The following is a 144179-nucleotide window of genomic DNA, read 5'->3' as shown; positions in this document are numbered from 1 at the left end:
GATAAACAAGTAGGATGATATGGATCGAGGACACTTCTGCCCTCCCCAAACGTACTTTACAGTAATGGCAGAGTAGTTTTAATGGATCTTGCAACTATCTGATTCACTAAACCTGAAGTTTGTACCTTCACATCATCGACTGTTGAACTTGAATGTGGAAGGCAGCTGCTGTATCCTGTGACAGGGGGGTCAATATGTCAATCATCTTTCTCTCTAACAGCCAGGTACTCTGGATCAGGCTCTGGAGGACATCAAGGCCCTGGTGAATCCAGAAGATGACGGCAGTGTCCACAGTATCTGGCTGATGGCAGAGTGAGTCTAACAGGCTCTTCCACCTGTAATTCACTGTTCTGATTACTACTCACGTCGTCTTTACAGAATCGAAATAGCGATCGGCAATTAAATGTGCAGTGGAAGTAACGGTGTTGTCACTGTGCCTGTGTTTGCTGCCTGGTAGGGTTGGTCATGTTCCCAAGGGAAGAATGTCATTGTTAAGTTCCTCTAGACAGCTCCTCCCTGTGCAATTGCATTCCCTGCTGGCAATTGTGTTGTATGGGCCTACTGTGCAGTACATTAAAAGCAGGTTCAGAGCTTGATTTAGAATTCCATTCTCCCATACAGGCCCACTCAATATATACAGTACAATGTATAGTTGTTGTTGTTGTTCTCGTCATTGTTGTTGTTGTTTTTCCAATAGCCATGTAATTCCTGCATATTCACAGCGCAGTATCATTGACACATCACAAAGCTTTAAAACAGTTTCTGTCTTACAGTAGATTCTCTCGCTGACTAAGAGAGCTCATCGCGCAGCTCCATTCTATAAATAAATAAAAGCACAGGAAATGATTTAATTGAAATGAACACAGAAGAAAATGAAGTGGCTGGAGGTCATTTACCAAGTGTGCTTGCAGCTGCCAGGCCCTATCAGTCTGCCCGGGCTTTCAGGAAACATTTAAAAAGCCTGGCCATGTGAGGATAAATAATGCATCCTACAGTGTTTCTTCAATGAAGTGTGTCCTGCCTCTGCTACGACTCTGCAGCTTTGCATTGGGCTCTGGCCTCCTGAGTTATGCTAGCAGAAGACAGCTTTAATTAGATAACTCACTAATAATGATTCTCCCATAGAATGAGCTGGAGGAAATGTAATATAAGGAAACCACTATTCAATCACTTAGACAAAGCTGCCATTGTCTTTGTGGTGAGGTGATTAAAAGGTGCTAGATGCTGGAGCGATTAGAGTGGTCCACCAGACAACTCCAATCATTTAACCCACATAAACATCTGTCTTTTATGCTTTTAAACCCTACTTCTATGTACAGTAATTACAAATACTCACTAACAGTCATTATTTAAAAAACAACAACAACATGGTGATATACAATGTTGTCACTACAGTAATTTATACCTTCACTATGCATTAAAACTCAGACTCAGAATAAGACTCAGACCCCCTCCCTTAACATGTTTATACTTTACATTGAATTATTTGCAGTACAGTATTTGTTCTTTACATGTTAATACTATTATGATTTATTATTATGATTATTATTAGGATTATATGCATGTACTGTATACTATGTATACTATTTCTGCTTCTTCTGTTTTCAATACTTTTCTATTGCTCTCTTCTGCTGTAACACCCGAATCCCCCTGGGGATTATTAAAGTGTTATTTTAAAAACGTCAGGTGAAAGTGGGATGGGTGGGCTGGAGAGGGGGAGTGTTTCTGTGAGGCCTGTTCTGTTGTGGGGCAGGTGCAGCAGCAGAGGGACGGCCTGCGGCCACGCCCGCCTTGCAGCACACAGTTACTGTGTTTTTGCATATCATGCTCCAGCCCCAGTGGCCTCTCCAACTACCCCCGGGGTCTGAACCCAGAACCACGTGACACCGCCACCATTCCTGCCCCCCCCGTCCAGTCAAGGTTAACTCATCCTATTAGCCCGGTCGAAGGTAGTTCAGCTTTTCATCCACAGCCTTCCTCTGTGGCCTTGGCTGCTCACTGAACTATCCGCTTGGCCCTTGAGGGCCTGGAGCAGAGCAGCGGTCCCAGCCCTGTGAATCTATGCTGGTCACGTGCTCACCGGCTCACCATCCCATGAGACTGAGAGGAGCTTGGAAAGAGTCGCGTGCCGCCATGGATTAGTTGTGTTCAGAGGGGGGGGCGAATGACGGAGGGGCAAATGGCGCTTGTCCGACATATAGGGCCGATCCCGGCAGAGGAGCTTGAGGAAGGGAAGCGCAGGAGAAATGTGAGGCAGCTTCAGCCTCTGCTCTTAAAAGGGCTCCTCTTGTGTCATATTATTTACTTGTATTTAGACAGGGTGTGTTTGTCCTGGAGCTGTCCTTAATGCATGTGCATCTATAGTACAATAGAGCCCTCATGGCCACTTGCATTGTACAGTACATGCACCAGATAATTAGGTTAAATACAAGCTACCATATTATTTTGTTTTACACTCACTAAAACTCTGCCCAGGGAATTTGTTTGTATTCTGCCCCCCCCCCCCCCCACACACACACACACACACACACACACGTAACCCAGAGATGCCTGAATGCATATTGTATGAATTTTGCCATGGGCCTCTCTTTTATTTTTATATTTTTTAAAGCTTTTACAATATGTGCATAATTGAGTACCTGGGCTATACATGCTTTTTGTCTTAACTCAAAATAACCTCTCACAGAATTCACTCGGGCTCTGTCAAAATATACCAACCGATGACAAATGTCTGGTGTCCCCTCAGCTGCTGGACAGTGTCGAGCAGAGGTATAAGACTGCTACCGGTTCAATATTTTATATTGAAGAAGATTGGAATGGAATGGATACTCATGGCCAAGAACAAATATTGAAAGATATTTTGATTCGTATGTTTCTCAATCACATGTACATTGCATTTGTTTTTGACGTACAGTATGTGGATTATTCACTGGATTTATTAATTCACTGCAGCATCCCTATGAATCTGCCAAAGCAGGAGCTCATTGAATCAAAGCAGAATTTCAACAGACAAGTTCTATTTGTTTTGGATGCTTGCTGTAACATTATATGACATGGGGCATTAAGTTTAAGGGCTGCAGAGAGGAAAGTTTTGTTTTTTAGAGGTGAGGCTGTGAAACTGCCAGTGCTCTCATCCTCTCTGTGTGTGTGTGTGTGTGTGTGTGTGTGTGTGTGTGTGTGTGTGTGTGTGTGTGTGTGTGTGTGTGTGTGTGTGTGTGTGTGTGTGTGTGTGTGTCCTTGTCAGGGTGGACCACTGGAACAACGAGAAGGAGCGTGTGGTGCTCATCACGGACAACTCTCTGCTCATCTGCAAGTACGACTTCGTCATGCTGAACTGTGAGACCATGCAGAGGATCCCGCTCAACTTTGTGGACCGCATCTCCCATGGCACCTTCAGCTTCCCACAGGGCTCTGTCCTCTCGTGAGTCCCATATACAATGAGAGTGTACCCCCCCTACTGGTCTGTCCACCAGTACCAGTACCCCCCCTACTGGTCTGTCCACCAGTACCAGTACCCTTCCTACTGGTCTGTCCACCAGTACCAATACCCTCCCTACTATCTATCAGTACCAGTACCCTCCCTACTGGTCTGTCCACCAGTACCAGTACCCTTCCTACTGGTCTGTCCACCAGTACCAGTACCCTTCCTACTGGTCTGTCCACCAGTACCAGTACCCTCCCTACTGGTCTGTCCACCAGTACCAGTACCCCCCCTACTGGTCTGTCCACCAGTACCAGTACCCTTCCTACTGGTCTGTCCACCAGTACCAGTACCCTCCCTTCTGTCCACCAGTACCAGTACCCTCCCTACTGTCCACCTAGATAGATACTCCATCTCCATCTGCATTTGCATGTAGAACAGAATGTAGTTCATACTTTCTCTTCAGTAAAAGTCATGAAACCCTTAGCACTGCATTTTATCATGGAGTGCCTGTCGACACTGTAGTGATGGTGTTGTCCTGGAAGGCCTAATCACACCTGTACCAACCTTACGTAAGCGCCTGCTGATAGCACTCTCCGCTTATATCTCTGTCTAGCATCCTATCATGTCGTCTCTTGTTTCACATCTACTTCAAAAGCCGTCAAGTTTAATGTGTTCTTAAGAATTCTATGAATCATTTAGCTTGGATTTTAGCAGTGGTCTGAGGTGTAAGTTCTCCCAATGAAATGAAAAGTTAGTTGATGGCAGGCTGGGAGACATTAGCTGGGGCTAAAGTGACGCTGGGCTGGGCTGGGTAGAGAGAGGGATGTGTGGAAAGCTTTTATGAGGCAGGGAGGAGAGTTGTTACAGTCACTTGAAGAGAGGTTTTGGAGCGGTGCTCTTGTATTAACTGATAAGTAACAGAAGTTAATGGAGTTCTTTCATCTGCGTGTATAAAGCTATAAAGCTGGTTCAGGGCACACCAAACGAAGTAGAACTAATTTGATGAATAAAATGTCATGCACATTCGAAGCGCTCAGGAAGGGTGGCCTGTAGTGGAGACTTTATCTACAGTATTACATTCAATTATAAATAAAACACCTGTGAAAACCACCCTGGCGTACCACAATAAACAACGAACTACCCAAAAGAAAGACCTCATCCTAACCCTCTCAGCTCTCTCTCTCTCTCTCTCTCTCTCTCTCTCTCTCTCTCTCTCTCTCTCAATTACTCTCAGTATCTTACTCTCTCTTTATCTTTGGTTAAATCTAAATGAAAGACTATTGAGTATAACTTTATTGAAATACTTGCTGCAGTTCAGGGAAAATCTGACCTGTTGTTAATTGATCCGTTTTGTTTGTCCACCTGGTGTCAGCGTCCTCCCTTGGTGAAGAGCTCTCCACATCAGGCAGACAGAAACAGAAGCATACAGGACTGACACCCCTGTTGTCTTATCATTTAACTGGTGGCTGATTTTTATTTTAGCTCCAGAAATAAACCGTTTAGATCATTCATAGAGTGTGAATTAATTAGACTATATCATTTTTTAATTTTAGTTACACAATCAAACAGACAGGATTGTCATCTCCATGAAGCCCCTGGTTTGGGTGGTAGTTCTAGGCTGCAGAAGGACCGCTGGCTCCCCTCAGTGTCAAACCAGCACACTCACATCCACCATCAGATACTTACGGGATGAATACAGAATATACAGTTAGAACTGACTAAATAAACCACTGTACATGCGTTGCATTTATGGGAAGCAACATCATGTGGTGTATATATTTTAACTTTCAGATAAATCCAATCCAATCCTAGAAATGTAGGTTACTGTATAGAGGAGGTTACACCAACATGCGGGATGGGGAGGGGGGGGGGGTTAAACCTATTGCCGTAGTTACTAGGAAGGAAATACAGCGCAAGTAACTCAAGGCACTGGAAGTAAACGCTCTGTCACAATGATTGCACTTTCTATTTCAGTGATTGCCTTCATCCCATGTTTTTTACTGCCATATCTGTGAAGCGCTGTCTGCTGTGTATTTCTGGAGCTGGGAAGAGAGACATAGGGAGAGAAAGAGAGAGAGAGAGAGAGAGAGAGAGAGAGAGATGTGTTTTGGAGAAGCACCTTCTTTCCAAACTGTCTAGACAAGGTAATTACTGCACTACCCCTGCGCATCATTCAAATGTCTTTCTTTATTTCTGTCTGTGAGAGCCTGTTGTAACGATTCACAGAAGCCCTACTACAAGTGAAAAAAGATGTTTGTGAAGTTAGGAAACAGTCGTCCTCCTGCTTTGCCTCTCATTAATCTATCCATAGGGGGGAGGAAGAGGAGGCGGGGAGGCTAGGGTATAGGAGGAGGAGGAGGTAGTTGAGGTGGCGGAGTGGGGAGGAAGGACTTCGGGTAGTGGTGGAGTAGAGGAGGAGGCGGAGGAGGAAGGAAGACGGGGGTAGTGGAGGAGGAGAAGGAGGAGGAGGAGGGAGGACAGGGGTAGTGGAGGAGGAGGAGGAGGAGGGAGGACAGGGGTAGTGGAGGAGGAGGAGGAGGGAGGACAGGGGTAGTGGAGGAAGAGGAGGAGGAGGAGGAGGGAGGAGTATGGAGGACAGAGGTAGTGGAGGAGGAGGAGGAGGAGGAGGGAGGACAGGGGTAGTGGAGGAAGAGGAGGAGGAGGAGAAGGAGGGAGGACAGAGGTAGTGGAGGAGGAGGAGGAGGAGGAGGAGGAGGAGGGAGGACAGGGGTAGTGGAGGAAGAGGAGGAGGAGGAGAAGGAGGGAGGACAGAGGTAGTGGAGGAGGAGGAGGGAGGAGGAGGGAGGACAGAGGACTCCCCTAGGAGGAGGGGAGGGTGTATGAGGACAGTGGGGAGTGGGAGATTTATTTATTGCATCAATCATTCAATTACACTACATCAATTATACAGTGTATTGAAAACTTTAAATTTAAACCACAGCTTCTCTAAATCAGTCAGTCTGTCAGTAAACAAATCTAATGAAGATTTAAAGGTTCTACCGCATAAGTAGTCTCGCAATGCCAGACCTTTGAGATCTCTGCCTCCCGCCAGCTAGTAGAGTGCAGCATTTAGAGACTGACTCGTGAGTCTACTGCATAAGCAACCGAACCTTCAAGAATCAGATGCAGTTAACACTCATGAACAGCAGAGGGCGCTCCATGACATGCTTGCCCCGTGTAACGTCATCAACCCTAGATATTAGGGTTTGTTTGTTCAGCACCTGGGCTGGAGGCTGGTAGAAGTCTAATGAAGAGCCTCTGAAACAGAAATCCTATGTTCTGGTATTCAACAATAGCCTCTCCCCAGCTCTGGTTGCATTGAATGTTGTGTTAAAGGAGGTGCTCACTCAGCAGGGAGACTGATGGTGCCAAGGAGCAGGGGGTGGGGGTTGGAGGTTGAAGGGGGGTCACAGAGAGCAGAGGTGCACACCTGCATTTCTGGTTAAGTGGCCCCAGGAGACCTCGGGCCACAGTCCAACCTAGAACCTTTTTTTTTCTCTCTCTCTCTCTCAACCCACCCAAAATACATGTCTTGAAGATCATTAGAGGAGCAGGTTGAACTGTTTAGAATCTGTATCTGTAACTATGTTCCACTCTAGGGTCATTCTGGGTGTGACGTTCAAAGTTCTACACACCTCTCTCTTGGCTGTCTCCTCAATTTCTCTCTCTCTCTCTCTCTCTCTCTCTCTCTCTCTCTCCCTCCCTCCTTTCCCCTACACTGTTTTTTGTCACTCTTTCATCCATATCCTGCTGGGATGACTGAGTGGAGACTGGAAGGTTCTTTTGGCTGACACATGGATGGGTGGCTGAGAGGCTCACAGGCTCTATTGAGCAATCACGGGATTTGTCTGTTGGCTCGGAGACAATGTGGGACACTTGCCATGACAGCTGAAGCTGGCCCTGATATTTATCTAGTGTGTTGACTTACGAGCCCCAAGCCCCTGAGAGTGCAGAGAAGGAATTTTTAGTCGCTCAACCTAAAGCTTAACTAAGAATACAGTGCGCGCGCGTCGTTGTGTTAAGCGTGTGCTGTGTGCGCGTCTCGTCTCAGGCGTTAGGGGAGCTTCCTTGGGGAAGGTCAGCAGGGGCTTGTGCACGTACTAATTTCTGCTCGGTCGTAGTAGGTGCGGGCTGCAGGGGACCCACTTGGGGTCGTTTCTGTGAACACGTGAATGACTGAGTTCAGGTACAGCTTTCTCCCCTTGCTCTCAGTGCACCTGAAATGGCTGCGTTAAGGCCTACGGCTCTTGGGGCCGTCAGTGAAAGTCCAATCCCTAACCCGGCGCTGATGTATAAACAGCAGGAGGACTTCCAAGGCCTCTGGCTGGAAAGCCCATCCCTGCTGTGCCTGTCTGGGCTGGTCCTCTCCCCAGTGATAGCTTACCTGTGGAATTTTTTCGGAGCTTTTTTATATCCCCCATTTATACCAGGGACACAGCTCTGTGCTCTTACAAAGGGAAGTGTATGCTAACCTTATCCTTATCCCCCCAACCCCCCCCACCCCACCTCCCCATTCTAACGCCTCCGTTTGGTGAAATATAATAGTCTTTTGGCCCAGGCTATGCTTTTGTACCCTCCTGAAGTCGTCCTCTCCTCCTCTTCTCTCCTCACACGGCAGTTGCTTTGGAGGTGGCAGCGGCGCGCAGGGTTTTAGGGGGCCATTGTGGTGTTGAAAGTGCCTGTGTAAACGGGGGCTGGGGGTGATTGTGTTGGAGGTGAGGGCGCGCCGCCCTGCCCCGGTTCTGGGACCTATGGACGAACCATGGAGAGACAGCCCCTATTCTCTAGCCTCGGGAGGCTCTTTCTGCTCGGCGGAGAATGCTCTTGCTCAATGTGTACCTCCACCAGTTATGTTGCACCAGCCTAGCAGAACATCTATTGTGAAAACAAAACCCCCCACCCCACCCCACACACACACATTCTGTCATCCTGCCCTGACAGCTGTTTGATTTTAAATTGAAGACAACTAGAGTGATGACAACATAGCCGAATAGACAATGTTTGCTTTTTACATTGTTGAAGAGGCGGCACATCAAGTTACCAGGGATATTTATTGATGACTCAAATGCGTGCAAGACTTTTGCTGGACCTGCTAGAAAGTTAAAGCCTCAAAGTCCTTGTTAATCCTAAGTCTTGCATTTGTCCTCATACAGTGTTACGTCCAGAGGAGAGTTTGTAAGAACTAAGATCAATTTGAATATTGGATTGCTTCACTGAAAACAAGCTTAACATGAACCAAATGATCATTTAAGGAAAATGTGATACTCACAATTAACGCTGGCATCATCGGAATGAGCATTAGAAGTGAATTGAATACATCTTCTGTTTATTGTTGAAGGCCATGAATTTAGACTTGATCAATGCACAGTACAGTAGTAGGCTACGATAAACAGGACGAAGGAACAAAAGGTCATTTTGGGGGGCATTAAACTAGAGGAACAGTCAGTTACCTTTCCAGTGGGATCAAAAGTTACCATAGTTATAGCAGATATTATATCCTTGATGAGCTTTCAAATCTGTGAGCCCTACAGTAAACAGTGATTTACGGACAAACAGTAAATAGTGTATTGTGTAAGATCTTCTCAGAATAGAAGCCAACGCCAACATCGTTTCAAAGAATGAATGTGCAGGGTTTAAGAGCTCTGCTCTCGCTGCCAGCCAAGTGGGAGCCTTCTGAGGTTTCATCAGCCTGGAAAAAAAGACATGCCCCGGGGCTTTTTTCATTAAAACCTATTTACTTTGAAATGGCAAAAGAAAGAACGGGTGAAGAAAGAAAATACGAGGAACACACTGTAGATGGCCTCTAAATCCTAGTCAACATGAGATTGTCTTCACATAAAGTATGAGCCCTGGAGATTAGTGACATTCTGTCAGAACGCTAGCATGGCTGCCGTGGTGACGCATGTATCTCCAGGTCACGTGGAGATATTTGCAAATAAGGCTTCATGTGAATCAGTGATCAGGAAAAGCTGTTTAATTTCAACTAATGTGTACAGTAGACCAACGGGCCTCGTTGTTACACGCAAGGAGCCCACTGTGGATTTATATATAAACACACAGATCGCATGTCTGTGTGGATGCCAACAGCCAGTATATTTAATCATCATTTAACCCCCCGCGCAATGGATATTCTACTGTATGTGTCCACAGATTGTGGATTGTGTTGAATAAGAGGAATGATATGACAATCTGACCTCTTTGACTTTTCTGAGCTGCATGCAGTTAGACTTTGACCCTTCAGATATTTGTAGTAGAGCGTGCCCAGAGGCAGCGAGAGCAACCTCCATCTCTCTCTGCTTCCACCACACTGATGATTATCTATATAACCATAATATAAGAACAGAGCTACTTCCTGTGTTGTCCCGACTCCAGAGCTAAGTTGTCCTGTATTTAGAATGCACCACTTACAGTAATTGCCCCAAAGAAAAAGTAAACCTCTTGTAAAACAAGTACACCATTTTCCTGTCACCTGCTCTGTATCCGGCGGTGAGAGGCGAGTTGACGGCGTGTGTTGCCGTGTGTCATCCTGGCAGGCGGGACGGCGAGGGAGTGCGTGTGTTCTGGGACCGACTGAGAGAGCCGTCCTTCAGCTCGCGCTGGAACCCCTTCTCCACCGACTACCCCTTCACCACCTTCACCTACCACCCTGTGAGCGACGTCAACCACAGGTTCTCTGCTCTCTGTGAGGTACGTGGCACCGCCGTTGTTGAGTCACTCTAACGGCCATGGCTGCCTTTGACCCAGGCACACTGGGCCAGCGTATCAGGCCCAGAACTTTACTGGGAGGCTCACCTCCTCTACAATACAGATAACATCTTGAGGTTATTGATCATATTTACAGTATGCATAAAGTAGGCTAGCCTTCACCACACCTTTCCGATTAAACCATGATAAGTTACAAATTCCATTGAAATGATCTTTTTATGCCGGTAGATTTCAAAACCAAAACATTGACTAATGTCAGAGGATAATTTCTCATCATCTCTTATCTACACTACGTCTTTATCACACTGCTTCCATGGAATCAGAGTGAGTGAGTCTTTTTCTGGGTAAGTCTTGAGGGAAAACCACCATCATTCTTGCTGTGTCAACACCAGCATGTGAACATTCTCCCTATTTTCACCCGTGGTCAACAGCTTTCTTACAGATGTGTTTCCTGTTACCAAGTCATCATTAGGGGCAACAGTGAACTTTTTTCGGGCAACAGTGAGAGCACAACACTGTAAATGAGAACTTGAGCTGTGTTTCACCTGTTTGTCATACAAAAAACAACCGACAAACGTTTCTTGCTGTGTCACCACCAGCATGTGAACATACTGCTAGCTTTTTTACAGATGTGCTTCCTGCTTTTCTGGAACAGTGTAACACTTATATCTACAGTTATAACACTGTAAATGAGTGTAAAAGATGACTGATACTAGGCCAACACACCTTCATACTGTACATTCAAAAACATTATTTTGTGATTGTGTTGCGGTTTTATTTTCTTTAGTAATTTTTTTGAAAAGCCTAGGCCTAGCCTAAGCCTAGGAAAACTAGGGACTGGGGTTGCAAATTAGCCAATTGGCTAGAAACCTTTCATGCAACACATTTATGTGACAACATGTATGTAACAATGTGCACTGCATTGTCCCTAACAAATAAACCAATACATAAAAATAAATAAAAAATTTAATGCATAAAAAACAGCTACAGTATGTCCTCTGTTTTGGTCACATACAGTAACTTGTCAGGGAGCATCCCACTCCGTACAGTGCTATGCTATGGCTGTGGTCTGAGACAGAGAGACAGAGAGAGAGAGAGAGAGAGAGAGAGAGAGAGAGGTGTTGCTGTGCTATGCTGTTGTGGTCTGACACAGAGAGAGAGAAGTGTTGCTCGAGGGCCAACTGAAGAACAACTAGGGTGCAGACAGCTTAGGCGTCACAACAGTTGGGTGATTTGACAGAGGCTTTGACTCCTGACCCCTTGCCTCCTGCTCCTCCCCTCTCTCCCTAGCCCCTCTTCCTCTCCTCCTCCTCCTCGTCTGCTCCCTCTTTCCCCTCCCTCCCTCCCTCCCTCCCTCCCTCCCTCCCTCCCTCCTCGTTAAACAGTTGAACCTGGCCCACAGTGCAGGAGAGGGATCTTATTCAGGCGACCTCCCAGATCATATAACCGGTCATTAGAAGCACAGGGTGTCTAATCCCACAGGGTCCAGTCCATTCCACACATTCCACACCTCTACCAGAGGCCAGGACACATTCCTCGGGAATCCAAAGCAAAGGGAGGCACAAATCAGGCATGTGATGGTTCACAGTGTGCAGCAGTGCTTCACCTGCTCTCCCGTCCACAGATCCAGAGTTTCCGCGAGCAGCTCACCGAGGCGGCTCAGAAGGCCCATGTGAGGAAGCCGGTCCCTGGGAGGGCCAACGGGGTCCTGGTGCTGAACCAGCCACTCCTCATCGACACCTATGTGGGCGTCATGTCCTTCATCGGGAACCAGAACAAGCTGGGGTACTGCGTGGCTAGAGGCAGCATCGGGTTCTAAACACAAGACTCCGTGGGAGTTTTAGTCGTTGTCATTTTTAGGTAAATCCCAGCCTCAGGTCAGTTTAGGCACTGTAAGAACAAGTGCTCAGGGTTTATCTGAATACTTTTTTTTAACGAAGGAAATAAAGATTTATTTGTTTTAGTTAAAAAAAAAAAATGTTTAGCTTAGCATTGCTTAGCCTCTTTTGTTGTTTCATAATCCTAGAAGGGTAAATACTGCACTCCTCTCTTATTCAAGTCTGCTGGGATTCCATATAACAGTAATGGGGTTCATTATTCCTGTCCTTACACAGTTAGCAAACATTTGTCTCATACTGCTAAAGTAATGTACATTTTCCTGGTTTAATGACTTCTGAATATGAATAGTCATATGCATCCACATGTCACCACATCTCTACACTAGATGATTCATCACCTGCTTGGGGCTTTGCGTTTTGCCTCCGTACTGATATAATACTTCACCTCTTTCACAATAGGAGGCTCTTCTCCTCTCTGTGTATCTCGATCCTCTCTCTCTACGCTGAGAGCTCACTGTGCTACTTAGAGGCTCAGCAGAGCATGGGGCCACATTTGTCAGTTTGGTTTTAGCGTTCGTAGTGTGTTATTACAGTATGCAAGGCTCTGGAGTTTCCCCTGATTTGTAAGTGCTATGGATCTAGCTGTGCTGTTAGTATCTATTCCACAGCTCTGTGCCACAGTCAAAAAAAACGCAAGACTACTTTTGTACACTTGTTCTTTTGGTGATGGTGTTATGCACTTTTTTGTGTTGATATTTATTTGCTTTTAGTAATGCACCCGTCAAATACGGAGTTGGGCACTGATATCCCTTGTAGCATCATTTCTGACTAGCAGGTGCAGTATAAATGGATGTCCAACAAGGGAAATATTTCCCAGCAAAATCCAAGACATTCATTCCAGAAAGCAAGTTAAATAGGCTTTAGTTTAAGAGGATTTGCATCATTGGTGAAAGTAGCCAATAATGTCCCAGAAGCAATGACATGAGGGCAGGTGTTATTTTAAATGGTAAAGTATGTTTTAGCTGCGAACCACTGGGATCATGTTTCATAACCGCAGGGCCCTATGGGGTTAACATGCTTCCTCCCAGAATGAGGACGTGCCTCTAATCCTGGATCAAGCACCAGAGTGCCCCGGAGCCAGGCTCCCCATCCATATTTCTGCTCTTTAACTTGTAAAAGAGCTACAAAGAAAACTGAGATCATCTGCCAAATAAACCAGCTCACATAAAGTCATGTAGTTAGCTAGAGCCCTCAAGAGCTTTTCAGTAGGCTTGCACAACCACGCTGCTTGGGTTGGTGTTTGGCAAAGGGGCACATTGAAAACACTTAATCCAGATGGCAGCTATACACTGGAGATATAGGCTACTATTTTTCTACCATTTTTCTACTATACTATAGTTTGATGTAACTAAAGCTGTAATGCCTCTAGGGTCCCTGATGTTTGCATTGTTGTGTCTATTCCGTTGCCGTGGAAGTCATAATTGCCTGTTATACTCATCATGTGAAGCTGTGGTTTTATCGTCCTAAATTACCTTACCCTGAGGCATGTGAGTTGATGACAACTAGGACTGCAGCACACAATCAAGAAAACAAATGCTGTTTGTTTAGAATGGATCAAGTTGGCCAGAGGTTAAGTTCTATAATCCATACTATTAAAGTACATTTTAATACTGCTGTTGAAATTGTTTATCCCCTGTTGCAATTTGAACCAAAGGTCATGCTTGAATGGCAAATTTAATATAATTAGTTTAAACCACATCTTCCACCCACTTTAATTTTTTTATAACAGACAGTTTAAGTGCTTTTATAAACCTGTTTTGTTTAACTGCTTCAAATGCTATCTCATTTGCCCCAAGCCAAGATATAAATTCTATTGAAAAGGTGCACTTTGAACTGGAGGAAAAAAGTGTCCTTAGATGTTCCGTTACGGTTATGTCAAATATTAAAAGCACTACTGTATTTGCTCACTGCATTCTCAAGGGACAAACATGGTAACATCTGAAAATAATAGTTTGTATTGTTTGTGTTCCCACAATACATGTGATTTATGAATGTTTCAGAATTAGTTTTGAAAAGGTCATCATGAAAAAATACTACATTGATTTGCAAAGTCAAGTGATGAGTGCTTGGTGTGATTTATAAACTCCTTGAATAATTCCACTGGTCTTTTGTCAGTGTGCGTGTGTGTTCAGGTGTGTATCATTGCATGGGTGAACTGCACTGCATTGGCTCACAAGAGTAATCACCTGCACGGCCTTCTAATGAGCATTCCATTCAGGGAAGGTAAGCTGCTGCCCGGGGCTAGAGAATATGGGCTCTGCTTCAGTCCAATTATTTTCACTAGAACAACATTTAACTGATCAACTGGCAGGTTGTCTCTGCTCTCCTGACAATTGTCAAAGACTGACATTAGCTGCTCCCAGCAGACACAGGAGAAGAGTATGTGCTCCAAGCCATAGGGAGTTGAGGAACAAAACCCCATTCAAGGGAGTGCCCTGACATATTTGAATCTATGATTTTTTAAGGACCCTTAGATAGAATCTCTCCCTGTCCCTGGTGCCTAGTTTGCCCTCAACATGTTTGGCAGACACTTGGCACTGCTGCGTACGGGATGAGAGAACTTGTGACTGGACATTTTTTTGTTTTAGTTTACATACATCCGAGGAGAGAAGCAGATGAACCCTCAACGGAAGGGCAAAGTTGACATATCCTGTCCAAGAGCCCCAAGTAAGTAGGCCTTTTGCTGGGCTGTGATCTTGAAACGAGATTCCCGTTGCCCTGAAGTGGAATTTGATTGGCAAAGTGATGGGGGCTTAAAAAAACCTCTAAAACACCCATGACCTTGGATGACCCCAGCTAACACTCTGGCTGCCTGGGATGCCAGGGGCGAGTAACATTAGATAGATTCTGTGAGACACCCGGCATCTTGGTGTGGCATGCAGCCTGTTCATCTCCCAGGAACATCTCGCAGATACAGATATGCCGACTTGGAGACTGAGCTACTTTTCACGGGTCATGCAACCTCCAGCCACCATTTTCATTTTTCTGACGTCCGTGTTGTTTGTTTGTTCGGTAAACATGTTGCACCTGTCATTGGAACGCTGGTTGCCAACAAGACTTGTCCAGAAACATTTATTATCCTCTATGACACTCTCTGTCTCTCCTCACCTCTTTTTCCATCTGTTGCCTGTACTGTACAGCTGTGTGTTAGTTTGAGTGTACGTGTGTGTGTGTGTGTGTGTGTGTGTGTGTGTGTGTGTGTGTGTGAGAGAGAGAGAGAGAGAGAGAGAGTGTGTATGTGTGTGTGTGTGCGAGAGAGAGAGAGAGAGAGATAGTGTACAGGTATGTGTGTGTAAGTTTGTGTGTGTGTGTGAGAGAGAGAGATAGTGTGTGTGTGTGTGTGTGTGTGTCTGTGTGTGTGTGTGTGTGTGTGTGTGTGTGTGTGTGTGTGTGTGTGTGAGAGAGAGAGAGTGAGAGAGAGTGAGAGAGAGTGAGAGAGAGAGCAAGTCTTTGAGCTAGAGTACTGTATATCCTCCATGCTGGCTCGTAGGCGATGGTAATGGAGATGCTGTTTTTATTTACCCCCCCCCCCCTCGTCTGTTCCTCTCCCAGCTGTCAGTGTTGTGTCTGGAGCAGCACGGTGAACTCGGTGGGGAATGGGACACTTGGAAAACCGTCAACATCGCCAGTCCTTCCAGCAATGCAGAATGCAGGAGAGCAGAACACACCCTAGCATTTTGCCATGTAAAACAATGAGGAATATGCGAGACATGCCGGGCTTGTTTATACAGTTTGGTACTTGTTAGTTTACTACAAATACAAAGTGTACACACACCTACTGTAACTCTGGATAGGATATGTGATAACAGATAATGGTGGATAGATGCAAACAGTTACATTAGAGGGGTGAAGCTCCTCATGAAGGTTTTTAGATTGTTTGCCAGTGTCCAGAAGGTTGAGCTTGTAAAACTAGCCAAGAAAGGTGGTGTTTTTGGTCTCTTCAAGGTTGTTTCAATCTCGGAGGACTCTGTTGACAGTGACCATGCCCATAAAAACACCATTAGTGTAGCACCTCTAATAGAACGCAGGCAGATGCTGGGGGCGAAATCTGAATAAACTAGCCCCCTCCAGACACACACACCTGCATGCACACACACACACACACACACACACACACACACACTTCCCTGTACTGGGGCGAAGATGTTGTCAATTTGGCACTATTACAATCCTCTCATTTTTTTCTTGCTGTTTCTTACAGCCAACCCTTTGTGCTGAGTACAGTAGATGTGCTGGTATGATAGTGTCATTAACTATGCGATATTCATTTGACTCTCTTCATTGTGTATACTCTGTGGTCTTAGTAGGGCCTGTGGCAATGAAAATCATGATTTAAAGTCTTGATTATCAATTTTGTTTACTGCACTGTTTTTTGTGGTGCCCTTAAGATGATCTCAGCCATATTTCTGTGAAGAGTAGGCCCTGCTCCGAGAATGTTTATTTTAAGCAATGAGGATAGTTACAAAGACAAGTAGAAGAAAATACTGATCACTCTAATTGCATGTTGTGCAACTGATGACTGGGTTAAACCTGCCAGCAAGATACTGATCTTTTCCACGGAATATGAATGTCACTCAGTTGGTTAATGGGGAGTGTACTTTTTGGAAGAAATCACAGTCATCAAAAAGACAAACTGTCATCAGACGTTGTGTTGTGCTCTTTTCGGTCACTCCAGCCCGGCTTAGAATCTATGACATGTACTGTAGCTACAGCTGAACATCTACTCAGTCAGTGCATCTCAGATAAAAAAGAACTATGGATCTGTGTTGCTCTATCAATCATCCCGCCCCGCTTTGGAGGCTGCCTGGGTGGAGGCCTGGCCGGCTGCAGGGTTAAGCACTGTTGACAGGCTTCTGGAGAGACTGGGGGGGGGGGGGGGGGGAGAGAATGAGCAGAGCCAGCAACCAGGACCCACCCTGAAGACCTGAGGTGTGTTAATACTCTACCCCCTCCCCCGCCCCCTTCACACACATACGCACACACACGCACTCACACATACATAGTACACACACACACGCCCCATAACTCCCCATAATCTCACACCCATAATCAAAGCTAAGAAAAGGCTACTGCTAAAACACCTCACATGTTTGGCAGGACTGAGAGTTTGAGATTCCATGCTCAACGAGGGAATTGCTGTCCATATGCATTCCATGATGAGACTCACATTTTGCAGATGTACAGTGTGATAATCTTAGCGCATATCACGAATAATGGTTTGTCTTGATTTATTTTTTTCTGTGGCTTCAACACCTAACTCCCGCTGTGCCTTTTATTGTATTTTTATTTTTAAATATCAAGACAATTATTATTCAACTGTTTGCCATTAGGGGGCAGTACCTACTGCACCTTCATCCACATGAAGTCAGCCAGGGCTACAGTGTACTGAGGCCAACAAGCCTCTAAATACAACTATTATAACTAACAATATGTCATTTAAATGTATTCTCAGTAAATATAGTTTATTTAGCTCAATGATCAGATTTTTTTTTCTTTTTAGGGTGGACTAACTGAACTTAAGTACCAACAGTTGGTACATTTTTTTTCTCAGCCATGAACTTTTTTTTTCTCTGGCATCAAAGCACGCCGCTTACACTTGAGTAATAATCGGTATCATCTCACCATGAATGTATCCATTAAACCCAGCCCAGGCCCAACCTCTGAAGAGCTGTAATGTTGCTGTTCTGAGCAGTGGGCTGGTGGCCTTGTCCGCCTAGAGGGCTTACTCCCCCTGACAAGAGGAGCGGTTTATGAGCAAGGTTAAGATGTCAGACTGAGCTGGGCCAGGGGTTGAAGGAACGCCACCCCTGAGAGGAGGAGGACCAGCCCTCCCTTCCACTGTCCCCCAGCCTGACCTCCAGGAGAGGGCCAGGAATGTGATGGCTTGACGCTAAATGAAGGCCCTGACTCTCCCACCTCCCCCTCGTCATGACACCCTTCCTCCTTCCTTACCTACCACCCCCCTCCCTCTCCCTCACCTCCCAACCCCCTGACCTCCGTCCACCCAACACCCCCAGGGCCTCTGTGTCCGCCACTGTGTCCCCGGCAACCCCCTTGCAAGTCGCAAATATGTCCTTGATATGGCTGGCATGCGACAAGCAGATGTCCCTCTGGCGGGAGATAAATTTGAAAGCAAGGAGATGTCAGGCCGGCGACAGCTGGTGGCTACGGTTTCACCAGATGTCCAGCGTCGCTAACCTTCGCTGGACGTGAGCTGGCCCACCGCCCCTGGACGTACTTTAGATGCACTGTAAATATTTTCTCAGCACAAAGCTCGTATGAGGCGCAAACTAGAATCTGGCCGCCAGGCACTCTTATGACTGGAGCATTCTGGAGGTTGATTTACTGGCTCTCCTAACCTACATGGTTGAACTGGGTGATTCATTGGTTACACGGAGCCACGGCTAGGCTTCTACGTCCGAGGAGAATTACAGCTGGACCCGCCCGATTGGGAACAGTGTGAGAAATCATTTCAGACCTATCTGGGCTTGATTGATATTGTCTGGCACAACCAAGTGGATGTTATGTGTCGAGACCAAGGACCACAATGGAAATAAGTCTTTCACTTTTTTGTGCCATTTTTATGATGCCTGACTTGCTCTATCGTGTATTTTAACTACTGTATAATAAAGTAAACTAAACCCCAAAATGAGGGAAAAAAACACCCACCTCACACTCACCCAAGTAAACGCCTAAATAATTGAAAGTATTTCAAATGGTATTTTGACCCAGGCCTGCTCTGGAGCCTGAGGAGGGACCACGCCCCCTGGTGGCCCTGGAGGCAACAGAAGGGAGGGCAGAGAGCCGGCCAGGGGGCGGCTGACAGATTGGCTGTTTGGGCACAGAGTGTACATTCCTACACACTGTGTGTGTGTGTGTGTGTGTGTGTGTGTGTGTGTGTGTGTGTGTGTGTGTGTGTGTGTGTGTGTGTGTGTGTGCTGGCACAGACCGAGCGCGTGGTGTTTTCTGGGCTGTGCCATTCACCATGCTGAGTGAGTGGTGAGAGATCAACACCACATCGGCCACAGTTGGCCCCCAGTGATAGCCAGCCTTCTAACTCCTGTGAAATCCAGCTTACAGTTCACCTCCTTCAGCATCTCTGAAATCAAGATAGATAGATAGATAGATAGATAGATAGATAGATAGATAGATAAGTAACAGTTAACTAATGTCTCTATTAACCATTTACTAATGTTATTTATGTTAACTAAGGTTAACTCACCTAACCCTAACCCTAACCTTAACTAAGGTATTAATTAACATTAGTAACCTAACCTAACCCTAAATAAGCATTAGTTAACAGTTAACTAATGTTTTTCGTGACCCTTATTGTAAAGTGTGACCAATATAACTATCCAAGTATATACGTCTAGTCGAGTATACATACATACATACATACAAACATACGCTCAGGCACTATTATAATAGTCTGATGGCTGCTGGCACAAAGGAACGTCTGAACTGCTCCGTATTGCACCTGGGTGGGATGAGCCTGTGGCTGAGAGTGCTCCCCATCTCTCGTCATGGAGGGGATAGGAGGGGTTGTCTAGGATAGACTTCAGTTCATCCCTCATCCTCCTCTCCACCACAGACTCCAGGCTGTCCAGCCCCACAACAGAGCTGGCCCTTGTTCAGCTTGTGTGCTGACTACAACAGACTGGTAGAACATCCTCAGTAGCCTGCTACACACATCGAAGGACCTGAGCCTCCTGAGGAAGAACAGTCTGCTCTGTCCTTTCCTGTAGAGGGCCTCAGTGTTGTCAGTCAAGTCCAGTTTGTTGTTCAGGTGCACTCCCAGGAACTTGTATGAGTCCACCATCTCTACTTCCTCCCCCTAGATGGTGATGGGTGTTGGGGGCCTCCTGTTCCTTCTGAAGTCCACCACCAGTTATTTGGTTAAGCTGATGTTGAGCTGGTTCTCCTCAGACCTCAGATCTCCTGATCATGTCCCTGTACTCCTCAACAGAGAGGTCATCTGAGAACCCTACCTGGTTTAAGACAGACCTGTATAATAATATTGTTTTGAGAGGCCTGGCTTGGAGATGAGTTATTGGACATTGCCCAACTCCCTGTGACTCACAGTGGCATTGAGGAGTGTGATGATGCGGGTGTGTGTGTGTGGGGGGGGGGGGTTATGCCCACCAAAACAACATTAGCTACATTATTAAACACATTAGTGTGTGTATGTGTGTGTGCGTGTGTGTGTTTGTTCTTGTGTGAGTGTGTGTGAAGATACAGTCCCGTGTTTATTTGCCTGTTTAGCCCTGCAGATATCTCCTTCATTCTCAGCTTTCATTGCTGCCCACCTGAGGGTGCTGGAGCAGCTTGGTGAGCTGCCATGGTGTGTGTGGTGTGTGTGTGTGTGTGTGTGTGTGTGTGTGTGTGTGTGTGTGTGTGTGTGTGTGTGTGTGTGTGTGTGTGTGTGTGTGTGGAGGAGAAAAGAGAAAATACGAAGAGTTCATTTGCAAAAACGTGTTTTGATAAATGTTGATAAATCATTTCTTCAATAAATTATTAATATCAATCAGATTGCAGTTAATTGCAGCTGGGTTGTTTTGATTACTTAATCAAAACAACCCAACTTCTATTTGATTGATATTTGATATTTGATATTTGATATTGTCTCTGTTCCAATTAGACTGTGTCTCTGTTCCAAGGAGATGGGATCTGGAAGTGAATGATGGGCGGGGCTGAGAAGGAGCGATTGTTGTACAAAAAATTCCAATCCTTGCTGTAGATTGTTGACGTACACAATCGTTAACATGGATTTTTCTACCTTGTCAGCACACGGATGGTTGTGATGCTAATATCTGTTTTATGATCCCGATATAGGCTACAGTACAATCTCACACCCGGCTGAGGTTTTGGATTTTGTCATCAATTGTTCTTCTCAAATTCCCATCTGTCCTAACCTTCTTTCTGAGTGGCGTGTCCGTGTGAGATCCCCAGGGATCACTTACACCCTAGCTGTCCGTGAGTGTCTGTCAGGTTTGTAAATGGTTGGAATGGTTTCCACTTTCCACTCCCCTCAAGAGCGGCCCTGAGAGCCAGAGCCAGAGTCAGCGGGCTTCCCAGGTGAGGGAGCAAGCGGGGCCGGGTCGGACCCTGTCAGCCCAAGGGGACAGCCAGGGCATGGGGGGGGGGGGGGACAGTAAGCAGGAGCCTCTTGCTGTTCCTGCTGCTGCTGCTGCTGCCTGGGAGGATCCATGGCCCCTCAGGGCTCAACAAACCTGTCCTGCAACTACCTTGCTCACAGACACCACTTTGTGCCAGGAACACATTTTGTTTTTCTCACTTGTGGTATTTTTCTGCTTGTTCACCGTTGTGATTCCTGCTCCGAGTTGCAAAACAAGGTGAACAGTCACTGTATATAGTATGTGAAAGGTCAGAATCAAAATTGGCGGAGACCGTGGTGATCTGATGAACAATTGCTAAATTGATTGATGGTCTATTTTGTTAAAGTTAGTTGGTCTGCTATTTTGCCCTTTTCACTGTAACATACCTTACTTTGCTGTAATAAGTGTGTGTGTGTATGGGGGGGTGGGGGTACTTTTCCATTACAGCTGCTTGCTTGGCCTCCTATAGATTATTCAAAAGCTGAATTTCTAAAAGTGAAGGGGGTCTTTGTGCTGGAGGAGAGCCGGGTACTTTTGTAGAATTTGTGAGGGACTTCCTGAAAATATGAAATACACATATGTTGGACTTTCCCTATTTATCTTCATACAAATAACTGGATGCATTGGACTGTTTCCTAGCTTTCTTCCTACATGAGATGCCACACATCGTAGGCGATGGATTATTTGTGATGAATTTCATTTAAACTATTAAATCAGTTACTTTGAAATTATTTTTTAAATTTGAAAGTAATTGAGGTGCATTTGAAGTGCCTCAACGTCGTCACTTATGTGGGACTGATCCATGGGTTTCATTGCACTAGGTAAGACAAATCAACACATGAATTACAATTATTTGAGAGTATTTGCAAAAAGTAATTGACCCAGCTCCAGTGGTCAATCTGAGATATGAAAATGCAACTCCTACAGTACATCTCTGTGTCGCTAAAAAGAAACAGGCTCAGTGGCTCAGTGGTAGAGTGGATCGTCCAATGATCATAGGGTTCGAATCCCGCTTCCTCCTGTCCATATGTTGAAGTGTCCTTGGGCAAGACACTGAACCCCAAATTTCTCCCAATGAGCAGGCTAGCACCTTGCATGGCAGCTGCTGCCATTGGTGTGTGAATGTGTGTGTGTGAATGGGTGAATGAGATTTGTAAAGAGATTTGGGTAAAATCACCATTGTAAAGTCCTTTGGATAAAAGCGGTATATAAGTGCAGTCTGTCTACCATTTACCATTTACCAAAAAGGAAATTTCAAAACATGTCAATCAGAGTGGAGCCGTCTGGAACACTGGAAATCTATTGTTTGTGGTTTCTATAACTGCTCCAGAACAACACAGGGTTAATGAATCTCTAAAGCTAGCAGAACATTGTGTCAGTCAGAGGCAGGCTGCCAGGTGAGTCAGACTCCGTTATTGAGATGTGATGATCAGCCTCCTGAATCGATAAACTCCACTTAAGGAGATCCTTCACAAGGATCATTTGTTCCGCCTCGTCTCCTCACACAAACACAAATCGTTCTGCCTATGTTGTTTAAAATGCTGTATCAGCATACTGGGTATTATAGATAGATACTGTAGGTACTTTATTAGGCACTACATCACCCAGTCTGACATGAAACACTGAAAGAACAGAAGACATATTGAAATGATTCACATACAGTAGTGGTGTATCGCTCTCATGTTACCTTGAGTTTGATGTTCTGGACTGGAAACCAGCCAGAGAGCCACTCTTAAACCCTCGTATACTGTATGTGCAAAACCCCAGCCCCTCGTCACCAGCAGCTGGCCTGACTGATTGACAGGTGACGTTATCATCCTGGAACCTGGTCTACCTAACACCCCTCCACCCCCCAGCTCACCACCCGCCTCCCTCTCTCCTGGATCAACTTTCATTTACAGCCATAGTAATGTCAATACCTTAAGCCAAGCTAATTAGAAAAACAGATTACGTGACCCTTGCTTTAAATGAGCAGCACCCCCCCCCCCCCCCCCTTGCCTCTTCTACACGTGAAAACAGGTCAGAAGAACGATCTGGACTTCATGGGAAACCAGTGGAATCAAGGTCATTGTTCAACATCAAGCATCATTTCTCTCCTTTGACTGTGACTCATAGTAGGAATTTAACAAAGTGAAATGAGCACCATCAGAGGCAAGCCTCTGCAGTCCTCTAAGCCCACTCTCCTGAGCAGGCCAGTTAGCAGGTGGGGAACATAATATGAGGCTAATGTGAACACAATGAGATTTGCGTTATATTTGGGTGGTCACTATAGCAACAAGGTGTTTACTAGTTTCTCTTTATTTACATGTACTGTAGGCTACAGTATAAGGCTAGAATCTATACTGTCGGGTATGTACTGCAAATTAACCTAGCAATTCTTCTCACATTTTTGTACAGAGGTCGCAGGAGGCTCTAGCTGATCGTCTTGTGTAGTAATGTCTTTATTTACTGTTATTATGTATTGTGCTCTGACATGCAGGTCCATCCATCCATTCATCAGTGACCCTCAGAGAGGCCTCTGAAATATCTGCTAGCATTCAAACATCCCACCATATCAACAGCATGTTTTATTTTTAAAGCATATCCAGTGACAAAGGACACTTCAATCCCTCTCTTAGATTACATGGGGACGGGTGTTAGCTCATGGATGGAGGATACTGTGTCTTTGGGCTGCCTCTGGACATCATTATATGCTACACCCACACACACTTTAATAGGTTGAGGGGCAGACCAATCACACTTGTCACTCTGTTGCCTGGATACCCTCACCGTGGTTGCTAAACACCAGTCCACAACTTTTACATCATGGACTATATTTCTGAAAGTTCGAATATGAAAGATACTATTACCTCAGAGAAGTGCTGAAGCAGGTCCCCTGCAGCACCTGCTCCAACAGTGTGCAACATCAACACCATTTACACTCACACACAATCTCAGGAGAATGTCCCCTCCATGGTGGGTTCGTTTGTTGAGTGAGGATAGTTAGAGCCTCACTGGAATCATGATGAAGACTTTATTTTGTCAACAAATGATCAGACTCAGACTTGATTGGAGAGGATATCATTTAATTAAGACCTGGTACATCTTAACCAGCCATAATTTGATAACGAATGGGTGATTGATTGATTAATTGTTTGTAATACACTACATACTACATTTACTACAGCTCTAACTACCAGAACTACAGTAACTAGTGAACTAACTAGTGTACTATTAGATTCTCATGAATCTTCTCTCCTCACATAAATTACTCTTAGTGGACGTATCAGTCATATTAGGGCAATGTTGTTAGGTCCCAAATCCATCATATTATTTTAACAGTGTTTGCATTGAGGGTTGTTCACTTACATCAAAATACAAGCAAAGAAAGCAGCGACAGGTTTAAATCTGGATTAGTTGTGATTGATGGTTTCATTGTGGTTGATTGCTCTGTTGCTCAGATCTGGGGCATAGAACTGGCTGGCTGCTGAGAAGCTTTGATAATGTTTACTAAAAAGTTCTCATCTCTAATCTATGCTGGGATTGTGAATCGGCAGCCTGGAGAGGAGAATCATCCTGAGGAACCTGTTTGAACCAGGACCAGAACAGGGCTTTAATCCTTAGTTTGTGTGTGTTTGTGTGATTCTTTAATCCCTCATGCCATGCTGGAAAATCTGTATACACAAAGCTGTAGTACAGAAAACCCACCAAATCAGTACGACCCACCTAATGTTCTAATGTTAGAAATGATGTTTACCTTTTTTCCGTATCAAATATGTCTTAATTGTCATATTTGGATTTATTTATATTGCAAATGGTGCCAATAAGACAACCACGAGAAGATGTTTCTGTAGTTGATTTGTTAGTTTGAATAATTTTATGTCTGTCAACAGTCATCTGTGAAATTTGATCTAGCCTATATTTAGCACTAAAAAGGCCCAAAGAACAAATCTAGTTACCATTAAAAGTGGTCATACTGGATGGTTTATATTCATTTTGGCCTGTTGCCTTTTTTTGGTTGCTGCAGGCAGTATGAATTTTCCCATGAATAGTGTCACAACTGGGCTCAGGTGTAAAAAAAAAATTCACTGTGACAAAAGGCAAGAGAAAGTTGAATCACAGCTTGGGAAAGCACCCACACTGGTCTAAGACTGATTATCCCAGAAATGATCAAACCTTTCAGAGAAATAGTGGACTGGTTACTTTGTCATGTAGGGAGTGGTTCAACAACAGTCACCTCTTACTGTACACCGTGTAATTAAATGCATGACTGATTTAATGATCTGATTTCATGGAAAAATGGAATATACAGTAATTGTGAAGTGTGTAGAACAGAATAGGGTGTCATTTTATAATATCCTATTCTGTTCTACACACTACACATTTAATGTATATTCCCTTTTTGAATGAAATCATGGCCACACCGTGAAGGATTCAAAAACATCACAGAGGGCATACAATGGATACAGTAATCAGGATCACCATCATGCATCACTGCAGTCAGGAGTGCACATAAACACCAGACACAAATAATGTAAACAGTCACAAACAGATCAACCACAATATTTGTGGATTCTATGCTCTCTCTCAAGGGCCAAAATAAAATGTTATTTTGTTTGTCTAATCTAACATTTATCTGTCTGTCTATCTGCTGTCTGTTCACATTTTCCTCGGACACCATCGGCCTGACAGCATTCATATTTGGCACGGGTACCAACAGGGGTCCCTGGCAGATAATACATTTATATATTAATACATTTATATATTATTTATTTATGTATTTATTTATGTATTTATTTATTTATGTATTTATTTATTTAAGTTTGGGCTAATTTGAACATAAAATACTGCTCTGGAGCCACCAATATAAATACTGCTCCGAGTAGAACTGCACCCTTATACTGTACTTACACTGCTTTCAGAACGTTCAATCCAATGCATTTACTATTACCTCGCGCCAGCGTTCCAGCTAGAATTATTTTGCCGTTGGTCAGCATATAATGGGCTAAATGGCCAATTACTGATTGTGTGCTCCTATGGGTATCAGAACTAGTACAGTTGAATATGGTGTCATTAAACATGAACCAACCAGTAATTTTATATTTTATATTTTATTTTACATACTCTGAACATTCTATCTTAACCTGCAAGTGTTTTATGGTAGGGGTGCTGTTATAAACAATGGCATGTTGCTGGGCAGTTTAGTGCATTCTCAGTGCCACCCTGGGCCATGAATTATCACCTTTCAGACACTGCACCGGACACTGGGGATTTTGACTCATCTGGATTTCCCCGACATTAGTCACCGACTGGAATACAACACGCGCGCACACACACACACACACACACACACAAACACACACACACACACGTGGCCACATGACCTGGGGCCAGGCCTGAGCGAGGCTGGCTGGCTGGGGTAGGGTGGGGTGTGTGTGACACTGTTTAATACGTCTTTCCATCGCCTTGCCAACGTCCGGCCGCCCTCATCTCAGCTGCCCGCCAACTGTTCGATGTCGTCCGATAAGTAAACGCTGAATGTTGATAGGCTGTGCCAAAGCGCCACCATAATGCATTCAGGAAGACTAATGCATACAGATTAATTAAGGGGGAAGGTTAAGTTACACAGGCTGTAGTCACAGTCCCTTTCTGCCATGTAGTTTGACCGCTGGATACACTCACAGATTAGGACAGGCTTAGCACTGTGGCAGACTGACTGTGTTCTCTGTGGTAGGGGCCTTCTGAGGATAATAAGCACATTAGAGATACGTGCATGCCTGTTGATCGGGGGGAACAGAGATGTGACTGACGTAACTGCCAAAGCGTGAACACACGCACACAGGCATACATGTCGTGTGAAGTAATGGGCATTTGGTGACTGGCTTCCGATGCCCCGGTGTTAGAGCAATCAATGACACTAGGGTCTCATGTGTCGCTGTAAACATCATATCTAATCACAGCTAGAGGTCAACTGGGCGAATGGAGTTTGTCCTTGCTGAGGGGAGATGAGTGGAGCTCACGGTCACAGCTGAATGTACAGTGCTGTAGAGGTTTTGTGAAGAGGAACTAATGATGTTAATGATATCACCAAAGCAGTCGTTGTGTAGAATGAGTGCTCTTGATTACTGTACATGCATTTTTGGAAGGGGGGGGGTCAAAATATTCTTATGCTGCACTCTGCACTGGAATGCAGGGGAGAGAGAAGAGGCTGTTCTGGTGTGCGTGCGTGTGTGAGTGCATGTGGGGAGGGCAGAGAGGGGGCGTTGGGAGGGGGGGGGGTGGTCTTGGAGGGGATTTTTTCCCACATGTTATTTTCAATCACCATAGGCTGTGAAGGAGAGATGGGGAGTAAAAGTGGACTGGCTACAGTCTTAGCTCACCAGGCTGGCATACGCTACTGACATCATCACCCTCATCGTCTCTCCTCCCAAGTGCATTGTGGGTAGTTGAGAGGGAGAGAGCGAGACTCTCTTTATTAGTGGTACAAGAGTCCAGCTTGCAGTCTTGTGTTCCCTGGATACACTGCATCTATTTATTACTCTTCCCCCCTTAGTGACCCTGACTTTTATTTTGGCCTGCTGATTCATCTCTCATTCATCTAGCAAAACCGCAGAACACCTCTTAGTTTACAGTGTTGTACTATCTGGGCGAGAGTAGCAGGCTGTTAGTGAGAGGAAGTGGTTGGGCTTTGGTGATTGCAAAACGAGACCTGTTAATTGAGACTTCTGTAAAAGTTGTTTGTTCCTGTCAACTTCTGTCTGTCTTCAATGTCTCTATGTTCTCCCCAGGTTCCCTAGACTAAGCTGAAGATGCCCAGCAGACAACAAGAGCAGATGCCTCGATTCCAGAGGAACAGGGAGACAGAATGTCTCCTGCCATCTGGCCTCATGTCTGACTAGCAGCAGACGAAGCTCTCTGCTCTTCTCAAGGCTGGCGTGAATCACAGGGAGGATGCTGTAGATATGAACCTCGTGTTTCACTTCCTCCCATCGATTCAGGTGCCAGGTTTTGGTCTGGGTTGTGTGGACCAGGCCAGGCTGGGTGCCAGGCTCTGCCTGGTTTGACCGAGTAATCGCCGGGCTTTTGCTGAATCAACAGGGGAGACAGGGTTGACCGTCGCGGGCATATGTGTGGCAATGTGGTCCCCGCCGGGCCGATGCCAGTGGAGCTGGAGTAGACGGTGTGATGCAACAGACATGCCATCTTAACCTCCGGGGAATCTGGGTGGACATATCGGAGGAAGGCGCGGGAACAAATGGCGCAGGGATGAGCTTTTCAGGACGGTGGGGAGACAGACTTCTAAGGGAGCTGGTTGGGGGGGGCTGGCTGGGTTGAAGGGGTAAAGAGTGTTGCTTGATATCTATATCCTAGCAACTCAGGGAGAGTGATACCCTGGCCAGCTGCTGTTGGGGATTGGTCAGAGTGGTGGGCATAAGCCCCGCCTCTTCGCTGGGTAGCCCAGGAAAAAATACCTATAATCTAAACATCCTTCAAACTTTCTCCACTCCTGTGCACTTGACCCTCCAGCACTTTAATCAGATTCTGTGTTTGTGTTTGTAATATTTATTTACATTTACGCCTATATAAGTGTTTATTCATCTAATGCATGTGAACGCATCGATACATGTGCTTATGTGACCTACTGATAGGCTTGAAGAGTTCAACGAAGAGAACCTCAGCTTTACAGCATGAATTCTCCTTACACAGCTGTGCAGTGTTGCCCAGAACTTCCCTTTCATCGGTGAGTACAGGCTGTGAAGGCTCGTGTGTGAGTGTGTCTTAACAGCGTTCTGCCCTTTTACTATTAGTAACTGCATGGCGCCAGTTGAACTTTGTACATTGGACATGCATATTCTCCAAGGTTCTCGGATCACCAAGTATCTCTATTCATGAACATAATGAAATAGATAATGAAAGCATAAGACATGGATATTTTATGTGAGAGTCATTTGGCAGCTGTGTGTCTCCTCAAGATCCCTTCAGCCTTATTCACTGTGCGGTCTTCCATGTATAAATGGAGATCTAGACGGGAGGGGGGCAGTCAGCCGGCCAGTGGCAGTAGCGATGTTGGCCCAGGCCCACAGGGTTACAGCCAGGGTGTTTGGAGGTGCAAGCAGACCTGAGAACAGTTGTGTCTGGAGCTTCAGCTGCTAGCCTGGCCTGATATTTATAGGTGTGGCGTCCTTATGGCAACAATGCATGTGTAAAGGGTCTAGAGTGACAGATGGACACATGAAACCTTCTCCCCCTGAACTACTGCTTTTCCCTACTGTACTATAAAGTCTCTAGATAGGTCTGTATTAATAGTGTGGTGTGCCTGTCCATAGTGGGGCATTGTATCTACCTAACCTCTCTATTCTATATTTTTGATTTAGTGATAGACTATTCTGTATTTTGGATTTAGTGATAGACTATTCAAAGGGATTCAAATAAGGCATTCTTTATGATGATAGCTTAGCTTGCTGGCAGGTTGATCCAAAAATGTACTGTGACTTCTGTTGTATAATATCTAAAACCTCACTGTTTAACCATTGGAAAAACAGCCACTGCATAAAATCTTTAATTATAATTTCATAGTTTTGCATTTTTTCTGTGTAGAGGACGATATAACTTTTTATTCGCTTCAGTCTTTTTTTAATTACTTTTTGGAGCCAGGACTTGATAAGCTTGTGTTATTCTTCTCTATAGCCTGGCATGTTATTTTATGTGGCGAGCCGCACAAAGAATATATAGAGTAAGAAATCTACTGACCAAGTGTGGTCTTTTCACAGGGGAACACCGTTTTCAGATTTGATGTTTTGATCATGGAATGTACCAGACCGACAGACAGACAGACCGACAGACAGACAGACAGACAGACAGACAGACAGACAGACAGACAGACAGACAGACAGACAGACAGACAGACAGACAGACAGACAGATAGATAGATAGATAGATAGATAGATAGATAGATAGATAGATAGATAGATAGATAGATAGATAGATAGATAGATAGATAGATAGATAGAACTTGAATGATGCCCAGAAGGGGGGACATTTGGGCATACTATAGGTTCTAAATAAAGAAACAGAATAAACTTGACTACGGTGAAGATTTTGCCCTTGTTTTCTGTGCACACTGTGAAAATGAGCTCTAGTGGGGAGAAGCCAGGAGAGCAATAACGGTAAGCAGAGGGTCATAATTGACAAGTGAACAAAGGAGATTGTGACCTTTGCCCTATGTCTTTGACATGGTTAGCAAACACAGACTCTGTCTGGGGTGTGTTAAGAATCACTAGTGAAGGTTATAGAAAGGGCTTTGGCTGTAGAAAATGGTTTGAAAGGTGTACTCATTGAACTTAAATACAACAGTAATCTGATATGCAAACAATACTTTGAGCAGAGATAGGTTGAAGTGACGTAAACGCTTTGTCAAAAATCATATGTTTGTCTTTCAATTGGTCAACATGATTTATATCTCATTTATGAGCTGGTAAAAATCACTCAATTAGTTCTGAAAATTATTTTGACGTAAGAAAATTATTCTTTATCAAAATAAAAGAAACAGGGGAAAAAAAACTGCTATGCAGCATCAATGAGTATGCCATTCTTTATATCTGGCTGGTTGAACAGTTGACTAATTTTGTTAGGGTGTCATATTCATGAATTCAAATATTCAAATATTATTTCATAACGCACGGACCATGGATACATGTAGATATATTGATTAGATAGATAGATAGATAGATAGATAGATAGATAGATAGATAGATAGATAGATAGATAGATAGATAGATAGATAGATAGATAGATAGATAGATAGATAGATAGATAGATAAATGTTGACCATCTAATAATGTCCACAGAGACACACATGGTAACTTTCACACCCAGGTAACATTGAGTAGTCATTGAGTCAACCCCTAAAGGACTTCTTTTTTTTTTTTTTTTTTACAGCACTGCCACTTGATTTCAGACCCTTTCCCCACAATAATGGGTCTAAAGGGAGGAGAAACCTTGGGGTCTCTCTTTTGTGGAGCAGTCATGTCCCCCTTCCAGCCAGGGTTGACAGATGAGAGGGAAAAGGGCTTAGGTCTTTGAACAGGTGATTAATGAAGACACTGGAGAAGTGGAGAAGGCCCCCGATCGGCTGGGCTGTTTGTTTTGATTGCATTTTCATCGGTCGGTGTGTCCAACCTGGCAGGGGACAATGGCCGCCCCTGTTTAGAGCTGACCTCTGGCCCGGCCCCGTCTGCAGAGGCCGTCTCTGTCTTTAGGTGGATGCTGAACAGCCTTCCCCTCAGGCTAACTAAATAACTCTGGAGGTAACCAGACACCCTACAACAAGCTAACAACAGACCTGGGATCAACTACCCTGGTCCTGACTGCTGGCTTACTGTCTGTTAAAAACAGAAATGTCTGGATCCTTCCAAGGGAGGTAACCAAAATGTTTTACCTTTTATTTTATTTTAAAAAAAGAAAAAAAAAGAAAGAAGTGTATTTGCTTCAGAAAGAGGATAATCTAGTGTGAAGTGAATTTAAATTGAGATACGACAACATTATTGCCTGTGCCTTGCCCCATAAACAAAGCTGTAGCATATGAAGTACCCCTACCCCCATGGATCTCACACCTTTATTTCAACTATCATCCCAGCAGTCCATCTCTGCCTTCTGGTAGATTTTATACCTAGAATCTCAGTGTGCCTGTGTGTCATATTCATTATAATAAGTCAACTGCTATTTTATCTCCTGCCACACCACCACAATCAAAAATCATAAAGCTGCAGTCATTTCTCCCGTTGTAAATGCTTACTGGCACACATAAACCTTGGATGCCTAACAGTGTGATTGCTGAACCTTTTGTGGGATCATGATATTGCTCCTAGCTGATGGGTTGAGTTTCTGGCAGATTTGTTGGGTTAAATTATTCACTACGCCCACCTTTCCCCTGTTCAGTCCTAACATCCCTCCCTAGGCTATCAGATCTATGCCCCCCATCCCAGGCTTATGATGTCATTATACCAGGCTGTCAGCCTCTGGCCTGGTAGTACATACACAACATGTCCACAATCTGTGACCTAAGAGGCCACAGCACCTGCCAAGGCTCGAGATTACACTCATGTTCTCATTGGGTGGAAATGTAAAGTGCAGCAATAGCATAGGCTACATTTACAACTAGTTACGGTATAACCACGAGTAGTGGGGATTCTGCAGCATCCAAATATGTATTTACCCCCAAATAATTAAATGAAATTAATAAAAATGCATTAGCCTACGTTTAATTGGAAATACTAGCCTATTGACCAAAAGTAATTGATTTAACTAGCTGCCCACCTGTCGAAATGGGCAAAAACATGTTTTTATTTTTTTTGAGGGGGAAGCCTCAAAAAAATAAAAAATAAAAATAAAAAACATTCAGCGAGTTGGCGGAGGTAGCAGACCATACATCCCTGAGGCAGACTCGTAGCCCAACCGAGCTTCTCGTCCGATCTCGCGAGCTCACAAACATCTGGCGTCAGGCTAGAAAGGACCGCGCACGCTGCACGCACCGTGCTCAAAATGTGATGATCGGGATTGAGCCTCCCCTCCTCTTTCACGAGACTTTGGCCCATGGATATATCGCTTTGGCCTCAAATAGCTAACGTTAGCGACGTAATTGTAGAGGTAGGCAATTGCAACTTTCATTATGGTCTAATTGGTTACCATGCTATGACGGGTAGTAGTAATAGCTAATTAGCTGTTAACCAGAGCCCATGGTGCAGCCAATAAATGTTAGCTAACATTGGCCTTTTCCACCGTCTAACGTCATGCACAAGGCTTCAAATGTCCTTCATCCATGTGCTATACAGTGTTTATCCCCCGGGTTTATTTATATTTGTATTTATAGGCTACATAATCCACCAATGCTGGTACCTTTACTTGTATAGCTTTGTGTAATTTGAATTATGTAATTTGTAAAATATTTATTTGAAAATATTTGAAATCTTTAAAGCACATCATGGAATGGCAGCAACATTTCACTGTACATTGTACACTACAATTACCATTTACATCTGAATCTGAATCTGAACTAGGCTACTAGCTGGCTAGATAACCATAGGTAGTAGTGATGCCTTGGATACAGGCCTAGAGTGCCGCTAGCAATGAGGTTTAAGTCTTTAACTACAGGACAGTCCTGCTATTTATTTAGGACTAGAGTTACTGTTATAGTCTATAGCTAATTCTGTAGGCTAGCTGGTTCTTAGGCTTGTGTGGTTCCCTTGACCCTGAATCCTGAGGTCTATCCCAGGTCCTGTAATAAAGTGTAAAGCAGCTGTAACCCTTTAGTTCAACATGGTAGGCTATAACACACTTTGTTAGCCAGCCATTTACCCATTTAATCTGTAACACTAAATGCTCTCCTGCGTCATGCGTGTTCTGTGAAATACAACAGGATTTAGATGTCTTGTGTAGCCTACACAAAAGTAAGTGGAAATATTGGGGGATTGTATATAGTAGATGGTGAGTGATAATCTGACCTGCCGGGGTTTGGCATCTACACATCTCACTCTGTGGTTAATCACAACATTTTTTGGAGCTTAAAGTACATGTAGGGTTGAAAGACGCTCTATGACGGGCTTGGCAGTGCAGTGTTTTCCTAGTAATGCAACTCGAGCGTTCGCCCTGTGCTGCACCACACCTCTGTCTTGCTGAGAGAGGATTGGCCAATACCTGCTTCTTCTGAGAACTCATCTTGATTACCTGTGAACACAGCAAACCATGACTGGAATATGTTCATGGAAGTAGGCTGAGCCTATTATAGGAAAAGAGAATGAGCCAGACATCTCTAGCATGCCATAATAACAGGCTTCTAGGAAGGTGCTTACTCCAAATTGTCGAGAGTAGAATGTCAAAAGCTGTGAGCAAAGATGGACCTTTATAATGCTACGTTAGGCCTATAGCAAGCTTGTTGTAACCTGCCAATCAGTCAAAAGACAGTATATAAGTACGTAACCAATGTACACTTGCTGAAATCAAGAACACTTTTTTATGTTCAGCAATTAATCAGGCATGTAGGCACCCCTGTGGATTCTCTTCCATCTGGGGTTGAGTTTCCTTACCGCACACCTGGCACACAGTGGGACCAGGTCCTGCTCATGATAGCCCTTCTCAAATTATTTGCTTCATTAGAAATGCCTGTGTTAGAAAGTCAGGTATTAATATCATAACCCATACAGAGTGTAGGGGAATTCCAAAGCCTTAAATAGTGCCAGCTTCAGATTATGCCCCCCGAGTCCCCCCCAGTCCCGCCCCCCCCCCCCCCCCCCCCACACACACACACACACACCACCCTTACCCCCTCTTGCAGCCCGCCCCCCATCAAGCCCCCGTCCAGCTGTACACATACCAGGAGTAGCGAATCACAGCAGTGCTATCGTATAGACGGGGGGGGAATTCCAGTGCTGTCGGCTCAGACGACAGCGTGCGCCACTTCAGCAGGAACAATAGGACGCCCGGCGCTGGGCTGGTGTTGTGTTTCAAAGGAGCAGGTCACAGGGGCCTCTGTCTGAATGGCATATAATCACTGTTATGTTGAATAGTTACAAAATACTGCCTGATGTGGCTTTGCTTCATAACAATGGAACTGTTTTACAATTTGTTTCCTGAAAGTGGAATCTCCTCCCTCCTTTTCTTTTTACATGAATAGCTCTCAAAATCCACCATTTAGACATTTACACCTCCTTTCAGTGTAGACTACGTACTAATTGACCCAGTAATGATAATTGACAGTGGAGTTCATAAGTGTTGCCACTCTCTCTCTCTCTCATTCTGCAGACTCAGGGACCCTTCTTCCCGTCTGTCCTGGACCGAGAGCTCATTCCTCGCATCTATGTCTCAGAACCAGTCGGCGCAGACCACAGACATCCTCAGCCAAGATGTGTTCAACCAGCTGCTTGAGATGCTGGACCAGTGAGTGTGAATTCCAGCGCACACAGTCAAGAGACACGAACAGTATCCCTTATTAATTTAATTTCACTCGCCTTGATCCGTGACGAGTAACGTCGCTGTCAAAACTGCCGGCTACTAGCTTGAAAAATATCCAAGCTTGTTTTGGTCCGTTGTTAGAAAGTGTTCTGCCGATACAGGTCTCGCCTAGCTCAAACTGTCCGAGATCCTATCCAGGCCTTCGCTGATGTGAGATCTATTGCGGGTGCAGGCTAATACAATTTGTATAATGTACTCTAATTATCCACCGCTGGGTTTCAGGTCTCCTTTTCACTCGGTCCAGCCCATCGAGCTCAACTTCTCCAACAGCCCAGTGGAGGGGCCTGCAGCCAACACCATCCAGATCAGCATGGACTGCTTCACCATGCATGGGCCCGAGGAACCTCCCACTGTGAGTACTGACAACAGTTCACGGTGTCGGGCTTGGGAGGCATCGTTAGCGACCCTCAACGGCCACTCTGGCAGGACATGACAACGGCACCACTGTGCTCTGAAACCCATTATTTCCAACGGCTTGTGCTGCTCTAAGTTCAACTAGGAGTGCAGCTCACATCGCATCCTGTCTGGATGGCCCTTTACTACGCATCTGCTGTGAGACTCTTCTGGCCTCTTATATCACGCTAAAATAGCAGTGATCAGCCTATTATTGCAGTGCGTGTGTGTATGTTAGCGAAATCTAACGCCAGTTGGTCAAAGCTGGTAGCCCTGGGGTTGTGGCCTTTGAAGACCCACTAGGTGTCACTTAAGCCACTAAAACTGGGCTGTACTGACTGGCACATATGTGGCTTACAACTGTTGAATTGCTATTTTCACAAGATTACTCTGGAGATTTGGCTAGTGGGGGCTTTCACTGGGGAGTCCCATTAGATGTGGCGCAGTAGACTATGTCGAAGCATCTGGAGGTGCGATATCAGCAACGGGGTTCCCCCCCTAAAAAAAAACCCTCCCCAATTTTGACTGAGGTAGACTAACATCATTCTAATCTAGCAATTAGCACTCGGCTACACTATATGTCTAGTCTAGTTGTGGCTTGTGCCTTACTGATATTTGGCTATTTAAGCCCTGCACTGTCTCCCTGTGACATTAACATGTCTGAAGATGGAAACAGAATGAGTCACAATATTCAAGATGTCCGCCCAGTTCATGTAAGTGCACTGACACATTTGATCTGCTCTCCTTTGATGCTTTTTGCTTAAGATGATATTTAGTCTTAGTACCAGGTAATGACAAGATTGCCTTTGACACACCCTATTTTGAAGGTGTAGAGCAATTAGCAAACTCCTTAAAACCCAGTAATAACTTTGAATAGAGGTGCTGGCAGCAGGCACCGAAAAAAAAGTCTTGATTTCCATAAATTTAATGTAATGTACTGCTTTATAAATGTTCTTAGCCGGTAGACAAACATACTCCTGGAGCTTGCTCGATCGCCTTGTTGAGAGGGGTCAGGGAAGAATTTTTACAGCTCACTAATCTGGCCCCCGGGTGATTACTGTTTTTTTTCTTCCCTCTGGAATATGTAGAGAGTGGGTCGTATGCCCACCTCCCTTGTTCTCTGTAAAGCGCATTGTGTTGCCTCTGGGTATGAAATGCGCTATACAAATAAAGCTTTGATTGATTGATTGATTGATGATAAAGAGGAGATTAATCCGTTTATGTAAACAATGCAAAAATATGAAGCAAGAATTGCTATCACTGATCATTTTTGAGTTCCTTTCCTATCTATCCTAGCCTAGGTATTCCATGTTTTGTTTTATTTTAACTTTTTCTGCGTTTGCTCATTGCTCTGCAACAACTCAGGCCCTTTGTGTCTGACAGTGACCTGTAGGTGAAGAAACATCCCAGTCAGCGCCGACGCCTCTGAAAAATGAGGTGGGCGCTCCCCTCCCTACGGAGGAATGCTGCTGTCCAGAAGCAGTATGGAAGCGCTTGGGTTGGAGGCACTGAGTAACTCTGGCCCAGGGGGACCTGTGCTCTCCTGATGTGGTGATTAATGTCCCCCGCGCCACCCACCTTCCTCCCCTCTGTACCAGAGAGGGGCGGGAAGCGCAGCACAGCACGCCAGCCGTTCAGGCTCCAGTCAGCGCCAGGGCCAAGACCTGGCAGCCGTGGCAGCCGGCCAATCACCATGCTCCGGTCGTTTTTTCCACATTCAAACTGTGATTTTGATGAAAGGCCACGGTGGGAAAGATCTCCCTCCCTTTAGACACCCCCTCCCTCCCCCCAGCAGAGGTGCGCCTCCCCCATGAGTCATTAGGGCACAGCTCGCTGTTTAGTGCCCTGAGGAACTTATTTGTATTGTGTGGCTTTATGTTTAATCTGAAATTCCTTTTTCCTTCAGATTTTTTTTTCTATTGCTGCAGGGCAGCAATTTAGTTCAGCACCTGCCTCCCTAGCTGAGGTCCCTGCCCCCTTGCGTCTATCAGTGCACTATTCAACATGGGGGGGAGGGGGGAGGGAGGAGGAGAAGGAGGAGAGGTGTGCAGAGGGTAGAATAACATGAAGGAATGTGGCAGAAACAGTGGCAGGAGAAACGTTATATCCTACCCCAAACAGCTGATTTTACACCTAGATAAAGCTGTGATCAGCTGAGCGTGGCGGACACAGTGATGAGTGGGGGGAGAGAGGGGCGAGAGATGGAGATGGATGGAGGTCCTCTTTAGAGATGGGCTAGGGTTTGTAGCCAGAGTAGAGTAGAAGTCGACAGGGGAGTGGCTCTCTAATTGCATGTTTGTGTTTAGAATCTTTCTTTTTCCACCACACCTCTTATGAGTTACAGTGCAGAGAGCCTGTTTATTTGAAAACCTGAACTGGAAACCTATATTTTTGGAAAAATGAGTTCATCAGAAAAAGGGACTAAAGTGCTTCTAGCTGTTGTTTAATGATTATTTCTGGAGAAAGAAATTGCTCTCTGTATTGCAATGATTATCTCTTCAGTCGTGAAGTCACCATGAAATGCTTTGTCCCATCCAGCCAGTAGTATTTCCAGAGAAAAGCTGATGACATTTTTGAAGTTGAAAATGGTACTCATTTGGCTCACTCCAGAGGTGTTTTTTTCTGAAAGGGTGAGGCTATTGTAAGGATGTACTCCACCATGCATCTCAATTAGTTTCCCTCCAATTCCTTTTACTACTCAGGCATTTCAGTTTATGTTGTGCCTTTGCAGCCCTTTCAGAATGACGTCCATCTTTTTGAGCGGTGCAGCCGCTTCTATATGTGATGTGTGTCCATCAGTCCGTATGTGTGTGTCCATTCGTAGCATTTAAACCAATCATGAGTAACCAATACTGTTGCACACCAGCAGAGGGCAGTAGAGATTGCTCATAAACCTGCACTGCTTACTGCACCGCCTGGGTGTGATTTTCTCAAAGCTTTCTGTCTGCCTGGATGGTACTCATTTACCTTACTGCACAGAGAAATGCAATCACTGCATCAGATTAGGCTTGTTGCCATATTCCTTATTTTTAGTAAAGGAATCACCTCTAAATTCTACCAATATTTTGGCTGACAGGTTCATTGAATTCACATTCTTTTCTCTGGCCAGTTCCACCAGTGGTCCTCCAGTAAATGCAATCAGCCTTGTGGAGGTGCAGTCCCACAGAAAAAAAATACTGTGAGATTTACCATGGTCCAGTTGAATAGCTGTTAGGCTAGGCTAAATCTATGGAGCTAAGTTAAGAGATCCCCCCCCCCCCTGTGTGTAAAAGACTAATCTGGAGAATTGGAGGATTAGCCAGAAAGGGGACTCTAGAGGGAAAGCCCCTATTGCCCCTATTTCAGACCCACTGCTTTTTGAAGCTCTACTCACAGTATTAGGCCCAGATCCACCCCACTGCTCTTGGCTGGCACACCTGGTTCAGTTGAAATACCTCGGCAAGTGGGCTGGGCACACCCCTTAGAAGGAACTGGGGACACTGTCTCACTGAGTTTTGGTAGAAATAGGACCGCATGTTTAGAGGACCAGGGTGACCAGGGTGACCTGAGCCTGAATACTAGAGGAGAGCAGACCAAAACAGGATGTAGAAATCTCAACCTCAATTATGTTGTAAAAGACTACCTCATCATGTTCACTAGTGGCAGGTGTTGACTTTTTAGTGCTAACATTGGTTTGGGGAATCCACACTCTCTAAGACCATTTCAACAGAGAGTGCAGTACGTATGCACACTGCTAGAACGGAAGACGACACCAATGTTGTGTTGTTGACAGAGCGTGACAGTCCACCTCAACAGCACCTTGTCAGTATTTGGTAGCAGGCGACTGTGCTGAGGCGCTGGGGAAGTGTCACTCCAGGATGTGTCAGATGTGGCCTTTCTCCGTAGCGCGGCTAGCGTCGGCCAGCGCCGACAGAAGCTCTCAGTGTTCAGGGCAGGTGTCTCTCGTGCACCCGCAGTCTGACACACGATACCCAGGACTAATCCCAACAGACTTAAGGAAGAGGCTCTCAAAGGGACAAACGGAGCAAAGCCTCTTTTGTCTGGAGCCCCCCAGGACCCCCAGAGTTTGACCCACATCCTGACAGCACTAGACCTCTCTTCCTCTCTGGTCCGGGCCCACCTCTGGAGCTCAGCACTCTTTTACCTTCAGACCTGGCATAAATCATACTCCCCCCCCCCCCCCCACCCCCACAAAGGTGAAATATGTGCAATCATTCACATTTGTACATGCCCAGATCACAGATCGGGCTCCTCACACCGGGCACCGTACGTATCAGGTTTGATGCAGTCAGTCAGGGAGAGACAGGATCAGATGTTCGGGGGTGGTGTTGCCGTGCCTACTGAGAGTGTTTCACAAGGCGCGGATGATGAATTGGGTGCGTGCAACTCAGGGGGCATTTCAACATTAGACATTCCCACAGCAAAGCCATATCTGGTGTTGGACTGAATAGTTTATCAGCCAGTAGTATCCCAAACTGTGATTCACAGCTCTAAGCTAACTCCACTGCCCGTCAGCTGACTTTTCCGATGCAATCAAGAATGTGTTTGGTTTGCGGTTACGTGCCTACCACGTTTGATGCAACTTGAGCCTCAATCACTGGCCTTAGCCTTTTGCCAAATAGCCAAATGGGACATTTAATTATGTAGTATTTAATTGAATTTATAGTCTTTGTTTCACACCAATAACATATTTTGTTTCACGGATAATAGTGTATTATAGACAGAAGCACCCTGAGGCCGGGCTCAGTGAAGGGATTTCACCCCCCTGTCACCACAGCCTATGCTGGGATTTGAGATTATTGGGTGGGTCAGGTTTTGTGCTTCAGTACTTTGGTGTCACCCATGGCACCTGAGCGAGTAAACTTTAATGAGCCCCTGTTCTTTATTGACCGAAATGTCAACTGTAAATACTTTGACCTATGACTAGTGCTGATGCTTATGACTGATTACATAGATTATGTGGATGTAGTAGTCTAGTTGTCAGACTTATTTTCTACTCATATAGCATGTGGTTTCCACAAATGACTGGAATCTAGGATTGTACCAGGATTATGGAATATGTCACCAGCAAATTAAGTTTGCTTTTGAACCTCAGGTTGCTCCCTGACTTGGAATGACTATGGTATGCATTTTTTGTCAGCTTTAAAAAAAAAAAAAAAAAAGATCTTTGAGTTTCAATCATTGAAATTTGTGCTTAGATTTGAACAGAATGTTTCTGCGAATACAGGTGTATTCCTACAGCCGTCTGCTTGTCCCCATGCCCGCTGGTCTGTTTTAAAAGCTCTTCCCTGTGGGGACTCACCATAACAATGAGCGCCCTAACCTCTTTTCAGCGCTGCTTCCGATGTTGTTTTAACATAATTAGAAGTTTGTTTAGCTAAGCTAATTATCGCCTTCAAAAGAGGTGAGACCTCGAATGAAGCCACCGTTCTGCTGGCGCCCCTCAGAAGGGCTCTTTCTTTTTAAGTGTTTCATTTGCAGCCTGGCTGACCTGTAAGCTTGGTGCCCCTGGGCCTGGGCCAGGGTGTGGCCGCTGATTGGAGTCGTGACTCCAGGTCACAGAGTTGTTCTGAGTTTAGTGACAGCTTTCAAAGCATGCTGGCCAGGGGGCCAGAGTTTCCCCTCTAGCCCTGGGGGCAGTCATACCGTTTTACACCCACCCTGTTGGCCTGCCTGCCCCCTCGCCACCAACCACTCCTCATCTACGTAGCGTTGACTCTAATGTTTGCCTCTGCAGCCTCGTCTGCTCTGCAGGAAGGTGGGTATATTTTTGTAACTGTTATCCAGGCTTCAGAGTTTCATGAAAAAAACTGTGCTATGGAAATTTTTATCTGATTTTCATCTGTTTGTCAGAGCTAATCCTAACACCTAGGTCATACTGAAAATGAAAATGTAAATTAGAGACAGTTTCAAGACTACTACAGTGGATCAAAGCGAAGAGTCTGACATGACTGTCTGTCTGAAAATACATAGTAGTTTAATTGCTCTCCCCTTTGTGGCAGCTCTCACATTTCATGCATTTTTCCATGCTTTATCAGACCCAATTCATCTTCATATTACCCAAGTCTTGATTCATTTACCTTCATACCCAAGCCTTGATTCAGTTCTCAGGCTCAGGGGATGGTTCTCATTCAGGAGCAGACACAGCCTCCGTGCTGTCTGACTGACTTTTCCCTTCAAGTCTCACAGGCAGCTCTGGGGAAGCTAATGAGAGCGTTACCTCTGTCTAAACAACATGCATGCTTTCACAACAGATCTACACCATCATCTCTGATAGATACAAGCTATCTACAGGAGTCGTATTGTGCTGCTGGGGGCCTCTGTAGTGGGACTTGTGTTGGGGGTGCGAAGAGCTTAATTCATATGCTAACTACCAAAGTAGATGACGTTTTCCCAGACCTACCAAAGAAACCAGACTCCTTACCTTGGGGATGGCCGGACCAGATTAGCTGTAGTCATCACCTCTTTAATCCTTTCGTCCTTAATTGTCAGTGGGACTTAAACGTCTTTAATTTTAAGCTTTTATATTTCGCAAATCGTTTGTTATTTACTGTAATTGGCCTGCCTTGGAGATTCAGTGTTTTGTTTCTTGATATCCTTTAGGATATACGAACTTCTCTACCTAGAACCTCTCTGATAAGATAAAAGTCATTTGTTACAAGTAGATCTCTCCAGGGTGCACATGAAACAAGATAGGAATGTCTTAATCACACAAATACTCATGGCTGCACGATAATGTTCCTTTGCAACTTCTCAGACTGTTGCGAATTAAACATGTGCTTCTTGGGTACATCTCAGATTTAGGCGAAAAGCATATCCCAGTTGAATATGTGTGTCAGTCTGTAAGGCTTTAACGCATCGGAGATCTCTGCAGAGGCAGGGAGGACGAGGACGAGCAGACTGTGCTTCTTCAGGAGATGGGTGTGGACTCAGGTAGGCCAGGTAGCACTGTAGACCCCTCCCCTCTCTCCCTCGGTATATAGGCCATTCCCTTAGAATCCTATAGAGACTTCTGCTTGTCCCGTTTGCATCTCTATTCCACGACACTCTTTTAGAGTTAACTGGGGAAAAAGAGGTGTAGAATCCTGGAGCCAGTGGAGCAAACAGCGGCAGCACTGCTCAACCTCAGCGCCAACATGTTGTACCTGGAGACGGGGACGCCAGCGTCCTACAGTGAGGTAAGCTGGGCCCGGGAGGAGCTCCCTCCTCGGGGTGTCCAGGTAACGGACCCGGTCACCTCGGCTGGTTCCTAAGAGCTCCATGGGTCAGATGGGAGGACAACATTAAGGGAGAATCAAGCACTAACGGGCCTCCAACGTAGGCTCATTTTAAAGTGTCTCTTTATTTTAAAGTGCTGTTTTATTTTCTCGTTTCAGTCTGACATTCATTTGGTCTGTGTTTATAGGCTCCTGACCTAAATAGTGAGTGGTAAAAGGACGCAAGCCCCTGAATACGCTTTCTTAGCTAGCCTAAATAAAAAGGACTTTTTGTAGATCAGTGTGCGTCTCTCTCTCGTCAGATTTGAACAAGCAACTCAGACAACGGTGAATAACGGTCATGTTTTGGCGCTAGATTTCTCTTTATTTGTGTTTCGATTCAGTGACATTGTGTGTGTTTGTGTGTGGGACGGTCTGGTTGTGTGTGTGGGGGGGGAATGTAAACACCTGGTCTGTTTTCTCGAATGGGACAGCGTTATGAAATGGCCGCTGTCTATCCTGGCGTTAGGCCATGAGTCGCTGTGGCTGCTGTGATTTAACTTGACTCGGTTTTCGCACGCTTACAGTAAAACTGTAAAGTGGTATTATTGTTAGGAACTGACCATGTTTAGGCCATCGTGTGTCGTAGTGTAGAAACAGTGTGTGTTTCCCAAGTTTCTCCAGTGTACACGCTGGGGATTGACTGCAGTTTTATTTGCATGAACGAGAGGTTTTGATTTGAAAAAAGTGCACTGAAGACGAAATGGCACACAATCCTGCTCTCGGCCTACCTGCTACTACAGGTTTACATGACATGGGTTTTTGTTCATGGCTTCTTGCATTGCTTTATTTCTTCCTGTGTGAATTTGATAACTTCAACATTTTTTGAATGTGCTCATCATATAGGCCCAGACCTGCTTTGTCATTTTGAACTGTCTGGCCATATCACTGAACAGAGCAAGATTACTTAAGATTACTGTAAAATTAATTTGTTTATTCTCTTAAGACAATCCAATGTCGGCCCCTACATTTTGAATGCTTCCCGTTTCCTTCTTAGATAGATGCTTAGTGTAGAAGCAGACAGATTTGTCTGTTTGTTGTCCAGAGCTCCACCATTCAGCTGTCAGCTGGTGGTGAGTCTTGGTTCTTCCCTGCCTTGCTGGCCTGGGACAGGGCTGCTGTCAACACACTCCTCAGTCCCTGAGCTGAGGGCAACCAAGTGTTTCCCCTGAGCCCCCTTCCCTAAGCGATCAGAACCGGGGGGGTCAGATATCCGCTGGTGTTCAGCTTTGTTTTTACACACTCAGCTTTGACTCTGAAATGTTCGGCTGTTAAAAGAGGCGTTATTGTAGACCGTGTCCATTTTCTTTTGAAGTGGAGGTATTCCACCTTCCACCACAGAATCACAGAAAAAAGGTGAAAAGTTAAAGATTTTCTATCTTGTCATCAAACATGCCATTCTGTCCAAAGAACTGTGATGGTCTCTCAGATTGCAGGTTGCAGATTGGCCAGGCTGATAGCAGGTGTGTCAGGTCACTGTCTTTAAGCTCCTGAGCATGGGGGTCCCTGAGTGGTGTCCACCTGACCCCCCCCCCCCCCCCTGAGCGAGAGGTATCAGGTAACCCCTCCGCCCACTCCAGTCTCTCTGGGGAGCCATCAGAATGCAGCCGGCCAGGCGCTGTTGTTTATTGAAGGGGTCGTAATTGCTTTAATGATGTGTTGATGTAGATGCAATCACCTGCTCTGCCCACCCCAGCAGGTATGAGGTGCAGATAGCCCCCCACCCTCACCCCCCCCCCCACCCCCCCCGCTCCACCGACACCCCTCCCCCAGCGGTGATGTTAATGGAGCTCCCTCCCCTGTGGTCACTCGTCACCCCGCCCCACCCCAGCCCCAGATGCTGTTTCAGGCCGGCCCAGGGTACACAGACCAGGTCACCGGAGACAGAGGAATGGGAGCTATTCCTCCCTCAGGCCAGATCTGCTCTGGTTCCTGCCATTTATTGGCAGTTCAAAGACCCGGCTTGATCAATTATCCCCACACGCCCCTTTGGTGACGCCACCCAGAGGAGGAGGAGGGAGATGGCATGTTCTGTAGATTTATCAATCGACCAGGCATCACCGTTCTCACGCCGCCGACCGTCCCCACAGTTACGCACGCCAGTCCCCAAACCTCATCTGTGAACTGGCAGCAAATGGAATTCAGACAATTCAAAGTATGTGATATGTTCATATGATAATATGCCAAACCAAACGATACCAAACACTCAATTTAGATTCCAGCATCGATAATGACCTTTGGGTGATGGGCTGCCATTTGTATTCCAGACCTCCCAGACATGCACTTGGCATAATCGAGATTCCTCCAACGGAATCAACAGGCTATCGCTCTGAAGGTCAACCTTCTCTTTTTCCCATGGGGCCTGTTCTGCTTACCCCAGCGTCTGCCGTAGACAAAGCAATGCTGGGAGGCTTGGGAACACACACAACCTCTCACCGGCTTTATGGCTGGCGTGGATGTCAGGCCTAGTTGATTTACCGTGTTACTCTGCTTAGCATCCTGACATCCCATAGGGCCTGCGCCCTGAGCTGGCTATTAAAGAGAGGTATTTTTAAGAGCAGCTAAAGTGGCTATTAAACGGCTGCTGTATTACAGTGGAATAAGATCTGATAAAGACGAAGAGCTTCAGAACCCCCCCCCTCCCCCCCTCCTCCTCATCCGGGCAGCTTCCACTCAATTAAACACTCAAGACTGGTGAGTTGGGCTGAACGTTTCGCCGTTGTGGAATTCCCTCCTCCCCCCCCTTGATCTGTGCCTCGCTCTGCGTCCTTGATCTCTAAATTCACCCCGCGTGATAAGAGGAGGGAGCAGACCGCTGAAGGACTTAACATCCCACGCGCGCTCGGCGTCTCACGGCTGGCTTTGAAGTACGGTCTGTGGTCGCTGGCCGGCGGCAGCCTCTCCAGTAGAGTCCAACATTCGACCACAATAACGAGAGCCTGTCACGTCCACGTCAGCAGACACCAGCATCAGACAGGAGGAGGAGGAGGAGGAGGCAGTGTGTGATTGACTGAGAGAGCGCCAGTACAGCTGTGTTGGAGAGGGAGGCGTTTATTACACAACAGCCCTACAGACCCCTGGTTAAGTGATAGCACAGGCTCTGACTCATCGCGCGCGGGAAGTGACTGTCTAAACAGGAAGTGCTGCGTCACAGCAGTGCGTTACCTGTACGGTTTCCTGTTATTGAAGACTTTCTGTGCTGTATGGTTATTGCGTAAGTCTTGGGGGGAGAGCTCTGACGTTGTTTGGTTTTACTGCCTCTTTGAGGGTATTTGTCACGTCTGGGTAGATTCTTCTCAGTTGAACCAAGCTTCTTAAACCTCATCTTCCACGCACCTCCGTGTCTACGCCTCAAATTAAAACAGAGGAATAACAAGCTTGAGTGGTTCGCATTGGAGGCCAATCAGGCGCAGCCAGGCCGGGGAAGCCCCCCGCCCCCTCCAGTGTCTCCTGTCAGAGATCAGACACGGCGGCCAGCTCTACGGCCCTCCCAGTCTGAAGGGCTCCATAATGCTCTAATCACTCCATTGTGAGGGAGCGTGTGTCTGACAGAGCCCCTCCCCTCGTAGAGGCTGCAGGGATATGCACCCGTGTGGAGTTATCTTTCCTGTGTGTGTGTGTGTGTGTGTGTGTGTGTGTGTGTGTGTGTGTGTGTGTGTGTGTGAGTTCCATTCACAATACACTCATCTTCCCACACCTGCCTGCCTGGCGCATTGTTCCCCCAGACAGGTCCTTAAAAGCCCCAGTGTCATTGTTTCCGGGGGGGTGAGTAGACTCGTGGCACACACAAACGCTGACCCTTATCCAAAAGCAACACAAAGCAGAGTACCCTGTGGCGCTTTCTGCGGAGGTATGCTGAGGTCGGCCACAGTTGACCTCTCTCAGGTGCTGTGTGTGTGTGTGTGTGTGTGTGTGTGTGTGTGTGTGTGTGTGTGTGTGTGTGTGTGTGTGTGTGTGTGTGCGTGCGTGCGTGTGTGTGTGTGTGTGTATGTGTGTGTGTTTTTGTGTGTGTGCGTATAGCTCTGTAGATGTGCTAAATGATTCACCGTGAGTTGTCATACGTGTCTTGAGATGAGAAGGAATATGTAGTGTGTAGTGTGTAGTGTAGTAATGTAGTGTCACCTGGCACTCAGAGGAGCACCTGGCGATGGGCGTGAGCTGGACAGCTGTGGCTGACCGTGCCTGAAATAAACAAGGGGCCTCCGAAACAGATTAATGGCCACACAGCCATGGCACCTAGTCCAGGAATGTGCCGTTTATAAATGGAACGGAATGGAGCGAAGGGCCCACCGACCGGGGCAGGAAGGGGCTGGCTAAGGTCCAGGCGCATTCTCCCTCCTCTCCAGAGGCGGACATTTTAAACTCCTCTCTTCCTGTCTGGACGGCAGGGAAGACAGTGGGTTTGGCTCTGACACCAAGGACCCTAACTGTGACTCACCTAACTTTGAAAGAAAAGCCGGTTTTCGCCAAGCGCTGTGCTCTGCTCGTTAAATCACCCGGAGTCATCAAAATCAGGAGGCATGGCGTGTCTGGTGTCGTTTTCAGGAATGGAAGTAGACCGTGAAGATAAGAGGAGGGGTTTCTGATACTTTCTGTTTGCTGGAAATGTTCATGGCTGTGAGAGGGACTCTCATGTTTTCAACTAGACTTTGATCTAATTCACAGGAACGGGTAGAGCATTTCTGACAACTGAATGTGAAATGCTGAATGTGAAAACTGAACATACTGAATGCAAGTCTCATAGCATTGAGTTCAGTAATCGCTTGAATAAATCATTCTTAAAATGTAAGTGGATGTTTGCTGATATGTTGTAAGTTTGCTAATAATCTCATGCAGTAGATGATCACACACAGCCCAGCCCTCCATATTGATACAGTATACTGACCTCAGTGACCTTTCACTCAGTTGAGGACCTGACCCCTCTCACCTTACCTTATTCAAATACAAGAGTTTGTCAAGCATTAGCTCTTGTAAGACAACACAAGCTACTAGAAAAGTAGAAATAAAGTAGTGCTGTCTGCCTGAAGGCCGGCCTCTCAGTCATACTGACACTTTGATCGACCTCTCTCTTATCCAGTCAACAGTCACGTTAGATTAATGTCCTCAAACATTCCTCAGTATGTGACACAAAGAGGTCTGTGTCCCCAGAATGCTTTAGACTAATAAATTTATCACCCTAATCTTCCACCTTGAATTATGCGTGTATATCTATGCTTCCAGACTGAAACACTGTATCATTCTCCTGTTATGAGTCATTGGTAGACGAGACATTCTTTTGTTGATGTTTTCCCTCATCTTTCCCGTCTCTCTCTCTCCCTCTCTCTCTCTCTCTCTCTCTCTCTCTCTCTCTCTCTCTCTCTCTCTCTCCCTCCCCAGTCACAGTACACAAACCTGGGGCTCCTGAACAGCATGGATCAGAACATCCAAAATGGCGGCTCCACCTCCACCAGCCCCTACAACAACGACCATGCGCAGAACAGCGTGACGGCCCCCTCCCCCTACGCCCAGCCCAGCTCCACCTTCGACGCCCTGTCTCCCTCCCCGGCCATCCCCTCCAACACAGACTACGCCGGACCACACACCTTCGACGTGTCCTTCCAGCAGTCCAGCACGGCCAAGTCCGCCACCTGGACGGTAGGACAGCCGCATTCGGTCACACGTCATGTTTTAAGCCTCTCAACAGGGTTTCACATTTTCGATTAAACACTGGATGAGCATTATGCGAACAGAGCTTGGTAGGGAATTGTAAAACCCTAATGGCTTGGGCTTGGTAGGGAATCGTAAAGCCCTCATGACATAGCCTGAGTCTAACATACAGGTCTATGTGCCTGAGGACAAACTGTGAGTTTATGAGCTCGATAAGCAGATGTTGAGTCATAGATTTATGGGCCAGCTGGATCACCTACAGTACTGGGGGGTCATCATACAATATCATGGCATTTTCCTGGGGTTCAGGTTTAGGAGATGTGTCCCTACGATAACATCGAGACGATCTGTCCCTCAGGCCGTTTAGTGATGTACACACACTGTCTAAAATGTCCGCTGTTACACAATTACACCTGGTGGGGAAAAAAAAAATCCCTTAGTAGCACATAGTGAACCTCAGGCCTTTTCCCTCAGACTCTCACCTTTACAGCTCAGTCTCTGTAGGGAGAGACACTTTGAAACCAGCAGGGTGTTAGGCTACATACTCTTACCACATACTGTAAGCGTCAACTACATAGTCAGCATGTTGCACAATGCCTATTGTTCTCTCACACTTTATTTACACAATCATATCTTTGTAAACGCAGTCTTTGCATCCATATTTACAGCTCTATTATATGTCTGTAAGCACAGTCTTTGCATCCATTTAGAAGCGTTGTATCTTCCAGCGGGCAAAGAGGATTCATTCAAAAACATCAAAACGTGTTCTCCCCCCATCCGCCTGACTACCCGCTAGTCTCCACCTCATACACACCTCAGGTCATCATCAACTGAACTTCAGTATGTTGTTGCTCATAGAAGAAAACAGGTCTAACGAAGCAGTCTAGATCTGTGTGTGTGTGCGTGTGTGTGTGTGTGTGCGCGTGTGTGCATGCTATATGCAACTGTGTTATGGCTCAGTAAGCCGACACAACCAGCTCTGCTTGCTGTGTCATTATAGGTGACGGGGCTAAAGGACAGCTGTTGCATCAGAGCCTCACCTGTCCTCTGTGTTTACTGATCTCCTGCGCAGCGCAGGCGCCGGCCTCCGCAGCCTGCGACACGCAGCGCCGTCGCAAATAATCCAATCAAAGTGCCCGCCTGCCGGTCGGCGCTGCTAAACGTCGGTGCGCGTGCCACCGGCAGAGGGAGTTGTCGGCCAGGCCCGGTGTGCGTGGCGTTGGTGTTTTTCATGGGGGGGGGGGGTTCATACTCATGTCGATTGTTTCGGTTTGTGTAGGCCGGCTTCAACGGCTCCTCTCTGTTGGGAGACCTTGATTTCCAGTCAGAGCTATGTAGACAGATCTGTCATGTGCCAAGTCGTTCTGGTGCACGTATAGATGTTTTGCCATTATACTCAGCAAGCCATCAGTTCCAGACTTGGCAGAGGAGTCTGGAAAAACCTGTGGGGCTCATTCCATCAAATTCCACTGTAACGCAGTCAGGGTGAACAGGCGGGACGACAGGGCGTATTTAGGGCGATCTCACCGTGCTCATTGGCTCACCCAGAGTGTGGGATAGTGACATTTACCCAATTCCCACAACGCCTCGCTCATCCCTCTCATTTGCGCAGTCCAAAAAACAAAAGTGTCTGTCAAGATGTGCAATTGTGTGCAAAGAAGGACTGGCCACGCCCCTGAGCTTGGACTGGTTCAGGACTCGCCAGCAGCCGTAAACACACCACACCAGGAGAAGGACAGGGTGTTTACACTCTCCTATGCCCTGATGCAAGATGGGTTTGCTAGTTGGGTTAGTTTGACTTCAATTTGGGGGATTAAGGGGAATGACTCTGGTGTTTGGGCTTATTAACCCAACGATAGGCCTCATGTAGGTGTAGGTGATCAAGTCTGAATTATCGTGCAACTTGCATTCAGCCGTGCCATGCACACAGCAAAGGTTTATACACTTTGCAGTTATTGTTAGCCATGATGACACAGATTTTCTCTCATTCATAACTTACAATTGGGTTAATGGTAGGTGGCGAGACATCCCATAATACCTCAGCGAGAGAACGGCGGTAACACAGGCACCCTAATCAGACAGAGAGAGTTGTGACGGCGGTGTGGGTGTGGCCTCAGTCTGACTCAGGCCCCTCCATCTGATCGGAGAGCAGAGGATCTGGCCCCTAAGCCGTCCTAATCCAGGCGGAATGGCCCCGTCGCTGGGCTGATGGGCCCTTGGCGGGCAGCCAGCGCAGACGTCACCACAGCGGCTTTAACCCTGCCCATGCATCTGATCTGTTAATGCCCGTCTTTTTTGAAGGCCTGTGGGATTCTCCGCAGGGGGGAATTAGTGCAGTGTGTACCTGTGCTTTTTGATGACTGTTCTTATGGAGACACGCCTAATCCCCGAACCCCACACCTTAACCTCTTCCTGTCTGCGAGGAGGGACGCCCGTGACACACGCACGCACATAAGAGCTGCACGTCAACATTTCCCAGCACTGACCGCCCCCCCCCCCCCCCACCCCCCCGCCCCCCCCTGGGTCTCTTATCTGAAAACGTCTGCGATGATGAACTTCTTCTTCATCTTGTGGTGAAAGAAATGCCTGTGAGTGTGTGTATAGAGCTAGCTATCCAGCTCTGTTCCTCCCCCCCCCCGCCCTCTGCTATACTAATGGAGTGTCACCAATAAGGCAGTCATTGTGACCTACTGGGGGCCTCATTGTAAGGTTGGACAGCGGTAGAGTTTGTCTGGTGTATTGCCTGCCACCAGGCCGTGTTCAGAGAGGAGGAGTGTCATGGTTTTAGAGCATGGCGGGGAGGGGATTACTGTAATGGATTGAGGGCCTGTAGATAATACTTGTGTAAATACCGTGTGCCTCTCCGCTGAACCCCGTGCTCTCTGGGGCTGAGCTCTGTCTTTTGGAGGGAGTTAAGCTCGACGACACAAGACGACGACAAAAGGCAGCAGAGACTCGCATTGCGCCGCGGGAGGAGGAGGTCCCTCGAACGCTCAAAGAGAAGAGTGTTCCAACGAAAGGAGGCAAGACGCAGCTTGCCCCTGGAACATCTGCGGGCTCGTCCCACGCCTCCCGAGATGGGGCCGAGACTTGTTTGTGTCAAGGAGCCTGTCAGGACTCGCCCGTCACAGAGACGCCAGCCCTGGAACCTACAGCTGGGGAAAATATAGCAGGGATAGACGCAGGGAAAAAAAGAAGAAGAAGAAAAAGCCAGAGCTGAAAAGATTTTGCGATAGGGAAATGATTACTCAATGAGGGGACTTAAAGAAGGCCAAATTTAAAACCGGTTTATTATGTGCTTTGTGTTTTTATTCCTTAGAACAGTAGAAGATTACCTGTGCCACGTAACAGTTATAGCACAGTTATAGAGAGAAAAGAGAGAGAGAGAGAAGAAAGAGGTGGATTGGATGTGATTCAAAGGCGCCTCATTAGTCTGTCACCATAGGGAGATCAGCATAAACTGGCGAAGACCTCACACATAAAGTCATTGTGATTGAAGGTTGAACATCCAATAATACCAATAATACCGTCAACATTACCCCCCTCCGGCTCTCAGAGCCCTTTGTTTGAACCGCTCCTCGCGCTCACAGCCAGCCTTTGTGCGACACGTGAAAACAGCAGACGTGTTAAAAGCGTGGAAGGGAAACGCTTTGGCAGTGCTCAGGGCGTCTGTGGAAGGCGCAGGGGAAAACCAGTGTAATTACGCAAAAGCCTGTCACCTTTCTTCTCAGCCGGGGATCTCATCTTCAAACCGTGTAATTTAATCCCACAGAGCAGGAAAAATAAAACACCAACTTTTTTTTAATCTGAGGAAACCGTAGGCCTAATCCTGAAATTGTGATATCACCGAAGGAGGGTCGACTCCATGGAAACTGGAGTCGTCTCGACATAACATAACATTCTCCGTTGTAATAGTAGGCCTAAAGTACATTCTTTCCAAGGTAGCTGACAGAGTGGCAACCAGCGAGGGGATTGGGATGGTGTAGCCAGGTGAAGATGAGGCTAATCCCTGGAGTGACAGATGCTTATCTCAGGTCACCTTAACAGGGCCTGCTATATAAACATGGAGTCACTTGAGTACACCTCCGTCCCCCGCCATCTCTCGCCAGGTGTCGGCCGAACGCCTGGTCTGTGCCACCATCGCAGAAAGACAGGAAATGCCAACATCCCATCCAGAGAGAGGGATTGGGAAACGCGATGAAAGACGGCAGGAGACTGTGAGGGGAGGTTTTGAGAGGATTGTGATTTTAGACTGGAGAGATTTCTCCCTCCTCAATTCTTCTCTATCATTTCGCCTCCCGGAGAAGCAGGTGTTTATCCTCCCATGGAGAGGAAGGAGAGAACGAAACGAGGAAAAAAAAGTATTTTGCATTTTTTCCCCTGGAATCGGACAGGTTTGGGAGAAGCTCAGGGCATGATTCTACATGTCAGGTATGAAGAGGACAAGACCAGAGGCGCCAAACAGCGCTTGTTCAGACCCAGGGTCTGTCAGGACATGACTGCTGCCTGCGCCCGCAGCGCCTGTCACCGTGAAAGGAACGTTACAGCTGTGGGCCTGTCGAGACCCGCGTTGCTGTGGAAGTGTGTGTGTGTGTGTGTGCGTGCGTGCGTGTGTGTGTTTTGTGCGTCGAAGCGCCTCATCTGGAAGAGAGTGAGAGCAGAGCACATGCATGTTCACCTTCAAATGTGAACGCAAACAACCACGGCTTCTCTGTGTAACATGGCGTCGGACTCTGGAGCCCCTTGAGATACCGCAGGGTGTCGGCTGAGATACTCTGGCTCTTTTGAGCAGCAGCAGATGGAAGCAGACGGTAACGTCGTGTGCTGGACAGGCGGGGTGTACTGACGTTGTTAGGTGTGGTGGGGACCTTGGGAGCTTTTCAGATATAAGAATCAGAATCAGAAGACATGAATCATAGATGCTTTCCGTTTCCACTTTTCATTTGATGGCTGGTAATGGAAAAATAAAAACTTATCCACACACACACACACAGAATCTCTTTGTATTCAGTACTGTCCTGTTGTCCTGTCCTGTGACTTCTTGTCAAGCCAGCATATCTGAGCTAACTACTGTAGAGAGTATTGTATATGGATATAGTATTGTATATTCTATATACTGTAGAGGGTCCGGCCTCCTCCACCGGCGGAGAACAACGCGTCACGCTACCCTGGTCCTCCCCAAACCGTTAACAGTGTGCTTTCAAATTAAGGTGATTAAGCAGCATTGTGTGCGCTTGCGTGTTCCTCTGGCTGTGTAATTCACATTGTGACCAGTGAATGGCTCATAATTACATGTTAACACCTGTGGACCTCGCCCTGTGTGAGACGCCTGAATCCCATCAGTCACCTGGCTGGCCTCCTCCGCCCAGCCTGCTGTGAGCCAATCACTGCTCCCGTTCTGCTCCCGTTCCTCAGCGCTCGGCAAACACGGCCCCCGACCTGCTCAAAAGTTTGTGGCTCGAGGGCTGGGATGGTTCTCTGGCTGGCACCAGAAGTGTGTGTGTGTGTGTGTGTGTGTGTGTGTGTGTGTGTGTGTGTGCGTGCGTGCGTGCGTGCGTGCGTGCGTGCGTGTGTGTGTGTGCCTGCGTGTGTGTGTGCGTGCCGGTTTTTTGTTGATCTATAGAGTGTGAAACTATAGGATGCATTGTCAGCAGTCTGAAAGCACCTTCTGTTCTGTGTGGATCCTGGCTGGCCCTCCGGAGCTGGCACTGAGGATCCTCTACTTTGATTTGTTTTGGCCCTCAGCTAAATAAAAGGAGTCGTGCAATTTTTCACAGGCATCTCCCTCCCTACCTCCATACCTCCCCCTATGACATTTATCATCCCCCCCTTTCTCTCCCCACCCTCCTTTCTCTCTTTTTTCCACTCTCTCGCCCCCTCTCTTTCTCTCTCTCTCTTTTTCTCTCTTTCTTGCTCTCTCCCCCTCTCTCTCTTGCTTTCTCTCACTCTCTCTCCCCTCTCTCTCCCTCTCTTTTTTTTTCTCTCTCCTCCTCCTTCCCCCCTCCCTTTCTCTCTTTCTTTTTCTCTCTCCCCTCCCCCCCCCGCTCTCCCCCCCTCCTTCCCTCTCTCTTCCCCACCTCATTTATTTGAGTGACAGGGGCGTACGGGGAGTATCAGGTTGGGAGCAAGGAGGCAGCCACGCCGATTCATCTTGTGCGTGTGTGTGTTTTTTAAGAGGACCTTTCAGAATGCTGCTTTGCTTCCAAGCTAGGAACATCTCAATCATTGTGTCGTCATACATGCCCCCAAAGCTGAATTTGTACTCATCTAGATCATCTATGACATCTGTGTGGACAACTGTAGTATTGAGCACAGATATCAAGTAAGAGTGATTGTGAATCTTAAGATGACAGGACCTCTCATTATTTCTAATAGCTGATCAGTTCTGGTTCAGAACTGAAGAGTGCTGTGTGTGTGTGTGTGTGTGTGTGTGTGTGTGTGTGTGTGTGTGTGTGTGTGTGTGTGTGCGTGCGTGTGTATTTGTGTGTGTGTGCGTGCGTGTGCGTGTGTGTGTGTGGAGTGTCCCGAGTGTCCCGAGTTAGTTGCAGATTTTGGTTAACGCCATTACCAGGTCACTCCATATACAGTACTGTATGTGTGTCTGTGTGCATATGTGTGTGTGTTGGTGGTTTTGTGTGTGTGTGTGTGTGTGTGAGAGTATGTGTGCATGTGTGTGTTGGTGGTTTGTGTGTTTTTGTGCATGCATGTGTGTGCACCATGCATGTGTGTTGGTGGTTTGTGTGTGTGTGTGTGTGTGTGTGTGTGTGCGCGTCCTGATGAAAGGGAAGGGTGTGCTGTGTGTGGATTGGTGCAGAGGAGGCATCCCTGCCAACAAGCTTGTGTAATATTAAAAGTCAGCACAGCCACAGACAGCTGCTGGGATGGGCTCCTTCCACTGGAACAAGACTCAATAGAGAAGGAATTTAATGTTACATTGTTCTACATCTCAGCCCTGGGCGATTTTCACTATGTTTTCTTCATTCTGCCTTGTGTTTTTCCATGTCTTTTGCACATGAGGGATTTAGGCCTGTGCCTACCCAGCACCAGAGTCAATAGTTTGTTGACACAGTTGAGTAATGGCTGGGAGAAAGCAATTCACTCTTCTTCTTCTTCTCCTTTTCACGGCGTTCGTTCTGGGCTCCCCGTTCTCCCGGTGCCAGGAAGCAAAGTCTTATCCGTTGCTTGTGGCTTCTTTTGGAACGGTGCTCGGAAAGCGAGCCAGCTTTCGGGCGAAGGGAAGGAAACATCGAGCGTCGACCTCGGATAAGAGGCGCATCCGTCACCGTCGGGTGACTCGAGGCCTTTCCTCCTGTGATGAAACCGGCGGCGTTCCCAGCGGTCAGCAGCGCAGCCCAGTCCGACCGCTGCGGCTCAGTCAGCAAGGCGCCGACCGTGAAGAGGATTACTCTACCGTCCGACCCACAGAGGATATTACTCCACCATCCAACCCACAGAGGATATTACTCCACCATCCAACCCACACTGGCACGTTGGCAACCTGTGTGGGTGTCTGTGTTGGCCAGCAGACGGCAGCACAGTGTGTAGTCTTCTGGTAGATGAAAGAGAGGGCCAGCGTAATTGCTCCTGGAAGGGGGGGGGGGGGGCGTTTAATGGCCCTCCTATCTTCTGAAAGGCCCAGGGGCTCACCAACAGAGCTCAGCTAGGTGTGTCGCATACACACACCCCGAGCACCAAGCCCTCTGATCAACTGTGTGTGTGTGTTTGCATGCGTGTGTGTGTGTTTGTGCGCGCGCGCGTGTGTGTGTGTGTTTATGTGGGTCATAATCACAGGCCTGGCTTGTTTCTGCTCCAGGGGAAAACAGAAGTGCTCTAGTCCAGGCACCAGGTGTTGCAGGAGCCCTTCATCCTATTAAATGTGACTCTAGTTTCGAAGACCAAGGTGTGTTGGTTGTTTGGGCTAATGAGACTACTTTTGTGCAGATGTTCATTTTCTCAGTTGAGAAGACAATTAAGAATACTAGCGTATGTATTTCTCTGTGGTTCCTGTTCCCAGCAGCCAGTTACGATGCCTGTTGGCAGGGGATCATGCCGTTGGTTGATTACTTACTGACTCCTCTTCATCTGCTATGGGACATAAGGCTTCAATGAGGTCTCTCTCAGTCCGTGGAAGCATATTGCGCCTCTCCCCGTGACAGGTTCATCTTTTCCAGCTCCTGGGTCACAGTTCTGTGCCAGCTGGTTTTGGGCCTCCCAGGTTTCCTCTTGTCTGGTGGTGTCCATCTTAAGGCGACGCTCGTGATGCTCCATTGCTCCATTCTCAACGTACTGCCCGGCCATCTCAAAGGTCTGTGCGTGATTCCGTCGGTTGATTACAGGAGCGTAACCCTCGCCCCTCTCCTCTCCTCTCCTCTCTGTCTGAGCAGTACTCCACGGAGCTGAAGAAGCTCTACTGTCAGATCGCCAAGACGTGTCCGATCCAGATCAAGGTCCTGACCAACCCCCCGCAGGGCGCCGTCATCAGGGCCATGCCCGTCTACAAGAAGGCGGAGCACGTCACCGAGGTGGTCAAGCGCTGCCCCAACCACGAACTGAGCCGCGAGTTCAACGACGGTCAGTACCGTCTTCCTGACCCCCCCTTCCCCCCCAAAAAAACATCAAACAACTCATGCTCTAATTTCTGTAGACCAGTACTTGGATGTTTGATAACTGTGCTGCGTGTGCTGTTCTTGTCAACAGGTCAGATAGCTCCGCCCAGCCACCTGATTCGTGTGGAGGGGAACAGCCACGCCCAGTACTTGGAGGACTCCATCACGGGGCGCCAGAGCGTGCTGGTGCCCTACGAGCCCCCTCAGGTGAGTGCCGCCCCCCTCCCCCCATCCCTGTCACCAGCACATCACCCCATGTCACCAACACCCTCCCCCCAGCTCCTCCTCCACCCCCTGGTGACAGACAGCCCCCACCCCGCCACCCTGAACCCGGCTGCCCTCACGTCTTAGCTCGTCACGCCCCCTCACAGCCCCCCACGCTCGCACGCCCTCCATCACTCCCGGCCTGTCAAACCCTGACACTCCGGCAGCTGCTGTCCCAATAAGAGCCCCCCCCCCCCGCCCCCCCTCCCCTCCGCCCGCCACACCTCAGCACACCTCAGCACAGCACGTCGCCCGGCAGCCCGAGACCCCAGACACCCCTCCATCATCTGGAGCGGTCGGGTCCCGTACAGCCTGTCAGTGTCCCCCCCCCCCCCCGTCTGACCGCCGCTGTGTTTACTGTCTCCGCCAGGTCGGCACGGAGTTCACCACCATCCTGTACAACTTCATGTGTAACTCCAGCTGCGTGGGCGGCATGAACCGGCGGCCCATCCTCATCATCGTCACCCTGGAGACCAGAGAGTGAGTCCCCCGCCGCACCAGCGAAGTCGGGATTTCCATATGATCGCCGTTCTGTTCCGTCCTCTGTGTTACTGACCCGCTGCTGCCTGCCCGCCTGTGTCTCTCTGTCGCCCCCCAGTGGTCAGGTCCTGGGCCGCCGCTGCTTCGAGGCCAGGATCTGCGCTTGCCCGGGCCGGGATCGCAAGGCGGACGAGGACAGCATCCGCAAGCAGCACGTGACCGACGGCACAAAGACCAGTGACGGTACGAAGCGCCGTAAGTAGCGCTGGTGGAGGCTGTCGGTGGTGGTCTGACTTCTGGCTGCGAATCCCTTCTCACACGCTCCTTTACGATCACACACACACACACACACACACACCAATACAGACACACACTGCATGTTCCCTCCTGCCCTCTGCTTGTTCTTCCACCCTGTGCTTGCTGGAGCTGAGCTCCTCTGTGAGAGGGTCTCTCATTAGTGACCTTGTCCTCTCTCGTTAGTGACCTTGTCCTCTCTCGTTAGTGACCGTGTCCTCTCTCGTTAGTGACCTTGTCCTCTCTCGTTAGTGACCGTGTCCTCTCTCGTTAGTGACCTTGTCCTCTCTCGTTAGTGACCGTGTCCTCTCTCATTAGTGACCTTGTCCTCTCTCGCTAGTGACCGTGTCCTCTCTCGTTAGTGACCTTGTCCTCTCTCATTAGTGACCGTGACCTCTCTCGTTAGTGACCGTGTCCTCTCTCGTTAGTGACCATGTCCTTTCTCATTATTGACGGTGTCCTCTCTCGTTAATTACCTTGTTCTCTCTCGTTAGTGACCATGTCCTCTCTCGTTAGTGACCATGTCCTCTCTCGTTAGTGACATTGTCCTCTCTCGTTAGTGACCTTGTCCTCTCTCGTTAGTGACCTTGTCCTCTCTCGTTAGTGACCTTGTCCTCTCTCATTAGTGACCTTGTCCTCTCTCATTAGTGACCGTGTCCTCTCTCGTTAGTGACCGCGTCCTCTCTCGTTAGTGACCTTGTCCTCTCTCGTTAGTGACCTTGTCCTCTCTCATTAGTGACCTTGTCCTCTCTCATTAGTGACCGTGTCCTCTCTCGTTAGTGACCGCGTCCTCTCTCGTTAGTGACCGTGTCCTCTCTCGTTAGTGACCGCGTCCTCTCCCCTCCTCCCCCCAGCCTTCCGCCAGGCCTCCCAGGGCATCCAGATGTCCTCCATCAAGAAGAGAAGATCCACAGACGAGGAAGTCTTCTGTCTGCCTGTGAGTGTCTACATCTTCTCTTTCACCCTCCCTCTCTTGTCCATCTAGTTCTCTCTCTCTCCATCTTTCTCTTTCTCTCACGCTGTTTCTCACTCTCCATCTCTTTTTCACACTGTTTCTCTCTGTCTGTCGCTCTCCATCTCTCTCTTTCTCTCTCTCTTTCGCACTCTGTTTTTCCTCTCTCTCTCTCTCTCTCTCTCTCTCTCTCTGTGTCTCTCTTTCACATTCTCTCTCTCCCTGGGATTATCCCAGGGAATGGACATTACACACAGAGCTGATGTATGTACCGCCAGCTGACTCCTGTCTCTCTCTCTCTCTCCCTGACAGATTAAAGGCCGTGAAATCTATGAGATTTTGGTGAAAATCAAAGAGTCTCTGGAGCTCATGCAGTTTCTGCCCCAGCACACTATTGAGTCGTACAGGCAGCAGCAGCAGAACCTCCTGCAGAAACAGTGAGTACCTCACAGTCAGTCAGTCAGTCAGACAGACAGACAGACAGACAGACAGACAGACAGGTTTACCTGGAGCCAACCTGGAGCTGTCTCCACCGGTAGTAGTAGACTCATCTATGGACAGCACCAGCAAGGTCCACCCTCAGCTCAGAATCGCTCGGTTCCTCGTTGCTGTCTCCTCTTAACCAACGCTCTCTCACCTCCTTATCTTTTCTAACTCCAGCTAACTTGGATTGTTTGTTTGTTCTGACTTAGAATGACTTTAGTATGAAAACAGAGGTGCTCCGTATAGACACTATTGTTCTTTTGTTTTTGTTGATTGTGTGTTACCTCAGCCAAGCATGATGGCTTGGTATCGGACTGCTGCATGGCGTTGGCTGTGTAAGGCTGCTTAGCCAGTTCAATAACGAGAGAAGGCCTGTTTTACGTGAATGGAACTGTGCTCTATGGTTAATAAGAATAACTAAGTTCTAACTGAGTGGTTACTAAGAAGAGTGTTGAGTTCTCACTACGCTTGCGCCCCGCTAGCGCCCCCCGGAGGGTGAACCTTGCATTGTGCGTTTCCTAGCTCCTCCTCCCTCCCAGCGTAGGTGGACGTTAGCCAAGCCAGATGAACGGTGACAAATGTTGTGTGGAAGCTAGAGGGACAGACAGGCGAAGCCCCCAGAGACTGGAGGGTACTTCTCTGAGGTGCCTGGCCAGGATCAGCAGCCTGCCTGGCTCACTTCCCACTGGCAAAAAAACAAAAAACTGATTCAGGACATTTTTTCTCCAACATAGTTTGCTGCAACGACTCCCTCTACACGGTTTCTCGCCCCCTCTTTATAAGCTGGGGGAGAAAACGTGGTAACTCTGTAAATGGTAGTTTGACACTGCGACGCCCAGTGATAATTACTGCTTACGTTCTGGTTTCTCATTAAGAAACCGACAGGCAGACTTTACAGTGAGGTAATGCATTTTGCTCTTCAAAGATGAGCGGGTGAATGAGGTGTATCCAGGTACTTCTCTCCCCGGGGCCTCTGGCGGGTGAATGCTGTTGCCAGAAAATGATGTAAGCTATTGGGACATTCAGGCTCAATTAACTTTTCATTCTGCAATAGTTGGCATCCATTTTAGAACTGAACCTCATTTTGAATACTGTGTGGTGAAGCCAAAAACAATTGCGAAGTCAACAAATCTCCATTTGAAGGCTTGCTTTTGCCTCAGGACACATCTGTTCTAGCTTCTGTAATTTGGTTAGTTGTGCGAGTAGACAGACCTTTCTCAGGCCTCTGTAGTTTCTTTGTTCTCATCCTCATCTCATCCATTCTTACCTGCATGCCTGTCCGGTTATCTTCTTCGATTCCTCCTGTTCCTTCATCTGTATTCTTAACCCTCACAGTGATCTTCGTACAGCTTGATGAAATAAAGGTTCTTGCCACCTTTTAAGAGAGTGTCTCTGTCTTTTTTTTCTTCTTGCAAAAGTGCTCTCTTTCTCTTGTGAAATAGGGCTTTTCTATTGTCAAACAGTGCCACCTTGTGGATGTTTAAATAAGCACAGGAGGATACACTGATATGTAGCCCCTGGGGGTTTTCAAACAGATATCCTATTGTGTGCTGTTCCTCTCATTCTTCTTCTCTGTTTAACTAATTAACCCTTTCCTCCGTTTTTCTCTAACACATTTTTTTCTCACGTTTCTAGTCTTATGTTTCACATGTCTCTTCCCCGTTCAGCACTAAGGACTTTGGGTCTTCTCTGGGTTCCTACTCCAAATCCAGCCCTTATTTCTGCCCTCTCTCTCTCTCTCTTTCTCTCTCTCTGTCTGTCTTCTCTCTGCTTCCTTCCTGCAGTCTGCTAAAAGCCCGTCTTCGTAGCGAGCTGCTGGAACCCGTGGTGGGAGAGCAGAGAAGACGCTGCAGTTCTTCCTGAGATGCTGCCTCACATTCCTCCTCCTCAGACCCCACTGGGCCCTCCCCCTACCTCCCTTTCTCCTCCCCCATCTCCCCTGCTACTTCTCTCCTGCGCTCCCTCTCTCTGCGTCTCCCCCCGTCTCTCCCTACCTCCCCACATCCTCTCTTCTGCTGTAATCCTGCTCTGAGGTGTAAACTCTCACATTCTCTTAAGCAGAGGAAGAATTCGCTGCTGCTGCACAATCATGAAATAGAACCTCTCCGTTTCATTGGACTTATCACCAGACTACGCCCAGCCCACGTTCATTAACACACTTATGATTGTAAGTGTAAGTCTAATGAATTAAGAGGTGTCTGCATGCCTGACTTTATTAATCAGAAAAGCCTCTTTGGTAGCATATTATTACTGTACGTTTGATGATGATGATGATGGCGGTCACCATAGGGAAGGCCAGGAGTGGTTTAGACAGGCCTCAGTCATCTCCATGTTGGATTCAGCTTCAAGTCCACCTGCTTGTGTTGCACCGAGGGCGTTGCACATGTATAGTACTGTAGTACATGTATAGTACTGTAGTACATGTATAGTACTGTAGCACATGTAGTACTGTAGTACATGTATAGTACTGTAGTACATGTATAATACTGTAGTACATGTATAGTACTGTAGTACATGTATAATACTGTAGTACATGTATAGTACTGTAGTACATGTATAGTACTGTAGCACATGTAGTACTGTAGTACATGTATAGTACTGTAGTACATGTATAATACTGTAGTACATGTATAGTACTGTAGTACATGTATAATACTGTAGTACATTATAGTACTGTAGTACATGTATAGTACTGTAGCACATGTAGTACTGTAGTACATGTATAGTACTGTAGTACATGTATAATACTGTAGTACATGTATAGTACTGTAGTACATGTATAATACTGTAGTACATGTATAGTACTGTAGCACATGTATAGTACTGTAGCACATGTATAGTACTGTAACTGCCTCTCTTCTGACCCCTTCAGCGTTAAAGGCTGAAGGTGGCCAGGAACCAAGCACTAGTGTTGTTCTAGGGGACTTGTCTAGGCGTACTTACTAGTGTTGTTCTAGGGGACTTGTCTAGGCGTACTTAACTCATTTCTTTTGTCTCTGGAGCTGGACTCAGACCTCAGTTATCTGTATGGATTTGTAAGGGGACTTTATAATTGAGATACCGTTTAATGATGCTGGTCATGTTTTATAAAAGTGTCACTGCAGGACAGTTTGTTTGATTTTTCGATCTATTTTGATTTTTTTTTTTTGTGATTGCCTGAAGAATATTTTTGGCCTTAGATAGAACTGAGAGAAAATGACAAATGTATGCATATACTGTATATGGACAGAGCAGATTCTATTGAGAAGTTGCTTTTGTGAACACTCTGTTTGAGACAGATTGTTGTTGTGATACATGGTGGTTGCACTTTTGTCTGTCAGTATTCAATAAATGTTTTCTCTGCTTTGAACTTCCCTCTTTTCTGTTTTCCTCTTTATCAGTTCTTCATCACTTCTTTTGGGTTCAGGGGCTCTAAACAAGGAACAAGGAACCGAAGCTAAGAAATATCCCAGTCACTGTATATCATAGTTGGGCACACTGGAATGTACTAGGTCTACAACTGATATGCAACACACAGTGTTAGCTCAGACTGCTGAACGTGTTGTGGAAGACATAAGAATTCTGTGGCATTCTGTAGGTTATTTCCAGGGATGTTAGATACATTTTTACAGTTTTGAGTAACTACAGCTACTGTACTTTAAAACCAGCAAAAATGACCCAAACAGTCTCTTCCTTAAACTAATGACTGTTATAAATATGTCCTATTTCAGAAGTTATGAAGGGAGTACACAGTCGTAGTTGAGATATTATTATGTAAAAAGTATTGTAAAAACATACTGCATGACTATTTTCTGATAATGATGTCTTTGTTATTATTGTTGTTGTTGTGTCTCTGTGACCGTGACTAACTGCCAGGCTTATTTTTGTCTTTAAAGATGGGATCTGAGGGGAGATGAGAGTAACGGCGTCTATCCTCCTCTCTGCCCCAGGAGCTCCATGCCTCCCCAACCCTCGTTCGGCTCCAGCTCCCCCCCCCATGGCAAAATCAACAAGCTGCCCTCTGTCAGCCAGCTGATCAACCCCCAGCAGCGCAACACACTCACCCCTTCCAGCATGTCCGTCGGCCTGACTGACAGTAAGTGTGCCCTATTTGTTTCTGCCCCTGTCTGTCTGTCTGTCTGAGGCCTGGTCCCCCCCCATCCGCCCCCTCCGGGCCTATCGTATGACACGCGTCAGAACAGCGGGGCGTGTCTGGGCGTGCGGGAGCCACCGTAAACCGTACACCACACAGCCCCTAGCAGGACGCTTCCTCCTCCCAGAGAACGTGATCCCTGTGGGATCGGCCTCCTCTCCGGACCCGCAGCTTCTGTTCTCATGCATTGTCTGTCCCGTTGAGTAACAACCAGCAGAGACAGACCAACAGCACCACTTCCCTGCCATCACTACCACCACAACCATCACTACCACCCCCACAACAACCATCACTACCACAACCACCACTACAACCATCACTACCACCCCCACAACAACCATCACTACCACAACCACCACCACAACCATCACTACCACCCCCACAACAACCATCACTACCACAACCACCACCACAACCATCACTACCACCCCCACAACAACCATCACTACCACAACCACCACCACAACCATCACTACCACCCCCACAACAACCATCACTACCACAACCACCACCACAACCATCACTACCACCCCCACAACAACCATCACTACCACCCCCACAACAACCATCACTACCACCCCCACAACAACCATCACTACCACCCCCACAACAACCATCACTACCACAACCACCATCACTACCATCACTACCACAACCACCACCACTACCACTACCACCACAACCATCACTACCACCATCACTACCACCACTACCACAACCATCACTACCATCACTTCCACCATCACTACCCCCACCATCAACTACCACAACTACCACTACCACCACCACTACCACCACCACTACCATCACTACCACTTCCAGCACCACCACCATCACTACTGTACCACTACCACCACCACTACCACCACCAACACTACCACCACTACCACAATCACCACCACTACCACAACCATCACTACAGTACCACCACAACTACCATCACCATCACTACCACAACCATCACTACAGTACCACCACAACTACCATCACCACTACCACCACCACCATCACTACTAGGGCACTATGATTTCTGTGAGGTGCAAATTGAAGACGTAATCGCAGAATTAGATAATAAAAATGTAATCAACTGTAAAATGAGGAATATTGTGGACATTAAACATACAAGGACATGTTAGCGTACTCACAACTGCTTCTGTTAAGTTTAAAAAGTGAAAGAAGCCTGAGGGCTGCTCTAGACTCACGCTCTGTGACAAGTGAAGTCTGAAAGCGCTGCTCTTGCGAGGCTGTCACTCGCTGCCTGGTGGGCGAGGGAGTGAATGAGAGCAGGTTCATAGCATCCGTCGTCTTATATTGATTACATGCTCAGTATTTTACAAATCAGAGTTGTTGTTTTTTATTAACCTGGGCGCTGATACAAGAAAAATGAATTCAATGTGTTTTAAAAAACCAACACAATGATGGCCAAGCAGGCTAATAGGCTATGCCCCAACACAGAGACACCGGTAACAGCTGCACTCCTAGCACTCCCCGAGCTCAACATAAGCTGACAATCATGTAGGCCACTTCAATGGTGATAGATGGGAAACTCAGGGAGCTCATAGGGGTGTTCCATAGGTTGGCTATTCTGCATTTACCAATTGCCTAGATTCTTCCATCACTTTAATGAAAGAGGTAGCCTACAGTAGTAGAACTCTGTACTGAGGCAATGGCCTTGATAAAAAAGGAATATTGTGTTGCATTACTAATTTACATTATTTTCACCTCTTTCTGATGATAACAATTAAGGTAAATTTTAAAACGCTGAATTCAGAAAAATTGAAATAGAAAAAATTGCATTTTGGAAAAAATAAAACTGAATTTGAGAAAAAAATGAAACAGATTTCATAGGGCCCTACACTAGCACCACCACAACCACCACTACCACCCATCACTACCACAACCAACACCACACCCACTACTACTACCACCACTCCCCCACCACTACCACCACCACCATCACTATTACCACCACAGCCATCATCACCAACACCACCACCACCGTAACGACTACCACAACCGCCACCGCCACCACCACCACCTTGGAATGTTCTGTTCATATTCCATCATGTCAGAGAAGTGAAGAGATGCTCACGGTGGCTGCTTGTGTCCCCCCCCTCCCCCCAGTGACTCCTATGATGGGGGCACACATCCCCATGAACGCCGACATGACCGCGCTGAGCCCCACGCACGGCCTGCAGTCTCAGTTACCCATGGTTCCCTCCTCCCACTGCACCCCCCCGCCGCCGTACCCCATGGACAGCAGCATCTCCAGGTACCTGGCGCGGCTGTGCGCTCTACCCATGGATCTATTAATAGAAGGCTCTACCTTTAGCCTGGACACCAGCACTAGTTTGAATTAAAGTCATAGTCCGCAGTTGGCGTGACGTGCCGGCCGACGGCGGTAGCGCGGTGACAACGGACGCCCTCTGGACGACAGCAACAGCGCTCGCTCTCAAAAGCTCCGTCAGTAAACACAGGCGGGGCTGCGTTGCGCCAACTGCGGATTGTGACTTTAAACAATGGTCTCTGCGCTCGGATCAATCGCCTGTCGCGTCACAGACCAGACGGAGGGCAGAATCAACATCAATTGAACATAAATAAATCATTTACAGTGATGAGCATGACGTAGTCTTTCTGCAGCGCCCGCTAACCCTTAACTCTCTCCTCCACCACTGCAGCTTCCTTCTGCGTCTGGGCTGTGCCGCCTGCTTGGACTACTTCACAGCACAGGGCCTGACCAACATCTACCAGATTGAGAACTATAGCATGGAGGTGAGGCCTTGCCTATCTCACGCAAGTCATCTGTGGGGTTAGAGAGGGGAAGGGCAGCCGCTGCTGCTGCCGCCGCTGCCCTGAGCGAGGACTTAACGCTGCACTTCTGTGATGTCCGTCCACAGGACCTGTCCCGGCTCAAGATCCCCGTCGAGTTCCAGCACGTCATCTGGAAGGGCATCATGGAGCACAGACAGAGCATGGAGTTCTCCCCCCCCCCACACATCCTGCGCACCACCAGCGGGGCGTCCACCGTCAGCGTGGGCTCCTCCGAGGCCCGCGGCGAGCGCGTCATCGACGCCGTCCGCTTCACCTTACGCCAGACCATCTCCTTCCCGCAGCGCGACGACTGGTCCGACTTCTCCTTCGACCTGGATTCCCGCCGCAACAAACAGCAGCGCATCAAGGAGGAGGGCGAATGAGGGCAGAGGGCACGTTCTGTCTCGCTCTGATGATGTCATACGCCTCCCGTCTCCCCAGTGGCAAAATTTCAAATCCGAGGAACATTTCACTTCAAAGTGCTCTGGTCCCTAAGCTCCGATAGCCCTTTCGAGCAAAGTACATAGCGCAAATAAAAATGCACTTACTTCCTTTTAGTGGTTTTTCATGATAGCTTTGATAAACTGCACGCTAGATAAAAGATAGGCCTAAATGGTGTTAAGCAAATGAACTTTTTATGCTTTCAAATTTCTTGAGACAGAGCACTTAAGAAATGCAAAGAATTTTGAGATTGCTTCAAGTCTTTTTTTTATTTTTATAAAGTGTTCATAATCCATTCCGATGTTTAAGCATGACTGTAAATGAAACATTTCGGGGGGGAGGGGGGGGCTTTTTTGTTAAGGGCCATAGCAAAGGTGTATCTTGGTATATAATGGACTATAGCTCTGTTACGGTTGAGTATAGTTAAGTTCAATGTATTTGATAGCTGGCACAAGCCAGTATTGATTGTATACATTTCAAGAATTTTCTGTCAGAGAAAAGTGTTATAATGCCCGTTGGATTGGTGAATTTTACTGCTGTAGCTTCTATGTTAACTTGTGATTAAAACTACTGTGTAACTGTTCTTCTGAATGAGCGCTCTGCATCCTCTCGCCATGTGTCTGAAGTATTCACGTTGGAGTCGTCGATGGTCTCCTGTCTGACGTAGTCACTGAACTGCTCTTGACCCAAAGTGTTGTAATGGTGGTGATGATGGTGTACAGTAGGGGTTCTGCCTGTCATGTTTCCTGCTTGTTTTACCACCTTGAATAACATGGTGCACAGTTACATTTTATTGTGGATCTGTTCAATCTAAGGGAGATATTTCTCTATTGCAATGGATGTCGGATATAGTTATAATGCTTGATTTAATGAAACGCATTTTGTTAAAGTTTGCCTTGTTCTACTTGATAGCTGGCCAAAACTATTGAGCTAATTGTATATACATTTGTATAAAGAGTTATTTTCTGAAAGCTTTATGCTTTTTAGTATTTTTCCCTAAAGCAAATACTTGATTTTCCACAACAGGACAAAAAGTCTGTTTAGAATAGTGTCTGGGTTATTAAAAGCCATAATGGAACAAACAGGGCTCTTTGTATTCATGGGAATGAATCCATTAATCCAACTCACTGGCCATTATTCCCACTGCGATGTTTGTTGTCATAAAGTTTAAATGTTGCCATAAAGTTTACCTTAAAATTCACACAAATAGCCAAAGTGCATCACCTAGATGTTAACATGACTCCTGTCATGCTGTGTTTTTGTTAAAGTACATTGTTTAAGCAGAATCAACACCTGCAGTTTCATATTTTTTGTACAATGTATTGTAAATATGTTGCAATGTACTTATTTTGATATAAACCAAAAAATAAAATGTTACTTATCAAGTGCTGTTTTCAGTTATTAACAAGTTATAACAAAGAATCACAATTACACTGTAAACCATTCAAATGAACTCACAAGCATGCTGTATGCTACTGTAACACTAAAACACAGCTGGAAACATCTTATAAATCATATTTTCAGTTTTATTCGCAAAGGTTACTCAGCACAGCTTCAAGAGCCAGGAGTAATACATAAACGACAGCCAGTGGCCAGGGCATAAGGACCAGACATGCTACAGCTGAGCTCCCAACCTGAACACAATCATTCCAACTATGGAGGGAAAATGCAAAATGGCTTCTATGAAAGCTATATGTGTCCTTTAATCTGAATTTTAAAGTTCAATTTAAGAAAACATTTATCCTGAGTTTCAGTTTATGGAGGACTCATGAACGCAGTGATCCAAAACGCTGTCAGGACTTTAACTATTTACATAAATACAGATACATAGCCTACAGTTAGGCTTAGCAAGTACTGAACACCTGTGGTTCAAATGTGTACATTTTTCAGTAAAAAAAATTAAATGCACATTTATTTTTCTTTTTACATTCTGTCCAAATGTATACAGAGCAGTGCCTGGTCACTGTGGTCAGTCAGTGAGTGAGTGGAGAGTCACTCCACCTCCGCTTCATGGGTCACCTCCACCTCCACGGCCTGGATCACCTCGGGGCTGTCGTCCAGCTTCACCCCCGCCGGCATCACCGCCTGCTGGGCTAGCACGTAGTTCACCACCTGCATGATGCTCTGGTCCGACAGCGTGGCCACGGAGCCGTCGCTCATCGCCTGGACCGCCTCCACGGCCTCCACCGTCTCCTCGGTGATGAGCACCGTCTCGATCTCCTCCTCCGGGGGCGGGGCGGGCGGCTGCAGCTCCGGCGGCAGGTCCGAGGCCAGGATGCTGACGGCGTGCTCCACCTGGGTGCCCTGGTTGTGGAACTGGAGCGTGTCCTTCTCCAGCATGATCTTCCCCGGGAGTTGGTCGCCGTGGTACTTGGTCATGTGCTTGCGGAGGGTGCGGGCGTCGATGTGCGCCTCCTGGCACATGGGGCACACGTAGGGCCGCTCGCCCGTGTGGGTGCGCACGTGGCGCTTCAGGGAGCGCGCGTCGGCCCAGGCCACGCCGCACGTCAGACACTCGAAGGGCTTCACCCCTGTGAGGAGAGGACGGGTGCAGAACACGGTCACGACCAGGGAACTTTACTCTAATCAATTGTAAAAAATGTTTTTTATACAACGGTATAGATCCTGTCCATTGTCTCTATTGGTCAGTTTGCATTCCAGCCGTGGCGATAACCACGATATCCCCACGCTAAAATAGAATGTTCGCACATCTTTAATATCAATCCACCTCTTATTAGTAGCCGTGGCAGTGTCCAGATCAATGTTTACAAAGATGTGCTGTAGTATTATCGTTGCCTGGCAATGTTCCCTTTTTCAGCGGAAGTATCCACAAATGATTAACAAATAGTTCCATTAAAAATACATTTTAAAGTTCGTATTGTCTTTCTTTTTGAAATATTGACGGATAAATGTGTCAACCGTTGTATAAAAGCATTATGGAACTCGAAGCCGTGGGATGTCACGGATATCGCCACAGGTAGCGGGGTGTAACGGCACTCCGCTGCGCATCGTGCCTAACCACTCCCGCTAGCCATGGCGATATCCGTGCCATCCCACTGCTTCTCGTTCCATAATGCTTTAATGTTATCCATCAGTCCACCCTGCGCATACAAAGTAAAAAAAAAAGATAATTGTTTGGTGGGCAAGAACTTGATAGAGATCGCTGGCGTTTCTGCGACCCCCAAAAGTGTGATGGGCACGCAAATAACATGCAAATTTGCTGTTACATCATGATCGTCACACTTTATGGGGGATTACAGACACGGCTACTTCGATCAGACCCGTACACTCTCCCCTCCTGACGCACGGTGCTGCTGAACCAGAGCGCTGATGGCGCGCCGGTGTTGTGGCAGCCTCACCCTGGTGGTTGTTCATGTGGCGTCTGTACTCCCGGAGCTGGGTGAACTTCCTGCCGCAGTGCTCACACTCCCTCTCCAGGTTCTGCTTCACCCGGCCCTTCTTCCCGTGGGTGGCCTTCTTCACATGCCTCCTGAACAAGGCCTTCTCGAAGAACTCCTTCCCACACACGTTACACCTGCACACGCACACACACACACACACACACACACACACACACACACACACACACACACACACACACACACACACACACACACACACACACACAGGTTAATACAGGGGCCTGAACATTATTCAGATACATATACCGTATCTAGACCTGATGCAGTGAGATAAGAGTGCCTGGGTGCTGCCTGTGTGTGTGTGTGTGTGTGTGTGTGTGTGTGTGTGTGTGTGTGTGTGTGTTTGTGTGCAGTCGACACATCACTTAACACACACGCACACACACACAGGTTAATACAGGGGCCTGAACATTATCCAGAGATACATATACCGTATCTAGACCTGATGCAGTGAGATAAGAGTGCCTGGGTGCTGCGTGTGTGTGTGTGTGTGTGTGTATGTGTGTGTGTGTGTGTGTGCGCGTGTGTGTGTTGCGTGTGTGTAAGTGTTAAGTGATGTGTCGACTGCACACTGGACACATACTTGTAGGGCTCTGCCACGCTGTGGGACTTGACGTGAGAGTACCAGTCCTTCTTCCAGCTGTAGCACTTCCCACACACCTGGCACTGGAAGGGCTTCAGGCCCATGTGCTTGTTCATGTGCTGCTGGAGGTCCTTGGCCTCATAGAAGCTCTTGTCACAGCTGGAACACAGGGGAGCAGCATGGTGAGGACAGAGTGCAGCCAGCCTTCAGCTCGCACGCGCGCACACACACACAAACACGCACACACATACAAACACACACAGAGACAAGCACGCAAGCACGCGCACACACACACACACACACACACACACACACACACACACAGATGCATGCACGCAGACTCACAGACGCATGAACACAGGATCCACAAAGGTCACACAAACACGGGACGGAATCTAGACAGAGAACCCCCACACTCACTGATCACAGGAGAACCCCCACACTCACTGATCACAGGAGAACCCCCACACTCACTGATCACAGGAGAACCCCCACACTCACTGATCACAGGAGAACCCCCACACTCACTGATCACAGGAGAACCCCTACACTCACTGATCACAGGAGAACCCCCACACTCACTGATCACAGGAGAACCCCCACACTCACTGATCACAGGAGAACCCCCACATTCACTGATCACAGGAGAACCCCCACACTCACTGATCACAGGAGAACCCCCACATTCACTGATCACATGAGAGCCCCCACACTCACTGATCACAGGAGAACCCCCACACTCACTGATCACAGGAGAACCCCCACACTCATTGATCACAGGAGAACCCCCACACTCACTGATCACAGGAGAACCCCCACACTCACTGATCACAGGAGAACCCCCACACTCACTGATCACAGGAGAACCCCCACACTCACTGATCACAGGAGAACCCCCGGACGTCGGGTTTGGGCTGGTGTCTCTTCAAGTGCTTGCTCAGTCCTGAGGCTCTGTGGAACGACCTCCCACACTGAGTGCATAGGTATTTGGACTCCCCTGTGGAGAGGGCACACACAAGACGCACAGTTAGTACACGTTACGTTGGTCATTTCTGATAGTACAAAACACAGGTCACAATGTTCTGATGTCCAGCCCCCAGCCCCACTGGTTCATCACCTTTTATATGCAGATCTTCAAACACACTGTGTGCATCACATAAGGCTAATGGTTTTCTTGGAACTTACGTGAGTACTGTAGATATTAATCTTGTTATTGAGACATACTGCGAAATGGGACATTCCAGTCTAGAACGCTCTGACCTGCACAACTCACTAGGGACCTCGCTAAGGGGGCGAACTTGTACCCTAACGCAGAGCTAGACTTGAAAAAGAGACTTTCCTTTCAACGTGTCTCCCTGCTGAAAAAGAAGGGATGATAATAGCTCAGAGCGCTGGCCGGACAGACCTGTGTGGATGCTGGTGTGCTCCTCCAGGCTCCGCTTGCTGACGAAGGACTTGTCACACAGGGTGCAGTGGAACTGCTTGGCGGCGTTGTGCAGGACCCGGTGCATCTTCAGGCTGTGCTTGTGGGCGAAGGTCTTCCCGCAAACCCTGCAGGCATGCGGCCGGACGCCCGTGTGGTTGAGCATGTGGATGCGCAGCGAGTAGAGCTTGGGCAGGGTCTTCCCGCAGATGTCGCACACAAACTCCCTCTTGGTGCGCGCGACGGTCGAGCCGCCGCTGTCGCCCTCCGGTGCCTCGTCCTCCCCGGCGAGCCTGGCGGCGGGCGGCCGCTGGCTCTTCTGCTGCTTGTGGCGAGCCAAGTGGGCGCGGAGCGAGGCGCCGTACTGGAACTCCTTACTGCAGAGCTGCGTGTGGGGGAAGGGGGGGGGGGGGTGTCACAATGCCCTGGAGGTATTCTGCGCCACGTAGCTGTGGGCTGAAAACAGCGTCTCCGAAAGGGTAACTTTTCAGAAATGTGAACGTTCCAAATTCTATGTTTCAAACAAATCTGAGCTGTTTTGAAGAAACGTCATGGGATGTTGCGAAGGGGCCCTGCTTTCAGTTGGCCAACATTAACATCCAACAGAGATCATAGGCTGGACTCTTCTGAAGAGAGAATACGCAAGGAAGGTGCAGATGTCACTTCTGCAGAATGTAAACAACATTTGGAGACATCCTGAAAGTTACTACGGTTAGTGAAAAGGAGTAATATGGGGCAAATTAAGGGTAAATAACTATGGATCCTCGTCTGCTCTAAGCATCCAACAGAGATGCAAATGCTGACTCCCAATTGCAGTCTGATTTTATCTCTCTGCAACATGCCTTAGGCCCAGGCAGCCAATCAAATCATTGCCTCTACAACTGTTAATGTCACTTTATTTAGTTTTCAGGCAAGAAAGTAACCATGTAGATTCCCATTACGTGGTCCAAATAACAGCCGTGTTCCAGAGTTTGGTGAACCTGGCTAACTAGTCTAGCTATCTACACACACCACAGACGCACCATGCTGTTTTGCCCGAGCTTCTTTGTTGGCGGTTTTGAAGTGTCCGTGTCTCTAGCTACGTGTCTCGGTGTGATCAACACCTTACTGACTATTTAAGAGTTAAATAAATAAATCTGCCATATTGGTGTCTTCAGCCCCTCAAACCGGTGGTGAGCGCCTCTACTTACGCTGCACTTGTACCCTCGTGCCTTCTCGTGCTTCAGCGTGTGCATGATGAGGGCGTAGCGCCGCTGGAAGGACATGCCGCACTCCGGGCAGGTGTGCTCCCCGTCTACCGCGCTCTCCGCCTTGGCCGCCGCCTGCCCGGGCTCGGCCCCAGGCTCCGCCTCTGCCAGGGGCCCTTCTGTCCCGTGCTCCTCGGGCCCCGGAGCCCCACCCCCCTCCCCTTGGCTGGTGTCCGGCTCGGTGGCAGCCCCCGGCCCCGTCGCCTCCTCCTCCTCCTCTTCCTCTATCCTCCCCTTGGGAGGCCGGCCCCTCTTCACCGGCCTCTGGCCCACCTGGGAACAAACACGCAGAGTTGGTGACTCCTCTGCTAGTACTTGTGTTACATAGTTACTCCTCTGCTAGTACTTGTGTTACATAGTTACTCCTCTGCTAGTACTTGTGTTACAGAGTCACTCCTCTGCTGGAACTTGTGTTACATAGTTACTCCTCTGCTAGTACTTGTGTTATAGTTACTCCTCTGCTAGTACTTGTGTTACATAGTTACTCCTCTGCTAATACTTGTGTTACAGAGTCACTCCTCTGCTGGTACTTGTGTTGCATAGTTACTCCTATGCTGGTACTTGTGTTACATAGTTACTCCTCTGCTGGTACTTGTGTTACACTCTTCAGGGGCAAGCAGAACCTTGCGAGACGACTCATGGATGTGTCACAATCCCATTGTTTTGTTTTACTTACCTTTGGGGGGTTGGCACGCTGTGGGGTCAGAGGCTTCTTGTCCTGCTCCTCCTCCTCCAGTCCCATATGTAGGCGGACGTAGCCCCCCTCCCCCACCGAGCGTTGCCTCAGACGCCTCTTATAGGGGCCTCCTTCTCCTCCTGCTGCGTCTCCCAGCTCCTCCACTACCGGCGTGGTGACAGGCTCCTTCACAGCTGGCACCACTAGCTCCTCCACCACCACCTCCGGCTGCTGCTTCACCTTGGCCGGACGTCCGCGCTTCCGCTTGGGCGTTTCTGCAACGGCCGGCTCGGCCGGGGGCGCCGGCTCCGTCCTCTGTTGCGCTGACGCCTCCTCCGCGGACACCGTCTGTGCTGCCTCCTCCTGGACTACAGGGGGCGCTGCGGCCGGCAGTTGGACCCCCTCGGTCGGGGCGGCCGCTGTCCCCGGGTCGACGTTGATGAGGAAGGCACCGGGCTCCATGGGTCCGTCCCCGTCCTGAGGCTGCTCCATGGCCAGGCAGGCCGACACCACGGCCAGGGACTCGCTGGCTCCGGCCTGCCCACTGTGAGTCACCACGGTCATGGTCTCATCCTCCCCGGCCTCTCCGTCATGGGAGATGAGGGTCACGGACTCCCCCGGCCTCGTCTGTCCACTGTGGGTGACCAGAGTCACCGACTCCCCGGGGACGACCTCCCCGCAGTGGGTTACCATAGCCACGTGCCGCCCTTCGCTCTCCAGAGCCTGGGCCACCACCGCCAGGGTCTCGTTCCCCTCAGCCACCCCGGTATGGGTGACCATGGCCTGGCCATCACTCTGGATGGTCAGCACATAGGCCCCGGAGTCCTCAATGAAGGCCTGTGCAGACGCCGGTTGGTTGGACACAACGGTGTGGATGTCCCCCCTCTGGTAGACCATGAGCTTCTGCTCCTCCACCTGCTTGTGTACGGACTCGCAGATCTGCAGCACCTCGGACATCAGCAGGTGTCGCGCCAGCGTGGCCACCTCCGCCATCACGCAGAAGTTGAAGGTGAGGTTGGAGGTGTAGGCGAAGTCCAGCAGAGGCAGAAAACTGGCCTTGGTGAAACCTGAGAGAGAGAGAGAGAGAGAAAGAGAGAGAGAGAGAGAGAGAGAGAGAGAGAGAGAGAGGGAGAGACGGAGAGAGAGAGAGAGAGAGAGAGAGAGAGAGACAGAGAGGGAGAGACAGAGAGGGAGAGACAGAGAGGGAGAGACAGAGAGGGAGAGACAGAGAGAGAGAGACAGAGAGGGAGAGACAGAGAGGGAGAGACAGAGAGGGAGAGACAGAGAGAGAGAGAGAGAGAGGGAGAGACAGAGGGAGAGACAGAGAGAGAGAGAGAGAGAGAGAGGGAGAGACAGAGAGAGCGAGAGAGAGGGAGAGACAGAGAGGGAGAGACAGAGAGAGAGAGAGAGAGAGACAGAGAGAGAGAGACAGAGAGAGAGAGACAGAGAGGGAGAGACAGAGAGGGAGAGACAGGGAGAGAGATAAGCAAGATGTCAATGACTGTGCATTTTCTCATTGCACTGCATCATTCCTCCATTCTACCACCCTTTAATACTATCAGAGCTGTTACAGCCTACAGAGTAGCTGGTACCCTCTCATCTGGTACCCTCTCCCCTGAGAGAACAGCTCCATAGCTGGCCTGCCTGCTCTCACCTGAGAGGTCCACCACAGCCTCATGGGTGGACACAGCCCCTTTCTCCACGAAGAGCTCATTGAAGTAGTCACTGCAGGCTGCCAGCACCGCCTTGTGCGCCCGGTACGTCTCTCCCTCGATCAGCAGGGTAATGTCACAGAACGTGTTGCTGACGCGCTGCTCATTGAGTTTGTCCAGCATGGTCTGCCCGTGTTTGGGCAGGTACTGCTGCACCACCCCCTTGCTGTCCACCTACAGGGTAGCATAGAGAAAGAGGATCTTTGCAAAATGACAATAGGGTAAGCAAACGACAGCCCCCCCCCCCCCTTTCTGATGGGTAAATCAAGGATCTTTGTGTGTCATATGTACAAGATACAAATACAATGAAATGCTTAAAGAGTGCGGATGCAGTCCACCACTAGCAGAAATTATGCAGAAATAAGATTCCCACGTTTGAGGGATTCACAGGGGCCAGAAGACCGAGCCTCCTCCTGGGTGAATCTTCTTTGTGAGCAAGGTGTCTCCGCACATCGGAATTGACATGGCATGACAGTGTATGTAGTACTTACAAAGACCAGTTCATGCTTGGCCACTGTTTTGGAATTCCGGGACTTCCGGTGACAAGAGTTGAGAGAATCTGTCTCCTCGTCTCCCTCCTCGTCCTCCTCTTCCTCTTCCTCCTCATCGCTGAGGTGGACCACTGCCTTGCGTCGGCCTGGCCGTCCCACTGGTCGGGGTCCTGTGCCGTCATCTGCCAAGCCTCTGCGATCCAGCCGGGTCTGGCACTGGCTGCACTCTTTGATGGAGTCCTTCACCTGCTTCAGAATCCCTGGAACAGCAGAGAAACTTCAGGAACAATTCAAGATCCTAATAAATAATAAGTCATAGTTAATTCCTTATTACAAAGGATAGCTAGCTGCTCTCACCAGTTGAAATTGAACATAAGTACACAGCACCCGGTGCCACACCAATGACATATACAGCTAGCTACCTAGCTAGTGAGATGATGTGTGACCATAACAAGTAGCGTAAGAGGGCGCCATTGTATTTTGTTGCCTATGGGTGGCGTAGTTTATTTTGACAAACAGAAACAGCAGTGTACGTTTGTGGCAAGTATCTGGTTATCTGGGTGTTTCTCTGTTAGGCACAGTATTAAACCTACCTCTCCACCAGTACTTTTGAGAAATGGATTCCCAAGTTAGATGCTGGTTGAGGTGCTCTCCTCCGGCAGTGATGTGTGCCTGATCGATAAGTTCCTTCCTTCGTCCGTCCTGTAGTACCACTTCCAACTCTGTGAATTCATCCAGGCCTCTCTGTCGCCTTTGATAGTAGAGTGTCCCATTTCGCACGACATAACATGTTGCTGCTTTGCGTATTTTTCTTTTGGTATTGCCATGCGTCCCTGGAGCGTAGGGCTCCCGCTCATCAGTCAGATACCGTCTGATAGCCAAGTAGCTTTCCTCGCACGACATCACCTAAACGCGCGCGCACCGCAAAATAGGGGATCTATTTCGAAGGGAAAATCCTCTTCGAAGTTATTAAATAAAACTACAAATTTTCGGTCGTTTTCAACAACGACATAGTATAAATACAGCGATATTGAGACTATATTTCGAATTGTTTTCTAAGGTGGAACTGCAGTTCGTGACCGTCAGGGGTGGACTTGCATGAACAGACAAAATGGCTGCTGCACAACCGGATGTTGCGTGAATTGCCGGAAGACCGCAAAATGACATCCATGCTCTCTGGTCACAAGATGGCGCAATTTGCAAAGTTTTCTTTGAGACTTTTACCTACTTACCTACTCCCACATCCATGCCTAGGCTACTCCTCAAATAGAAGGCTACTGCCTCAAATACGCTATTCTCCAAATAATAGGGATTCGTTACAGAGGCAAATAACACCTTTAGAAAAGTCAGCTATGCTAAATCCAGGACATCAGGTCTTTTTATTCACCACACAGTGACACACACAGTAGCCAACACGCGTGAGCGCACAGCACACAGCACATGCTTTTTCTTGAGCTGTAAAATTGTTCCCTGCACTTATCTCATCCAAGCTGTCCTCCAGGGGCAGCCAGGAGCAGTGGGCATGGCACCCGGGGTCCAAGTGCTCAGTCCAAGTCCTGGTCAGGGACCGGACTGAAGAGTAGCCTACCACCATGCCGCACTTGAATGATTTTGGGTTTGCATTTTGCTAGGCCCTATTGCATTCCACCCTATTCATCAGATAGGTCCCAAAATGTTTTTTGTCCCAACCCAAGGTCATTGCCTGATGATGCCACTAACTTATAGTGAAATGAATCTGTTCAGCAGAAAATGTCTGCTAAGCATTTTCTTATCTCACCAACTTATAGCCTATTAAAGCAACCAGTGAAATGAGACTATGCCTATAGCTTTGATAAAACTGACTTAATCTGTGGAAACAATTTCATTTCATTTCAAACCTTTATTTAAACTCGTGGGGAAATTGAGGTTTCCCTCATTTCCAATGCCGACGTGCTGAACAATCAGACTAAATGTGCTTGGCTCTTGTCATTCTGGTCTGTGTCTGGAGAACACTGTCTGGCATAGATAATTGAACAGCCTGCACCTCTGAAGGTTGCCGGGCAACAAGGATGACTCATCACTTGTTTTATGATGGACTGTGTGTGAGCCACAGCCCTCGAACAGTCAGGTCTATGTCCCCTACCGTCTATATGTGCCACACTGCCAAAGACTTTACACAGTAATTTATTATTGTGTGCTGCTTAATAAGTAGAAAGTAAAGTAATAATACAAATTATGCAACACTGCTCTCTGATCAATATACCATCAACCTTGCCAGACGAATACTGGACGATCCTTCCCATCCACTCTTCTCAGAGTTCCCCCTACTCCCCTCTGGACGCAGGTTTAGAATGCCCAAAACAAGGACAAAACGAGCCAGCACTTCTTTTGTGCCAAGAAGCATTACATTATTGAACAGCTGTTGATGCCTGTTGCAGTGATGATGAGGTTGATGCGATGGTGTTGGTGAGGATGGTGATGACGATGATGGTGGTTGGTGACATTGTGGTGTTGATGATGGGCGTACATTTTAATGTTTTCTGTATGCTTGACGTGTGCTAAACAAATTCCCCTCTGGGGCAATAAAGGTTTCAATTCAATCAATTCAATTCAACACAAAAAAAATAGAGTGGAATGGGTTGAAAGATATGCACAGATGAATGCTCGCTACCTACTGCCCAGTGGGTACAAACAATCACACAGAACACTGTTACTGTTACCTGAATATTAGGTTTAGTATTACCCTTAGTTTGGGTTTTTACACTTGAAGTTTGAATTGTATTTCTTTAAAAAGGTATCACGCACATTAATAAATACTAAATGTGCCAGATTTAGCCATATAAGCATATTTTCACCCGCAGTCCCTGGGCAAGTTGATGGTGAGAACTGAGAAGATACATCATAATCTTAACACTACTTAATTTAATTCTTCTGACATCTGACTCTATGATAGTCTTTTCAAAATGGCAGACAAAATGCATTAATTTATTTCCCCCTAACCTTGAAATAAGAGACACACAACCCTGCTTGTTGAGTGGAGCAGGACAGTAGAAATCTCAGAGCCACTATAGCCCCCATGGGTGGCTCTTTGGTGTTTGATGGTAGTATGTAGTCCACTTACATGAGCCATAGGCTACACACATTTACATACACAGGTCAGTATGTTTACTGTACACATGAAATGTCAAGGAGACGTTGACTTTTACTCACTAAGGGTAGCCTACCTCATACTCAATAGTCTCTTCAGTGGAATAGAGTCATTTAACCTTGTCCTACTGTACCTTCACCATATCTGTTATTGTGGATGCTGAATAATCAGTTGTAAAATCATTGATTTTCCTTGCTCTCTATTAAATTATTATTTATATTACATTAATTAAGTATAATTTATTTTAAGATACTATCTTAAAAATGCTCTCAGTCAGGATTGACAATCCAGGAACATGTATTATATATGCTACAGTATGACGTGATCTTCTTTGGGGCTCCAGTTGTCCTGCAGAGGAAATGTCATGCTCTAAGGTGCCTGTAGGGGGCACACAGACTCCTGCAACAAGTAGAGCAATCGTGCATTTGGGCCTGGTTGCCACACAGACGCAAGGTTATTCATCACTAGCGCCTGCATTAAACTTCACCTCCCTTTGCTTCACACACAGCATCGCATTATGTAGTTACTTATCACCACTGTGTCGAAACAACTTCTCCAGTCACAATTGCTCTTCATTTGAACTGCCTTTTATGACTGTGTCAGTACTGTCATGGACATGACACATCATTTAACTACTTATAATCACATGAACTAGGCCAACTTATAGCCTAGGCTATCAACTCAGCACCAGTTTAGTCATGACCAACATGTACTGCATATCTTGTAAACCTAAACACTTGCAATGTCATGTAAAAAAATTGCTCACTAAACTGACTAAATGGTTAATTTGTCCTGAATGCTTAATTATCAGTGTCAGTTAATATTCAACTAGCCTGCAGGCAAGTATCTGCAGGTATTTGAGATTGCTACTAAAATATTTATGAAGTCACTTCTTGAGATCAGTAACTGTAGTCATTTAATGTGTTTAATTACTTACTACATCCGGCACCTGAATGACTATCTAATGTATAAAGGCCACTATATCTAGTGTAGCCTATATAACAACCATACAAATGTCAAATATGCAATATAACGCAAATGCAAATGTCAATATATCTCACCCCCAGGATCATTCATTAAAGCTATATCATGTACATAACACACCACGCCACAGCTTGGATTTGTATTTGAATGTATCAGGTCTGCTGCCCAATTGACTGAGCAAAGTAACATGAAATTGGACAGATTCCAAGATAAACCTCACAACCATAAACTCATACATTTATTGATACAAACTTGTTGGCTGCCACACTAAAGGTACTCTTGCCTAAGTTATATTCAGCTCCACTCAGGCAGTCAATAAAACAAGATCCCAACATTACAGCAACCTGTAAAGGGGAGGAGAAGTATATAAGTGATGTGTCTGGCAGTCACACCAGAGAAAACGAGAAGGAAGTAGAGATTTTGATTTAGTATTTACATTAATAAGTTTCCTCCCAATAGTAATGGCTCCTAAATCACCCTGTGAGCGAGTCACCGGTTTCTCACTGTCTGACCCAGACTTCTCTGATAAAGGTCCCTGTCTTCCTTAAGGACAAACACAACCGGGGGACTGAGAGAGAGAAAGAGAGAGAGGAGAGGAGATTGCCTTATCTCTGCCAGGGTCAGACTCATTGATAGAGAGCTTAGTATGGCTGCCATGGGAGCTGGGGTAGTTTTCCATTACACATTGCCTGACGGGAGCCGCCATGCCACCAGCACAGACACCACTCACAAACAGGGGAGGTGGGAGCCTGCTTACAGTATAATGGTGGCAGAGGCTGTTCAGTTGATACCACAAACAGGTCTCCCTCCCACTGTAAAGATGAGCCCCACCGCAGTTTGCGTCTCTCATGTATGCATACAACACAATTACAGTGTAGCAGTATATGCTAAATATCTTCACTTGTAGGTGTGGCGCGTGTCTGTGGTAAACAGGGAAAAGAATACCTCCATACTTACAAAGACAATGGTTGCCATAGTAGAGCTTCCTCTGAGGGGATGTCACGGGACAGGGGATCACTAGGGGCTGGGGGGGGGGGGGGGGGGGGGGTTGGTATCTGTAAAACAGAATAGGGAAGTGCCACAGCTCCAGCATGCTACTACTGCATGTCCTCATCCTCTTGCCTATGTTGTCTAGCTGAGCACCTACTGATAAGAGAGTTTCATATTCAACCAGTTGGCTGCTTTGACAGCTCTGATGTCCCCACCCCAGTGATCCTCTATTGTCCTGTGTCCTTGACTAGGGGGCAGAGGTTATGGTGTCTGTTTAACTGTGGCGAAAAGCACACTGTGTGTTTATTGACCAACCTATAACCACAGGGTCAGGAGAAGGGCAGCAGTACTGCCATTCATGTTGCTCCGGTGAAACTCACTGTGGGGGTGGAGACCTTTTATGACCTGAGTTACAGTACACCATTTAGCTGAATGGCATGTCTGACTGAACAGTGATTATGGGCGGGGTTGGCATAGCTGAGACAGAGGACACTTTGGGCTAGAAACGCACTTGGAGAGGGAATGAGGAAATGTGTTCCATGAGTGATAGGAATAGAAGCTGAGACCCATTCATGAATCTTCAAGGAATACTGGCAGGAGTACTGCAGGGACATCAAGGACTTCACTCTTCATATGCCATGTCAAAATGATAGAGGACATCAACAGAAAAAATGTGACACAGTCCCATCATTGTCACTGACATGTGACCAACCTTAGTTAACCTTAGTGACCAACCTTGGTTAGCGGCCATTCTCACCACCATGCAGTCATTAATTTTACTCTGACTGATATTATTGTATGGGCAGTGGCTAGTTTCAGTGCAAACTAGAATGGAGAAGTAAGACACCCCCTTCCCTCCACTAGTCTGGGGGTCCACCTTGGGCAAGTGGTAGTACCCCCCTAGCCCCCCTACCTGGGGTTACAGGAAAAAACCCTGGAAGGATGACAACAAAAGAGGAAGAGAGACCCGGCCCAGAGGAAGCCCGGGGCCCTCGTCTGGAGCCAGGCCCAGACGGAGGGCCCGCCTGCGAGCGCCTGGTGGCCAGGCTTACCACGGAGCCCAGGCCAAGCCCGAAAAAGCGACGTGGAGAGATCATCTCATCCTCCATCCCGTGGACCCACCACCCGTGGGAGGAACTGTCGGGGTCAGGTGCGCTGCCAACTAGGTGGCAGTGAAAGCGGTGGGCACTGACGGACCGGACCCGGGCGGCAAAGGCTGGCTCTGGGGACATGGAATGTGACCTCGCTGGGGGGGAAGGAGCCGGAGCTTGTGAGGGAGGTGGAGTGATACCAATTACACCTGGTGGAGCTAATCTCCACGCACGGCACCGGCACCGGAACCGGAACCAAACTCCTGGATAGGGGTTGGACCCTGTTCTTCTCCGGAGTTGCTCGCGGTATGAGGCGTAAGGCAGGTGTGGCTATACTAGCTAGCCCCAGCTGAGCGCCTCTGTGCTGGAGTTCACCCCAGTGGACGAGAGGGTCGCCTCCCTGCGCCTTAGGACTGTGGGGGGGGGAGGACTCTGACTGTGGTTTGTGCTTATGCACCGAACAGCAGTTCGGAGTATTCGGCCTTCCTGCAGACCCTAAGTGGAGTCCTATTTGTGGCTCCTGCAGGGGACTCCACTGTCCTATTGGGGGACTTCAATGCACACGTGGGCAATGATGGAGAAACTTGGAGGGGCGTGATTGGGAGGCATGGCCACCTGGATCTGAACCCGAGTGGTGTTTTGTTGTTGGACTTCTGTGCTAGTCACAGTTTGTCCATACCAAACACCATGTTCGAACACAAGGATGCCCACAAGTACACCTGGCATCAGAACACCTTAGGCTGAAGGTCAATGATTGATTTTGTTATCATATCATCTGATCTGAGGCCATGTGTTTTGGATACTCGGGTGAAGAGAGGGGCAGAGCTGTCCACTGATCACCATCTGGTGGTGAGCTGGTTTCGATGGCGGGGGAAACCTCTGGACAGACCTGGAAAACTCAACCGTGTAGTGAGGGTGAACTGGGAAGATCTGGAGGAAGAGCCTGTCCGGAGAGATTTCAATTGCCACCTCCGGCGGAGCTTCTCAGGCATCCCTGTGGAGTTTGGGGACATCGAGCATGAGTGGTCAGTGTTCAAGGCCTCCATTGGTGAAGCTGCGGCTGGGAGCTGCGGTCTGAGGGCCATAGGTACCTCAAGGGGCGGTAACCCTCGGACACCGTGGTGGACAGCGGTGGTCAGGGAAGCCGCCCGGCTGAAGAAGGAGGCCTTCCGGGTTATGTTAGCCCGGGGGACTCCAGAAGCAGTTGCAGGGTATCAACTGGCCCGGAGGGCTGCAGCTTCGGCCGTGCCCAAGGCAAAGCAGCGGGTGTGGGAGGAGTTCGGAGAAACCATGGAGAAGGACTCGGTCGGCACCAAAGTGTTTCTGGAAGACCATCAGACACCTCAGGAAGGGAAAGCGGCGGACCATCCAAGCTGTATACAGCAAGGAAGGGACACTGCTGACCTCAACTGAGGAGGTTGTTGAGCATTGGAAGGAGCACTTTGAGGAACTCCTGAACCCGACTAATCCACCCTCTACGATCAAGGCAGAGCCGGAAGATGATGGGGGGTCATCGTCAATTTCCCTGGAGGAGGTCACTGCGGTAGTCAAACAACTCCACAATGGCAAAGCCCCAGGGACTGATGAGATCCGTCCAGAAATGCTGAAGGTGCTGGGTGTTGAGGAGCTGTCTTGGTTGACATACCTCTTTAACATTGCGTGGAAGTCCGGGTCAGTGCCAAAGGAGTGGCAGACTGGGGTGGTGGTCCCAATATTCAAAAAAGGGGACCAGAGGGTATGTGCCAATTATAGAGGCATCACATTTCTCTCGGAGAAAGTGTACTCCAAGGTGCTGGAAAGGAGGGTCCGGCTGATAGTCGAACCTCAGATCGAAGAGGAACAATGCTGATTTCGTCCTGGTCGTGGAACCACCGACCAGCTCTTCACTCTCACAAGGATCTTGGAGGGGGCTTGGGAGTTTGCCCAACCTGTCTACATGTGTTTTGTGGACTTGGAGAAGGCTTACGACCGGGTCCCTCGAGAGGTCTTGTGGAGAGTTATGCGGGAGTATGGGGTGATGGGGTCCCTACTTAGGGCCATCCAATCCCTGTACACCCTGAGCGAGAGCTGTGTCCGTGTCCTTGGCAGTAAGTCGTCTTCCTTTCCGGTGGGGGTTGGCCTCCGCCAGGGCTGCGCTTTGTCACCAATCCTGTTTGTGATTTTCATGGACAGGATATCGAGGCATAGCTGTGAGGAGGTGGGTTTGCAGTTCGGTGAGCTGGGGATCGCGTCGCTGCTATTTGCAGATGATGTGGTCCTGATGGCCTGCAACCTCCAGCACTCTCTGGATAGGTTCGCAACTGAGTGTGATGCGGCTGGGATGAGAATCAGCACTTCTAAATCTGAGGCCATGGTTTTCCGCAGGAAACCGGTTGTCTGTCTGCTCCGAGTAGGAAATGAGTCCTTACCCCAAGTGAAGGAGTTCAAGTATCTAGGGGTCTTGTTCATGAGTGAGGGAACCATGGCCGGAGAATCGGAGCAGCTGGTCGCTTTACCGCACTGTTGTGACGAATAGAGAGCTGAGCGAAAAGGCAAAGCTCTCGATCTACCGGTCTATCTTCTTCCCCACCCTCACCTATGGTCATGAAGGATGGGTCATGACTGAAAGAACAAGATCATGGATACAAGCAGCCGAAATGAGTTTTCTCCGGAGGGTGGCTGGGGTCTCCCTGAGAGATCGGGTGAGAAGTTCAGTCATCCGGGAGAGACTCGGAGTAGAGCCGCTGCTCCTTTGTGTCGAAAGGAGCCAGTTGAGGTGGTTCGGGCATCTAGTGAGGATGCCTCCTGGGTGCCTCCCTAAGGAGGTGTTCCAGGCGTGTCCGGCTGGGAGGAGGCCGCGGGGTAGACCCAGGACTAGATGGCGGGACTACATCTCCGCACTAGCCTGGGAGCGGCTAAAGATTCCCCAGGCAGAGCTGGTCGATGCTGCCAGGGAAAGGGATGTCTGGGGCCCCCTGCTGGAGCTGCTGCCTCCGCGACCTGACCCCGGATAAGCGGATGAAGATGAATGGATAGATGATTTTATTATGCGGGTAACCAGTCAGGACACACCCCGGAACTTTGGGAGCTGGGAAATGTTGCCTGCAGCTATTTAAGGACCAGGCCCGAGCTGTTCCCCCTCTTCATCCCTGAACCCGCCATGATAATAAAACACCAAAGAGTCGGTGCCAGTAACCAACTTTGTCTCCAGAATACCCCGGCACTAGAATTGTATCTTTTCATTTCTCTTTCCTTTTATTAACTGTATGATGTAGTGCCGATGTCTATTATTAACTGTCTATAGATTTTATACTGATGTGCAGATCTCTACTTATTTGATTTGTATGTGTATAGACATACTACTGACACTGTAACCAATGTATGTCTGGATATATGCGTCCAATGCCTTTATTATTTATTTATTTATGTATTTATTTATTTAACCTGTCCAGAGACTATGGATGCCTTCTTGGCTAATTCTGGCTTCTTTTTTATGTGCCCTGTCCCTGCCAAATAAACAAATAAACTGAACTAAACTCTGAGAGGCACACATGTTACATGGTGCGAGAAGGTTATGTTTCATATAACACTATCCTGGAAGTGGGTCATGCTCTTACACTGCCTGGGCTGCTGGCCAACACTCTGGCTTTGACACGCTGACATTCCGTCAGTGCATCTGTTTACACTCTTGAACTTTCACTTTCAGGAAGATCAAGTCATATCAAAATATTGTTAATTTTCTTCTCCTGTGGAGTACCCCCATTCCCGTGAACATCCCTATTAGTAGTAGGTAGTAGTAGTAGTAGTAGTAGTAGTAGTAGTAGTAGTAGTAGTTGTAGTAGTAGTAGTAGTAGTAGTAGTTGTAGTAATAGTAGTAGCAGTAGTAGTAGTAGTAGTAGTAGTAGTAGTAGTAGCCTAGTAGTAGGCCTACTAGTTGTTGTAGTAGTAGTAGTTGTAGTTTATTGATCCATGGTGGGGAGATTGCACTGTTAGGCTACAGCATCAAAAGACAACAAAGTAACACAGACTAGTTTCCAATAGATACAACATACAGGCCTACAGAAATCCAAATGTATAAGAGTGTAAATAACACACTTATACCAAATTGTGGTGTTCCAAGTAGGGTAAGTTCTAAGCCCTCCAAGTATAGACAGTGAACTAATATAGCATGTCTTATTAGAGGGACAAAGAACCAGCAACATGGCCATTGGAATCTTCTGGTAAGTTCCAGAGTCTTCCAGTTAAGACAGCTTTAATAAATCACTGACTAAGCAAAGAGTCACAGGTCCATTCAGCCCTACCCATAAATGGCTATAAACCTCTGATGTATTCTGTGCTACTACACTGAAGACTCTGGTGAAGAATCTAGCGGTAATAATGATGCTTTTGTCTGTAGGCTTGGCCAGCAGGGAGAGAGGGAGAGAGCCCAGGAGGGCTGGGAACCGCTGTCTTAAAATCACCAAGCTCAACTTACATCTCCCGGTTCCCACAATGCATTGGCCTCCTCCCAAGTCTCAGCTCTGTGACGGCGCTGGGAACGAGGTGGGTAGCAAGGTCTGATAATAGACCTACATTAAGATCTCAAACAGCCTAACCGCCATTAATTGATGTTAGCTATGCTCTGTCAGTCAGAGAACCAGTGTGTAGGGCTACTCGGCCTCATAAACAGACATGAGAACTGCCCCCCCCCCCCCACAGGTCTATGTGCCTAGAATACTGACAGACTTCCAGGGAATCACACAGGGAGCTGCACAGTGGTAGCATGGCATCTGCAGGCAGCAGGAGAGGGATTGCCCTGGGCTCGGCCAGCTCATGTTTACTGCAGGGTCAGTTGTGGTTCGTAGACTGACAGGCTGGGTATGGTGACTCCATTTTGTTAGGATGGCATCTCCGGGCTGTTCTATTAATAGCAGGGTAAACACCAGAGTTCCTTCCTCCATTTTTACGGCACTGTGTTAGTGTATATACTGTACATGCATAGACTTCTTTACATACACTTCTTTTGTTGTGTGGCCATCAATAATTGATGTTAAAATAAAATAAAAAACGCAAACATACACACAAAGGTTTCTCTGTAGCCTATCAGTTATCTGACATCAGGAGAGGCAGCTGTTCTTATCCCCAAAGGAGAGTATAGCTGCAGGGGCCCGTTGAAGGCTCCCTAAATAAACAGGCTGTCTCTGGTGCTATGCTGGGGCAGGGTGTCAGGGTCACCCACAATCGGACACACGCTGGACCTTTGCCTGCTCTCAAGCATTTGTTTATCCTCATCTCAGTCTTCATCTTAACACCAACCAGGATGCATCATTCTCTCCCCAACAACTTACACCTGTTGGAAAGTTAAATAGAAAACCTCACAGGTCAAGTAAATGGTGGAAAGACCAAGCCGGTGTAATGATTGAGAGACACTGCTCACCATACCATACTACCACATGTCCATTTACAAGGAGTGAATGCATACCAGAGTAAAAACCACTTGATCGTTGACTTAAGATAGCTTTCATAGCTGAGACAGGTGAATCTATAGGCTAGAAACGCACTAGGAGAGGGAATGAGGAAAGTGTTGTGATAGGAATGGTAACTGAGGCCCGTTCATGAATCCTCAAGGGATACTGGCAGGACTACTGCAGGGACATCAAGGACTTCACTCTCCATATGCCAGGTCAAAATGATAGAGGACATCAACAGAAAAAATGTGACACAGTCCCATCGTCGTCACGGAAATGTGACCGACGTGGGAGGGTAGCGGGCATTCTCTCCACCATGCCGTCCTACTACTAGGCATGAGTCACTTATTCCCAGACCTCCGCTGCTAATCCCCAACGAGCTGGAGAAACGTCCTGTTCCTCATCTCCTCCTCTCACTCAGCCCCGTCTGCCGGGTCAGAGCCAGCTCTAGGTGGGGGTGGGGGTGGCTGGGCACTCACTAGCCTGTGCCTAATGTAACATGCCAGCTACTGCACTCACTGTCCCCATGTCCTGATCTGGAAGAAGAAGTAAAAAAACAACCTACAATAGGCAGTTGAACTGGCAGGAGAAAAATAACCTAGTGTGATCTGCTTACGAGTAGAGCGTGAAACTGAGGTGGTAAAAAGGTGGTATTTTTGCAGGAATGAGAGTATGACCAGTGTCTGTGATTGGTGTGCATACTGGTATAGTGTTCATCTTAGGAGAGCAAATGTTTTTTTGCACATCTTATGGTGCATGCAGTTGTTGCTGACGTTGTGCTAGTTAAAAGTTTAGACCAAAAGTCACTCCTCTGTTTTCTCGCCAGTACTCTGCTTAGTGTTCAACATGTATCCTATAATTATACACTGAATGGCCACTGATTAAAAAAAAAAAAAAAAACTGAACCTTTTAAAGCTTTGTGGCTCCCTCAACCAAACCTTAAATTCAGCTTTGTTGATATGTTGTGTCCAACTCAACACAATATCAACAGGCGAGGAGGAAAGTACCTCAGATGGAACGTTGCTCCGCATCCAAGGGGTGCTGCGTATGACCCTGTGGCCGGGCTTCTGCACCAGGGAACTCCATCATGTGTCCCTGGGAGTGGGGGGTGGGGGGTACGGCCGGCCGGCCGGCTGGCGTTGGGGGTCCGTCGGGGCGCGTGGCTCGTCCCCAGCAGATGGCCCTGGGGATGGCTGTGTAACTTGTGTTGCTCTGGGATGTTTGGCCTGACGCCCTGACACAGCTGCTGCCATAAACAAATTGTGCTGAAAGCAACTGGCCCAGTCCCATCCCAGAAAAAGACGAGTGGACGACCCACTGGACCGGACCCAGCTCAGAGAAAGAAGAGTAGACGACCCACTGGACTGGGCCCAGCGTAGTCCATTAGATTTGGGGAAGCTGGTGACCCGTTCCGTGCAGAGTTCAGCCGGGTAAAGGGAAGCTTTTGACTAAGTTTTGAATGGGTGGAATGAATGCGTTGTAAAACTGCCACAAGTGCTGGCTGACGGTTTAGCCTGGTGGGGCAGTGTTGGTGTCTAGGCATAACAAAGGTAAATCTCTAACCGCGGTGAACTGTTGGCCTTCTGCTTTCATAGCCATAGTACAGCTGCGGGTGTCCTTGTGCTCATCCCAAAAACTCTATCTCCATTAAAGTGACAGTCTTTATGACTCATCCACTCAAATTAAATCCACTCAGCCACTCCAGATGTTATTTCACACACACAACACAAGCTATTAGGCTAAACAGTGGGATGACCAGGCTGCCATGAACCTCTCAGAGATCTCACTTAGATGTTTGGGTACCCTTTTATCTTTTCAAAGCATCATTGCTTCTACACCATATGATGTGATATTATAGTATGTGGTTTAGTATATGATCTATAATTTGCTTTCAAAAGGTGGCGGGTCCTACTCAGCTTCAGAACACCATCTTAGTGTTCTTCTTTAAAACTGTGTATTTATTTAGTGGAAGTCTGTCATCCTGCACAAGATATACTTCCACTGCCGATCTCTGAAACAAAGACAAAGAAGAAAGCTTGTTATTTCAAGCATCCTGTTAGATCCGAAACTGCTGCCTCATGGTAGTAGAAATCAAATAGAGGAAGTGTCTTCCACTCAACACCGTGGGTCTACATGGGAGCAGGTTTTGAGAAGCCACTTAAGGCCTGCAAACCTGAGAACCCCACTGAAAGTGGTCTGGGCCCCCCTGATGAAGAAGCCATAGCTGGGGACCACCAACTCGGCCTCCTGGGTGTAGTGCTCTGGCAGGTCGCTGGTCTTCCTGTGGAGCACAGAGAGAGACAGACAGGATATGAAATGAATGAATGAATATCTATCTATCAGGATGCAGACCCAGAGTAGGCTCATGCTGCGGTGCAGAGTTCATGTTCAAGGACTCAGGGGTGTTTGTTTGCCCTGTGTACAAAATGCAGGTCCCATGCCCTGAGGTTGCATGGAGCAGGCCACATTACATTTCATTCAGGAAATGTACATTCTAGTTTGTCTTATGGTTTTATTCAAGCATTTCATTGTACCCATGTACCGATATCATGTATATGACAAAGAAATCAACTCCTCTCATCATGAAGTTGGCAGCAGGATTTGCGGACGTACCAGCAGGAGTAGGGACAGCGGTGGCTGTACCGGCAACAGTAGAACTGCCGCTCGCGGTCAAGGACGGCTTCAAAGTACTTGCTCTGTACTCCGGTCACGACCCCGTTGTTGGTGCATGTGGAAGACCTGAGAGGAACATGAGGGCCTGAGTCAGGATCTACTGAGGCACGAGGAGCCAACAACGCCATCTATGATGAAGAAAGTAGTCCACGTTACTGGTTTACAGTCTACGTACCTCTCTAATGTAGGGAAATAAGACAAACATGCTAGAATTCTATACTGTAGGTAGGTAGGTATAGGTAGGTAGAGTAGGCTTCTATCACAAGAGGCCAGTCCCCAACTACACCACACATGTTTGTTGTACCAGTGTAATAGGATACTATTATCAACAGAGATGACAGGCAGGCGACACATCTTAATGAATGATTTCCAGCGCATGGACCTTTAAGAATTGTGTTAATGACATTTTAGATCCAAAGTTCATGCAACATTGAGCAGCATCCATCTACTATGACATGCATCAGTCTACATTGTTGTCCAGGGTATTGGGTTCAAGAAATGCGCTATACAAGCTTGATTTACTATTATTCAGCGCCGTCAGGACTGAGACCCATCTTTGTGGCCATTAACTTGAAGCGACGATGTCTAAATGTGTCCATTAGCCTACTCCTGCAAGAAGAGAGCGGTAGGTGTGTGCATGCATGTCCTGGTGGAGAACATGGGGGAGCAGATGGCTGTCTCACAGGTGATTAGGGGGCGTACACACAGGTTTGTTGACAGCTTGTTTACGGCCCATACTGCTAGTTGTCATCACAACAGATCCGTAGACACGGTGATCTCTAGCCTTTTGTCATGGCAACACAGGCACAGCCCACAGCCTTCTAACCAATGAGGATAGGCTAAGCCTTTCCCAGCAGAACAACGTTTCAGCCAGGCTGTAATTCAGACAGATAGCTATGCTAATGAGGGATAAGTGTGGCTGGAGAGCCCTAGCATTATCAGCCAATTGATTGAGTGGAGCTCTCAGTGGAAAGCAGGCTCAACATCATACAAACAACCCTGGAACTAAAGATAGGGAGTATCAGTCAACAATGGGGCTGTTGTATCTAAAGAACTTGAGGTGTTTCTCATGAAACAAAACAGAGCTTTCAGTATTGAGGGGCGAGTCACAAAGATACACCCTCTCTAACCACCCTTAAGAACCAACTCTTACCAACAACCCTTAACTGATCTACTAAATAACAGGAAACACTCAACTGGTTCTGCAAATTGATCAAATTTAGCATCCATTCCTCGTCAGCCACAAACTATCACAGAAAACTGGGCAGATAATACATTTAGCACACAAAATTTAGCTTTATTAAATGTCTGGTCTCTAGCAGGAAAGACATTTGAGAGGTGTCTGATGTTGTGCTCTCTGATTATTCCTGTGTTTTCGTTGAGTCTCGAGTACTATCTCCATGCACACAAATGTTCAAACAGAGGTCATCACAAAACGATACATCACTGAAAACACCAGTGAAATATTTACTCAAGCTTTCTTGTCCACACCTGCCTTCTCTTGGGTATCAGTCAATGAGCTTGTAGATAATTTCAATTCTAAAATTACAAATATTATTGATGGAGAAACGCCACGCTGGTCAGAATAGAAAAAAGAGAGTGTTGAAAAGCTGAACGCAGGTGGCGAAAAACATATCTCCATGTTCATTATAACATCTATAAAGAGAGACTTCGCATTTATAATTTGGAGCTGAGAAATGCAGAGCAGTCCTTATTTTCTAACATCATCAAACAATAATAATGCAAGTGCTTTGTTTGCCACTGTGGATAGAACAAACCCTCCTGCGTCAGTAGCCTCTGAACTTCTATCCACCAGGGCCTGCAATGAATTTGCCTCATTCTTCACTGACAAAATAAAAAAAAATTAGAAAAGCAGTCAGTGCCTCCATATCAGGTACAGGATATGTGTTGTCCCAGTGTCCACTTAAAATCAATACCATGACACACTTTTATCCGATCAACCATAAAACCCTGGAGGACATTATACAATATCAGAAAACCTCCTCCAGTTGCCTTGATATTCTGCCTACAGTTTTTTTTTTTAAATGTATCTAACTGACTCTGATTTACTACAAATTGTAAACACATCTCTTCTTTCAGGTGTGTTCCCACAAACCCTGAAAACTGCAGTCGTCAAGCCACTCTTAAAAAAGAATAATCTAGACACCTCACAAATGAACAATTATAGGCCCATATCAAACCTTCCGTTTTTAAGTAAAATCATTGAAAAGTACGTTTTTCAACAGCTGAACAACTTCCTGGCACTAAATAATTGTTTTGATGTCTTCCAGTCAGGATTTCGACCACACCACAGCACCAAGACTGCTCTTGTAAAGGTCTTCAATTACATCCATTTAAACACAGACAATGGCAGAATTTCAGTCTTAGTATTACTGGATCTCAGCGCTGCATTCGACACAGTTGACCACAACATATTACTAGGCCGACTGGAAAACTGGCTGGGAATTTCTGGCACAGAGCTAGACTGGTTTGAATCCTACTTGAAGGACAGGGACTACTTTGTGTCTAGGTAATTACAAATCTGAACGGACAAAAATGACCTGTGGAGTTCCCCAAGGCTCCATTCTGGGGCCTCTTCTGTTCAACATTTACATGCTCCCACTAGCTCAAATTATGGAAAACAACAAAATATGCTACCATAGCTATGCAAACGACATACAAATTTATATCACCAGGGGACTACAATCCCATACAACCGCTGAGTAAGTGTATTGAATAAGTCAACGATTGGATGTGCCAGATCTTTGTTCAACTAAACAAAAATAAAACTGAAGTAATTGTCTTTGGATCCAAAGAAGAACAATTAAAAGTCAGCGCTCAGCTCCAATCAGTAATGCTAAAAACCACAAACGAAGACAGAAATCTTGGTGTAGTCATGGACTCAGACCTGAATTTCAACAGTCACATTAAGACAATTACAAAGTCAGCCCGAAGAATATATCAATGATATAATATAATGATTTATGTCTCAGCAGGATCTGTAAAAACTTGACCATGCGTGTATCTTCAGTAGACTCGACTACTAGTAACGCTGTGTTTACAGGTCTCTCTAAAAAATCGATCAGCTTATTCAGAACGCTGCTGCTCGAGTCCTCACTAAGACCAAGAAAGTGGATCACATCACTCCAGTTCTGAGGTCCTTACACTGGCTTCCTGTCTGTCAAAGAGTTGACTTTAAAATACTGCTGTTGGTTTATAAAGCACTGAATGGTTTAGGGCCAAAATATATTTCTGATCTGCTGCTACGTTATGAACCTTCCAGACCTCTCAGGTCGTCTGGCACAGGCCTGCTTTCTGTCCCCAGAGTTAAAATAAAACATGAAGAAGCAGCGTTCAGTTTTTATGCTCCACATATCTGGAACAAACTTCCAGAAAACTGCAGGTCTGCTGCAACTCTCAGTTATTTTAAATCAAGACTGAAGACTTTTCTTTTTGCCGTTGCTTTTTATTAAATCAAATAATTAATACACTGCACTGTAACTTTTATTCCTGTATTTTATTTTTTGTGCATTTTGTTTTAAATGTCCTATTTTGCATTTCGTTTTATATGACCTTTTATGTGTTGCACTTTGTCTTGATGCTTTTAATGCCTCATGTAAAGCACTTGTTGCGGAAATGTGCGATACAAATTGCCTTGTCAGGCCAGCAACATTGCTCACATTAGAGACATTGCTTTGAGTTCAATGTGTAGCAATCATGGAGTAGCAACATGTAGCTCAAAACAAATCAAATCAAAGACAATGTTTTCTGTCTTTAAACATTTTGAGGTCACACCATGTAGATTCACCTAGATATAAACTTGCCAATGAGAGTAGATTTATCAGAGAGAAGATGAGGTTTTACAAGTTCACAAACTGACAATTTTGACTCACAGTCAAGACACAGAGAAACTCTTGCCATGAGCATAGAGATGACTGCTAATGGCAGAAGGGAAATATGGGACTATTTATTTACTAGTGGATCTTCCAGGGGATACAGAGAATCCAGACTGAGCCCAATTACTCTGAGGGAAATCCCCTTGTGAGCTGGCAGAGCAGCAGGGGGTCCAGAACAGGAGGGTGGCCCAGCGCAGGGCCCAGAGGACGGGTCATCCCTCAGCAGAGACGCCTTACTCTCCAGACCTGGCTGGTGGTAACCGTACCTGCACCGAATTACCGCTGGATAGATATACCTGCATTAAACGATTCAATTTTATAGGACACTACTTCACAAATGGTTAGTTTTATTTGAACTATCCATGCCATTTTGTGTTTTTTTTTCTGGCATTGGTATCATCAGGTTGTGCCAAGCCAATGTCAATGCATGAACGAAAGGGTCTGCAAGTACATAAAGCACCTTATTGACACATTACTTATGGAGAACCTCATAGTTTCACAGTTTAACCTTTAAGATCTGGGAAATTGCAGAGGCACCCTTCTGTTTATGAGCGCAGACAGACTAAGTATTGGTTGGATAAGCAAGAGCTGAAAAAGAATAAGTCTGGGGCTCTACTGTGCAAAATAACAACGCCTACATTGTTCCTCGCTGCTGTTGCTTGCTGGGAACTTGTAATCCGTTAATTAGTCCTTTGCCACAGATGACTACACATCCTGGTCTGTTCTCAACAGCCATGCTGGTTCAGACAACAAGGCATACAGACAGATAGACAGAAAGACAGACAGACGGACAGATATCTACTTTAATAATCCCCAGGGGGAAATAAGGCTAATTTGGTTTACAAACAGTACTTCAATAAAACTCTTTGCACATTTCATCATGTGAGTCATCTAAAGGGGTACAACGGCCTGCCGGAAAGATTACAGCATCCAGAGTGTTCTGCAGCGCATCAATCTTCCAATAACCAAACTCATGTCATTCTCTCTGTGTGTCTGCAGCTTCCTGTGCCTTTGTGTATCAAATGAGGGTAGAGGGCGTGGCACGGCAGTGGGTGAGCCAGAACAACACGGGAGTGGTTTTGTTAATGCAACAGCAGCCATGCTCCAGCCCCAACCAGGGCCTGTACGGGCCTGTGTTGTGGGGTAATAGAGACGTTTGTAGTACTTGCGTCAATGGTGCATGTCAGAGAAAGGTGGACCGCAGTGTCCCACAGTTAAGGAGGGGTGGGGGTGAGGATAAAAGAATAGGGATGATTGATACTTCAAGGCATGTCAGGTTAAGTAATGAGCTAGAGCAATTCATTGTCCGGATGACAGTCACTCTGCATATAAATCTAGAGCATTTTAGTGTTCAGATTACACTGTCACTCTGTCACTGCATGTGTGATAAATATAAGACTTTGACTTTGAGATTGAAGGTGATGTGTTGACATTCAAAACTTCCCCCAGCTCTCTGGAACAATAACTTGCCGCCCACAGATGGGTCAACGCTGTTCACCCCAGATTGTTTTTACAGTTCTCCTTTCTCCATAACACCAAGCACACACGCCATCTTTCATCAGTACCTTTGTTTCATTGATGAAAAGCAATTCACACATTGTGACTTTAAAGGGATAGTTAACTGGAAATGCATATCAGTAGCCTTGATTTTTTATTTTTTTATTTATTTATTAAAGCTACATGTCAGAGATGCCTGATTCTCCTGCAATCATGAGGAGAGTTTAACGATGCGCTTGGGATTCATCTGAGAAACCATGAGAACTCCACAGCCAATTCCCCCAAGGACAATTTCTATTTTTGAGAAGTACTCATCTTCTATGATTACTCATACACAAAGAATTTGAACACATTTTCCCAAGACATATATTGTATAGAATAAAGTATTTATAATTGCACCTATTGTACCCCTGAATGTGACTGGTGTAACAGTGCAATTTCCCCTCAAGGATTGATAGTGCCTACTATCAATTCCCCCTAGAGGATTGAAGTACCTACTAACCTACCTATGAGGTATCCTCTTGTACAGATTCTTAGAGAGAGCAGGCAGTAAATAGGGCTGATCTTTTAATCCTAGATAAGCTGTGGATTTTGTACCACAGACACCGAGGAGACAAATCAGGGAGCTTATTCTCAGAGTAGCTGGGTTGCAGCTTTGGAAGTGAATGCAACGTGACATTATCTCCTCAAAGATGTTGCTACTGTCTAGCCCCCTGGTGTCTATCTCTCTTCACAAACTCAGGTCATCATAGCACAGCTCTATCTCTCCAGGCTTGTTAAAAGCAGCCCTGATTGACTCTCAGAGAGCAGTATGCCAGAGAGCAGCAGCAGAGAAACAAGTCCCGTGTGAGAGGACCAGAGAGGACCTACCACTCTGTGGTTGATGTCGTCCCACCAACAGTCCATGGGCTCCCCCATGCCACTGGGCGTAGGCTGGCAAGCGAAAGTCCACAGCCGGTCTGACCCTTCCTTCTCGCTGAAACGGCTGCGGATGGCCACCAGGGCCTCTCCATGAGGGCACTGGAAGTTGAAGCCTTGGCGGAACGTGTTGACCCAGGAGATCTCTGGGTCGGAGTCGGGCTGGGCCACCACCATCACCACCACCACAGAAGCCAGCATGGGCAAAGTCCAGAGTACGAGCACGGAGTTCATCTTGGTGTGGTCTGTGATGAAGCCAAGCCTGTGTCTCTGACTGCTCCACTCTCACACAGATGCCTGCTTTTAAGGCTCCAAGGACTTTTACTGTCCAGATGTTTTATATCCACATCCAGAAGCAATATGCAATTTGTAGCTCAGTGGACAGAAAGGGTTTGGAACTAACTTTAGACTTTTTTTTTTAAGGTAGACCCACAACCAATATCGCAGTTTGAGTGGTAGGGATGAGTGGAATACCTTAAATAATACCTCTCACTAACACCCTTTCTGAGTGATATTGTTATACTTTGTGGAATTTAAATATTTGTAGTATGTCTTAGCTGTATCTGGACAAGGCTTATTTTCCAGTCATTAGTGATGGTCTATCATGGGCTGTTAGTGCAATCTGTCAGTTTGTTTGTTGTTGTCTCTCATAGCAATGGTCATTTCTGGAGGATCATTCATCAGCGGATGGAGTAGAGGATGTTTGAGAAAGTCACTTTGTTCAGTTACCCCTGCAAACAAAGAGAAAGGTTGAATCTTTTCTCTTTGGGGAGAAGTTAGTCTCTTCTGACAAGATGACTGTTGCACAATTTTCTCACAGTACGGATGATGCTGACAAGTTGTTGGATCCTTCTAAGAGGAGAGAAAACTCCACTTCAACAGAAGCAGCAGTGGCCCCTCCAGCAGGGGGCAGTAGCACAGGGAGGGAAAGTTGTGTATGTATTGTCTCTTTGCTCAAAGTGATCATAAATTCATAAATAAAGTCATAAATAAGAGTGTGTAGCTGCGGAGCACTTAAGATGTTGGCCTTTACATTCAAACATTAACCAGTCTTATCAATGATTGGACGAAGTACTTTGTATCGGCGTAGCAACCTGGTACGACAGGTGATTGTAGCCGGTACTCTATGTAGTAGGGGTCAGCGACGAGTAGGCCTATTTCAACACTTCATCATAGTGACCGATTGGATATTACCTCCGGAACTGACTCTTTGTTCCTTTCCTGGCAGAGGGCAAGGAGGTTGCGTAAGACGTCTCAGCCCTCTTTATTGGTGTGTGCATACCAGCCACTGGTCTCCTATTGGTGGGAAAAAAAGTTCAAAGGGCATTTCTATACCATTAATCCATTTCATATAAATCTATCATTTAACAGCTCAAAACCTGCCACTAAACTCTCTCCCATGTAGGCTGACCCATCCTATGAGGTTCCGGGGTGCATAACAAAAGAACATAGATGGGTAATAGTAGTAGGAGCTATTAATAGACCCTGAATGTAAATGTCAGTTTGAGATCAATAGATAGGGATCACCATGTTTTTTTTATTACATATTTGCATAATGTTGCTCATCTGCAGGACCTCAACAAGGGAGGGTACTGTAGCATGTGTATCTGTTCCAATGGCTCTGATCTTATTTTGGAACTGAGACCCTCAAAGGGTCTAAAAATAAACAGAACATGTCCAGAAATAGTGTGTGAGTCACTGTGTGAGGAGTTCCACCAAAGTCAAATTGGAGCAGAGCAGAGGACGTATTTTTGGTCATTGTTTTCTATTTAAAAGGCCTATTTAGGACAAGGACACTGTTAGCATCTTTGGGCGTTTGAGGCATATGATGCTTTGAAACTTTTTTTAAATTAAAATGATAACATATTAGCGTAAACGTAGACTTTATTTGATTGTAACATCAATCAATCAATCAATCAAAGCTTTATTTGTATAGCGCATCAACATCTATCCTCTGCCAAGCAAACTAAGTCATGAGTGCAGATAGCTCAGACCAACAGATACTTGAGGCTGATATCAAGTCTGAGTATATATAGCCTTGAAGCACATGGGCAACCTGGGTTTGATACTCGCCGGAAACACAACCACAATATATATATATTTTTTTAAATAAAGTAAAGTAAGAAGCGCACAATAAAAGCTGGCCTTTTCCTGGGCCAACAAACGAAAGCCAGAGGGCACATCTGCTTCTCATTGTGGCCCAGCCCTTGGACTAGTATGGTTCAGGCTCTGGGGCCCGCTCCGTGCCTCAGGGGGGTCGGTGGCGGCCCACCTGGGTACACTGAGCCCTGTGTTTTCCTGCGGTGCCCGCTGGGTGGATCCCTTTGGTGCAGGTGAGAGGACCCTGCAGGGAGGCTGTTTTCATGCCTGAAGCTTCTTTGTTTGTTTTTTTATCTGATGCTGACAGGACTGGTGGTAATCACATTAAAGACCAGTCTGTCTGGCCTGCTGTTGTTGACGATGACACAGTAAGGATTTGTTGTCATATTCCACACTATGGCCCACTCATTCCTGGCATTAGACTCTCAAAAAATATAACAATAACAAAAAAACATGAAAAACACCCAAATATGTTATTTTATCAGCTCATTTCCATTCAGAAGTGTCTGACTAAGAGTCTGTGGTTAGTAAATGCTGGGAGAGGCAACCTCCTTTCCGCAGGTGGAGAGGTGGGCTTTGTGTTCAGATCAGAGCTTGATACCAGTGTATTCTGAAATCTGTCTGCACGGCTCACAGCTCTTGGTTATCTGACTCAGAGCAGCAAATTCAAAGATCTGCATCTCCCGCAAGGTTGCACAGCACCTCCCTCCAAAATGCACCAAGAAAACCGTCTGTAGCTTCTACGTGACATGAAACTCTGCATGCTTGTTTTCTTACTCATCATGACATATTATATCATGTCACGTTGTGTGCGATTCAATACTGCCTCAGCGTGTTTTGCTTTACCTGTTACAATTTGTAAAGCTGGATAGAGTTGACTTTAACTGATGAAACTGTGCCATATCTGATCCTGTTTGTTGGTTGAAACAGCCTATCATGTACCCCACCACACACATGGGTAATGGGGTTGGTGTGTGTGTGTGCGCGCGCGCGTGCATGTGTAGTTAACTCTGTAGAATATTCAACCATCTCAAATCCTGTAAAAACATGACCTACATTACACACTCAATTTGGTTGCTTATTTTATGCCTGTCTCAGAGGCAATGGCTTTTTAAGTGGAGATATTTCGGGCTCAATGTAACATTGAGAGAGTGTAACATTGAGAGTGAGAACACCATATCATATACTCAACATCAAGAGTTGGAAGCTTATACACTTACAGATGTAACTTCAGATGCTCATTGTTACGTAGAGAGTAAGGATTCAGGCTCAGAGTGCTTTTCTCAACCTCTTTATACAAAAAAATTACTGTTTAATTTCTATCAATGTATCAGACGCCACAAGGCAAACATTCTGACATTCTATCTTGCAAATAACGGCACAACTTCCAAACAGTCATCCTCTATAGCTCATTGCGTAAGGGAACCTCTCATGATAGCATTATCAGTGCCAATACTATATCAGTACACACTTAGTTAAAAATATACCTGCTTTATTATGATCAACCAACTGGGGACATGGCTTTTAGACCTAGAGATCATAAAGGGAATTAATTATCTAAAGCTTATCTTACACTTCAGAAAGCAAAACCTTTAGTTTGTCGAATCAGAATTTCAGCCCACCATGACACCTTGACGTTAGCTACTGCTACTGAATTAATTTTTGTGAGTGTTGAGTCGTGGCTGGATGGCTTGGCCATCCGCCTCTAAAAACATGTCATAGTTATGCAATCACCACCAAGAGGATGTCAAAGGGTCCTTTACAATGGCCTACTCCCCCAAGACCTTTGCTGTTTAATAGGGCTTCACTGATGAAATTAAGAGGCCAGCCAAAAGGCCACCCTCAATAATAACCTTTAAAAAACAATTTTGCTCAGCTCCGGGCTGTAAGCTCATTAGCACAATGCATCATGGTTTCTAGGAGGACATGTCTGAGGCTGTGGTTTGGGCGGCAGGCGGCTAACGATAAGCCGCGCTGACAGTACTGATAATGGGAGAGCAGGAATGATTGCCTGGAAAGTAATCATGCCCCGAGAGTTCCAGATGACTGAGCCCCTCTTCCTTCTTCCAATATTCCCCTTTATGAACACCATGACATCCTCTCCAGGCTCCAAGGCTATATGTAAAATTAAAGACTCTGAGGCCCTGAATTGTTTCAGCCAAGGCCCAGTGACACGGTTTGTCTCACTTTTTCCTAAGAGAACCTGCCAATGGGGAGCCACACAACCTGCCATCTTGTCACACCCCACTGACAAGATGTCTGACAGGAGTTGAGAACTCTCTGTCTTAGTTTGCTGGTGTTGACCATGTCTTTCTAACATTAGACATCTGAAACAGGTTGAGTCGGGTTGTCAGAATCTACGGTATTCATGCTCCTTTTTTTAGGGTTGCCAACAGCTAAGAAACAATACTGTAACAATAGCAGGGTCAGTGCCTGATATTTTGATAACTGGGTTGTGTGAGGAAGCTATTGTGAGGAAGGCTGTTTATTAGTTTGCAAGTTAACATGCAGCTGTGCTGTTTGTTTGTTTACACGTTACTGCTAAGTTCTATGACCAGGTGAGAACCTCTGTTAGGCCTCTCTGATTCTCCTTTTACTCCAGGAAATCATTTGAATACTACACTACCAATAGAAATAGGATCCCTGGTTTACACCAATCAAACAGAGAGGTGTGGTTTGGCTGTCGCTACCGATCAGATCAACCTTTGGGTAGAAAAGGCAATATTGACATTGGCTCTACCGGCACTCCGTTGTCTTGCAGCCTGTGAAATTTGCAGAGAGAATATCTGTCATAGGCAACAGCACTCTCATGTATGATCAGCAGTGCTTTTGGTGGACCAAAAGGATGTCATGGCCAAAATATTTTGCCTTTGTCTGTTGTCTCTGACTGAAGACCTAATTCACAAAGTATTGGTTTTATCATATATATATGATTATGAGATCATGAGACATTATGAGACATTATGAGATCAAGTGACCATTGAAGTTTTACCAGTCATTTGGTTATGCAGTCATTCTTGTTGGTTATCCAGTCATTCATTTAATTGTTTTCCTGTCTTATTTCTTTACTACATTTGACCAGTTGGAAGGAGGGGAAATTGGATTATTTGAATTGACAGTATACATATTAGTGAATGTACTTGCTGCACAGTGGCAGTTCTATCAAGTTTTCCTGGGATGGCAAAAGGGTGGCAAGGGTTCCACCTGGGGAGGCAGAGGTTATCTCCCCCATAAACATCATAAACATTTGAACTTCAGAGATGGCAACTGGGGTAGCAAGGCTTTTTTCAGGGATGGTAGCCACCCCTTGCCACCCCCTAGAACCGCCAGTGTTGCTACACCACTAACACATCAGCTACGTACTGTACTGTAGCACCACCTCTGCCGAGGAACACTGCAGCTGGTGTGTGTACTTGTAGTGAAAAACACACGCCTTTACATTTGACTCCTGCTCAGAGTGCTGCCTACTCACCTGAGTGTTAACAAGGCTGGACAGGGCCCCGTCTCTCTGGAGAGGGAGTTACCCGGCTTGGAGAGGGTCAGGGAGCATGCTCAGAGCCTCCACGTGTCGTTTTTTGTGTTGTTTTTTTTCATTTTTTGAAAGTAGAGTGCAAACAGTCCCCTCCTGGAACGATCCTTCCAATAAGAAGTTCAGATGCCAGGCCCTGTCAAGTCAGCCAGGAGTTGTGTGCATACCAGAGAGATGGCGCTATGTAAATATAGCACAGAGTTGGGGTATATGGTCAACCCAGGGCAGGAGCTTCACCAAAACAACAGCCCAGAGTCATCAGCCCAAAGGCATCTCTAGCGTAACTGTAGTGTACTATCAAAGTAACTATTCCAGTTTTCCAAGCACCCTGCTGGGCCCTTGAAGTCATCCCGTTTCCTCACACTTGACCAGTGCTCTGAGCGGAGGAGGACATATGGTTGTCTGAACGCTGCAGTGGTATAAGAGTTTGGTAGACTAGGGACACATCATAACTTTGATAAAGTTGATCTTGTCATGTTTGTCAGTGGCACCAGCTCTTATAGTGGAGTGTGGCTGTATTCCAGAAGCAGCTGTCACTGCAGTCAGAGGTGGTTCTGGCAGAGAAAGAAAGGGTCACCGATAATGACTCCACTCACTAAGAATAGTTTAGCTTCTGGAGGCCTGTCCTCTCCCTCTCCTCCTTCTCTCTATGACCACGTAATGTGTTGTTTTGATGGTGTTTATACAGTGTAGAGGGGGAGGTAGGGGAGGATGTGTGCACGGCAGTCTGAAATCCAGGAAGATGTCATCCTTCCGCACCACTGCATAGGTATGCTATTGTTGATGAGCTGGAGGCCTGCGTCCACATCGCATGCCAGATTCCATCCACAACCTATTATGGAATGCTGCACCTCCCAATAGACCTGGCAACCTCTTGATCTATGTAAACAGCGAGGTGCTATGTTCTTATCGCTTCTATGAGTCTATTTAGCCACACAGAGGCAGGTTACATTGGTAAATTGTGAAATTCTATGAAAATAGATGATATGCTACAGTAGCACACCAGTAAAAGTCTTATGTGTGTTAAATTTGAGATGAATTGAAGATGCGTTGAGGCCAGAGATAGGATATATATGACATGATATGTTGTGGACAATGAGATGTTGTGGACCCTAAAAACTAAGATAGGCAGCAGTTGGCCTTGTTTATAGAAAAGTGCATTCCACAGATTGCAAAATGCTCACAGAGTTACACGGATTGCAAAATGCTCAGAGTTCCACAGATTGCTAAATGCTCACAGATAAACATAGGCCTACATTTCCTTTCATGTGACCTGGAATTGCAATGAATTGACCATGTTTCCAGTGTGTGAAGCCAAGAGTGTAGTGGTGAGTGGGTATAGGCAAGGCTACTCTGACTAAAGAAGTGGTACTGTAGCAGAAATTTTACAGTTTTACATTAGTGGTGTTTCAAGAAGAGTATAGGTATAGGTTACTGTGGGTCTATGGATTAAAGTGGGTATACTCCTGGCAACGAGAGCCCTACACCACTGGTGAAGCCTCTTGCTTTGTGGCAACACGTGGCTCTACCTGTGTAACAACGCAGTAATTACGCGTGCATACTTGCTGGGGATGTGCTACTGGTGCGGATGATTCCATGCGTCTTTCGTCATAACAGAGTTCGGAATAGTTACTGTTGCCATGCAGTCCTATAGACTACATGCCTCAGTAATAGTAAGCTAATAGCCTAGCCTACCAGAGGGCAGCGTAATCGTTCTCCATGGAGCAGAGCGGTCATATTGGCTACACCTCCCCCCTGAAAACGATTCTTACGCAAAAGGATGGATGCTTGTGATTTGCTAGTCTTAGCCCCCCCCCTCGCTGTGGGTAACTTATTACAGGAGTTTGCGGGCGGAGTCGGTTGCCGTCAGCGATAAATTGTGAGGGGGTACAATAGGGTGAGCCGGGTAGCCTACGAAACTGTCCTTTTTACAATTTCTGTAGAGGGACCGTAACCATTGGTGTACCTAAGGCCACTAAATAAATTAACTGAAAAGGGAAACCATAAGGACAAAAATGTCGGGTAATAAAGATGGAGACGGTGGATGGAAGAGATTTCTGTGGAATTCAGAGAAGAAGGAATTTCTAGGACGCACTGGGGGCAGTTGGTGTAAGTAGACTCAATCTCTTTAATCGTTGTGTTCCTGGTCATATCATTCAATTCAAAAACGATATTGTCTATCACATAGCCTAATGATAGAAACGCCTCTAGGGTTAGGGTCCGACAAACAAAATATAGATCCATCAAATTCCATTAAGTAGCCTACGTTAAACACATTACATTTCATCATTAAGTAGCCTAACCTAGCTACGGACATTGTGTTCTTTTTTTTAATTGTATGGAACGTTATACTGAAGAGTCAGAATTTCATACTGTGGCGTTACAAAACCGTGTGGACGTTCTTAACATTTCCTCATAGAAGCACGGAGCACCTGTTTGATCTGACTTGTAGCGTGCTGCGTCGTGACTTTCATTTTCAATGGAAAATGGTGCACACATTATCCAGAATAACACCTAATCAACGGAGCCTACACATAAGCTTCAAATTAAACAACTGCTTGAAATGTAGCATTCCCAAATTATGAAGTTGTTGGAAATAGTCAGTAGGTTATAGGCTATGCCAATTTAAGAGTCGATATTTTCATATAGGCTACTTTTTGTATCAGTTCTCAGTGCTATTAGTTTCCAATCGGTTATTGGCGTAAATGAGGTCATTCGTGGATAGTGAGAGCTAGATTGTTGGCGTATTTTCAAGAGGTCATTTTGAAGGACAACATTGATATTCCATAGTGAGGTCCATGGGTGAATATGCTAAGCTAATATATAAGATGTAACTTTATAGGCTACACAACTAATCATCTGTTTTGTCACTGGTTAAACTAGGTTGGTGGATATACAGACGTATATTGTGACTTTGAATCGGGCTTCCTTATTCCTCTGGAGTGAACGTGTAAATTTGATAGTAGGCTAAAACATTTTGAATCACTGTTGGGCCTAACACTAGTTTAGGTTGAGCCTATAGCCCACCATTTGCGTGAAGGCATCACATTTCCAAGGGTAGTCAAGGTGATCTGGCAGTTTTCCTGCTGTTTTCAGGGGTTGTAACTCCTACAAATGTAAATTTTATATTGAGTATAGCCTAGGCTAGGCATCGATTTTCCAATGAGCGACATTCACGATTTCACTGCGAGGTTACTTTATGGCGTCGACGACGTTACATTGTTACCGTCTTGCTCTCCGTGTTCTCTGGAGTTGATGCAGCTCGTTTTAATTCAGCAACAAGCGTTTTTGTCTCACCAGTTGTGGTTTAGGCTATAAGAAGAGAGAGATCAACTTGAGTCACATGTTAGTCATAGGACCTACCTAGTTTCCACAAGGTTAGGTTTTTATTGTTTCGAAAGCTATCGAATTACGGTCTCTTTCTTGCTCATAGCCTACAATCACATATTTGACTAGGGGCAAAATATCCTTAGGTAGGAACACTTGTGGCGTGAATTCATACGTCAACAGTTGCCAATTTGCAACGCCTAGGCTACTCAAATTCCCTTCCGAGTGAAACGTAGTCACGCATGTCAGTAACGTTACCCATGTTCAATTCTGACTTTCATTCAGCCATTCTCCGCAAAGTAGGCTACTGTGCCTCTATGTTCTAAAGTAGCCTAATCTGTTCCGTAGGCTAATATATTTCTAGGCCGTAGCCTATGTGATTAACAGAATGCATGGACAGAATGCCTTGCTTCAGAATTGTCTTGGGTGTCTTCGTATCAGGGGGTCTGTGAACATGCCCCAGCTCTCCCTGCACGACACGGCTGTGCTGTGGGGGAGGGGCTATGAGATGTGGCGACTGGCGAGGGGTTGTCAAGAGCAGGCCTTGTATGAGACACTCAACAATAAGTCTCTTTTGACGAAGTACATGATGAAGTAGCCTACAGGATTTGAGACCACCATTGAACCGGTACAGATACGTGACTATCAGCTCCAGTGTCATGGTACTCAAATATTCTGATTTAAACATTAAATTCGATTTTCTTTAGTGGTTAGAATAGCCCGATCCCTACAACACAAACAAAACACCGTTTCCTTAGCCCTTCTCATGAACTGTGAGTGCGCTGTTGACGTAGCGCAGCCGGCGCTAAGTGATTTTTTAGACGGTTTAGGTAGTCTTCTTCAACCGCCATACAACTCGGCATAGCGGACAGCGCCCCATCTGGTCGGAAATCCTCGAAACTACCTCGGAAAAATAATGACGATGCCACAAAATTCGTCTAAAAAGCTCACTTAACGGTAGCGGCGAGCTTTCAAAACACATCGTTTGTTAGAATAGGCGTTTCTGCTTTGGTGAGTGGCTTTGAAATGTTTATTTGACACTTTTAAATATGAGCGCCAAGCGCCTCCAACTATTTAAAAGACTATTTAAAAGTCAACATTTCCTATGTTGGTAGAAAGGACTGTGGAAGCAGATTCTACGTCCTCAGCGCACTCACAGTTCCTGAGAAGGGCTAACCGTTTCCTTTAGATGGACGGGACCAGTCAGTGTATTTTTGAGAGGAGAAAGCATGTTGATGTCTACACACGTGCTCTCCCTTGTCAAACCTGTTGCACGGGTGGTGGGGGAGGGGTGGCCATTGGCATAGCAGTAGTGGTAGGCTGCAAGACTCCACGGTGACTCATCCGGTTGGACTAGAATTTTTGCCCACTCTTGTTGAATCATGGCTGCAAACGACCAACGGTCTCAACCAGGAACATGTTTCGTAATGTGGGAGTAGAGGGCGGTATATGCTTGATGCGGTTTAATAGTGACTGTGTTGTTGTTCTCTTTTCTAAGGAAATATAAGCCACTGATAGTGATAAGGACTCTTCCCAGTTAGAGAATGTGCAGCTATGATAATATAAAATAGGTCATTCCATTTGAATTCTCATATGATGATCATAGGCACATTATAGTTTACAATCAAGCAGCTATCAGGATTTCTTTAAAGGAACATCTTTCAAATCAAAGAATCAGGTGTTTGACTACACACAATGATGTTATATGTATAGGCTACATCCCATTCACTTGTGGAATAGCTGGATCTATAGAATCAAGCTACAGGGCCTGGCACATTTAAAGTTTTGAGTAAAGGAATACTTTAGAAAATGTCAAGCTTAACTTAAATGTTGCAGTGTCCTCTGACTGTGGAAGCTAGAAGGCTATGCACTGCTAAGTCATTACCTAAGTCACTGCTAAGTCATTGAGTCTGTGGGCCCCATCTGCGTTTGGTTTCATTCACTTTCATCAATATCAATACAAGCTAACACATCAGAATTCTAAATAACAAACTAAGTGAAATTGTCAAAAAAAGGTTGAAGGGTTAACATGCAGGCCGATGTGTAGTGCAGACTCTACAGCATCACGGTAATTGACTTGTCTACCCATACATTATGTAACAAGTACTTTCCCCTTTCTATAGTCAACATCTTCCTGTTCTACGTGATCTTCTATGGATGCTTGGCCGGAATTTTCATTGGGACCATCCAGGCTCTGCTCCTTACGTTAAGCAACTACAAACCCACCTATCAAGACAGAGTTGCTCCCCCAGGTAAGCTCATCTTGGAATCATGCATTATAGTAGCCTATCATAACTTATCACTACCAGTATTGAAATAATAATAATAATAATGCTCAGTGGATGCAACCAATCATAGTTTAAGGAGTGCTGCTATGTAATACAATGCCTATTGTAAAGGTTATCCATTTTGTGTTAGAAAATGGATGTGCTCACAGAGATGACATGATAAAGACATCACCAGAACATGCTATAACAGAGTCCACCCCACATCGGCCAAGTGCCTTGACCTTGAATGTGAGGCAAATGTAATAGCGGCTCGTCATAAAGTCCTTACATGTTATCACTTGGAGAACTGTGATGTATATTTTGAAGGTTTTTGTTTGAACTTCCTCTTGGGTGGCTCCTCCCTAGTGAAAGTCTGCCGGTCTGACCTCAGAGAGGTGCAGCCATTTTGTCCTTCAGTTTTCCTCTCAGCCTGTATGTCGTCTCCTCTGTGTCTGGGGGAAGAGATGCCGTTCACAGCTTTTAGTGTAACTGAACTGCCTCTCTCTTCACAATCATCTTTGGGTTTTTCACACCCAGTGCGTTTGCTTACACATGGGTGCATGCTGCGGGACACACTAAGCTTGTTTTTATGGGAGAAATTCTTTCTGTAATCTTCTGGAAGAAAGAAATGTAACAGTGCAACCTTTTGTATTAGGTAAGTGCAGCTTCCTTAATCTCAGTGTAAGTTGGGAAGCAGTTTTGCTGTCTCAGTGCCAAGGCGTCTATATCTAGCCCTACCTCCCTGTGCTGTCCCAATGCCTGTTTGCATTGCACACACTGTTGCCTTAACAGTATTTTTAGCAGCCATTGTAAATGACTGGCCTCATACACATGGGTTAGTCTGGCTGCCTGTTTGCCTGTCGGCCATTTCCCCCCACAAAGAGTAGCCCAGTAAAGCAACGACATAAGTAGGTGTGGAGTGTAGTGAGTTGAAGTGAGTTTCCATTGGTGGCTTGATAAAGGAAGGTTAGAGCCCTAGTCCCGCCTCTCATTCTGGGTCTAAAAGTTTCCATTGTGAGAGAGAAGCACGTGAGGTGGGGGTTGGGGGGACTGGTAGAACGAACGTCTGCTGTAGATTTGTGTGTTCACAAAGCTTAAAATAACATTAAGCCATGTTGTGGTTTTGTCTCAACACTGCTGCGTTGAGTCGAGGCTCATTTTGGTAGTGGAAAGAACAGGGGTTATAGTACAGAGGAAGATTTCATACGATGTGATGTTTTTTGCTCTCACACTCGTCTTCCTTATTCGTCACTCTGCTCATGCCACGCCTTGCTGTGGCCTTGTGCCACAGTCTATGGAAAATTACTGCCACGGGGAGTCTACAAAGCTCATCTGAGGGAACCCCAGACACTCACAGGGGGGTTATTTCTTTTTGATTTGAGGACTGATAAATATACATCTCCATACTGAACCACAATGAAAATTGTATTTAGAATTATTTTTGAGTACATGTTTTTAGTCAGTCAATTATATCAGACATATACGTTTATTTAGTTTAAGGAGCAAACATGGTATATTCTTTATGTTGAAATGAAAAGAAGCCCATTTGTTTTTAAAAGACTTTGAAATGACCACAAATCCTGTCTCTCAAATTGGCAGTACCCCTCTCCACTGTATGTTCAGTGTTTCCTCAGTCCAACTATTTTCTTTCCTTAAAGGTGCAGTATGTGGTTTAGCCCAGGAGCACTTTTATTTTTTTTCATTACATCGCAACAGCAATAAATAAATAAAGTGCTCTGACACAAAAATGAAATAAATCTGTGGAAGTCGCAGGACTGTAATAACTGTGTCGCAGCATTTTGGGTTGCCAACTTGAAATGATTGGATGGCTTATCTGCCTGTCACCCTACTTACCTGCCTAGTGTCATTTGTTTTGTCCAGTTTGGAAGAGTGGCTTTGGAGGGAGGCCTGAAGCAATTTAGTCTAACAGTAATCACAAACAGTAATCACAATCCGCATACTGCACATTTAATTTGTGTTTCCTCTATTCTGACCTAATGTGTTGTCTAACAGGTTTATCACACACCCCACGCTCGATGAAAACAGAAATTGCTTTCAATCTCAAAGATCCCAAGACGTATGAGACCTACATCGCAAGCATGGATACATTTCTAGAGAAGTATAACGACGACAAACAACTCAACGACATGTACTTCGAAGACTGTGGAGGAGGCAAGTATAAAGTAGCTACCATTCATACAGTACATTGGTGGAAGGGAAGGTATGCTTGTGCCGCCTAGTTTTACGGTAAGATTAATAATTGTTGACTGACTGTAGATAGTTGTGCATTTTATCTACCAAACCTAATCCAAGCAGAGTTGTTAGATATTTGACAGCTGTGTACATGCATTTGGCATTAAGACAAGAAAAAAAACGATATGATTGTACGACAAAAGGTTCGCCAGTACACATGTTGGGCAGTGCTGTTATATGTTTGTCCATCTGTGTACGTTACTAATTGGTCTTCCTTGTGCTATCCACAGCAATGGCTGACACCTACAATAACCGTGGAGAACTGGAGAGCGATGTTGGATCGAGGAGGGCCTGCCGTTTCAGTCGGGCTTGGCTAGGCACCTGCTCTGGAGTGGGTGACAAGACCTTTGGCTTCAAGGAAGGAAAGCCATGCCTGATTGTCAAGTTGAACAGGATTGTCAACTACAGACCACAGGTTAGTCTACTCCTCTGTCTGTTAATTTTGTTCCAACAGATGTTTAAGACCATCACTGCTCATGTAGAATCGATGAGACGCTCCCATTCAAGTAATGGTAACATTGCTCATTGACCAATGTCTTCTTTCAGCCCCCAGTGAACAGTACCTTACTTCCTGCTAAAGTCCAGGCCAAACTCCAGCCCAACGTGATCCCCATCTACTGCACTAACAAGGTACACCTCACACAAGTATCATACATATAACTCTAATCGCAATCAAGCTACCTGACAGTATATACTGTATGTTGGAGATCCAATCAATTATATTGTGCCTTTAAATCTCTTTTTGCATTGTCATCTATACATTTAAGGTATAGGCATCAGAAACACCATTAAACCCCTGTCATATGTCTAAGTTTATCCTAAAAGAAAGGGTCATATAGAATTGTATTCTCTCACAATCAACTTAGAAGACAAAAGAGAGGAAAATGATTCGATTATCATTTTTTGTGTCTACTGGATCAATAAAGTACATTATTACTACTACTAATTCTGATGCCACCCTGTCTTTCACAGAGAGAGGAGGATGAAGGGAAGATCGGAGAGATCCTGTATCATGGCATTGCCGGTGGTTTCCCTCTTCAGTACTACCCCTATTATGGCAAGCTGCTGCATCCCAATTACCTCCAGCCACTGGTGGCCGTCCAGTTTACCAACCTCACAATGAATGAGGAGCTTCGCATCGAGTGCAAAGTATATGGAGTGAACATTAATTACAGCGAGAAAGATCGCTACCAAGGACGCTTTGACGTTAAGTTCACCATCAGTTCATGACCTCAGCTATGATAATAGCACTTCTCTGCCCCATTTCAAAACAAAATTAATTTAGAAAAAATAAATGAGCTCAATTAAAAAAACAACATGACAAGTCTTGGAACAAACTTTCATAATATACGGGACCTTCACTTAATCTGTGTGCTTTTCACTAGCTTTTCTGCCAATGTCTAGGGTTAGAATGTAAATTACAGGAAGAGTAGCAATAGCAAATATTTATTCTACTGTAAATGAGAATATTCCTTGAGCCATGGGACATGTTCATCTATTACTGTAAATTGCAATTCCACTACTGATATGTAGCGAGCAGTGTTTCTGTCCCCTAAGTATTTCTGCCTGATGTGGTTTCTATATATTTTTGGAGTGTCCAGTGCAGTAGTCACATACAATGGTCCTTTCCAAGCCATGTTGTAATTTCTGTTGTCTTATGTCAGTAAGCTTTAGTGGTCCAAGGTGTGTTTGTAAACGTTTGTGTCTGTGTGCGAGTGTGTTTGTTAATGTGAATGTCTGGATGTGTGTATATGTACTCTTACTAACTGAAAATACTGGCATGGTACGCTCTGATCTCTAGGTCCATGTATGAGAAAATGGCTGCACTCCGTGGAATCCTTTTCCTCTCTTCGTTATGTCTTCTAAGTTGATTGTGGGAGAATACATTTCTGCATCACACTTTCTTTTAGGATCACCCTAGACGTGGGACAGGGGTTTAATGATGTTTCTGTCGCCTGTACCTTCTCTTATTCTTTAGTGTAGAGCTGTGTCTGTCCAGCCTGGAAGTATGTCGCCTTCATGGAAAAACAGTGGCAACTCAGTGCTTTAAAAAAAAAAAATATATAAAAAATAAACCAACTATTTTTTTTTGCTGGAGACATCACATGATGTGGTGTAACTTTCTATTGAATGTTTTAGCCATTTTCATGGTGGAAGAATTTTATATTTATGCAGTTGTACAATTTTTTTCGCAGGAAAAAGTGTAATGTATGAATCCAATACCAAAGTCGCTGGTCAAAAGGTTAGAATATCAGACGCAATGCAGTACCCCGTGTAATAGGATGTTTTGTTGGTGTAAAAGTGCTTAAATTCAATGTTGAACATCAGAACACTTGTCAGGAGTCCATTTACTCTTGTCATTTTATTTAATCTGGGTAAGACCGAAACGAATAAATGGCAAAAAAAAAAAAAGCCTGTGGTGAAGTATGTTCTTTAAATACATACAGAACTGTGTGTCTGGATACTGAGTTCATCCTGTGGTGAAGTATTTTCTTTAAATACATACAGAACTGTGTCTGGATACTGGGTTCATCCGTCCAAAATCTTGAAGAAATATTGCACCTGCAAATGAGAACACATTCATTTGTAACGCCCTGAAAATGAATTAAGACTGGTGTGTGGCAACACACAAGTGGCAACATCCTTAGATCTTATCCTGACAACAATAGTATTTCACAGGCAAATCAGGTAGAGATACAGTGCATCCGGAAAGTATTCACACCCCTTCACTTTTCCAATTAAAAAGAAAATGTTACAGCCTTATTCCAAAATTGATGATTTTTTTTCTCTCTCATCAATCTACACACAATACCTCATAATGACAAAGTGAATTTTTATTTTTTATTTTAGCAAATGTATTAAAAATGAGAAATATCATATGTACCCTTTACTCAGTACTTTGTTAAGACACCTTTGGTAGCGATTACAGCCTCAAGTCTTCTTGGGTATGACGCTACAAGCTAGGCACACATGTATTTGGGGTATTTCTCCCATTCTTCTCTGCAGATTCTTCTCAAGCTCTGTCAGGTTAGATGGGGAGCGTCGCTGCACAGCTATTTTCAGGTCTTTCCAGAGATGTTCAATCCGATTCAAGTCTGGGCTCTGGCTGGGCCACTCAAGGACATTCACAGACTTGTCCCAAAGCCACTCCATTGTCTTGGCTGTGTACTTAGGGTTGTGGTCCTGTAGGAAGGTAAACCATCGCCCGTCTGAGGTCCTGAGCGCTGTGGAGCAGGTTTTCATCAAGGATCTCTCTGTACTTTGCTCCGTTCATCTTTCCCTCGATCCTGACTAGTCTCACAGTTTCTGCTGCTGAAAAACATCCCCACAGCATGATGCTGCCACCACCATGCTTCGTAGGGATGGTATTAGCCAGGTGATGAGCGGTGCCTGTTTTCTCCAGACGTGACGCTTGGCATTCAGGCCAAAGAGTTAAATCTTGGTTTCATCAGACCAGATAATCTTGTTCTTCATGGTCAGAGTCCTTTAGGTGCCTTTTGGTAAGTTCCAAGTGGGATGTCATGTGCTTTTTACTGAGAAGAGGTTTCTGTCTGGCCACTCTACCATAAAGGCCTGATTGGTGTAGTGCAGCAGAAATGGTTGTCCTTCTGAATGGTTCTCCCATCTCCACAGAGGAATGCTGGAGCTCTGTCAGAGTGATCATCAGGTTCTTGGTCCCTCCCTGACCAAGGCCCTTCTCCCGCGATTACTCAGTTTGGCCGGGCGGCCAGCTCTAGGAAGGGTCTTGGTGGTTCCAAACTTCTTCCATTTAAGAATGATGAAGGCCACTGTGTTCTTCGGGACCATCAATGCTGCAGTTTTTGGAGGTCTATGGACAATTTCCTCAACTTCATGGCTTGGTTTTGTCTCTAAGATGCACTGTCAACTGTGGGTTATTACTACTTACAGTAAAGTAGACAAGTGTGTTCCTTTCTAATTCATGTCCAATCAATTGCATTTACCACAGGTGGACTCCAATCAACGAATCACTAATCTAATCACTGCCAAAGGTGCCTCAACAAATGACTGAATAAAGGGTCTGAATACTTATGTACATGTGATATCAGTTTTTATTTATTTATTTATTTTAATTTTAAATACATTTTCAAATATGTCTAACAAAACCTTTTTCACTTTGTCATTATGGGGTATTGTGTGCAGATTGTTGAGGAAAATTATTTAATTCATTTTGGAATAAGGCTGTAAGATGTGGAAACGGTGAAAGGGTGTGAATACTTCCCGGATGCACTGTAAAGGTGTTGATATGATATGACTGTCAGACTACTCTGTGTCATCCGAGAGATGTGACAATCAGGTTGTAATCAGTTTCATATTTCCCCATATGCTGCTGTTTAGCCCAAACAGCCACTAAGGAACTAGGCTTGGGAATGTGGAAGCTCAGCCAGTCACAGGCTAATGATTAACAAGGAGCCATTTGTCTATGGCACTCTACAGATCAGGAGCTTGCACAGTGACGTTTAACGAGTCAGACCCACTTGCTGCAAAACAATGGTTTTGTTTCAAAGTGCCCCGCCATTCTTCTCCTTCTGAAACCCAGTGGGGTCAGGGGCAGCACCGGCCCACAGACCCAGTCATGAGACCGCTTCTGTACCACAGGGCTCAGTGTAGCTCTGAGGTGACATTTTGTTCTTGTTCTTTCTTAATGCGAGAAGGAGATCTTTATGCATGCAGTATGAATCTTGATGTTGTGCACTGCTCCATGTGGGCGTGTGATTGTCTGTTTTTTCTGCTACTGATCATGCTATGTGGTATTGTGTGCTATTATGCCTTGTGGATGTGTACATGTGCCCTGTTGGTGTTTTGATGGTGTGTGCTAATGCTTTGCTGTGTTTCTATGTGCTTTTAATGTTTGTTGAATTGTCTGTTTGTGGCTGTCTTGGCCAGGGCTCCTTTGTAAAAGAGACCTCTTGTCTCAATAGGACTTCCCTGGTAAAATAAAGGTTTAAGAAAAAAAAGAAGAAGAATGCCATTCCAAGCAGCTCCTGTTCTGCTGCAGTAGGACACATGAATGATGTGGGTGTCCAGCTACTTCAACAAAAAGAAAAGACAATGTCCACAAGTGAATTCTATGCTACCTACCTCTAAAACTCCATCCTCGGGGAGATCTGTACAATGGACAGCATTCTGTACTTTACTTTTGCCGAAGAGAGCTCGCAATGTGGTTGGACGAAGGTGTCGTGCAATCTCCTGTGAGGGGAAGGTAAAAACCAAGAAACACAATTTGATATTCATCACCTCTCTGACTCAAATAATGTACTGCAAATACATGACATCATACCAGAAAGTGTGGGGGGGGAGTCAACAGATGAACAATGTTGATGACATAACATGCCGTTCTGCTAGTCAGCCAGGTGTTTTGTTTTGGAGGAGAGGAAGTGGCATGGTCGTGTTAGAATATTATTAGAATATGTAACATTGACTACTCAACATTCTGGGCATGTGATCATGCGGTGAAACTAAATAGCACATTGATGGAGGAAAGTAAGTAAACATGAATTGGAGGATGCACAAGTCTGAATATCAGGACATTTTGTCTTCCAACTTAAAGGGGTAGTGTGCCGTTTTGGACATTTAGCCCTATTTGTGGAGTGTCTACCATAAACCTGAAACGGAGACCATAATTTCACTGATCGTTCCAGTATTTAGCTAGCTGCAGTTTTTATGCCGGCTCTCACTGGGCTATAATGGAAGTCAATGGGGCGTACGTAAATGCGTTGGAAAAACTATGATGGGTGGGTTTCTGAGATGGAAAGCACAGGGTATAATCTTACTACTGGTAAGATTACAACCTGTGCTTCCCGTCATAGAAATGCACATTCATCATAGTTTTTCAATGCATTTACGTATGCACCATTGACTTCCATTGTAGCCCTGTGAGAGCCTGCATAAAAACTGCAGCTAGCTAAATACTGTAACGATTAGGGCTGGGTTTAAAAAATCGATTCATCGATTCTGAATCAAATGATTCAGAATCGATTCATGAATCCCAAAATCAATATTTTATTTAATGAATGAATGAATAAATGAAGGTATGAATAGTTCATTAATTCATTCAATGATTCATTCATTAATTTTTGGAAATCAGTATCGATACCCAGCCCTAGTATTGATGTGTTGCATAACTTGGCAGTCATGTAATTAAGGTTACAGCTAAAAAAAAAAACAGGTTTTAGTAACACTAACCGAATCGATATTGAATCGAATCGAATCGTGATAATCGATTCTGAACCTTGTGAATCGGAATCGAATCGATTCTTGAAATTCAACTCGATACCCAGCCCTAGTAACAATCAGTGAAATTCTGGTCTCTATGTTTCAGGTTCATGGTACACAGACCACAAATAGGCCTAAATGCCCAAAATAGCACACTACTGCTTTAATATTAACCCTTTGAAGTAAAACATTTCTAGTTTCCGTGTTTCCGACCAGACTGCGTCCTTGTCACATGTCGGGCTCATTCAAACCTCTGCTTAGTAACAGAATCCAAAAGGGAACATGCTGAAATGTTCCAAGGACACAGTCAGTCCATCTCCCCTCTCCTGTCCTTGTCTAATCTCTGCTGGGAAGAAACATGACGCCCCCCGCCCCCATACTGGGGGAGGGGTCATATGTAAATAACCAGCGAGAAGAGAGGGAGATAGGGAGAGAGAGAGAGATGGAGAGGGAGAGAGATAGGGAGAGATGGAGAGGAGGGAGAGAGAGGGGGGGGGTAGGGAGAAAGAGGAGAGAGGGGGAGGAGGGAGAGAGACAGAAGAGGGGGAGGGAGGGAGAGATAGAGAGAGAGAAGAGAGGGGGACAGGGAGAGGGAGAGATAGAAGAGGGGGAGGGAGATAGAGATGAAGAGAAGGACATGGAGTAGTAGTAGTAGTGTTTTTTTTTTTTGAGAGTGCGGGAACGGCAAGCATAAATATAGCAGCACTGGGTTGGGCTGGGTGTTTTGCGGAGGAAGAGAAAGTAGACAAATGACAAAATACATGAGGGTCTCTGCCTGGACCCTAAATATTTAAAACTTCTTAAATTACAAAAATATTTTTAAAATCATGTGCCTGAAATCCAAACAGCACAATGACTGAGTGGCATTAGCATGTTTATTCTGCATCATCCGGGGCAGGCTTGAACAACCAGACACCAAGGGAAGGTAATGTTCCTGTTGTGCCAAGTGAGAAGCTGGTAGTTTGACATAAAAACTATAAATAAGATTGACTGAATTGATTGGATTGAAAACAGGTGGGACTGATTGAGATGTAAGCAGACTAAAGAGTGACCAGATGAAGAAATGCAAACAAGATAAAGAAACAGTAACAGCTACACATTAAAGCAATACATTGCAATATTTGAACCTTTACAAACATGTCTGGTGCTAATTCTTCAATTAGATTTACTAAAAGTAAGCTGAATCGTCCAGTCTACTCAGAAAGATAATACATTGACATTTATTACCTTTTAAAACTTGCGCCCCCGGGACGCAGCATTCAGTCGAATTGCGCATGCGCAACGTTGTACTTAAACAACACAGTAGTAGCTAACTATTCCGGCATCTATGGATATCATGCGTTTTTTAGCTCAATGATATCATGGCGGGGGAGAGAAAACTGAAGCGAAACATCATGGAGGAAGCCAGAAAAAGACAAAGACAATCTGATAACCGTAATAATAACCGTGATAATAATGTATTGTTTCAAGCTGAGGATACACTACAAGATATTATGCCCGATTTTATACACGATTCACAATCCTGCCGAGTCTGTCCTAGTCAGCAGCAGTCTGCACTAGTTGGGGGTAGTCGGAGTGGCAATTTGGCACAGAAATCTGTAAGTGTATGTGGGGTACAGTTTTAAATCGGCAAGAGTATGATGAGAACAGACTTCTCCCGATCCGAGTTGGAGCGATTCGGAGCATATCAAACATGTTTGATATTTTTGAGCAGATTCTGGACGCAATCGTGTAGTGTAAACTCATCACTCGTTGGTCCAGTCGTTAAATGTGGGATACCCAGTTTTTCAGTTGTCATACAAAAATCAGCACAAGCCAGTCGTCTAGTGTAGCCTATACTCCCAGTCATTTCATAATCTGTTAAGATTGTAAAAGTCTTCTAGTGTATCCGAGGCTTTAGGAACAGGCTGACTTGATCTAGCTTGAAGATGCACTAAGCATTTCCAACTACTACAGGGTACCAAACAATAAAATACACCAAAGAAAAAAACGATACTAAGTTGAAGATTGATGGTGGATGTCATATTATTGGTTGAAATTGGTTGTCAAACCTACTGTACGTAAGCACACATTTTATTTTACATGAAAACATGATTGGATTTTGATAGAATACTGTGGCAATCCAAAGCATTCACAGCCCAAAATGTCCGCCTGTGCCACAAAATGGCCTCTAGCTGCGGGACGTACAGCTTCCAGAAGCCCACAGACTGTGGGTAGAGAGCTGAATGACTGCACTTGGGCTGATTGTCCACATCCGCCTCACATCAGTAATCAACCACTTCCCATCACCAAAAACTAAAAAACCCAGGCCAGGAGAAATATGGGATTAGAGGGGTGAAGCAGACAGCGTGCTGCCTTGTGTGTATTTTGTTGGAGATCTTTCGTTTGTAACAGTTCCCTGTCCCCTGGGTTGCCATAATACAAAGAAACTATGGGGAAGTGTGCATGAGGTAGAAGAGGAGGAAGAGGAGACAATGACAAATACACAAAGGTGTATCCCTCCCCCCAGATCATAATTTAAAGCTTCTTTAATTAAAAAATATTTTAAAAATGTCACAGAGCACAGTGCCTGAATATGCATTAGTATTTCTATTCTGCATTCCCCTGGGCGTGAACTCTTGTTGAGCTACCTGCCATGTGTGGTTTCACACCATGACTTTAAGCAATCACAAGGGTAGCATGAATGCCACAGGTGCATGTAACATGGAGGTTTCAGATGTTTTCAAAAAATGTTTGTTAAAATAAAGGTACCACGAGAGGCAAAAAAAACCAAAGACTAAATAACAGCAGCACTGGGTCAGGGCCAGGCGTTTTGAAGAGGAAGAAGGAGACGACAAATGACAAATACGTGAGGGTATCTGCCCGGACTAATTATTAAAAAAAAATAAAAAAATAAAAAAATCTTAAATCATGTGTGAAATCTACCGAAATAACATTAGCATGTTTATTCTGCATCACCCGGGGCTTGAACTCGCAACCATAGACACCAAGGTCAGGTTCTTGTTGAGCCAAGTTTGTCCTTTGCTTGATTTTCTAATAAAACTTAAGTTCTACTAAAAAGAACGTTCTCAAAACAAACTTAAATCACACAAGGCATGTGGCAGCCTTCATGTATGTATGTACAGTATGTATGTATCATCGATTTGCTTGATGCATGACAAACTGAGGTGTGGAACGTTTTTTGTCTCGTCTTCCTAATTGTAGAGTAACTGCGGCTGTAGTCAATCAGTGGCCAATCAATCTGACTGGAGGTATTGCAGTCCTAGGTGGGGATTGTGTGGGGTTGCCAACAGCAACGTCTCTGATTAGTGGAGGGGGACAAGATGAGGACAGAATTCAAAATACGACAGTATCTGAGATGCTGTATAATTCTGAAAAATCAGTCACTATATGGTCTTTTTTCATGGGAGATTTTGCAGTGAATATGGAGGAGCATGGCTTCAGATAGCTCCAACTAAAAAAATGATAAATGTCACAGCTTATTTACTTAGTAGGAATCCTGGATAAACATTTTAGTAGGCCTACATACTGTGATGGGAATGAGTTGGTCGCACACCTGACGCAATGCATTTTCTGTCGCGTACATGAGGTAAATCTTCGTCTTCCTCTGTTTACATGCAAACGAAAAAACTGAGTTTTCCTAAATCTCCACTTTGGCCAGTTTTTAAAACATTCGTTTTCAGTGGGTTAAAACCTCCGTTTAAGTGTAAACGATAGGTACAAATGCAGATAAATATCACAGTTTTCCCAGATCCCCGGCTACGTGTAAACAAGGCCTAAGAAACAGTAACTGCTACAAATTAGGAACAGGTTGGCCTGATCTAGCTGGAAGCGGCTTGAAGCCACACTAAGCATTTTCTACAACTACTAGAGGGTGACAATTTAAAAGTACAACAAAGAGACTATACTTGGATACTCTCATAAGGACAAACTGTGCATAAAGGCTAATAGCTGAGCTAAATGAAACTATGGGGAAGTGTGCATGAGCTAGAAGAGGAGACAAAGAAATACATGAGTCTGTCAGCAGAACTGCCTGGACCAAATTTCAAACTTGAAAATATCTTTAAAATAATGTCACACAACACTGAGTATGCATTAGTTATGCATTAGCAGTAGTTTGAGGGGACAAAATGAGGACAGACTTCAAAATACTGTCCCCAAAAAGTTTTTGAGATAAAATTCTGAAACATTTCACACTACATCTACCATGTTATGAAAATCTTGTTTTTGTTCATGAACATTGGACAGTTATTGAGCGAGTATTTGCATTAGCTGCATACAGTACTGTTTACAGTAAAACATTATGATGCGCTGTGGGCTCAATTTTTGATATTGATCTTTGGTTAGTGGAGGGCAGTCTGAAGATGTAGTGTAGCAATTGGGGTGTCAATGTGGGAGGAGTAGGGTTTGATAGGTTTTAAAGTTTTTGAGAAAAAACGAGTGATGGACTTCATAATTCCTGCCAGCTCAAAGCATATAAAAGTTTCTGCTCACTTGGGCCTACATTTTGGTGTGGTTGTAAAGTAACAGCACGTACAGCTGATTTGTTATGATTTTTTAAAAAGTTTTAAACTTTAGACGGTTGCTGTAGCGCCACCTTCATGACTATTGGCCCATAATGCCCAATGCCTTTTGGCATAGGACTGGACCTATATGCAAAGTTTGGTGATTTCATTCATGCATGGGAAGTCAGACTTCCTAGGATGAAGAAGATTCTGATTCAGAATCATGGGAAATACAAGAGGGACCGGCGGCGGTGGCTGCCCGGCTCCTAATAACCTCCAGAACAAAACAAGACATGTTTAAGCACAGGCTCCCACATATGACGTGAGTCTGCCATACAATCCTAATCCAAGTCACTGTTTCTCATAGGAGCCCACACACAGGTAGGATAGAGCTGTACTGTATCCCTGAGTCTTATAATCTCAGTAAATGACAGTGGGACCACACATCACTCTAGTCTACAGCCCAGTGAGAGAAATACTGTTTACGATAAATACTGTTATTGGTGCAAGTGGGGAAACGCGTCACTGATGCCGCTCTTTGTAATCATATTCACTAGTACAAAATGATGGTGACAAATCAAGGCTGGTTTTACACTGTAATGGCAGTGTCCTCTCTCCCTAATCTCATCTACACATACTGAACTGTATGTTGTTCTCACAAAAAGACAAGGGAATGTTTTTTGTCCCCATTCCAGTGAACCAGCCCACTACCCAGTTGTGTTTGTCTCAGAGCTGGCTGGCAATGGGGCACAGGATCTCTGAAGTAACACAGAGGGGAAAACAATGCATTCTTCATGTTCCACTGGTTAGCGATTTGCATACACATAAGGAAGGAACTAGTGTGTTAAGGTCATAAACCGCTCCCACAGCCTCTCTTTCAAAAACACAAACCAAGTGAAACATCAGATTTTTAAGTGAGATCTGCTTAACATTCATACCCACCCAACCATTATTTATACTTGTAAAGCACTGGTTTCCCTCATTTACAGTGTTGATGAGTTCACACAACATAAATAACAACAGAACAAATACAATACTACTACTACTACTAATAATAATACATAACAGTTACAGGTCGAAGTAAAAATGTCAAAAGCCATAGATTTAAACTCTGCCATTGAAGGAAGTACCTCAATTTTTAGAGTCTATTGTAAAGTATTCCAGGTATAAGGAGCATCATGGAAAAAAACAGTTCTATGTTAAGCTCTAAGTTCAAGTTCAGAATGCACTCGAGGAACCCTAAAAACAAGCCGATCGTTTGGGAAGTTTGCCAATAATGGCTTTGAAAATAAACAAATACCAGTGATAGTTACGCCTTAAAGAGAGAGGAGACCAGCCTACCTAATCATAAAGAACACAGTGGTGGGTGTCATAACTATCACCCGTAATAAATCTTAGGGCGGAGTGGTAGACAAAGTCTAGGGGTTTCAGGGTAGTCAAAGAAACCAATATATTTGTACTCAGTGACTCTCTCAATATGTGAGCCATTAGCCGTTAATAAATGGAGCCTGTCATAATCAGTAAAGCATCCTGATACAAGAGATGCATTGATGAGGTGGGTTAGGAAGGGAAGGAGTTTGGGTTCAACAGACTGAAGGAGAGTCGAGGGAACAGGGTCTAGGGAGCACGTGGCGGGGCGGTTAGATGTTGGTTGAGGGCCTCGTTGGGGGAGAGGTGAGAAAAGTGGGATAAGGTGGGGCGTGGAGAGGAGGGGGGGGAGCGGAGAGGGGAGAGAGGGTGGGGGTGGGGGGGTGAGGTTGGTGCACGGAACCTCTTCTCAGGACACGGGCGTACGCAGATCTCGGGGTTGGGATTAGTGTCCGGGGAAGGTAAACTGTAACCAGCTAGTCATTATAGTGACGAGGCCGTGGCCACTTACCCTTCACCATAGCACGCTGTACAGAGCCACAGCCAAGGGGGGCGAGAAGGAAATTAGGGGGGAGATTTGCTCAGTGTTGAAAGAACTTACCAGCCAAAGTCAGCTCTCAGTAATTGCATTAGTTACCCACTAGTGACCTTCAGCAAGAGAGCTTAATTTCATTGTAATGAGCCCAGAGGAGCTCCACAACTGATGTTCACACAAGGACTGTCACGCGCCTATTGTTGTTGGGAATAATGGGCCTGGCCAGATAAGGGATCCACCCGTCCTGATCGCTTAGCAGTCTCCGGTTATGTCTGTTTGAACAATAGGCCCAGGAAGGACCAACCTAAACTATTGTCAGCCTGAACAGTAAGCCTAGCCATGTTTTAGCCTCTTGTTGATAGTTCCACTGCCCTATGTTCCAAAGCGAATTGACATTCCGGGGACATTATTGGTGGCATAGTACATAAAAGCACATTGAATTGAAATTTAGTTAAGGCACAATGCGGATTTAATGTAATTGAGTTTGGCTCTGCTGGGTCTACCTATTTCCAGACAGACACCGGGCTCCAAAGTCACTCCCCACCGACCGCTGCCCCCTACAAATGGTTCACAGAACGTCAATACTGATGGTCCACTGACGTCACTCTGGCTCGCAGCAAGGACTGGAACAAATAGCTCTTTACCTCACGGCACCGCCTCCCTCTCTGTGTTGACTGAAAGGGGCTTGTACTGTTGCTGCTGCCAGACTCTGCTGTGGGTGCTTCATCCATCTTTGTCCCATGAAATGACCAACTGGGCGTTGCTAAACACAAAGTCACTAACATCAAATGTTCCAAATAATCAACAGCAACAATCTACCCACTGGTCACAAGGAAACTTCCTAATGACACAAAGCCAGTGTTGTTTCCTGGCTGGCCATGATGCGCTCTCCTGGATGCTGTGATGTAACAGGCTTCTCATTAAGCGGCGATCAAAGCCCCAGGGCATGGGGGGGGGATCTCCTGGAAGCCCACTGTCATGGTAACCAGGGCTCTCTGATCCTCCAGAGTAGAGTGGCAGGAGTCAGAGAGCTTCTTCATCAGAAGAGCTGCACACTATCATTTAGAGCCCATTTCAGCAGGACAAATCAAGTTTAACAGTATCCGTCCAGTTCAGGTTTCTCTTGTTAGTCAGTTACAAAACAAGCTGTTCATCTAATGTCTGTGAGATGAAAGGCTTGTGGGGTATCACATTACACTAAACCCAGTTATAGTTCCCATTAAATAGAATCTGCATCTTTTTAGTGGATACAACAGATTACATTACTGAGAATATATGTCTCTAGTGTATTTGAACTGTGCTGTAGGTAAGGCTAGCCACTTAATGTATCAGGAGGGTGTCTTGGGCTGACCAAGTGGAGAATCAGGTGCCATCTAGTGCAGGCCATGCACCACCTAACATGGACTGGACACCTTTTGTCAGACAGCTGAGGGCCTGAGCCAGAGAGAGAGAGAGGGAAGGACAGAGAGAGGGGGGTGGGGTGGGCAGAGAGAAAGAGTGGGGGGAATATATTATATAGAGAGGGAGGTGTAGAGAGAGAGAGAGAGAGAGAGAAAGAGAGAGAGAGAGAGAGAGAGAGTGAGTGAACAGTCAGGCAGGCCAGTGCCACGGTAGCTAACAGAGGACTGTTGTTTTTGCTCTGCTCCGGTATCAGGGAGCATCACAAGACAAGAGTGGATCTCGTGACCGAGCCAGAGGCGTGCTGGACAACTCCGGCTACTGTGGTGACACTGGTATCCTGTTGGCAAGACTTCGCATGACACGCAGTGCTTAGGGAATGGATAGAAATATTCCCTGGTAGACGGTGGAGAGGCCCTTTCTTCCTTCCACTGAGCTAATAAAAAGCATACCATTAGCTTCATCTTCCTCAGGTCAATTCCTGCACGGTAGGCCAGTTCAGAGTCCGCTGGTCCACTGTGGTAAGAAGTCAAATAATGTGAGGTCAGGTATTTACAGATGAGTCTTCATAATGGTACAGACCTGATGAATCAATAACCTATAGTTAACGTATAACAGCATTCACTGTGGGGTAGATAATCTGCTTAGCTCAGTTTCTCATGGCCATCCCAAGTGCATCTTTTCACCAGATAATGGACATATCAGAACGCTGTCTTGTTTGTCTGCTAGAATATGTCCATCAGACTGATATGAGGTCCTGTGGTATTATTCTAGGGAACAGACTGCTCTTTGTCAGTCCATGATATGATTTGGAAAGTGTGTCACGTAGAGACAAGAACTATCTAGCTGACAGCGTCAACTAGGCTAGCTCCCGCATTATTGCTGTGCTCTAAAGGACAAAGCTGGGTTCACATTCAACAACAGATGAAACGATAATTTTAGAATATCCGTCAAATACATTTTTAGGACGTTTTAGGTTTTAGGACTTTCAGCGTTCCATATTGGCAATCACTAAATACAGTTTCGTCCACAGCTGCTTGAAACCGTCTCGGCTCTTGTACGAGAACCTGGCTTTACTATATCTGTAACGGCAGACTGACACCAGGCCTCCCTGAATGGATCAGTTCCACATCCTATCTCATCTCAGCACATCTCCTGTGTGCAGATGGGAGTGGCAGAGCCCCCCTGTAGGAGCTGGACTGTAGCAGGTCGTCACACACAGGCCAGACCCTCAGCCAACATCCTGGCTCTTAAATAGATCATCAGTGTGACCTCACTGGTGTCTCATTGTAGTTTGAGGCCAATGGGAACCTGTCTGAGAAGCCACACTAGACAGACAACACCACACAGTCACAACACAAACGTCATTACAGCAGACAGAGGAAACATACAATTCTCCCCGACCCAAGGTTATGACCTAGCCTGATTTCTGTCAACAACAGACTATAGCCATGTTTGAAACCGTTCTCTATTACAGAAATAGTGGACTATATGATTCACTATATAGTCCATTATAAAATACCCACAATTCACAGCAATTTCTAGTGTACAGAGGTTGTACCCTACAATTTCCTGTTCACTACACTACATATGGAATAGTGAGTGAATGAGTGAGCAGTTTTGAAAACTGCTTTTGTATGTCTTTCGCAGATGTCAAGACCCATAATCATGTTTTACAACAGCTGGGAGTGTTATTCCCAAATTTCCTCCCACAGGGATTATTAAAGTTCATGTCTAAATCTAGACGTGGTGATGAGGCAGCTCTTAGGTTAGCGTGTTAAGGAGATGAGAGAGGGATTGCTGGTGAAATGAAAGACAAACACACTTGGCTGCATCCAAGTAGGTAAGTCGGCACAAATGAAGCCCAACATGCCAAAACCTCATGGAGAAACTCTCTCCAAATATCCAGTCACTTTAACCTAGGTATGTCCAATTAGATAGTAGAATATATAGTATTTCAACAGCACAAGCCAATCATTGAGCTGCATGTTGTTGAGTGTCAAATGACTTGGCAAACATCAACCCTTGAATTTCACTCTTGCTCATGTGAACTGGATGGCCTTCAGGATTACAGCCCAGTTGACATCATGGAGTGACCACACAACACACCGAGTCAATTTAAATTTGATGCAAACACTTTCAGGGTCAAATAACCATAGACAAATCAAAAAGGACCTTCAAAGTAGGGCGAGATAAATCAAAGTAGGCGAGATAGATGATAGTTATTATGTATTAGTAAACTGTGTGGATAACCTGCTGGAGAATGGTGTTCAGATCAGCAGTCCCTCATTATCATGGAAACCAAGGAGAGATTGGAGGCACAGCGTCAGATCATTAGGTTTCACATCACGCACAGGCCCAGCCCTCCAGCACTGATTCCACGGTATTGAGGCACACGCGCGCACGCACACGCACACACACACATACACACATCAGACTGCACAGACTCAGACTACACTTAAACAGAGAAGGGAGACAGAGAGACAGTCAGTAAAAGAAAAAAGGCTGTGATGGAGTATGACTGTGAATTAAGCTGATATTCCCTTTGGGACTGGTATGATAAGGATAAATAGAGGATAACTAATATCCAACCTTTGTGCCCCATTTTATGGCGTGGTTAGGGTAATAAATAATCTAATAAACCTGACAGAATTAAAACAGGAATAAGTGGTGACTCTGACTTCACAGCAGAGAGAGAGAGAAAGAGAAAGAAAGAGGAGGAGAGAGTAGGAGAGGGGGGAGGGGTGGTCAGAGATAGAGACAGATGCTGCGTTCCATTAGCCTGGTACGACCATCCCATTCCTGCGAGCTCACATTCTGTTTCACTAAAATATATTTGTATATAAAATATATATATACATTTATATACTATAAATGATTTGTAAATGATTAGTTCATTATAAACTAGTAGTTTATAACGGTCTTTGGGGCTGCAATAATGTCTACAAATGATTTGTAGACTTTTAGTAAATGTTTAATAAATCATTTGATAAACATGAAAAACAAATAAATAAGGCATTCTTAAAATTTACAAATGTTTTACTACATATTAACTAACATGAATTAATGTTGAACACATCATTAAGTAATGTTGATAATGTGTTATAAATCATCTACAGGTCATTTGTGAATTTTTAACTAGTATATTTACAAATCATTTATGAATCATTTACACATGTTTATAAATGATCTGTTAATGATTAGTTCATTATTAACAAATGTTTTATAAATGCCTTATGACTGATCATTAGCTTGTAAAAGCTAGCCCAACTTGTGATATTCCCACTATTTCTTTCTTTCTTTCTTATTCTTTTTCTCCTCAGTTTTTTGGCCCTTAACTACTTCTTCATACTTTGTGCTAGAAGCTTCATTCAAACTTTAAAATGTTCATCGTCTTTAGCTGTTTCCCGGATGTATTCAGATTTTTTATATTTTTTATATATTTTTATTTTAACTTTTAATAGTAATTTTTGTGCCATTGAAACTGCTGGTGGAATGTTCAGTATCATTATGTTTTTAGAGTGGTGGCAGCTGTTGCTTTGAAAATATTCACACATTTTGTAAACTGCTGGCACTCCTACAGTTTTGAAAGCAAGCACACATATTATTACATATATTATTATATATTATACATCAACACATTCACACAATTGTGCTGATTCGTACAATGTAAGTATCTAAGCTGTGTGACTTATAGTTTTCACGGTATGACGATTTGTTCGGCAACTGCACTCCCCATTGAAACGTATGGTGCTGCACTAACTTTTGAGCTTCTAATTTTGCATTTTTACCTTTTTTTTAACTTGTTGCCATGCCTACAGTTTTAACAGCTCATACACATATACATCAAAACGTTCACACAACTGTGCTGATTCGTACAATGTAAGTATCTTAGCTGTGTGACTTACCGTTTTTGAGCTATGACGATTTGTTCGGCAACTGCGCTCCCCATTGAAACATATGGTGCCGTACTAACTTTTGAGCTGCTAATTTAGCATTTTTACCCTTTTTCTAACTTGTCGCCATGCCTACAGTGTTTAAGATATACAGACATATTATACATAGAAATGTTCTGCAAGTTCTCAGGATTCCTGTGGTGTCAATATATACGCTGTAACATTTATAGTTTTCGTGATAGAGCTGTCTGAAGCGGACCGTGTCTAGGATCAGAGTGTCAGTTGGGATTAGAGTGATGGCAGCTGTTGCTTTTTTTTTTAAATTTGTGTGCATGTGCAGCCGCTCTTAAAGGTACAGGCACCCTTTTATAACTAATGTGGTAGCACAGAACTCAGCCAAAGTGGAATAGAGACACATGATCTTCACTGGTGGGGGCCGGTTGGTAGCCCGAAGAGGAGTACACCATCCCTGACTGGCTATGACCAAAAGGGGTGGAGCCTCGCCACCACGCCACTATTCACGCCACAAGACCCACTTTTCAGCCCCTGAGTGGGCTAGAGACACACAGTCTTCAATGGTGGATGCATGGAAATTGCCCGGAGGTCACTGTACTGCCCCCGACTAGCTGTGACCCAAGGGGGCGGAGCCTAACCAGCACGCCACTATCCACGCCACGGGCCCCACAACTCAGCCCCTGAGTGAGTTAGAGACAAACGGTCTTCACCGGTGGAGTCAGGTAGGTTGAACGGAGAGGTGTACACTGTCCCCGACTGGCTGTGACCCAAGGGGGCGGAGCCTAACCACCACGCCACTATCCACGCCACGGGCCCCACAACTCAATCCCTGAATGGGCTAGAGACACATGGTCTTCACCGGTGTGGGCAGGTAGGTGGCCCAGAGAGGGGTACACTGTCCCCGACCAGCTCTGACCTGAAGGGGCAGAGTCTCATCACCACGCCACTGTCCAAGCCACAGACCCCACAATTCAGCCCCTGAGTGGGCTAGAGACGCATGGTCTTCGACGGTGGGTGCATGGAGATTGCCCAGTCCGTAGTAGTTCTAGCAGTAGCTGTTAGATACAGCTGCAGCAGCGAGCCCACCTCACATTTTCTCCAGGAAATGTACTTTCTAGTTATTATAAAGTGTTACCCAGATCGGATTCGGAACAAAGATGGACGTTAGCTAGCTTTGTTTGGCAAACCAGTTGATAACACATTGGTATTTTGCGCATACAAAAGAGGTAGCGAACATGTCCTCAGATAACAGTTGGGGAATACTGTGTGTACGACTGATTTAAGGAGACACAAAAAGGACAGAAATGCTCTTATTTGTGTCTCTGTAAAACAGTATTTCTAAAGGTTTACTTTGTTACACAGAGAGCTGCCATTTTGTTCGCGACTTCCAGAGCGAACTGGGGGTAGGGCCGAGTGGTACGAGTTCATGAGCCGAGAAAACAAGTTGCGAGGGGCGTTCCAATTAAAACTGCAAGTAGCACCATGTGAATCACAACTTTACAAACCAAATGGAACGCAGCAAAAGACCAACATGGAGAGGAAGAGAAAGACATGGAGGGAGAGTGCAAGAGAGTCAGACAGCTGGGTAAGGTGTACTTCATCATAAGGAGTCACCTTTCTCTCCAGGGAGCTAATCAGACCTGACCTCCCTGTAGAAGGAGACCACCCCATCCAGGCACCAGATGGTAGTTTGCATATCAAAAGTAAAATATGAGAGGGCAACAATAAACGCAATGAGCCCTGAAATGGACAGAGCAGAGCACACACCCTTGCATGACTACAAGCCTTTAAATGTTCTGAGGATCACATGTACAGTATTGTACTATGAATTGAGGATCACATGTACTACAATATGAATCATTGAACAAAGACACATGCCAACAACAGGGGTCAGCAACCTTAACTATCAAAATAGCCATTTTTGGCCCAAAAATGAATACAAAATCTGACAGGAGCTGCAAAACATATTTGAGTCTTATAATGAAGGCAATGTTTCCCCTTGATTTTTTTTCAGGCTTGGTGGTACGCACCCAGGGAGGAGGCCACATTAAGGGTAGGGAGGGGCGTTGGGGTCTGGGGGTCCTCCCCCCCCAGGAAATTTTGAGCATCAAACACTTCATTTATGGACCAATGTGTGCTGGATTAACCTGTCTGCTGCTAACTAGACTTGAATGCCAACATGACCATTTATTTTAGTAATAAATATATGTATAATAAATAAATAATAAATAATAATAAATAAATAAATTATAAATATGTATTTAATAGTAATACATTTAATTATTTTCCATATAATTTCTGTCAAAGCCAGGGAGCCGCTGGAGAGGGGCTCCGGAGCCCCAGGCTGCAGACCCCTGGCCTCCACCATTATACTGTACACTGTAGGTTAGACTGGGAGGGGCTTGGTAGCCATTTTAAGAGCTGATATCAGTCTGTTTCCTAGGAAACAGTGTGTCAGTCAAAAGTTATGGCCCATTGCAGGATGATTAAGTTGTCTGAAAGAGCTGAATAGAGAGGTAGTGGGTGAGAGCCCCAGCACTCCTCCCCCACATTACATTACCGTCGTTTAGCAGATGCTTTTATCCAAAGCAACTAAAAATAATTGCATTTAACGTCAATGTACTACTACTTGCCAGAGCAACAAGTGCATCTCCTTTCTAAAACAAGTGACTAAGAGCATAATCTAGAGCTGAAGACAAAGTGCAAGAATAGCTAATATATCTAATATCTAAAATACAATAGCTACTTAAGAGGGAGGATCGTTGTAGTACTTCTTGAAGGAATGTGTTTTGAGCCTGCGACAAAAGATGGACAGCGACTCTGTCCTGACGTCAGCGGGCAGTTCGTTCAACCACTGCGGGGCCAGGACCGAGAAGTTCCAGGGGTTTAATGGCTGACGCCGGGGCCCCAGCAAGGAGGGAGTTGCAGTAATCCAGGTGGGAGATGACCAGGGCCTGGATGAGCACCTGCACCACTCAGTCAAAGAAAGACTCCACAAGTCTGCACTCATGTGTACTGTATTTACATTCCAAGAAAACAATACCCATTATTCACCGGGCAAAGGAGAAGCAGGAGAAATTGATCCTGGCAAAGTCCACTCCATTACCTTCTGTACCGTTTGTCTGAGAGGGCAACAATCCTTAACCCAAGGACTTGCTTCTATTGTTATCAGCTGGAACAGAGCACTTTACCAATGCATAACGCCCTGCCCTTCCTTTGAAGAATGTGATGGAAACTGTTGATAAGGGCACTAACTTTAACACACACAGGAGAACAGTGGGGTCCGCTGTTGGAACTCACCGGGTCGGCCGGGCCGCAGAACTCTCGGAAGGTCTTGGGTGTATCAGTGGCCCGGATCTCCAGGGCCATGCAGGGTCCAGAACACAGCTCAGCCACCATGCTCTGCAGACACACACACGCACGCACGCACGCACGCACACACGCACACACACACACACGCACACACACACACACACACACACTATTTCATATCACCATGAACACACACAACCCTAGGTCATAAAAAGCATATCTCTACCGTGTGTGTGTGTGACTGTCTAACCAGGCAGCATAAACCCAAGGCAGCATAAACCCATGGCTCGAGCCCTTGAATCGCACGCCTGCTTTAATTTTCGAAATATGATTCAGGGTTTGGAAAAGGAAAATTTCTCGGTTGGAATTCCAACCAGGCCAATCAGCGTCCTTTGAATGTGATGACGGAATTAAACTGCACAATGTGATTGGTTAGGGGATGAGTTAATCTGAGGACCATCTCGGAAAACGGCTGCAAAGGGAGCTTGTTCCTACTGAATAATGTAGTGAAACAAAATGGCAATTCCCTCTTAGTGTCCGGCTACATGGCAGCAGCAGTAGGCTCTAAGCAGGCTGTGTAGTTAGTTATACAGTCCAAACACTGCATTTCACAAGAGATCCATGCATCTCTGAGATGTCGCTTCACACTTCCTCTTTAAGAACTAGGCACGTTGTGAGACATAAGCTATTCACAGGTGGCCGCTTTGGGGGAAACCATGGCAACAGGCAGCCCGGCTGAATGCCGACATGGTGGCATAGCCAACCCAGGCTGCTCCATCTGTTTACCGAGACAGACTTCAGCGTCAGATCTCACACACACCCGCCTGCTCTGAGGCTTTGTTAACGCCGGCACAGCGTCCGTCTGTGCAGGCGTACTGAATGTGTCTGTTCTCTCCCTCTTCCTCTCTCTCGTGCGTGCGTGCGTGCATTAACACACGCACGCGTGTATGACTCGTCTCTCTGCCTGGCCGCCACCAGCCATGTGACAGTGAGAGGTCGCTCATCACTTCCCCTCAGACCAGTGATGCTGATGACGTCAGAGGCACACGTCATGAATGCAGTCACCGTTGCTATACTGTGCCCTTGACTGGGGAAAACATTGCGCCAAATGTACTTTGGAGAAAAGGGGAAAGCTATCTAAATGGTGATGTGTTGGTTTTCATGGCAACAGACAAGGTCCTCTACTCTAGCAGTCCCGGCCCCGGGCTCCCGGGGGGAAGAACGGCTCATTTACAATCCACTACGAAGGAGGGAAAACAGCAGACAGAAGCAGGGATGTCTGGCCAGGCTGGGGGCTCTGGTGGAGAACGAATAGTAAGGGGAATAAAGGCACTGTCTCAGGGAAATCTATTTTGGGATAGCAATTTAAAAAAGAAGAAGAAAACTAGCTAAAATCTTAAGAACAGGAATGAAATGATGTCTCTGGATGGATTTGATCTGAATTATTCGGTAATATACATTGAATAATGACAGTGCCATAATTGTACAGGGGTGTGCATTATGTTAAACCGTCTAACTAAATACTCACAGGGAACTCTGTTACGACTCCTTTATAAATCTCATAGAACTCCTCAGCGTTGGCCCGGTCCATACTGAACTGTGGGAAGAGAAATTAACCCAGCAGAATTAGTAACTGTGTTCTGTCAATCAAAATTCAGAAACATAACAAATACCATACTGACAGAAATCATTGACTTGACTGGAGTTGAAGGGAAACATGGAAATCTGTCACTGGAGGGTAGACAGCCCCCTCCTATGTAAATATGGAGTGTAAATATGACTACTGCTGTTCGATTAGGCGGGGGGGGGGGGGGGGGGGGGGGGGGGTGGAGCGACCTTTCATCGATAGAGGACATGGACATGTTGTCTCTGAGTCTGTGAGCAGCACTGGGACTGCAACTACAGCCTCCATCAGCAGAACTCCCGCTTTCTCGTTCTGTCTCTTGGATATATTACAGTCTTATTATATACACACAATATATACTCATTAACATGCGACAACACATCTTTGGGGCCGTCAAACTCGGTGTGTTAGATGTTAGATTCATGCGCATCACCTGTGCATCAGTCAGTTTGTTCTTTTTGATAACACACAGCTCCATGTGTGAAGGCAGTGACAAAACCCTAAGCCTAATTGATTCATAGTGCCCCAAGGCCAGCAATGTGCATCACTCCCTGTGTGGCCTAATGAATGACTGTATGGGGCCACTCCCCTTCTATGTCAGAGATGATGGGAGTTGTGGAAGGTCACTGATCTGAGCAGCAGTGACGGGCCGGTCGATCACAGGGTCAGATAAGATCACACAGAAAAGCAATATAGTGTACCATTAGGTCACATGAGTAGAGCTACACATGGGAAGGGGGGGTCCATTTCCACTACAAACCATTATGCATGACACTTTTCACACGGCCGTAAAGCAGTGACCGGGGAGAGACTGACAGACGTGTGCATCTCTGCTCTCACCATCTGCAGGGCGGAGATCTCGAACCCAGCCGCTGAGATGGAGTTTAGGATCTTCCCTGTCAGGGCTGTGGACAGACACAGTGTGTTAGGACAAACAGCAGCAGACGCCCCAACAGAGCTTCCCAGAAGGCCTATTAATAGAAGGCATCCTTACTAACCCAGTCAATGACTCCATAACGAAGGTGACACTGGGCAATCCTATGAGATTAATTAGACGGCATTTAAACATCCTCTAGGACCTAGAGACCAATAGAGCAGTGTATTTGGAGGACGGCAAAGCTCCATGCTTATTAATCACGCCACAAGAACATACACTCTGTGTAGAGTGTGGTTTCTATCTAAACCTACACAGAGATAGCCTGACTGAGTTCCCATTCCGTTTCACTTCATTATTCAGTCTGAACAGGCTCCCATTGCAGCCGTTTTCCGAGATGGGCGTTGCCGAAGGAGTCCTCAGAGATTACTTCATCTCCTAACACACATTGTGCACTTTAATTCAAAGGACGCATTCAAAGGATGCTGATTTGCCTGGTTGTAATTCCAACCAAGAGATCACTCTGGACGAAAGCCTTTCCAGACCCTGAATTGCATTTCAAAAATTCAAAAATTCAGATTCAGGGTCTGGAGCCAGGCTAACACTGAAACACTGTAGAGGTCCTGGAAATGTAGACAGTGATTACAACATGTAGTGTCTATCCAAACCTACACAGAGACAAATATTGTTGTACTCAGACACAAAATCTCTTGCCTGCAGTGTGTTACTGTAAATATATCTAGGCACATCACAGAAACCTGGCTATCCATTGTGACTGAATACTGCTGAAAACATTACTATCACAGTAGCAATCATCATGGAGACTTTGATCTGTATCACCCTTGTGTAGGAGCACTCACATCTCCGTACTGTCCCATTGTGACAAGGTACAGAGAGACACCTTACTAGAGGAGGAGACCGTGTTCCTGTACAGAGTCGAGGTTAACCTCAACCAGACACACAGAGCTGGAGGAGAGTGGAATTCAATCTGTGACTTCAGTCTGCGGTCTGAGATCTGAAAGGAGGCGGCACATGGTGGCGAGCAAATGAGTAGAAATTCAATCTGTCCAAGCACTGTGATACAAAGGAATTTCTACACACGATTTTTGTACTGTACGTACGTAGTATAAATCAAAACTGGTGTTGTATTTGCCAAACAAACCCGAGCCTGCATGCTGATTTGTAATAAATATAAATTGCTGTTCACACGCGGACAACAATCAGATACGGTTTCAAAAAGTGTTTATTCCTGAATCCCTCCAGCCCCAGCTACCGCTGGGTAGCTCACTGGTCACGCTTGGCTCAGGCTATCTGTGTGCTACACCTTCACATGTCCTCTGCTCTCTCCCTGAGCAGCAGCGCCTTGCTAGGACAGCCACCTCATCTCCCCTCCTCAGCTGCCACTGTTGCTAGGAGATCCTGGCCTGGGTGCCTAGCAACAGATGTTTCTCTATTCCAGTCATGACTACGCACGATTTTCAGTCACGACTCCTCTTGCAAGTGCTTCAGACGATCGAAGCAAGTCACCTTTGAATTGGCACTCGAGATGGATCAAAGCAAGCTTTTGCTACATTGGTGGGAAGCCTTTTTAACTAATTCACAGGGACGTCATGCTCCATTGACTAAGCCCTTCAGAACAGATAAGAACTGCTCTCCTGGTCCAGTCTTGAAGGGCGTGGTCTGAGACAGAGTGATCATGTGGACTGGCGGTTGATACAGCTGGTGAGATTTCGATCTCTGCCTTATCTATAACAAAGCAAGTGTTGCCTCCCAGTAGCTCTCTAACACACACACATACTACACGAGAGAGTACCAAAGAGGTTGCTACCTGAGTCCGTAGTGACCTGAGTGGCCTACGGTAAACAATAAAGGTGAAACATTAGCCGAACAATTTATCTGATCCGTTTCAAAAATACCATTAGAGGAACAGTGAAGCAGTGCATGCAGTAATTAGGCCAATCTGTCATGTTAAGTATCCTCACTGTGATCCAGAGCTGGTCACAGACTACTGAGGCTGCCGCTTCTCTGCGGTGAACCAGTCGTAGCCAGATCTGAGCTGCCGAGCTCACCCTTCACTGCACACTGCTGCAGTGTCTCCGACCTTCTACTGAACATTAAACCGACCTCCTAGATCATTAGGGGAAATACAGTACAAAGTAACCTGCGCTATTTTCATTGTGAAAGTCAGATCCTTTATAACAATCTGCTTCTAACAACAGTCCACAGTTTACCTTAGTTTGGAATGTGCAACAGGTAGAGTGGAGCCTGACAGTGTAGACAGAATTGTCAATTGAGATCTTCAGTCTGACAATGCTTCCACTCTAACTGATTTCCATGGGAGAGAGATTCGAATTTCCCTAACCAATCACTAGAGACCAATGTATCTGCCTGAATCTAACGTCATTTTAAAGTCACACCGAAAGGGAAGTTGGAGAATATCTTGCTTCCGTACTTTGACGCATTTCCGCTTGAAACGGGCTGCAAGGGCGGGACATACGTTTAGATGAATTTCATTGGAACGTTATCGAGCGGGCGGGATATTCAACACTTGAGGCTGCAGAGTAGTTCACGTTTTGATTGACAGGGTGGATGTTATTATAATGAGATTATTGGCCTAAAATCTAAGGTACCTGGTGTCGTAATTGCACGTGACCTACCATTTTCCAGGAAGTAAGAAATTATATACTTTGATATAAGATTACAACAAAATTAGAATTTTGTTAAAAAAATTGGCATACATCATTGAATAGGTGAACACTATGACCAATTATGTGAACAAAAAATGGGACAGAATGCTTTTTTCATTTCTGTGCGACTAAGTCGAAAGAGAACGCAAAAAACATCTCCCCTTGAATAAATGCCTTCAAAGCAGAGTGCTGTTCAGATTTGAAAGTAATTCATGCTTTTAATCACCATTGCAATGATAATGAACAGCCGTTGTTATTATTCTTCTTTGGGCCCGGAGCACAGCTTGACAACGTTTGGTAATAGCAAGAATCAACTTTGGTGTACTGGGCGGATTTGAAGGTTGGCTCAGGCTAGGTAGACCTACTACTGGGCCTCAATGTAAAGCTGATAGCACTGCTATGAAGATGATTACATAACCTTGAAAGAGCAGGGACCCCCACATGACTGGAAACTGCATTACTAACTGGGACAGGGGCTGTTTTATCTCCTTAATTACTTCCGTATTGTAGCTCTCTATGCAGGATCTTGGTTATTGGCTGTTATTGGCTGTTATTGAAAGGCTTCTGTTGTAAGCCTACAAGGCTCCACATCCCCCCCAATCAAAATGTCATTTGAACTCCAATCCTCCTGGAATTAAAGGCTGCCAATGCCAGGGTTTATTTCAGTAGCTCAGTGGTTGATCTTTGTGGGAAGGTGGAACAATGTGTGTGTGTGTGTGTGTGTGTGTGTGTCTGTGTGTGTGTGTGTGTGTGTGTGTGAGAGGAGTGAGGACACTTTTCTATCTTTATAGACAAGGCCCTCAAACAAAGGCCTCTAATGGCAACATGACACTCCTCTATCAGCAAAATCTGAAACTTCCTTTACCAACAGATTCAGAGGACGTCTCCAAGTGTATCATCTGCCACAGGTCTGTTACTTGGTGAGATAGTCCAGGTATCTTCCCCTTGTAGGCCTACAGCTCATGAATATCTACACCAGCTCTCTGGTCCAGTCAACAGCTCGCTGCAGTGTGCGTCTCGCCCGCTCAGTCCAGAGGATTTCACATTTCACAGGTCAGTGCTCCTGTGGCATGCTCCCTGAACAGGGATCAGGGCTGGGATTTGGAAAAATCCAAAAGAGAAGGTAGGCTACAATACACCCTTGCTTTGTGTGCGACGCCAACTCATCAGAGTATAACATCGGCACGCAAGCAGTTACGTAACAACAAGGGTTTAGCGGCAAGTCTTCAACAACAACACCCTGGCCAGTGTGGCTCTGTGGGTACAGGGACAGATCAACTCGTAATGGAAAAAGCTACTGTAACTTTGTATCTTGCTACGGTACACTAAATAAGAAGAGCTCAGAGTAGCACCTGTTTACCATAACAGAGTGCTGGGTTCAGAGCAGTGGGCTGGGGAATGGGAGTGCACGGTGGGTTTATATCCAATTTACGGTCGGTAAAACAAGCACATCTTATGCAAAATTACATCAATCAGACACTAAATGTTGGATTGGGGTGTTGCAGACTTGTCTTGCACCTCCTGAATTTCACAAGGTCGCAGACACCGTCACGTTGCAAAGTGTATGCTAAGTTGAGCATTAAGGCCTAGAGTGTCGGTAGAAGCATAAATGCAGAAAGTCTAATGCTGGATATAATTTGTCTCAGGCGTCATGATGGGAGTTCAGGTACAGTAGGTGAGATACTTAAAGAGAAGTAAGAAGAGACAGAGCAGCTACCCCACCTTCAGATACAGCATGAGGCTTGATGACGCAGCATGTGCAGTCTGTGTAGTTGGCTGTGTTAGAGGGGCCGTGGCCTGTTGTGGAAGGGAAGAAAAACTCCAGCTCCTGAATGAACAGAACACATAAGACATATTATATGACTGTATTGTTCAGATTTATTCACGATTCCAGTTTTATGAGATATCTAACAGGTCTATAAGGCGTCATAATCCACATAGGCCTACAGAAACATCGAAATAAATAGGCCTACAGTACGTTTCTTACTCTAGCAGCCGCAGTCAGGGAATCGGACCCATGTCCTGCGTTTTTGGTGCCATCCGTGCCGAACTGGGCGCGGATGCTGGGCGGAGCCTCTTTCCGTGCCACGCCAGAGTCCGTGGGACCCAGAAGCCTCCTCCAGACGGACACGGCCTCATCTCCCATCAGCTCCATGGCAACAACAGGACCAGAGGTCACAAACTGCACCAGGTTACTGTGAAACATGGAAAGGGTGTGATTTTAAAGGTGACTTGCCCTGCCAAGAATACACACACCAAGGCTACACTTGCACAATGTCCCAACAATCAATGCCATACGGTTGTATGTCAAAGACAGGACTACAGATGGTAGTTGGCCCTTGGAGTCTCCTTGAAACCCTTACCTTGCCCGCTCTCAGCAACTCACACAGGTAAATCATTTACACAGGAAGGACTTACTTGAAGAAAGACTTTGACTGATGTTCCGTGTAAAAGTCTGCTGCCTGCCTCCTGTAAAGTAACCATAAACACAGGGTTAATGTGTGATCAAATTGACTAGGGTCGCCAGGATCTCAACTGCTGACACCAAAGACTAGCACAGTTATAGAGGACAGGATTTCCAGAGGTCAACGACAGTCCTGTTCTTTCCCCCCAAATCTATCTATTCAGCAAACTGCAGGGGAAATACTTTTGTTAGGGGCATGTCCAGGTTTCACATTTTGTTGCCATAAACGAGATTGTCTGACAATGGAAAGTGCTTTATTAATCAAATTCGTTATTATAAGTTAGAGTATTATTATAAAGAATAGAACCATAGCAGCTCTTACCATTTTCAGAATAACGTAAAATGAATGAGCTACACATTTTGATTCAATTGAAAATGCTGAATTTATTCATTAACAGTATGAAGAAGTACTACCATGATCCTCCCTCTTGAGCACTTATTGTATTTTTAGATTTAGATTTATTTTGCCTTCAGCACTAGATTATGCTCTTAGTCACTTGTTTTAGAAAGGAGATGCACTTTTGGGGTCTGGCAGTAGTAGTACTGTATACTGGCTTGTCCTACAATAAATGCAATTATTGTAAGCCGCTTTGGATAAAAGTGTCAGCTAAATGGCTGCAATGTAATGTAATGTTGCACAAAAGCTCTGTGAAAGAGGCATGTTACAATCAGGCATATGTCCTAAAATCTAAATTACCATCATATTTAATCAGATATTTATAAAAATGATTCGTGATTCTGCATTGCTTCCTCTGATCTTGGTCGCCACAGAGGGCACAACCTCATCTCCTCGTGAGCAAACACACATCAAAGCCAAAGAAAGTGTGAGGGTGTGTCTAGTGAATAGGAGGGAGCGCTGCTGCCCCCATCTGATGTCACTGGAAAACACTGCCTTGAGGCAAAGAGGAACTTGATTTTTCAGTCCTTCACATAGAGATAAATTAGGCAGTGAATTCATATAATGAAATTCCAATCATTACTGGACAGCCTAACAATTTGGCTGTCAAAGCGTAAGATCTATTTTCTCATTTTGTCTAATGATATGGAATTTACTCTGAGCTCAAAAGAGATGCAGAGTCAATGTTTTGAAAACAATACGCATTATTAGGCCTTCACAATGTCTCTGTCTGCACTATGAAGAATCATGAGACAATCTACTGTATAAGAAAACAGAATGGCATTGGCAATAGTGGGGGCTCTAGTACTGTTGTGAGGTAGCTCTTTTGCATGACCTGACAGCAGGTAGTGCATAGTACTCTAGGTGCCCCATGGCGTACCATATGTTCCTGATATGTGAAAGAGAAGCCGTGCCATCCATCTGTGAATGGGAGGAGCTCTGGCATCTAGATGCCTGTGTTTGGCACCTACAGTACCTGATATCTCCCTTGTCTCTCCATGACTTAACTCCCTGTCTGATGCATTCGTTAGGATAGATGTGCAAATGCAACCTATTTTCATAAATGCTTTTGTTTCAATAGCACTGAAAATGGTATCTGGTGTCAGCAAATAGGTTTCCAGCATTAGTGGAATGGTATTATGGTTTAATGGTAAATAATTCCATTTTGGAAGCCATGCAAGTTTACCAAGTGAGCTTCGCCATTTTGGCTTTGGTCACGATCAGGTTGGAATCGTATATCATCTGAAGAATGTCTCCCATCTTTGCAACCGCGTCTGGCTTTATCATAGCAAGAGTTCTGGAAAAAAAGAGGAGGAAGGAGAGTAAACATGTTGTCAAGTCTGTCCTTAAATGATGATGGGCATACCGTGGTCACACCAATGACAGGCTCTTACCATACAGATATCTCTATGTCATAATCATCTTAAATTCTTCAACACATTGTTATACAATGATGGCAGCTTCATAAGATCCACCCACGAGTGATGGAAGCTACACAACACCTTGTTTAAATCTGCTTCACTTAGGTGTGGGAGGGAGTGTGAGAAAGTGAGAGACAGGCCGAGACCAAGATAGGAAGAGATGGATGAAATGAAAAATGTGTGCATCTGTGTGTGTGTTTATGAGTAGGTGTGGGAGTAATTCAATAGACTGGAGTGTTTAGTATTCATCACAGAGGACCAGGGAGCTCCAGCTGGTGAGTCATCCACATCAGAATGATTGTAAATACACAGGTGACTTCTTCTCCTGGCTGTTTAACAGTCTCACAGACTTTCAGCTGCAGGCAAAGACTGCCTTGTTTAGGGCCAACTGGAAACATTAACATTGAGGATCAGGTCTGCCTGGACACCAAGTAGCCAATTAGCTCCATACAGCACGTCAGAATTAGGGGGGATAACTGTCTTCCGAGTCAGCATATTGTTAATATAAGTCAGTTTATAGAAGAAAACATAGAATAAAACATGAAGAATAAATAAATCAGTTGAAAAAATGTCAATAAATCAGTTTATAGAAGAAAACGCACATCTGGATGTTTGAATCAGACTGTGGCTGATTGTGTGGACTTGCTGCACCACCTACAGTATCATACCTCTCTTTTCTGCTACAGAGTTTATTTGCTGTGTACTGGTCCCCATATCCAATCAGGTTGAGCTGTCGTGAGAACACACTCACACGGCTCCCCACAAACAGATCCTCCTGGCGGAGGTCATCATATTTGGTCCTTTTCAAAAAGGTGCGCTGGTTTTTCACATCAAACTGCAACAAAAAAAGAATAGCGTTTCTTGCAGGTCCAAATAAAGTAGCGCAAGACCTGTGCATTTCTTGAATCCTTAGCGGTGCATATTAGATGAAATGTTCTATGTGGAGACATTTTCTACAATTCTTTCCATCAACATGCAACAGGTTTTCTCTGAGTATTACCAAAATGGAATGATTTTTAAACAAGGTAGTTAATCATTAAACTGACATGCACTTTGCAATGTGCCAGATTTTGCAACACTGATGTTGAGGTGACAATCGTTAAGATAATTCATGGCCATAGTACTAAACCTTGAGGGGTGCCCCTAGGTAAGAATAATGGAGATAGACTTAAAAGTATCTGTGGTCAGTTCTTCATATTTGATCTAGACTACAACTATATAGCCGGATGCATCATCTTCTCAACATCATGCAACTGTAACACACACAGTTCAACATAGTCTAGAGTAAGAATCATTATTAGGTGTGTCCATTTTTCTCCACTTTTTCCCCTCCTCTCGTGACTAACCAGCAGCCACAATATGTCCTCTAGTTTAATACATCCATGGATGTCCTCTACTTTAAATACACACATGGATGTCCTCTAGTTTAACACATCCATGGATGTCCCCTACTTTAAATACACCCATGGGTGTCCTCTAGTTTAATACATGATGGATGACCTAGTGCCTACCATCTCCACAGAGCCATCTTTGGGGTAGAACAGCAGCTGGTATCGCCGCAGCAGGGCGGAGCTGGGGTCATACCACTCGGCCAGGAAGGCAAAGCGTTCCTCCTGAGGACAACAGTGACATGATCATTAGGTGGATCAAATGACCCTATGAATGTAGATTAGATAGACTGGGGCTATAGAGCTTAGTCTACATCCTAGCATTTCAGACTCTCAAGATTAGCCTAAGTTTGCTGATACAGGCCAAGCCCAAGTTTGCCTTAATTAAACTCTCCATAGCCTAATGCCTAGCATAAAAAATACCACGATCTTCTTCATTGGTCTAGCCTTTAGACTTGGATCTAGATCTAGTCTTTAGAATTGAGAATCCCAGTTCAAAGCTAGGCATGCTCCGTTTACTCCTCAATCAGAGCTGACAACAGAATTGACCAATAAAATAATATCTATGCAATCACATAGTCATTCATCCTCCAGCATTCTAATTATACCACACTGATAAAGTAACAGTCATGGCTGTAGGTAACTGTAGGTAATGTGAAGGGGCATAGATACGCTAACATCAATCGATGAAGGGCAGGTTCAGGAGGATAGTGCTGCTTACTCCTGCCATGCTGAGGGTGGTGGGATGCTCACAGAAGTGAGAGATCAAGTGTCGGTAAACAGAGGGGGAGAGTTTACGCAAGGACAACTACACTACTTAACTTGGAATACTTTGGACTGGGAATGTCTCAAATGTATAAGGTCAGGGTGAGTCAAGCTCTTCAAGGTAACAATTGAGAAAGAGTTTTCTTTATTTTTTTGTAGGCTAAGCATGAGTTTTTAACACAACAGTTGGGAACTTTGTTGACTGTACAGTTTGGGGTTGTTTTTCAGCATGTGCTCCAAAAATTGAATCTCTGGCTCAAACCAACCGACAGTGTGCTAGACTACATTCTGAAAACTAGATCCATGTGAGCTTGAGCTGCAGAGGGCTTTGCTTTCAGTCAATTCTGGGAAGCAAAATATCTGCCATAGTTTCTCAGACACCTGCTGTCCCTTGTGCTATCATTGGAAACATTTCATGCTGCCTTCAAATAACTGAGGCAGATCAATATTTCTATCTTAGACAATGACTCACATACAGTATAGACACAGGGGGAAGTGGGGAGCGTACTGAAGTAGCTTGTAGCCCCCCCTCATATGGTCAGAAAAGTTAAATGTTTAGTGGACCTACTTATTTAAACTGAGTAAATTAATAATGCAACAAGCAAATAAAGACTCAAGTGTTTTCAGCCTTTTTACATGGAACACTCACGTTTAATGTTTACACACAGTAACATGTGAAATCTATGTATTAAAGGCATTGCTGATATGTTCATGAACACATGGAAACTCATACTTACTGAATCCTTTGTTGTTCAAGGCATGGACGGATTAATTCAT

The 144179-nt window shown here is 45.8% G+C and overlaps 6 protein-coding genes across 11 annotated transcripts in view; 3 read left to right on the top strand and 3 right to left on the bottom strand.

The window, feature by feature from the left end:
- The window catches only part of tprg1 (tumor protein p63 regulated 1), a 15662-nt gene extending 1622 nt beyond the window's left edge, over positions 1–14040 (top strand). Inside the window, exons 3-6 of the mRNA XM_084444977.1 lie at positions 221–312; positions 3245–3421; positions 9958–10111; positions 11754–14040. Of these exons, the coding sequence (XP_084301103.1) occupies positions 221–312; positions 3245–3421; positions 9958–10111; positions 11754–11948 (618 nt within the window). The 3' untranslated portion in view covers positions 11949–14040. The remainder of the gene's footprint in view (positions 1–220; positions 313–3244; positions 3422–9957; positions 10112–11753) is intronic.
- Positions 14041–28810: 14770 nt separating this feature from the next.
- On the top strand, positions 28811–66829 carry tp63 (tumor protein p63; the record flags this gene model as incomplete). Of its 6 annotated transcripts, none has more annotated exons than XM_084445140.1 (14): positions 28811–28863; positions 34920–35054; positions 35352–35481; positions 48155–48412; positions 56809–56995; positions 57122–57237; positions 57665–57774; positions 57893–58017; positions 58923–59005; positions 59333–59457; positions 63433–63578; positions 65760–65907; positions 66314–66407; positions 66533–66829. In XM_084445140.1, 14 exons carry the CDS (start codon positions 28811–28813, stop codon positions 66827–66829), a joined length of 2007 nt encoding a protein of 668 aa, XP_084301266.1. The 6 variants fall into 6 exon arrangements, with proteins under 6 accessions (XP_084301266.1, XP_084301265.1, XP_084301264.1 ...); XM_084445139.1 differs by having other exon boundaries at positions 57893–58029; XM_084445138.1 differs by having other exon boundaries at positions 57893–58029; positions 63379–63578.
- A 1595-nt stretch (positions 66830–68424) lies between these two features.
- On the bottom strand, positions 68425–77482 carry zbtb11 (zinc finger and BTB domain containing 11). The gene is made up of 10 exons (XM_084444240.1): positions 77035–77482; positions 76442–76701; positions 75893–76124; positions 74239–75305; positions 73506–73835; positions 72298–72700; positions 71772–71889; positions 70893–71051; positions 70247–70422; positions 68425–69418 (listed from the first exon to the last, which is right to left on the bottom strand). The coding sequence occupies exons 1-10, from the start codon at positions 77342–77344 to the stop codon at positions 68880–68882; spliced, it is 3594 nt and encodes a 1197-aa protein (XP_084300366.1). The 5' UTR covers positions 77345–77482; the 3' UTR covers positions 68425–68879.
- A 12539-nt stretch (positions 77483–90021) lies between these two features.
- Positions 90022–97277, bottom strand: dpt (dermatopontin; the record flags this gene model as incomplete). The annotated part of the gene is made up of 4 exons (XM_084443927.1): positions 90022–90070; positions 90233–90340; positions 90673–90798; positions 96982–97277. The coding sequence occupies 4 exons, from the start codon at positions 97275–97277 to the stop codon at positions 90022–90024; spliced, it is 579 nt and encodes a 192-aa protein (XP_084300053.1).
- Positions 97278–104549: 7272 nt separating this feature from the next.
- Positions 104550–112271, top strand: atp1b1a (ATPase Na+/K+ transporting subunit beta 1a). The gene is made up of 6 exons (XM_084444981.1): positions 104550–104781; positions 108123–108251; positions 110280–110438; positions 110750–110934; positions 111066–111149; positions 111492–112271. Exons 1-6 carry the CDS (start codon positions 104688–104690, stop codon positions 111747–111749), a joined length of 909 nt encoding a protein of 302 aa, XP_084301107.1. The 5' UTR covers positions 104550–104687; the 3' UTR covers positions 111750–112271.
- Positions 112119–143367, bottom strand: nme7 (NME/NM23 family member 7; the record flags this gene model as incomplete). Its single annotated transcript, XM_084443926.1, has 12 exons — positions 112119–113081; positions 115620–115727; positions 131771–131872; positions 133311–133379; positions 134247–134311; positions 138690–138795; positions 138955–139162; positions 139386–139436; positions 141015–141125; positions 141918–142084; positions 142761–142862; positions 143359–143367. The coding sequence occupies 12 exons, from the start codon at positions 143365–143367 to the stop codon at positions 113049–113051; spliced, it is 1131 nt and encodes a 376-aa protein (XP_084300052.1). The 3' UTR covers positions 112119–113048.
- Positions 143368–144179: the final 812 nt, after the last annotated feature.

Source organism: Borostomias antarcticus (assembly GCF_949987555.1).
Source record: "Borostomias antarcticus genome assembly, chromosome: 10".
Classification (NCBI taxonomy): domain Eukaryota; kingdom Metazoa; phylum Chordata; class Actinopteri; order Stomiiformes; family Stomiidae; genus Borostomias; species Borostomias antarcticus.
Note: the sequence above shows the minus strand (reverse complement) of the source record. Positions and strands in the feature narration are given on the sequence as shown.

Bases quoted from the DNA above. Each gene is read 5' to 3' on its own strand.
- atp1b1a (XM_084444981.1), top strand. From the start codon at position 104,688: ATGTCGGGTAATAAAGATGGAGACGGTGGATGGAAGAGATTTCTGTGG. The intron at 108,252-110,279 runs GTAAGCTCATCT...GTTGTCTAACAG, and splicing joins AGACAGAGTTGCTCCCCCAG to GTTTATCACACACCCCACGC. The intron at 110,935-111,065 runs GTTAGTCTACTC...GTCTTCTTTCAG, and splicing joins TTGTCAACTACAGACCACAG to CCCCCAGTGAACAGTACCTT.
- zbtb11 (XM_084444240.1), bottom strand. From the start codon at position 77,344: ATGTCGTGCGAGGAAAGCTACTTGGCTATCAGACGGTATCTGACTGAT. The intron at 70,423-70,892 runs GTATGTGTCCAG...GTGCGTGTGCAG, and splicing joins AGCGTGGCAGAGCCCTACAA to GTGTAACGTGTGTGGGAAGG. The intron at 69,419-70,246 runs GTGAGGCTGCCA...CTCTCCTCACAG, and splicing joins CCACATGAACAACCACCAGG to GGGTGAAGCCCTTCGAGTGT.